This window comes from Mus musculus, chromosome 5 (genome assembly GCF_000001635.26).
Source record: "Mus musculus strain C57BL/6J chromosome 5, GRCm38.p6 C57BL/6J".
NCBI lineage: Eukaryota > Metazoa > Chordata > Mammalia > Rodentia > Muridae > Mus > Mus musculus.
In genome coordinates this window covers 121444520-121558474 of record NC_000071.6, presented here as the reverse complement: position 1 = coordinate 121558474, position 113955 = coordinate 121444520, and the positions used below count along the sequence as shown (strand labels likewise).

Below are 113955 nucleotides of genomic sequence, written 5' to 3'. Positions count from 1 at the left end.
CTGAAGGGGTCATGCTGAGATGTTGAAGCTTGTCACCATGAAGAGAGCCTATGAGAGACTATTGGTGAAAATGCGGCCCAGTTGCAGCAGGAGAGCCTGGATGACTGCCAAGAACAGCTGCAGTAGAATGGAGCTGGCCTGAGCCTGTGAGACAAGCTGTGTGTGCTATAGAGGGCAAAGTGGGAGATGCGACCTCTTTAGGGGACATCAGAAGATGGTGATCCCAGGCCTTGGGCACTGAGTTATTACACTGTTGTATCTCTAATCTATCCAGGACTTTTATCATGAAGGGGTGTTGGATTTTGCCAAATGCCCTTTCTGCATCTAATGAGACAATAATCTTCTTGTGGTATTTCTCTTAGGGGGAGCTGGCTACCTTCAGAGAGAGAAGACACCCAAGGCAGAGGTCCTGACCCTGGGACCGTCTGAGCTCTGGGAGCAGCCATTAGAAGGTGGGGTGCATGGAGAAAAACTACGCTGCCCACCACAGCCACGTCCTTGGCAAACAATGGTAGAAACATCACAGGAAGAAAGCTTTTGCACTTCAGGGATCTGTCTCTACCATCTTGCCCTTTCATAAATGTTGGCAAACACCTGCTGATGGCTGGGAGTTGAAGACAAGTCTGACCAGACACATGGAGATTACTTATAATTCAATAGGGAAGGCCAGGGAAGGCCAGACAGATACCAAATCAATATGTAAGTTAGAACTGGGGAAGAACGCCATGAGATGAGAATAGCTGGCTTAATCAAAAGTCTGGCTCATCTTCCTGAAAAGAGAAATGGGATTCAGGGTGAGTTTTAAGAAGGAGAAGAAAGGGGCTGGAGAGATGGCTCAGTGGTTAAGAGTACTGACTGCTCTTCAGGAAAAGGTCCTGAGTTCAAATCCCACCAACCACATGGTGGCTCACAACCATCTGTAATGAGGTCGAATGCCCTCCTCTGGTGTGTCTGAAGACAGCTACAGCACACTTACATATAATAAATAAGTAAATCTTAAAAAAAAAATAGGAAGGAGAAGAAAGGGTGCATTGGCAGGGCCTAAATGTGTTCCGAGGACAGGGAGGCAGCCATAGTTGGCAGGGTAAGGGGCTACATTCATTCAGCACTGCTCAGGGCAATGGTTCTCAGCCCCAGCACTGCTCAGGGCAATGGTTCTCAGCCCCAGCACTGCTCAGGGCAGTGGTTCTCAGCCCCAGCACTGCTCAGGGCAGTGGTTCTCAGCCCCAGCACTGCTCAGGGCAGTGGTTCTCAGCCCCAGCACTGCTCAGGGCAGTGGTTCTCAGCCCCAGCACTGCTCAGGGCAGTGGTTCTCAGCCCCAGCACTGCTCAGGGCAGTGGTTCTCAACCCCAGCACTGCTCAGGGCAATGGTTCTCAACCCTCCTAATGCTGGGACCATTTACTACAGCTCCTCATGGTGTGGTGACCCCAACCATAACATTATTTCACTGTTACAGCATAACTCTAATTTTGTTACTTTCTATGAATCATAATATGAATTTTTTTTTCAAGACAAGGTTTCTCTGTGTAGCCCTGGCTGTCCTGGAACTCACTCTGTAGACCAGGCTGGCCTCGAACTCAGAAATCTGCCTGCCTCTGCCTCCCAAGTGCTGGGATTAAAGGCGTGGGCCACCACTGCCTGGCTCCAAGATTTTTAACCTATATAATATTTATCTTAGAGAAGTCTTCTATGCTAATGGGTACAGCGTGCCCTTCTGCCGCTGGAGGAAGTGTCTGTCCTGTCTCCCAGGACATTTGTCCTAAGTCCTAAAGTGTGGTGAAACAGGTGCTTCCTTCTCGATTGTCACCGTGGATGACGTATAAATTCAAGCGAGTTGGGTGTGGGATTCTTTACTTTAAGCTCTCTCTCTCACTTAAGTGTGATGGTTTGTATGTGCTTGGCCCAGGGAGTGACACTATTTGGAGGTGTGGCCTGGTAGAAGTGGATGTGTCACTGTGGGCATGGGCTTAAGACCCTTCCCCTAGCTGCCTGGAAGTTATTCTAACACTAGCAGCCTTCAGATGAAGATGTAGAACTCTCAGCTCTGCCTGCAGCATGTCTACCTAGATGATGCCATGCTCCCGCCTTGATGATACTGAATTGAACCTCTGAACCTCTAAGCCAGCCTCAATTAAATGTTGTTCTTTGTAAGACTTGCCTTGGTCATGATGTGCATTCACAGCAGTAAAACCCTAACTAAGACACATAGTATATGCCATTTGTATTTGAGTGGTTCCGTCATAGGGGCATATGTATTTACAATGTATACATTTTCTTGATTATTTTTGTAAACAAAGTTTCATGTATCCCAGGTTGGTCTCAAACCATGTAGCCAAGGATGGCCTTGGTTTTCTGATCCTCCTTTTAAAGCCAAATTGCTGGGGTTGCAGATGTGCATCACATCTCGTTTTCCTGAATCTGAGGATTGACTCCTAGGCAGGCACTGTGCCAACCGTGGCATACTGGGACTTGTAGTGAGTTTCTCACTTTTGTGTGTTTTCCTGAGAGTGGTTGATGATCTGTCTCTTGCTAGTGTGGAGCTCCTTGGCTGTCCCTTGAAGGGTGTTTATAGGAGTGACCTAGCAGAATTCCCTTAGCTTCTGCTCACCTATGAAATCCGTTATTTCTCTTTTGGTTCTGAAGGATAATTTTTGCAAGGTATAGTAGGTTTTTTAAGGACTCTTAATATGTATGAGTGTATATATGATGTAAGTGCTGGGTACCTGACCTGGGTCCTCTGCAGGAGCAGCCAATGCTCCATCCTGGGGCATGGTAATTTTGTTGACAAGTCGTCTTTGCCAGTCCTCTGGTTTGTGTTTTTTGCTGAGAAACTGGCTGCAAGGCAGGCAGCTCTTTGCTGTGGGGACCACCCCAATGCTTTAGGGCCCTCACTATGCTGTAATTTTGTTACTTTCTATGAATCATAATATGAATTACTCTTGGGGGGGCTTGAGACAGGGTTTCTCTGTGTAGCCCTGGCTGTCCTGCCTCTGCCTCCCAGGTGCTGGGATTAAAGGCGTGCACCGGACACATTTTTTTTGATCTTTTAAATTTTTTATGTGATTTGGTGTATTGCCTGCATGTATGTCTGTGTGAGGGTGTTAGATCCCCTGGAATTGGAGTTATACACTTCCTAAAATGGCCCAGGCTCTTTTGTTTCTGAATACTTGAGTAATCCTGGTGCCCAGGCTTTGAGTTTTTTGGGGGATGTCTCAGAGGGTCCCTGGTTGGTTGACACAGAAGCAGCACTCTTCTTGGAGAAAGCTATGTTCTCCCTTTTTCTGTCACTTGGAGATCCAGGGGAAGGCTATTTTGGAGCGACCCCTTTGAGGGGAATCTATTTGGCTTTGAAAAGTATTGATGGAGGCTGTTATCTTAGCTTGCGAGTTGGAAGAGGCCTTTGGGGTTTGTTGAAAGTAGTCAGTAGAGGTGGATACCCCTGACATGCCTGTTCCAGGGCAGGAGAGACAGGAGTTGGATAACTGGGTCATGAGAGGCAAGGTACTGATTGGGCAGAGGTCACTGGAGGGGAAACTGGTTACTCATGAGAATCTGATTGTCAGGGTATTATTGGAAGGCTATCAGGATTGAGCCTTTGTATTTCAAGGGGTTATCAGATTGATAGGTCCAGTCAGGCTGGACAGCAAGGACCACTTTGTCTGCTACTGGACTGATGGCTGAATTTTGTTCATTGTCACCACAATCCGCATGGGCTTGAGCCTATGGCCAGATACTTTCCTTTTAAAATGGGATCGGGGTCGAGGTGAGGATATTGTAACTATTTCCCCAGTTAAGTGATAAACCTTGGTGAGGAATTCTTTTCTATATTTTGTAGGGTTTTTGGAAAGAGATCTCCATGTTGTTTGGATCTGGCCCCTGTCCACAAGGCAGAACAGGATGTGTGCTTTTATAGGATTCTTCCGCTTACAACCTCTCTGGGTAAACGTGTGGGCTGGGGAGGATGTTGTCTGTGAGGGGTGGAGGGAGGAAGAAACCTGTGGGAGTCTGAGACAGAGAAGTCAGGGAGAGGCAGTCAGGCAGTCGGTGACAGGGAGGTGGGTTAGGGGTATACTGGGTGAGGTAGGTGGAGTTGGGGTGTGTTTGGGTGTCAGTAAATTGGACAAGATGAGGGTTCATAAGTGGGGTCAGAGAAAGTGGAAGAGGACTGGGCAGTTCAGGGGGTTGGAAGAGGGAATCCGAGGAGAAGAGGTTGATACTGTTGTAGCTTGTCAAAAGACCCTCACCCACAAAGACCATAGAGACCGCCATCGTTGCAAAAATGCATGAAGATTTTGCTTATCCAACATGTTGGGGAACCCCCTCTCAGTATGCATGCTGGAGGAGAGACCCAGAACAAAGAAAGAACACACTTTGTATACCTTTGTAAGGGCTGGATATAGGCACCAGGGTAGTTTGGCTTATTTTAATTGGTGTAGCCAATAACCTTTTTAGACATTGGTTGATTTGTATAGGGTGACTCTCATTTTGTCTGTCCTTGAGGTTTTTAGTGTGAGGCATGGTAGGGGAATTGTTAATCTTGTTTTGGAAGCTCAGTAATTTTGACCATTAAAACTATGTTTCTGCCGGGCAGTGGTGACGCACGCCTTTAATCCCAGCACTTGGGAGGCAGAGGCAGGCAAATTTCTGAGTTCGAGGCCAGTCTGGTCTAGAGTGAGTTCCAGGACAGCCAGGGCTACACAGAGAAACCCTGTCTTGACCAAAACAAAACAAAACAAAACAACAAACTATGTTTCTATATTTGTTTAGTCAGCCAGCTTTTTATCTGACTCTGTACTTGTCCTGCTAGTACAATTTCGAAAGTCCTTTTGAAGGGGGAAGGTACTGGGTAATCTTGAATTTATTTTGGATATTACAATACAAGGAACATTTTGGGCAGAAAGGATGTCCTCAGAGGTAAAGCAAGCTGGTACACAGGAACTTCAGGCCATTTATCATGCTGTCTCCTAAAGCTGTCCAAGTCTATGAGAACTTGAAAATCAAGAGTATCACGTTCAGGCCATGTGTTTTCATTGTCCAGTTTGTACTGGGCCCAGACGTCAGTTGGCAGGTGTACCAAAGGTCTGCTAGACCTAATGCCTTGAGGTTTGTTTTAAGGCAAACCAAAGGTGTGTCTTTATATATAAGCATGCATGGAATGGATATAGTGGACTCCGTTTGGGGGCAAGATAATTGTGGGAGTCGATCTGGTTACAAGTCATCACTGAAAATATAAAAAAAATATACCCCTGAAAGAAAATATTCCCAGAGAAACTAACTAGGCACTGGCAGGCTTTTATTAAATCCACAGAAGGCACAGAGAGTGACCCCAGAGAGAGTCACAGAAGGCAGCATTATTAGGGGTGAGATAGGGGTAAGCTTAAGGTTAGCTGGTCAGACCCTGATTGATAACTTAGTTAGGGTTTCCATTGCTATGAAGAGACACCATGACCAAGACAACTCTTACACAAGCAAACATTTCATTGGGGCTGCCTTACAGGTTCAGAGGTTTAGTCCATTATCATCATGGCAGGAAGCATGGTGGCAGACATGGTGGTGGAGAAGGAGTTGAAATTTCTACATCTTGATCCAAAGGCATCCAGGAGAAGACTGACTTCCAGGCAGCTAGGAAGAGGGTTTCAAAGCCTACCCCCACAGTGACACACTTCCTCCAACAAGGCCACACCTCCTGATAGTGCCACACCCTGAGCCAAGCCTAATCAAACCATCACAACTACAAGGAGGGACATTTCCAAATAATGTCGAGAGATATAATCCCACAAAGTTGTGTGGAAGACAGTAGGTTTTGTGTTTCCTAGAGGGTTGTCTATCTGAGGAATTGAGGCCTGTTACCATGTTGTAGGCACCCCAGTCAGCAGACTGAGAGAAGATGGTGTCACTGATGTTAAGCTATGTCATTCCTGTCTTTTCAGTCAGAAGAAATAGGGGCAGTTTTCTCTGGCTATTTCCCATGGACCTTGAATGTAGCAGAGGGCAGGGGAGGCTTAGGAATAACAAGCTCCTTTGGTTATGAAGAACACCCCACCCGCGTCACCTTGTGGTTGGTGAAGGCCTGCATGTGCTCCTGTAGTTAGAGAGACAGAGAAAAGCCTGACCCGGAGGCCAGGAACAAACTTATGACAGCAGCAGAGCCTATTTGTGGCAGGAGCCAGGGAAGTTTCAGGAAGATGGCTAGCTATAGAGCTATACAAGAGTCTTTCTTGCCTCTCCTTTAGCTTTAACTCTAGTTTGACTGATCATGATAGAAGCAGCATTCTTCCTGTAGAATGAGGCAGAGGCCACCCTTTTCTGTCATGATGAGATCCAGGCCTCTAAGGGAGTCCTGGATTCAGACAAGATTTGTGGGGAGTCAGGAAGTCACTTTGCTTTAGAGAGTCAGGAAGATCTTCTGACAACACTCTGAAATAGAATAGTGAGGTAGACAAGCTACCCATACTCTAGTCTACTCCTATAGTCATCCTCAGAACATTGAGAAGAGTGATCATCTGGATAACCCAATGATATTGGATAAACTGTGTAGAGGGGAGACAGGTATCAGTCCGTTGGAACCGTCTGGGTGGATGTGACCAAGGGTACAGGTACCTGTCCAGTTGGTGGGCAAGTGTTATGTCCAGTTTGCGAGACCCCCTAAGAGACCACCAGGGACCACAACTCCGATGTAAGCACATGAGAGTCTTTGAGTTTAGACTCCGGTCACAACCCTCCCTGTGAACAGGGAAAATGACACTCAGTTCTAGGAGCTTAGGGTTTATATAGGGAAAATTTGCAAGCTGGGGCTTTCAAGCCTTTGCCTTACATGATTGGGTAAATGGGTAAAAGAATGTTAACCTTCAAACTGATAGTGTTTATTGAAACAACAAGGAGAGACCACACATCTGAAGAGGGGGCATCTTGATCTGGGAATGATTAGTTCATTGTGTTATCGGGATCAGTTTTTCCTCTTGTTGTAAGCTGTTACGTCTATTTTTGACTGCTGGGAAAACTTGGTGGTCTCTTTCCCAGAGCCCAAGGGTGGGGGCCACATCATTCCAAGGACAGAAGACAGCAGCTTTCCCCAAGGTTTCCCCAAGGACGGCAGCTTAAAATAGACTTTAGAGAAAAAAAGATGGAATCTTTCTTGCTACCTTTTGCCTCTTCATAAGCAGGAGATAAGTTGACAGTCCACAAAGAAAAAGGAATGGAGGAGAGTGGGGAGAGGAAAGCATTTACTTTCTGTTTGCTTTTTCTCCAGCTGAGGGCTGGGAAGGCAATTCCCATACTGAGGGAGAGGGACTGAGACTGGATACATCCTGTGCTAGTACAGTGGGAAGGGGAAGAGGATAGCTGGGGGTCAGGGCAGGGGGCCGTTGGGAGAAATGTAGTTGTTCAAGAGCAGTTAAAAAGATGAGGTTTCCGCTGGGCACTGGTGCTCCACACCTTTAATCCCAGCACTCATTAGGCAGAGGCAGGCAGATCTCTGAGTGTGATGCCAGCTTGGTCTACAGCCGAAACTGCACCATGTCAGAAGCCATCTAGGAAAGGCTATGACACACAAGTGAGTTTTCTGGAGGTGGCCCACCATTGTGCATGGCGACAGAGGGTGTGCTCCGAGAGGCAAGGTCCCCAGAGACTTCATCCCAGGATTGCTTCTCGCTGCTGATCTGCTTTTCCCGCCACTATTACATAACTTAATGATTTCCTGGGTATTTATCTACTCTGTTGGGCAGATTTCCTACTGAATCAATATGCTGTTTAAAGGAGTTGATGATTTCATAATTCCTGATAATGATTTTGTAGAACTCCTAAATGGACATAAATAGTCTCAAGCCCCCCTATAGAATAAAAGCCATAAATAGAGGTCTGTATACCTTCTTGTGTCATGAGCTAACAGAACTAGGAAAAGAAAACAGGCTTGGAACAAATTTATGATCAAGGAAAACATTCTTTCTAGGTTAGGAATGAGGTCACTATCTGGTAATGAAAGCTCCCAGACAGGGATTGGGCAAAGTACTGTAGGTGCAAGGACAGTAAAAAAAAGAATGGACTGGTCGGTCTATCTATACGAGACTTCAAAATAATAAGACACAAGACAGATGATTTGTCTCTTGACAAAACTGTGCTAACTTGTGACATAAAAACTATTGTCTTAAACTTGTAATGAACTTGTGGAGCTAAAAAAATAAATAAGGAACGTTCAGTTAGGCACTAGTCTAAATGGAAAGACGTGTAAACAATTCTACCGTAACTCCCTAAACCTTATCGACCCATGACATGAACTATTGCCTTAAACTTACTATGAACTTATGGAATGTAAAAATGCTTAGAAAACCATGTGACCAATTATAAAAACTAAGAACCACAAAGTGGTGGTGTAAACCTTTTGTGCTTCCTCCACTGTGTTTGTGTGCCTGAGTTTTTCTTTTTTTCCTCTCTGGTTCACAAAGCATTAAGGAACTCAGAGCCTCTCACCTGGCCAGCTGAGAGGTCCCTGAGTCAAAGACTAAAGAGCCTGAAATAACTAAGTTTCTTTTCTTAATCCCCTGCTACTATCAGCAGGAATTAGCTGCCAGAAGCCAGTTTTTGGCCCAGAATAGCAAGAGAGTTAAATTGCCAGAAGCCATTAGCCTCTAGCCCCAAAGCAGTAAGAGAGAGTTAATGGCCTGAGGTCACCATTCTCTGGATCACCTATCTGTGCCTTACCTTAGTACTTGACTGTTGGGTCTGGTCCCCTCAACACAGAGAAACCCTGTTTTGGAAAAACAACAACAGAAGAGGCTTCTGGGGTGTTCTCAGAGCAGGGCCTGTGAGTAGAACGCCTTTATGTGAAGAAAAGAAAAGCCAAGGCTTTGATAGTAGAGGGCCCTGTGACATGAACTGGGGAGTAGACGGGGAGTGTCTACTATTACCGGGAGGACAGTCCTGTTGACAAGGTTAATTCAGTGGTGATGAGGGTATGTAATTTTAACCATGGCTGGAACGAGAGGGCAGGGGCAGGGAGTCTACGGAGGCTGCCTTGGCAGAGATGGCTGAAGAGCAGTTGCCTGACTGTAGCTGGCATGGAAGAAGTCAGACCAGGCTATCATCCTATAGGAGTGGACAGGTGCCGGTTGCCCTCCAAGGGCAGTCCACTCCCCAGTGTCCTGGCTGTTTGCAACGCAGGCAAAGTCCTGCCAGGATCTTGAAGAGTGGATGTTATATGAGCTGGTGTGGCAGAAGGACTCTGTTCTAGGGGTTAGCGGCAATCCTGAGAGACAGGGACTGTAGCAAGGAACAGTCTTCAAACATTTCCACATGCCCATAGACCCCATGTAAAGGGTCAAAGTCATCTCTTTCCTCTTCCTCTTCCACCAGAAGAGTCTGCCTCTTGCTAATAAATACAATCCCATCTTTTGAAGGTCAGGCTTCTCTCTCTTTCCCACTTCCTGTCCCTTTGAACTACCTCAGAATTTCTAAAAAAAAAAAAAAGATTTATTTAATTTTGTTTTTGAGTACACTGTCACTGTCTTCAGACACACCAGAACCTCATCAGATCTCATGACAGATGGTTGTGAGCCATTATGTGGTTGCTGGGAATTGAACTCAGGACCTCTGGAAGCGCAGATGGTGCTCTTGACCGCTGAGTCATCTCTCATCTATCTTTCACAGCACAGAAACTCAGAAAGGGAATCCAGGCTCCATTAGTGACCTGAACCCTCCCACAAACATACCTCCCTTGCTAATATGTGGTGCAGTGGGGAGACAGTTAGCCTATAGCTGCTGGCAAAGGGTAACTGTGAGAGCTGTAGTCATGGGAGCATCAGAGCTCTGTAGTACAGCCCAAACCAGCCCAAACAGCAGTACCTGCAAGGACCCTCATGAACTTCCCTTGATCTCCTCAGCTTGCTGGTCCTATGCCCTAGGGTGGCCTGTAAGGGCCACATCTCTTTGAGGCGTCTCTCTAATTTTTCAGTCTTGCTCTGACACAGTCTGAACCTAACAGGAGGCCAACTCTCCATTCAACCGGATCATGTATCTAACACAGCCAAAGCATTCGGACAAGGTAACCTGAGGGACCTAACTCCAAGGCAACCTGGTTACATCTTTGAGACTAGCTCAAAGGCTCCAGTGGCTTTCCACTGGCAGTGGGATCATTTGCTGGTGTTCTGGGAACTCTTCATTGGCCAGTGTAGTGGCTATTCGTGGTTGTCAGCGTGAATGAACTGCAATTCAGAACTGGAGGGCTCACCTGTGATCCTGATCTTGAGGCTGGGAGATACAAGTTTCTGACCTGGACCTTGCCATGGAGATCTTGAGGCATAGTGGCTATGAAACCCAGGAGACTAAGGCAAGGTCTCTGAGTTCACGGTCATCTGGGACAAAGCAAGCCCCAGATCCAGGTGTGGTGGTACACAACTTTAGTCTGGGCCACCCCTTCTACTGGAGACCTGCATAAGATATTGGAAGAAGGAGGATTCTCTCTCGCTCTCTTTCTTCTTCATCTGCTTGCCTTGTGGGACTAAGCACCTGCTAGATCCTTGGACTTCCATTCACAGCTGCTGCTGACCATTGTTGGGGGTTGGACTGCAGACTGTAAGTCATCAACAAATTCCCTTACTATATAGAGACTGCCCCTAAGTTCTGTGACTCTAGAGAACCCTGACTGATACAGCCTGCTTGACTTGGTTGACAGAAAGCTCTAGGAACTTTTCCTGTACTTTTTCCCGTACCTTGACCCCTGGGAATGTGCGAGACTGGGGTTGCTCACTCTCCTTTTTTTTTTTTTTTAACTTATTTATTTATTTTATGTATACGAGTACACTGTAGCTATCTTCAGACACACCAGAAGAGGGCATCAGATCCCATTACAGATGGTTGTGAGCCATGATGTGGTTGCTGGGAATTGAACTCAGGACCTCTGCAAGAGCAGTCAGTGCTCTTAACCTCTGAGCTATCTCTCCAGCCCCTCACTCTCCTTTTGAAGCATGTTTATTGTGAGCAAGAATGTAGACACAGGTAGTTGGTATAGCAAGGTATGTTGTATTAGGCTGCTCACCTGTATGACATATTAGCAAAAGGTCAGGTGCAGTCTCTAATAGTGGCCTCTGATTCAAGGGTCAGGATCCTGGGGAAGACTGTCCAGCTGCAGGGCCGATGAAGGTCTCTCCAGATGTGCAGAGCATTGCTCTTGTCTCTGTTTAGGTACTGTCCAGTGGAGGCCATGGGGTTCTAGGGCTGTGTCTGGTTATCTTGGGTCACTGGGTTCTGGTTATCAGGTGCAGCACTGGGTGTAGTGGAGTTCCTAACTAAGCTATTTTTTTCAGGTTTACCGGCTTTTTTTTTTTTTAAATATGCTCATTACATTTGGTTAATCGAAAATCTGAGGGATACCCCTGGGTGACTCAATTTAACCCATGTTTTTACCTTGGTTGCACGCCTGCCATGGGTTCCAAACTGTCCATTCCAAAGGACATACCATTAGCCTGGCTGAAGGCTAATCTAAAAGAGCTCTCTATGGGGAGACCTCAAGACACTAACTTGCTCAGCTCTTGGTCCCAATCTAGCCTCCATGCACATTGGACAAAGGCTACTGCTGGCCAAAACTTGGAAGTTTTGATTTTAATATCTAAATTGATTTAGATAACTTCATAAAACGAAATGGGAAGTGGCCTGAGGCCTCTCCCCCCATATTTCTGCATTCTTAACACCCTTACTATATAGGCTCCTCGAAGCCAGCTTTTTCCTCTGGTAGAGGAGTCCAACTTCCAGGAGGAGGACTGTGCCCCCTGCTGTGCGCACCAGTAATCACAGTCCTGACTGTTAAGAGGTCAGGCTCCCATCTCTCTTTTGCTCCCTGTCTGTTCCTTTGAACTGCCTCAGAAATCTAACAGAAAGGACGTGTACTAAACTCCTTTGTGTATACTTTGTGTACTCGTCTCTTATGACTCTCTCAGGGATACGCTTCCATTTAAGTAATCGTTAATAAAACCTTCAGAGCCGGGCGGTGGTGACACACGCCTTTAATCCCAGCATTTGGGAGGCAGAGGCAGGCAGATTTCCGAGTTCGAGGCCAGCCTGGTCTACAGAGTGAGCTCCGGGACAGCCAGGGTTACACAGAGAAACCCTGTCTCGAAAAATCAATTAATCAATCAATCAATCAATCAATCAACCAAACCTTCAATTCTGCTTCATAAACTGGCTAGTCCTAAAACCGTCCGCATGGAAGCCAAGAACTCGTTTGTCCCTCCTTCCCGCTTCTAGCATCCTCGGGATGCTGAGATGGCTGCAGCAGGCAGCAACATCTCCGACCCCGCTAAGCTGACAGGACGAGCACGATCCGGTTGGTTCCCACACAGCCAGATTTCTGTATGTCCCACGTTACCATCCCACTTCCCAGCCAACTCCTTGGCTGCATCCACAGGTTTCGCTCAAAACACAAGACACTCAGCAGCGGGCTCCCGCGCATGCGCCCTCCCTGCATTCCGCTTCTCTTTCGGCAGGCCAGGCCTCGCGCCGTCTTACGTCATTCACCCAGCGCCACGTCAGTGGAAGGCCCGGGGGCCTGTGCTGCGTGCGGCGCGCCCCGGGGACGACCCGGCTGGCGCCTGCACATCCACCGCGCGGCTCGGGAAAGCCTCAGAAAGGCCGGCGGATGCCGGCGAGAGGCGCGCGGGGCTGGGTGGTCGCAGAGCCCCGCGGCAGCATGGCTGGCGTGAAGCTGCAGAGGGTGAGGCGCGGGCGGGCGGCCGGCGGGCTGCCCGGCGCAGGCGTCCCGGCGATGTGTGGCGCTGGAGCGGCAGTGGGAGCGGCGGCGGCGGCGGCGGCGGCGGCGGCGGCAGCGGCGGCGGGCTCGGCTTCGGCTTCGCTACGGTGCTGGTGCCGGCGGCGGCGGGGAAGGCGGAGGCGGCGGCGCAGGCTTCTCCTCAGGAGCTGGCGAACCCAGGCCTAAGCGGCGGCCCCGCCAAAGCCCCGCACGGCGCTCCAGGCCGGGCCCCTCCCCGCCTCGCCCTGCCCCGGGAGCCTGCCTCCCCGGCCGGGGATGAGGCCGGGAAGCGGCTGCGCGGGGCCCAGCACAAAGGCTTGTCCCCAGGGGCCGCCGCCGCTGCCGCCGCCACCGCCGCCACCAGCTTAGAGCCGCCTGCGGAAGCCGAGCCGGCACCCGGACCTTCATCCCCTCCGCTCCCTAGGGGCGGGCGCTGCCCGTCTCCCCGAGCTCCGAGCCCTTTGCTTCCTCGGCTGCCAGGGGACGGGACAGCCGCGCAGCCTCCGCCGCTTCGGGCTGTGGGAGCCCAGCGGAGCATGTCGGAGGACAGCGACATGGAGAAAGCCATCAAGGTAAGCGGGAGATGCAACCCGTACCCTGCTTTGTCGACAACCGCGATTCCGCTCATCGTGGGCCTTGGGAAATAGAGAGAATTTGAATGGGAGGTAGAGGTTCTAGTTCCTAGCATCTAGTAAGTTCGGTTTTCGGCCTCCCGGGGAAGGGGACCGCATTTGAAGGCCCAGAGTGTTGGCTTGTGTAGGGTGGTGTCTCCGATTCCCTCTAGCCTCCTTGGTTGATGCAATTTGTGCTCAGCTAGAACGAAGTTGAGTAGTGTGGAGATACTTCATATGAGTGGGATATAAGAGGGCTTCTTAGGACTCTCATGTTTCCATCACCTCCAACTGTGTCCATTTGCATCTTGGTGACCCACTGCGACACTTGGCAGTGGCTCTGACCCCTCCTGATGGCTCTGAACCAAGCCTGTTTGAGACCTTCAACTTCAGGAGTTGCTTTACCTTTGCCCAAAACCTGCCCTTTGGCTTTTCCCTTCTCTGTGCGTTCATTTCCTTCTGTTCTCTTGTCTACTCTCAAGAATCAAGAGTTTATTTCTGAAGAGTTTAAAGCGCCCCGTATTCTAAAACGACCCCAAATGGGACTGGGAATATAGCCAGCTGGTAGAGTACTCACCATGCATGAACCCTTGGGTTTGATCCCTTGCACTGCATGAAACTGGCACGGGGAGGGGTCACCCCCCCCCCCACACACACACACGCGGGAGGATCAGTAGTTGAGGATCCCAGCCAATGCTGTGATTTAATATCTGGCTCAGAAGAGGAGCCTCAGTCCAAGCCTGGTGACCAGAGTAAGATCCTTAGACCCACATGGCTGGAGAGCACCAACTCTGGCAAGTTGCCCTCTCATCTTTGGAGACACACATTAAAAAAAAAATGAAATAAAAAGTTCAAGGTTGTCTTTGGCCACAAAGAGTAAAGAGGCCATCATGAAACTACAAACTCTTTTCTGTTTTTTGTTTTGTTTTGTTTTGTTTTTTTCGAGGCAGGGTTTCTCTGTGTAGCCCTGGCTGTCCTGGAACTCATTTTCTGTTTGAGGCTGGCCTCAAATTCAAAGATCCACCTGCCTCTGCCTCCCTGAGTGCTGGGATTAAAGGTGTTTGCCGCCGCCACCACCACCTACTAAAGTAGAGTTTGTTTAGAGTATTTTAAAATTTAAAGTGACAGCTTTGTTTTGTGTCAACATTCTTCATGTTTTTCTGTGTATTTGACAATTTCATACATTTAGTCTTCATTGATTTTGTTTCACCATTGAGAATATGTATATTTGCTGGGTTATGGTGGCATGTGCTTGAGGCCAGGAGTTCAAGGTTAGCCTAAGCAACACAGTGAGTTGCCATAACAAAAACAGATCAACAAAACAAAAAAGAAATGGAATGTCCTTAGTTTTGACTCAGTATCAATATTGTTCTTTTAGTCTTTAAATGTATTATACATTTTAAGTGTCTGTGTGTTTGTGTGTATATGAGTGCATGTACACACATGGAAATTGGTTCTCCTTCCATTATGTGAGTTCCAAGGATCCAACTCAGCTTGGCTACTGAATCCTTTTTGGGCATACTGAATCCTTTAAAAAAAAAAAGAAAAAAAAAAAAAAAAAAGAAACAAAAAACCGGAACTTTTTCTGGGGAGGGCTGGAGAGATGGCTCAGTGATTAAGAGGATGTATTGCTTTTGTAGAGGGCTCCAGTTTGGTTCTTAGAGGTCACACTAGGTGGCTCACAGTCACAGTAGTCTATAACTCTAGCTCTAAGGGATCTGACACCTTCTTCTGCCTCCATAGCGCACACGTAATTAAAATCAAATAGGTAAGACAAGGGGAAACACACCATTAAGCTAAGCTCTTAGGAAGCAGAGGCCTGGAACTCTGTGAATTCAAGGCCAGCTTGGTCTACAAGGAGAGTTACAAGCCAGCCTGGACTACATAGTGATACTTGTCTCAAAAAAACAAAACAGAATCCATCATATCTTTGCAAAGCCTATCAATTTGTATCCAGTGCTCAGAGATAATTGCTACTTATTCAAACCACCATCACCACATAAGATGGTAAGTTGGGTTTTATATATTTAATAATTTTTGTTAAAAAATTGGACACTTGGTAACATAGTAACTCTGGACTTTCACTCTTCCCGGTATTTGTAGCTGCCTAGAATTAAAGGGAAGTTTATTTTCCTTGTGCATGCTAATGTCAGATCAGGGCTGTTGTTCTTGGCCTCTGAGTAAGTTAGCTTCTGATGTGGGCTGAGACTATCCAGTGATTTGAACTCCTGAGGCTTTTACCCCCTGCCATTCAACCCCTGTGGTTCTGGAGTCCTTTCTGAATGGAGTTGACTTGCAAAGTCACTTCTGGCCTTAGATTTTCCCTGGCTTCTCATTCTCTCCAGTCCATTTATCAGTTTTGTGGAGAGCTCACTTTGGCCTTATTCTATGGCTCTGTGTAGCAGTTTGCCCTCTAAACCCATATAGTCTGCATTCCTGGCCAGGACTCTTCTCTGAGCTCAGCACAGCTGCCCCTTCTCTCACACATTTACCTGGTCTCACCTGCCCTGCCCCCCTTTTCTTCCCTGCCCCCTAGAGCACCAGCATTGTTACCTTTCACACAAGCTCTGGGAGTTTAAAGCTCCCTGTATTCTAAAACGACCCCAAACAACCCCACTAACTGTTTTGGGGGGGTTGGATGGAGGATGGAAGCTGGAGGAGCCAGGCTGTGTGCTGGCTTTTGACCTCACTTCTAGTGGGTATAAAAAACAGACAGTTCTCAGTTTGTTTATACTGTTTGACAATTGACACTGTCTCACTGTGTAGCTCTGCCTGGTCTGGGACCCATGTAGATTCGGTTGCCTTGAATTCAGAGAAGTCTGCCTGCCTCTGCCTCTTGTGTGCTGGAAGGAGAGCAGAGAACCCTCATGGCTGACAGTCTTGTTGTTTTTTGACATTTTTGTCTAGCTTTAAATATATTTATGGAAAGCAGTTGCCTGCCTTTCACACTATGACTATGAGAATTCCCTGTTTTGTTATTGAGCCCCAGAGAATGTTGATGGCTTACCCAGGTAAAGATGAGTGGAGAATGAATACTTGATCCACTTCATCCTGGACGTTGGGTTTGTTTGTTTGTTTTTAAATTTATTTATTTATTATATTTAAGTACACTGTAGCTGTCTTCAGACACCCTAGAAGAGAACATCAGATCTCATTACATCTCACTACAGATGGTTGTGAGCCACCATGTGGTTGCTGGGATTTGAACTCAGGACCTTTGGAAGAGCAGTCAGTGCTCTTAACCTTTGAGCCATCACTCCAGCCCCCATTGGGTTGTTTTTAATTTAAACATTCTCAGGTGGTTGTAGTGGGTTGTTACCGAGGACACGTGGTCTAGAATGGGTCTAAAAATGCCATTCTTCCTTCTGTGAAAGCAAGTGTCTGAACCCCAATCTCTAATGTGGATGGAATACTCTCTGCTGTCAAGTAGACTATCATTTTTTTAAAGATTTATTTATTTATTTTATATGTGTGAGTACATTGTAGCTGTACAGATAGTTGTGAGCCTTCATGTGCTTGTTGGGAATTGAAGTTTTAGGGCCTTTGCTCGCTCCGGTCAGTCCACTCGCTCAGTCCCTGCTCGATCCGGCCCAAAGATTTATTATTTATTATACATAAGTACACAGTAGCTGTCTTCAGATGCACCAGAAGAGGGAGTCAAATCTCATTACCGGTGATTGTGAGCCACCATGTGGTTGCTCTGATTTGAAATCAGGACCATGGAAAGAGCAGTCAGTGCTCTTACCTGCTGAGCAATCTTGCCAGCCCAAACTATCATTCTTAGCTTGGTAAAAGATTAGGCCTGAGAGTTCACTCTCCTCCTGTCTTAGGGTTTCATTGCTGTGAAGGGATACCATGACTACGGCAACTCTTAAAAGGACAACATTTAGTTGGGGCTGGCTTACAGGTTCTGAGGTTCAGTCCATTATCATCATGGCCGGAAGTAAGGTAGCGTCCAGGCAGGCATAGTGCTGGAGGATGTGAGAGTTCTACATCTTAATCCAAAGGAAACCAGGAGCAGACTGTTACCAAGCAGCTAGGAGGAGGGTTTCAAAGCCAACCCCTACAGTGACAGTTCCCCTAAAAAGGCCATATCTCCTAATAGTGCCACTCCCCGGGCCAAGCACCACACTCTCCCATCCATACACATTGAACAGTTTGAAGGATGTAAGCTTCTACAGATAACTGACACAGTTTCTGGACTCTCAGAAATTACACTCGATTGTCGTTTGTAGTGAAGACATGTTCTGCCACTTGTTTAAAGTCCTAATGTCTGTCCCATACACTGTCTATAAAGCATCATTTGTCTACTTAAATAGACCACTCAGGCGGGTAACTTATCCAGTTTCCCTTTATTCTCGAACCTATGTTATTGGGAGGTAGTGGTTGGGAGGCAATGGCAGTCGTGTAGACAAGTGTACGATTATAAAGCCTGCAGACTGCCTTAGGAGGGAAGGTACTGACCCATGGCTGTCCTGCCTCTGCCTAATAATCTAGCTTAACAGTACAGTTATCTCTGCCCCTCCTATTCATTTTCTTCTTTTTAATAGGAGACCTCCATTTTAGAAGAATATAGTATCAATTGGACTCAGAAACTGGGAGCCGGAATTAGTGGTCCAGTTAGGTAAGCCAATGTTGAGAAGTAGGTATGCTGTTCTGGAAACAGACATGGGAAAAAGCCTTGCGCTACAGGCATGGGATGCGCCCTAAGAATTGGCCTGAGTTTAAACTGTAGAGTTTTTATTTCGTTTTTGATTTGTTTTAGTGTCAGCTTTTGTGTGTATTGAACACACATACCACTGAGCTCCGGGCAGTGGGTGTTTACTTTATTCACCTGTTTGTTGCATTGTTATGAGTGGGTGTGTGGAGGTCAAAGGGATGACTCTCAGCAGGTGGTTCTCTCCCTCTGTGTGGGTCCTGGGGATCTCACTGGCCCCTTTGTAAAGGCTTTTGGTTAGTGTTTTTGGGGGTTTTGGGGTTTTTTTGTTTTGTTTTTGTTTTTCGAGACAGGGTTTCTCTGTGTAGCCCTGGCTGTCCTGGAACTCACTTTGTAGATCAGGCTGGTCTCAAACTCAGAAATCCTCCTGCCTCTGCCACCCGAGTGCTGGTATTAAAGGCGTGCGCCACCACTGCCCCGCTTTTTGTTACTGTTTTATAGCTAGAAACAGCTAAGTAGCAAAGTCACATCATCTGTAGTTATGGGTTATGGGTTAATTTTAAGATGTTAAGATATTGGACCAATGAGATGGGTTGTTGGGTAGAGGTTCTTGTTTACCATTTTGATGGCCTGATTTTGATCTCTGAGTCCAGTAGTAATACTGGAAGGGGAGAGCTGATCCCTGCAGGTTCCTCTGTGACCTCCATATGCATATCCATACACAGAAAATGAATTTAAATGTAATTTTAAAAAGGTAAAAGGTAGGGCTGGAGAGATGGGTTAGAGGTTAAGAGCATTAGCTGCTCTTGCAGAGGACCTGGGTTCGATTCCTAGTACCTATAAGGTGGCTCACAGCCACTGGTAACTCCTCTTCCAGGGGTCTGGCCTTTACTGGTCTCCACTGGGGACAGGTGGTGAACAAACATACAGCAGCACAACAGTCATACAATAAAAAGAAGTAAGAAATAAGACTGGGCCATTTTGAGAGGCTGTCATTTCTTCAGTACTTTGGTAGTGAGCTGACATTACCTGCTGAGGGTGAGGCGCTGGTAAGGATCTGTGGTTGAGCAGAGGAAGAGGCGTCTCCTTTGCCACCTGCTGCTGTAGGGAAAGTTGTTTGTACTCATTTGCCTGTGTGTCTGAGATGGGCCCTGTTAGGCCGTGCTGTCCTGGACTTGCTGTGGGATCCAGGCTGGCATTGTGATTTCTTTTTAAACCTAGAGTCTGTGTGAAGAAATCCACTCAAGAACGGTTTGCACTGAAAATTCTTCTTGATCGTCCAAAAGCTAGAAATGAGGTATGTTCCTTTATTGGCTTACACACACACACACACACACACACACACACACACACACACACACGGGGGGGGGGGCATTCTTTGCCTGTGCAGGCCTGAGACAGCATTAGGTGCCTTAGCGCTCCAGGCAGTGTGTGCTCGCCAGCTCGGCTCTGGGAGCTGAGGTGTGTCTTCTGGAGGAGCAGGGACACTCTTAAGCTCCTCGCTGTCTGTCCATCCAGCCCTTGTTTAAATGTCTTAGAGCCTAAGAATATAGATGTATTTACAGTTACGGGAGGCAGATCCCTGGAAAATAGAGAGATGCATAAAGGATCTGTTTACACTTACTCTCCTCATAGCACCATTATCAAGCACTCTATTGATATGGAGAGCTAGTAGTCTTTAGTCACCTCGTGATTTTTTTAAAATTAGTAGCAGTAACTTGTGAAATACAGTGAGTTATGTCTGTTTTCATTTGTTACTAGAGGATGTAGTAAGTGTGTTGTATGGTTTTATTTGTATGGAGAAGGCTGAGGAGATGGTCTGGACACTTTGGTTGTATTCTAGGTGATGAGGATTTCTACAGAAAGTAGCCTTACCTTTTGGACTTAGCATGGTCAGGTTTTGATGGGATGTTTGGGGGGGGGGGGGGGGATGATGGCATTTCTTTTGCACATGCACGTTTCCTGTGTTCTCTTTAAGGTGCGCCTGCACATGATGTGTGCCACACACCCCAACATAGTTCAGATTATTGAAGTGTTTGCTAACAGTGTACAGTTCCCTCATGAGTCCAGCCCCAGGTAAGACTGGACAGGGCCATCACCATATGCCCATGGAAGTCACAGTTGCAGACGTGTGCTCTTTTCTTGCCCTGCCCTTCCCTACCTGTCTCTCTCGTGTTGTAAAAGCTGAATTCTGTACCCAGTGCCCGGGCTCTCGTCACCGAGCTCTCGTCAGCCCCTGGGGAATCTTATTTCATTTGCTCCCTTCCTCCACCATTATTTTGATTACTTTCTCTTTTCAAAAAATGTTTAAGGGCTTGGGGATTATAGATTAGTGATGGAGTGCTTGCCAACCGTACCTAAGGCCCTGGATTTACTCTCTAATGCCCAGTGTGTGTGTGCGTGTGTGTAGTTAAAAGGAAAATAAAACATTAAAGAGCCAGGTATAGTTGGTGCATGCCTATAATCCTAGCCCTTGAGAAGCTGAGGCAGGAGGATCATGCATTCCAGTCTAGCCTGGTCTACATAGTAAGACTATGTTCTAAACAAATAAAAAGGAATTAAAATAGATTCTATTTCAAATCAGCAAGAAGGGCCTGTCATTCCAACATTCCAGGTCAAGTCTTAGAAGTAATGCAGCAGAGATGCCCCAGTACTTGTCTTGACTTGCCTTCTGAAAGAAGGAACCATCATCATTCTTTTAGTTTGGGAAGTCCCTTAGGTGGAGACTGAGCTGGGAACCCTGTCATTGCAGTGTGGCAGGCAGCAAGCAAGGCACCTCCTCCCTTGCACTCAGAACCTTAAAGAGCAGAGCTAGTGTAAGTGCAGTCTGCAGTCTGTGAGGCCAGTGTCTCAGGCTTCGGGAAGTGCGCATGGGAAAGGGGGTACAGAAGCTGTGCTGGTAAAGCCAGTGGGAAGTCGATTGGGGTTCCCAAGTGTGCTCTGATGCTGAAAGCATTTGGATGCAAGCAGAAGCATTCATAGTCCTAGTGGGACTAGGAGGCAGAAGTTCATGTTTGGTTTTTTCTTTTTCTTCCTTTTTACATTTTGGTGGAGAATATGAGAGTCCTTGCACTTAGTTAGTGGCTAGCTTACCCCGGACACAGTGGCTGCATACTTTGTAGATGACATCACTTTAGGTCAGTGTTTGATGCTTCAGGGTTTTCCTTTTCCTTTTTTCCTTTGTTTTTTTCCTTTTCCTTTTTTTTCTTTTTTTTTTAAACTTAACAAAATCAAATGCTTTCAAACAGGGCTCGACTCTTAATTGTAATGGAGATGATGGAAGGGGGAGAGCTATTTCACAGAATCAGCCAGCACCGGCACTTTACAGAGAAGCAAGCCAGCCAAGTAACAAAGCAGGCAAGTTGACCCCGGGTACCCGGCCAAACTGCGACTACCTTGTTAAGCAGTACAATTGCATTGTGGGAAGGGAAGCTTAAAGAAAAGCTCCATTTGACCTCTCATTGCCTGCTTTGTTATAATCAGAAAGGAAGGACATCTTCCTAAAAGTGCCACTGACCCTTTATACTTTGGGAGGGAGGATTGGATTTTTAATTGCTTGTCACCTTTCCCAAGGATGCTCTGAGAGTTTCCCCCACGGTCTTAACTGTGGACAGCTGTGGGCAGGTAGCATTTGATGCTGTTGCTATCACCTGAAAGACCTTCAGGCATTTGTACCTAAGATGTTTCTTGCATAAATCACCCATCATTTCTGTGGGTTTTTGTAATAGTGAGTGATTCTTGGTTATATTCTATTTTATGTCCCATACAATTCCCTCATAGAGGTGACAGGCCTGTCTTCATACCACGCAAGTAGACCATAGGAAAGCATGAGGCCACAACAGTTAGCATTGTGAGAAAGCTCGTCAGATTGTCCACCCTCTATTCTCTAGTGTCTCTGGATGCCTCCTTTCTGATTGACTAGGGTTAACCACTATGTGAGGTGCTGAGAAGAATCACAAGAGTTGAGGAACTATTTAACTTTTAAATTACACCATTCATTTTTCAACATTAAGACTAAAGGATGAGATGTGACCATCTGTAAAATAAAAGCTGTCTCAGTCTACACAGACAGATGCATTTTCGTGAGATAGGAAGTCAAGCTGGCTGGATGGAAGGTATTGCCTGCCATTCAGCTCCTTAGGGTGCAGGTATCTGGAGGAGCAGCCCTGGGGTCACAGCAGGGGTCCACTGGGAAGCCCTTCTTATTGTGGACTGCTGCCTCTGGGTCCCCACAGTACCTGTCACAGCACAGGTAAAGGAGTGGCCAGGCATCTTACAGGATGTGTCCACCGCTTTATTCTGACAGAGGATCATTTGTAGTCGTGCTTGTTCAGTAAATATAGGTTATAGTTAAACTAAGGCCAATGTATTTGTGTTTCTTGGTGTCCCAAGTCTTTCTTAGTTTCTCTCGTGTACGTAACACTAGCCACAGTTGTAACTGACTTAAACCCCTGAGCTCTCACACTAGGGGTGTTAGAGATGGTGCTTTTCTAAGAGGTGGCTGGTCCACTGTGCCCTTTTCCAGATAGCCCTGGCTCTACAGCACTGTCACTTGCTAAACATTGCGCACAGAGACCTCAAGCCTGAAAATCTGCTTTTCAAGGATAACTCTCTGGTGAGAACAACTGCTTTTCCTCATTTGATGCTGTCACTTTGTTTTGTTTTGTTCAGTTTCTGTTTTTTAAAGATAGAGTCTGTCTATCCCAGGCCAGCCTTGAACTTATTCTGTAGCTGCAGATGTCCTCGATCTTCTGACCTCCTGCCTCCACCTCCTTTTGCGTGTTGGGATTCCAGGTATGCATCAGCAGACTCAGTTTATGTGACTGTGGGGTTGAATCCAGGGCTTCGCACCCAGTAGGCCAGCACTGTGCCAACTGATGTACATCCTCAGGCTGGTTTAATTTTTGCCATACTGTCTTGCTTTGTGGACCAGGCTGGCCCGGAACCCATGTAAACGAGGTTGGCCTAAAACTCAGGAAGCCTTTGCTTCCTGAGTGCTGGGATTGCAGGTGTGTGCTTCCTGCTGCTGTACTGAGCCCGTGCACAGGAGGTTTAGGCATGTGCTTCTAATACTTCAGCGCCCCACTCTTTCCTTGTTAGGGCCTCAGAACTGTTGCCACACCCATGGCATGGGTGATTTGGATTGTACAGATACATCTGTGGGGCTTATGAACTTGCATATTATCTGGACAGCCTTTGGGGAGAGGCAGGAATTGACATGCTGTTACATAGTTCAGTTAGAGTTGCTGTTAGCCCTGATATAGGCTGTGTTCTTTTCCTGGTTTCCTGTCCATATTCAGTATACTAGTCAGTTGCTCCAGTTGCCAGTCTTCAGAGTGAGGCTGGGTGGATGAGAGGAGGGCCAGCCTGTTAGTTAAGACTCTGAACTCAGAGCTGTGCTTACAAGTATATGTCGGGGGCTGGTGAGATGGCTCAGTGGGTAAGAGCACCCGACTGCTCTTCCGAAGGTCCGAAGTTCAAATCCCAGCAACCACATGGTGGCTCACAACCATCTGTAATGAGATCTGATGCCCTCTTCTGGTGCATCTGAAGACAGCTACAGTGTACTTACATATAATAAATAAATAAATAAATAAATAAATAAATAAATAAATAAATAAAACAAGTATATGTCGGGCCTGACCTCGTAGATCTGCTTCTCTCTTACTTTAGATTACTGATGCGTTTTATGTGTATGAGCCGTTCACCTGAAGGTGCATGCAGTACCTGGGAAGACCAGAAGAGGGACTACCCTGGAACTAGAGTTACAGGTGGTTGTGAGCTGACACATGGGTGCTGGGACCCAAAGCCAGGCATTATGCAAGAGCAGGAAGTGCTCCTAGGTGCTGAGCACGTTACAGCCCCTGCACTAAGGACAGCTTTCACATGCTTTTCCCAGGCCAGGTCTGAAACTCATGGTAATCCTCCTGCCCCAGAGTCCACAGTGCTAGGATTACAGGCATGAGCCACCACACCTAGCTTCCATAAAGTGTTTACTGACAGCTATGTGGTATTAACCCCAGTTTGTTTTCTTTCAGGACGCCCCTGTGAAATTATGTGACTTTGGGTTTGCTAAAGTTGACCAAGGTGATTTGATGACACCCCAGTTTACCCCTTACTATGTAGCACCTCAGGTAAGCCTGTTTTCTTCTTTGTGGTGTATTGCCAACTCCCCCTGCACCCCCTAAGTTTCTCTGTGTAGCCTTGGTTGAACTGGAACGAACTCTGTAGACCAGGTTGGCCTTGAATTTTGAGATGTGCCTGCCTCTGCCTCCCACGTGCTGGGATTTAAAGGCGTGCACACCACGGCCAGGTGACTTATTGGTTCTTGTTTCTACTGTGGGTGTGGCCTATGCTGCTTGTTATTTCTTTACTTTTCTTTCTTTCTTTTTTTTTTCTCTTTTTTTCTTTTTTGGTTTTTTCAAGACAGGGTTTCTCTGTGTGGTTGTCCTGGAACTCACTCTGTAGACCAGGCTGGCCTTAAACTCAGAAATCCGCCTGCCTCTGCCTCCCAAGTGCTGGGATCAAAAGGCGTGCACCACCACTGCCGGGCTTGTATTTCTAATGTTAATTTGGATACAAAGACTGTTAGCTGGAGACAGTCCTCCCATAAGATACTGAGGGACCCTGCTCCCAGCCAATTCTGATTGGTAACAATAGCTGGGGAGAAAAGACATAGGTGGTGTTTAGGGTTCCTGGGTTTGGGAACAAGAGTAAGGTTTCTCTGGGTAGCCCTGGCTGTCCTGGCTCATACTGTGTAGACCAGGCTGTATATATAGCCTTGAACTCAGATCTGCTTGCCTCTGCTGGGTTAAAGGCCTGAGCAACACTACCCCGAGGAGGGGTTTTGTTTTTGAAACAGGGTCTCAACCATGTCCTGAAGCTGTGTCCTCCCTGTGTATGCCAGGCTTGAGCTTAAAGGTGTGAGCCAGCATAGCTGGCTGGAAGTATTATATTGATGTTGAGTTATTTTTTATTGTTGATTGCCAGTTCATCTTTAGCCTTCCTGTAGTCTGTCTCAAGCTGTGGGACATTGGTGATGTGATTTCCAACAAGCATTTGGTCCAACTCCTTTCTAGGTACTGGAAGCGCAGAGACGGCACCAGAAGGAGAAGTCTGGCATCATACCTACCTCGCCAACACCCTACACTTACAACAAGGTAAAGGGAGAGGGGCTTAGCTCCTTCCCACTGGGAGATGTTCATGCTGCTGCTGCAGCTGGAATACAGCAAGTGACCTGGGATCCCAGTCTCTAATCTGATGAGACAGGAAGTTATCCTCTGATGACACTGAAGTGACATGGTTGGCAGTCATTTTAGACAATAAAGGCCATTTTTGAGACACTGAAACTCAAGAGCACATTGCTGTTGTATATTACCATCCTTTGGTACTTCGTAAAATGCCAATTTGAAAAAGATAAAAAGGCACATTTTGAAGCAGTTGCTGTCTAATTTGAACAATGTCTTCTGAGCATAGCAAATGCTTTATGTGGTGTCCCCTGAATCTGCAGCCATGGACAAACATGCTGTATGGAGGGAGGCCAGCATCTCTGGAAATGGATCTTGGAGTTGCTGACTAGATTTTAATGTGTGCTTGCTCTTTGGGCACTTCAAACTAGGTATGGGTGACACAGTGGCCTGGGACAGCTGCTGCTGTGGGTCCACACACTCCAGCTATGTGGCTTTGTTTAGGCCACCAAGCTGCACTTTTAGTGTGTGCGTGTGGGGAGAACGGGATTCACTATGTAGCCCTGGCTGTCCTGGAACTTGCTCTGGAGACCAGAGGTTTGAGGTTGGCCTCAAACTTACAGAGATCACCTGCTTCTACCTCCCAAGTGCTGGGATTAAAGGTGTGCACTACTTCTGCCCAGCTTAAGCTGCACTCTGGGCAGGAGCATTCAGAGCCCCTGTGGAATGGCAGGTCAAGGGAACAAAGCCAACAGTGATAGAGGAGGACACCAGACATCCTTTGGTTTCACATGCATAGTGCATAGGCATGCACATACCCCACCCCCATATGCACAGATATACATCACATAAGACTCACCAAAGCACTGTGATGCAGAGGGCTCACTGGGAGAATCCTTGCCTGCTGTATATTTGACCTGGTGGAGCTTGTATGGTATGCAGCCTTTAGGACATGGGACCGCAGACCCAGACCCATCTGAGTGAGCCAGGCGCAGTTGCTGGCAGTGGCTCCAGACAACTGCCTGCCTGTGTGGCCTCTCACCACGAGGCTCACCAGAATTGTTTTAGAGACAGGTGGTGTGAAATGTGACTCGTACCTCCGTGTCTTACATCCGGTGTTCTGGAGAGTGTTGAGAGAGGAATCTCCTGTTTGAGGCTTGTAGCTGGAGAAGTTCTGCTCTTCTTACAGCGTTTTCTTTTTTTCTTCAGATAGTATATATATGTATGTATGTATGTATGTATTTATTTATTTTAACAATTCAAAAAGAATCTTTGAATTGGAATAGAGTAGGACAAACATGGTTGTCATGTGTCACCAACAGAGTGTCTTTAGACTTCCAAATTTTGTCACATTACACCAACTTACATGTACCCAGCAGTGGTTCTCTGTCCTCCCTGGTCCACATTGACACAGTGCTTTGTTGGTGGCTAACTGGTGTACCCAGCTGTCACTGTCCTTGTGAAGTTTGGTGATTTTAGCCTTTAGGTGTTGGGACGACCCCTGAACCTTAATTTGAGACTCTTCTGTAATGGGAGTGATTATTTTCTATTTTGCTTTCAGAGCTGTGACTTGTGGTCCCTAGGGGTGATAATTTATGTGATGCTGTGCGGATATCCTCCTTTTTACTCCAAACACCATAGTCGGACTATCCCAAAGGATATGCGGAAAAAGATCATGACAGGAAGTTTCGAGTTCCCAGAAGAAGAGTGGAGCCAGATCTCAGAGATGGCTAAAGATGTTGTGAGGAAGTAAGTCTCGGGCTGTAGACAGTCTCCATGGCTCTTAGACCCGGGTCTCTAAGTGACCAGCCTCCTGCCGTGTCCTTCTCCCCTTCCCTCCTCAACATCTCTCTTTTGTCATCTTGTTTTGTTTGGGTTTTGTTTTTGGTTTTGCTTTGAAATAGGATCTTGTTCTAGCTCTGGCTGGCCTAGAACTCACCGTGTAGTCGAGGCTAGACTGAGTGTTAATATGCACATTCCATGCTAGCCTGTGTCTTCTCATCTATAAGCCAGCCGTGCGGTGGGGCTGATGCTAGGGTTTCAGGACAGCATCTTTGGCCTTTACTCCTTTTCTACTGTTGCAGTATGTGCTGCTGGTCTCAGGACCACACCCAGTCTTCTGTGCCACGTGGTGGCTCTGACAAACACTAAGCTGGAGATTCATTCAGAATTAGGGAATAAGGGCCACACAGCTGCCTTTAACTTCAGTTCTATAGGGCTTAATGCTCTCTTCTGGTCTCCTTGGGCACTGCACCCATGCACAGGGATACATCCAGCCAGACATTCATACATAAAATAAAAATAAATGTTGAAAAGGGTTAGGGATAGTGATTGCATAAGCGCTTTCCTTTTCCTCTTCCAGGGACGGTGCTTAGAGGCACTCAGGGTGGTCCAGCGTTTGACATACACAGCCTCTAACAAAACTAGGCTGTCTGGAACCCCTGGCAACAGGATTGTTTACCTTTACACCAAGAAGGTTGGGAAAGCACCTAAATCCTTAGGCATGTGGTGTGTGCCCAGGTAGACTGCGAGGGGTTCGTGCTGGGAGACCCAAAGTCCTTAGGAGATTGTCTAAGACAAGCATGTCAGTGGGGCCTATGGTGGTTCCACGTGTGCTGCCAAGTGTGTCTGTGACAGGATCAAGCGGGCTTTCCTTATGGAGGAGCAGAATCGTTGTGAAAGTGTTGAAGGCACCGCACAGAGTCAGAAAGCAAAATAGAGAGGCTACTTTTTTTTTTGTTTTTTCCAAGACAGGGTTTCTCTGTGTAGCCCTGGCTGTCCTGGAACTCACTCTGTAGACCAGGTTGGCCTCGAACTCAGAAATCCGCCTGCCTCTGCCTCCCAAGTGCTGGGATTAAAGGCGTGCGCCACCACGCCCAGCTCGAGATGCTACTTTTTTTTTTTTTTCCATTTTTTATTAGGTATTTAGCTCATTTACATTTCCAATGCTATACCAAAAGTCCCCCATAGCCACCCACCCCTCTACTTTTTTAAGTAATAAAAATCAAGACTTGGCCTATGGGGGAAAAAAGAGTTGCTACAGCACTTTGTTAGCAAGAAGATAAAGGATGCAGAGTGTAAAACAGCACACATTTCCTTCTGCTGCCTGCGGGGAAAGCAGGGCTGTGCCTGACTCATCAGGTTCCTTCTGGGTTTTGAGAGGAAGGGAAGCAGGGAAGGGACTGTCCTGGTCACTGCAGGCCCTCCAAGAGTGAGCTTGCGCCGTGCTCATGCCTTCCTGTATTGCCGACCTATGGAAGGCTGAGGCAGGAGAATTAGAAATTCAATGCCAGCCTGGGTCACAGAGACCCTGTATCAAAACAAAAAGTTTAAAAAAGTGGAGTGGTGGACTGGCAAGGTGGTTCAGTGGTTAAGAACAAAGTGAGCTGGTGTTCGTTCAGGATTCTTTATAAAGAAGGAATGCTCATGATGTAAGAGCAGGGTTTGAATTCCCACCGATCTTCATACTGCTTTCATACCACATGTCCAGCTCTCTAGTCAACCCTGGTGTCCTCTTAGGGGCTCTCTGCCTCTTGTGAGTGTAGGTATGCATGCGTGTAGAGGTCAGAGGTCATTCTTAAGGCCTTCTCCACATTTCCCCCCTCTTCTTCCTCCTCTGCTTTTTCCTTGACACAAAGATCTCTCACTGGCCTGGGCCTCTCAAGGGCTGTAGGCTTTCCTGACTCAGACATTTGGAATGAGGTGCTGTTGCAGAGAGCCCAGGAGTATGCAGGTGTGAGCTAGGCAAATGACCAGAATGTGGCTGGTCCAGAGACTCTGCTGGGCTTTGAAGAAAGTGCCATGTGATGGTTGGTCCTGGTGGTTGACTGACTGAAACATAGAGAAGCTGAGGCCCTACCATATGATGGGTCTAGTTTTATCTGAGATAACAACCTCCTGTTTGAAACGGCATGACTCCCAGCTAAGTTACAGGTACTATCAACCAAAAGTTGTTGAAGTATTGTCCCAGAAACCCAGTGTGGAGATTGAATACAGGTAGGCCTGTTGGCCTCTCTACTGCATCCTATGATGTGCTTTGAAGTGGTTTTGAACAAAACTTCTGGTACCACTTTCAATCTGCTGCCCAGGAAATCTCAAGCCATAATCTACCCATACACATTACATGTGACTAGCATCCCATCCTGCCTTGATCTTAGAAGCTCTAGGCCTGTAGAAGTTGGTAGAAAGTCAAAAGAAGCCAGGGCTATTTGGAGCCCAGCCCAAGACCTTCCTTTGTTTCTTTTGGGAACAATCTGTGCATGTTGTCTCTGTTGGTCTGTTTTCTTTGAAGGCTTCTGAAGGTCAAACCAGAGGAAAGACTCACAATCGAGGGAGTGTTGGACCATCCCTGGCTCAACTCGACAGAGGCCCTGGATAATGTGCTACCCTCTGCCCAGCTGATGATGGATAAGGTGAGTGATGCTTACATTGAGAAAGGGAAGTTATGCTGACTGAATATGGATGTAAAGAGAAACAGTGGCAAGCACACGTTACTGCTCTTCGTCTTGAAAAGTCAATCCAAGAAGGCTCAAAGGAATAGCATTTCCACTTGGGGTGTGGGTTTAGTGGCACAGAGCATAAAGATCCACTGCAAGGTGTTGAAATAAGGCCAACAAAACAAAGTGAGGATTGTAGAAACCAGATCTTCTATGCTGTGGGAATTTAGAATCAGGGACATCTCTGAGGAGGTAGATCACCCTGGAAGAAGGCAGAGACCTTTACACTTCCTGGCTGCCTTCTGTTCTGAGGAATATGAAGGCGTATTTTCTTATCTATCTGTATGCCTTGTGCACAAAGGTGCCTTGAGGCCAGAAGGAGGGATTCAGATCCCTTGAGCCGGAGTCACAGGCGGTTGTGAGCTGCCTCCCTCGTACAAGGCGAGAGAACTGAAGTTGGGTCCTTTGTAGGAACAGTGTGTGCTCATGACTGCAGGGCCATCTGTCCCACACTATTAGAAATTCTTTGTTGTTGTTGTTGATGTTTGTTTTGTTTTGTTTTCTGAGACAGGGTTTCTCTGTATAGCCCTGGCTGTCCTGGAACTCACTTTGTAGACCAGGCTGGCCTCAAACTCAGAAATCCGCCTGCCTCTGCCTCCCAAGTGCTGGGATTAAAGGCGTGCGCCACCACCGCCCAGGTTTTTTTTTTTTTTTTTTTTGAGACTGTGTTTTTTGTTTGTTTTTTTTTTTTTTTTTTTAAGATTTATTTATTTATTTATTGTAAGTACACTGTAGCTGTCCTCAGACACTCCAGAAGAGGGAGTCAGATCTTGTTACGGATAGTTGTGAGCCACCATGTGGTTGCTGGGATTTGAACTCCTGACCTTCGGAAGAGCAGTCGGGTGCTCTTACCCACTGAGCCATCTCACCAGCCCTGTGGTTTTGTTTTGTTTTTTTTTTTTTTTTTATTAGGTATTTTCCTCATTTACATTTTCAATGCTATCCCAAAGGTCCCCCATACCCACCCCCCCAATGAGACTGTGTTTTACTATATAGTCTAACTTGGCCTTGTGCTTCTTTGTTCTTTTTTTATTGTTGTTAATTATTTATTTATTATATGTAAATACACTGTAGCTGTCTTCAGACACTCCAGAAGAGGGGATCAGATCTCATTACAGATGGTTGTGAGCCACCATGTGGTTGCTGAGATTTGAACTCAGGACCTTCAGAAGAGCAGTCAGTGCTCTTAACCTCCGAGCCATCTCTCCAGCCCCAGAAATTCTTACTGAAATTTCTGTCCCCATTCATTGCCAAGGAAGAAGACTAATTGGGCTGTGGCCCACTGTTCCCTGAGCCTCACCGATCGTGGGGAGACTCTTCTGCCTGACCAAAAGTCACAGCATGCTTTATATTTCCCTTCGTCTGAGATCACCTTTTTATTGCCAAGTAACAAATGTGGACACTAGCTGCCAAAGTCAGGCTCAGTGACACACCACACCCAGCACTTACTTGGGAAGCTTAGGTTGGCAAGTCATGTGAGTTCAAGATGAACATGGGTAACAGCAAAAATAGCAAAGTGCAGCAGGCAAGGCAGCCTTGGACTGATAGCAGTCTCTGCATGCAGGCGGTGGTTGCGGGGATCCAGCAGGCGCACGCCGAGCAGCTGGCAAACATGAGGATCCAGGACCTCAAGGTCAGCCTCAAACCCCTGCACTCTGTCAACAACCCCATTCTCAGGAAGAGGAAGCTGCTGGGGTGAGTGAGCGCATTTCTTTGATCGTCTTCATGGCAGGCGTGGCTGATGGTGAGTGCTGAGAGCTCAGTGGGGAGTCTGCCTTCATCTGCTTTCTGCAGAAAGTGTGGACATTTAAATTACCCAGGAGTTGGACACATTCTGTAGTTATTTTTCTGAATACCCTGGTGTCGTGATTTGGAGCTGGGTTCTGAGGTCTTACCTTGCTCTTGTCTTTCCCACATTTGTAAAGCACCAAGCCAAAGGACGGTATTTATATACACGACCATGAGAATGGAACTGAGGACTCAAATGTTGCCTTGGAAAAGCTTCGAGATGTCATTGCCCAGTGTATCCTCCCCCAGGCTGGTAAAGGTCATGCCACTTACTAATGTTCTGCGTGTGTGTGTGTGTGTGTGTGTGTGTGTGTGTGTGTGTGCGCGACAAGAGGATTAGATTAGCTTGTGATTTGTTTTTTAAGTACATTATATAAATGAGTCCACATTACTAGGAAATACAGACACTGTGAGCAGATACATGGTAAGTTCTGTATCTTTGGTCTCCTTTGATGCTCTAGGTTAGGCTTAACTGCCAGTGCCAGATTGTGGCCCGTGATTTTCTGTCGTCTTAGTCTCACAATGAAGTCACAAAGTAGAGAGTGAAGAATGGAGATGTGGACAGGGTCCAAGGATAGCGTAGAGGCCATCAGCACCATTTCCAGAACCTTTACAGTGACACACTGTGTCTCTTGTTCTGTGAGTGTAAAAAGAACACTGCACAAGCTCATGACTAGCCCTGCTGTGGCTTCTGTCCCGGCCTTATGCTTGCCTTTGCCGGAGGGACCTCTCATCCCAAGGCCTCCCTAGGGATTCGCCGGCTGGGAAGTGAGGGGCTGTTCTCAGCTGATGACGGAGATGCTCATGGTAGATGAGGTCACAAAAGGTTGGATTAACCCGTCTGCCTAAATCCTTTGCGACTTAAGAGCACTCGGAGAACTTGCCTGAGCATTCAGAAGCAAGGGGTGTGCTTAGGAAAATGGTAGCCCACACAGCACTTCACCGTCTCCTTCACTTGGCCAGATGTTTTTGCTCAGAAACATCTCACATTTTCTCACTGCCAGCCCTCAGCCTGGGATGTCGTCACATTTGTGTGAAAATGCAGACTTGGAAGGGCTCAGTGATAGGAAGGTCAGCCTGGCGCCCTGGGGAGCCCGCTGCTCACAGCTTGTATGTGCTGTTTCACAGTTTCTCAGCTGGTGGGACAGCATAGCCTGACCTTCCGTCTTTAACACAAAAATCCCATGATGCTACAGAGAAGTCAAACTTCCTCTCCATTCTTGCCCACAGGAGAGAATGAAGATGAGAAGCTGAATGAGGTAATGCAGGAGGCCTGGAAGTACAACCGCGAATGCAAGCTCCTGAGGGATGCTCTGCAGAGTTTTAGCTGGAATGGTGAGGTCCTGCCCCTGCCCCTGCCCCTGCCCCTGCCCCTGCCCCTGCCCCTGCCCCATGCTTACTTAGACATAGATGGTCTCTGAGGCCAGAGCTCAGTGAGGCTGGTGTGTGTAGAGACAGGGTAGGGGGCACGCCCGACTGAGATTTCCCAGGCATGCCTGCTATCTGCTTCTTTGTGACATACCTGTTGGAATCTTTGGACTGTCATCTACCCACTTGTAGCTTTCTTACACACGTGTGGGAGTTTTATATGCTTGGGTATGAGTCTGTTGTCAGACATACAGTGATCTCTGGCTTAGAGAAACTGCTCAGAGCTCAGTTGCTGCCTGAAAGTGGGGCCTCTGAACTGCTTCTGGACAGTGTGGGCTGAATTTCGGCTCGTGAGGAGCTGTGCTCACCTTGTTCTTTCTTGCCTTTCAGGCCGTGGATTCACAGATAAAGTTGACCGATTGAAGCTGGCAGAGGTGGTAAAGCAGGTGATCGAAGAGCAGACCCTTCCCCACGAGCCCCAGTAGTAACAGCTTAAAACTGTTTTTAACAATTGGAAAAATTATTCCTTAATGTAAAAAGTAATTTTTATGTAAATTAATAAATCATAATTTCATTTCCTTATTGCTTAAAGTTGCTATATAGATTTAAGTTCAAAGTTTCCTAACAGTTAACTTTTTGTTTTTTAAAAACCTCAATTCCAGTAATACATATACTAATGTAGGATGGCTGAGGCTTACGGAGGATTGATTTGTTTTAGTAAAGTATTACGGCTGCTTGCCAGAGGTAGGTAAAGGAGCCACGCCATGGTTCCGCCCAGTAAATTGCTGCATCGAGCACTGTGGAGCCTCAGTCCCTTTTGCTCTGGGTGTTTGCTCCCTGCACCTTGGCTAGATGAGTCCCAGTCCTGACCTGTGTCTGTGAACCAAGTGCTGTCAGCTGCCTGCCACAGCCCCCAGGGTGCGCACACTCATGACCTGGAGGAGAAGCAGAAAGAGCATGGCCTCGGCTCCCTCATCCCTCATCTCCTACTTGATGTCTGTCCTGTCGGGTGGGTGTGTTCCCGAGGCCCACTGGGATTCGCTTTGGTTTGTTCTTTGCCATCCTTGCACCCATCTGGCCTCTGCTCCAGAACAAGCTTCCCTGGAGAGGCAGGCGCTCACCCCCGCCCTGCTCCCTTGACTGCTTTCCAGTAGGATTTTCTGAGAGACAACACCAGAGGACCCACTCACTGTTCTTTGGTTGTCTCTCTCTCATGACTGTCCAGAGCAGTGGTTCTGCCTAGGCTGTGACATCCTCCAGGCTGTGTTTATTTTTGTCAGTATCTTTTTGTTGTTTTGTTTTTGTTTTTCAAGACAGGGTTTTTCTGTGTAGCCCGGCTTTCCTGGAACTCACTCTGTAGACCAGGCTGGCCTCGAACTCAGAAATCTGCCTGCCTCTGCCTCCCGAGTGCTGGAATTAAAAGCATGCGCCACCACGCCCGGCTCATCAGTATTTTTTATTCTCAGGAAATAGAATTATTGCCCAGATAGTAGCTGTTTCCTTTTGTTAACTGTTGTGTATACAGGCACAGCCAGTCCCTCTACTCATGGTGGGCTTTTAGAGCTGTAGTTGCCTTTGTTGGCACCCAGAGGAGCTAATGGACACAGGTAAGACAAGCCCTTTGTCAGATATTCACTTTTGTTTAATCCTTGTCAATCAAAAGGATTCCTTGGGGCTTTGTGACTTCCTAACTCCTGAAGTGTAGGTAGGTGTCAGAAGGATGCCACCATGCAGTAAGGATGCTTGTGATATAAAATAAGAACAGCAGTGTTGTTGGGGATTACAGGGGGCGGGCAGGTTGTTACTCTTAGGTGAGTAGTGCTGTTATGAGAAGTGGGGCTACTGTCCAGGATAGCAGGAACTCACTTAGCAGAGGAAAACCAATCTTAAGCAAAATTTCCAGCCAGAAAACTGTAGCTGAGAATTGGATTAGGGCATGTTTTCAGTGAAATCCTGTCCCCTAGGTCATCAGGGAGGCCACACTTGCTCTCCTGTGCCTGCTGACCTCCAGTGCGCCTTTCCTGGGGTTGGAATCCAGTGTTTCCTTGGGGACAAGTTAGCTGTTAGTCTTCTCTTTAGAGAAACCACTGACACACCAACTCTAGCGTTCATCTTAGAATCGTGTCACTTTGGATGTCTTGTAAAAGCTTAGGGTGTTTCCCTCTTCACTGCGGTGAAGTGTAGAACGGCTGAAACGGACACACATTTTCTGGCTACTTTTCCTTTTCCTGTGCATGGCATGTCTCAGCAGCTTTCAGCTACATTCTTCTTGCCCCATGATGAAGTCTGTATCTCTGTTTGTCCAGATGAGAACTATGTTGGATATCTGTAAAAACCCCCCTGGAGATGTCCTGACTCTCGTCACTCACCTGGTTAGGCACACTAAATCAGAGCATAATTTGGTTTGTGTATTTCTAGGTCAGTAGTAAGTTATGTTTTAACATGAATCAGTTTTTTTTGCTAATAATTCAAAAATCTACCCCTAGCTGGAAGTTAAACCTTTCTATTCCTGGATAATTTCTTGCCTGCCTACCACAGAAAATGAGTTTCAATCTGAGAACTGGAAAATTAAGTATTTCATTTTAATTACATATTTTTAAGTTTAAAAAGTAGACTGTTTTTTCCATTATTGATTCTTGGTTTGTCTTATGCCTTAACCTGTGTTATGTTTGTTAGTTCTGACACAGGGAAGCAGAGGAATAAATAGCGTTGGTCATTTCCAGAACAGGTACTTGGAAGAGGTTTTGAATTACTCAGTGGCTGATGGCTGAGGACCCTCACTTTCCCTCCCACTGTCAAGTGAGTTTGTGAAGTGAGAATATGCATTTTCTGCTAAATGCTAATGCTGTCTGATAGGAAGCAAGCATCACTGGCTGAGGGGAGATGCCACAAGTTTTCATATATATATATATATATATATATATATATATATATATACATGTATATATATATATATATATATATATATACATACACACACACACACACACACATACATACACACACAAATACACACACACAATACATATAGCTATATATATCTAGATATATATGTACATATCTATATATCTATATTAGAATGTTTTTCCGTTATTAGAGAATATATATATTTTTTCTTGGTGCCATCCAATATCTGATTCCATTTTTTTTCTTCCTTCCTTCCTTTTTTTTTTTTTTTTTGGTGGTGATGGCCTTGCTTTTTGAGAGAAGGTCTTGCTTTGGATGGATCGCTGGCTCAGAACTCACACAAACACCATGCGGGCCTTGAACTTGTGATCTTCTTGTCTCTGTCTCCTGGGTGTTGGGATTACAGAAATGTACCACCTTTCTGAATCTCCAATCCCAAGTGTTATACCTCGTATGATTTAGGTTGTAAATATTTCACTTATAACATAAAATTATTTTTATACCACCTAAAAGACAGTTTCATTTAGTTAAAGTATATATGCATGAAAATGAAGAAATGGGGGAAGGAATGTGTTCACACAACTTCTGTTTTCCTTCTAATGGATAATGCTAAATGCAGGAAGAACACTAAGGTGAAACTAAAGCTTCGGACTTGGGTGGGCAGTGCAAGCCAACTGCAGTCAGCAAGTGTGCGGGCTTAAGAGTTCTTCCAGAGCCCACTTCCATTTTCTTTGTTGCTTTAACTAGAGTCACCAGTCTGTCTTCATTTTTATGGTGAGACCATTGGGAGAACTAACTTAGATTTTAGGCTCTAATATAGTTCTGTGGTAAAAATAAGATCATGTAACACTTATGCTTTAGAAATTTCCATAGAGAAGGATCATGTCTTAAAGCCAAAATTTATTTGGTAGACACAAGGATACGGGAAAGTAGAACATCTAAATACTGTGTGTGTGTGCGTGTGCGTGTGCGTGTGTGTGTACACCAGTGAAAGGAATCAGGCAGTCTAAGAGAACTAGCTATCCATCCAGCATGACCACTGTAAGAATGAGGAATGAGGCAGGACAACAGAGAACTCTTAATTGTTCAGAGAACCCAGAGAACTTTGTCCCCTCCCCCGAAACCCTGCAGAATGTTGAGTCTGAAAGTATGAGCTGGTTAACATGTCAGGGGCCCATGACCTGTGGAGGAGGAAAGATGATGTGACAAGCACAGAACCGGCTGAGCCACTGTAGATGCAGGGCTCATCTCCATGAATGTCAAAGGAACTTAAGCAACACTGAAGCTCCTCCACTTGAAAGAAGCCCCTGTGCTGCACATATCCACCAAGGCCAGGAGAAAGAAAGGAGAGAGACACAGCCTGAGACCGCACAGTTTCTTGGGAAGCTCCCCAGTAAGGCACGGGCACAGGTCTGGGTGCCTGGGTCTGGGAAAAGCAGAGAGCACTGCCGCTGATGGACAGAGATCCTCCATCATCAGCAGTTTGTTGGAGCCATGTCAGTGGCAGCAGCGGGGAGAGGGTTTGCCTCCAGTCTGTCTTCCCCACAGATCAGGCGAATAGCCTTAAAAGAAGCTAAGCTAACACCTCACATCTGGGCGGCACTGCACTGGAACTTGGGACTGAGACTAGTGCCATCTGTCAGAGTAGGGATTTTGGTGCTACTGATTTTTCTCCCGAGCACGTTCTGTGACATTGGATCTGTATATAATTCTTCCTATGAAACTGTCATCCCTGAGAGACTGCCAGGCAAGGGGGGGAAAGACCCTGGAGGGAAGGTGTCCTACATGCTATTGATGCAAGGCCAAAAGCAGCTGCTTCACCTCGAGGTAAAGGGACACTACCCTGAGAATAACTTCCCAGTCTACAGTTACCACAATGGCATCCTGAGGCAAGAAATGCCTCTCCTCTCCCAGGACTGCCACTATGAAGGCTACATGGAAGGGGTGCCAGGCTCCTTTGTTTCTGTCAACATCTGTTCAGGCCTCAGGGGGGTCTTGATTAAAGAGGAAACATCCTATGGCATTGAGCCCATGCTCTCTTCCAAAAACTTTGAACATGTCCTCTACACCATGGAGCATCAGCCTGTGGTCTCCTGCAGTGTCACTCCCAAAGACAGCCCTGGGGACACCAGCCATCCACCAAGGAGCAGGAAGCCCGATGACCTACTGGTTCTGACTGACTGGTGGTCACACACCAAGTATGTGGAGATGTTTGTGGTGGTCAACCACCAGCGGTTCCAGATGTGGGGCAGTAACATCAACGAGACGGTCCAGGCAGTAATGGACATCATTGCTCTGGCCAACAGCTTCACTAGGGGGATAAACACAGAGGTGGTGCTGGTGGGCCTGGAAATCTGGACAGAGGGGGACCCGATAGAGGTCCCAGTGGACCTGCAGACCACACTCAGGAATTTCAACTTCTGGAGACAGGAGAAACTCGTGGGCCGGGTCAGGCACGATGTGGCACACTTGATCGTCGGGCATCGCCCAGGAGAGAACGAGGGCCAGGCGTTTCTCCGTGGTGCCTGTTCGGGTGAGTTTGCGGCGGCCGTGGAGGCCTTCCATCATGAAGATGTCCTCCTGTTCGCGGCTCTCATGGCCCACGAGCTCGGGCACAACCTGGGTATCCAGCACGACCACCCGACCTGCACCTGTGGTCCCAAGCACTTCTGCCTCATGGGTGAGAAGATCGGTAAGGACAGTGGCTTCAGCAACTGCAGCTCTGACCACTTCCTCCGTTTCCTCCATGACCACAGAGGGGCGTGCCTGCTTGATGAGCCTGGGCGCCAGAGCCGCATGCGCAGAGCTGCCAATTGTGGGAATGGTGTGGTGGAGGACTTGGAGGAGTGTGACTGCGGCAGTGACTGTGACAGTCACCCGTGCTGTTCGCCAACATGTACGCTTAAGGAGGGTGCGCAGTGCAGTGAGGGACTCTGCTGCTACAACTGTACATTCAAGAAGAAAGGGAGCTTATGCCGTCCTGCTGAGGATGTGTGTGACCTTCCCGAGTATTGTGACGGCAGTACTCAGGAATGCCCTGCAAACAGCTACATGCAGGATGGCACACAGTGTGATAGGATTTATTACTGCTTGGGGGGTTGGTGTAAGAACCCTGATAAACAATGTTCAAGGATCTATGGGTATCCTGCAAGATCTGCCCCTGAGGAATGTTACATTTCAGTTAATACTAAGGCGAACCGGTTTGGAAACTGTGGCCATCCCACCTCCGCTAACTTCAGATATGAAACATGTTCCGATGAGGATGTATTTTGTGGGAAACTGGTGTGTACAGATGTTAGATACCTGCCCAAAGTCAAACCCCTACACTCACTCCTCCAGGTTCCTTATGGAGAGGACTGGTGTTGGAGTATGGATGCCTATAACATCACAGATGTCCCGGATGACGGAGATGTACAGAGCGGCACCTTCTGTGCCCCAAACAAAGTCTGCATGGAGTATATCTGCACTGGTCGTGGGGTGCTCCAGTACAACTGTGAGCCACAGGAAATGTGTCACGGGAATGGAGTGTGCAACAATTTCAAGCACTGTCACTGCGATGCTGGCTTCGCCCCTCCTGACTGTAGCAGTCCAGGAAATGGGGGGAGTGTGGACAGTGGTCCTGTTGGTAAGCCCGCTGATCGACACTTGAGTCTCTCTTTTCTGGCTGAAGAGAGTCCAGATGATAAAATGGAGGATGAAGAGGTAAACCTGAAAGTGATGGTGCTTGTGGTCCCTATATTTCTTGTCGTTTTACTGTGCTGTCTAATGCTGATCGCCTACCTCTGGTCTGAAGTACAAGAAGTAGTATCTCCACCGAGTTCATCAGAGTCTTCGTCTTCATCATCCTGGTCAGACTCTGACTCTCAGTGAAGTTTTATTTAAGATCCTCTCATGGATCATTGCTATCGATGTCTTGTATTTGCAGGGCAATTTTGCCTAAGTGGATTTTAGGGCATGCTGTTCAGTGTAATGTGTGGTCTATATACTTGTGTTGCTCATCTCAGAAACAACTGGAATTATATCCTGAATGATGTTAAGGGATCTAAATGTTCTAACTTGCCCTGTCAGCTCCTGTTCATAAAATAGAAGGCATTTTAAATAAATATAAATAATAAGGCCTTTTTTTTTCTACTTCAGATGAAACATTTCAGACGAGCCATCCTCATACTGTGTGATCTTTAGGGTTTTTTTCCTTTGGTTTTGTTTTTTTTTAAGACAGGGTTTCTCTGTTTCCAATCCCAGACAGGCTGTCCTGGTCCTGACTCTGTAAAGCAGGCTGGCCTCCAACTCACAGGGATCTCCCTGCATCTGCCTCCCAAGTGCTGGGATTAAAGAGTCCTGTGTGCTCTGCCTGCACCATCCCCCCACCCCCACCCCAGCAGGATCTATTGTTTTAAGGCACCCTCATGGGACAAGACCAGATCTCAGGCACTTGGGCACAGGAAAGCAGCCTCAGGGACAGCTCCAACCAGTGCGGAGCTCATATTTGTAGCACTTAGTTTTCCCAGGTTTTCTATTGAATTTGATTTTTAAATTTTATTTTTATTTTGTATGTATGAATATTTGCCTGCACATATGTATGTGTACAAGTTGTATGCCTTGTGCCCAAGGAGGCCAGAAGAGAACATTGCTTCCTGTGGAAATGGAGCGATAGGCAGCTGTGAACGGTCCTGTGAGTGTTAGCTGGGTCCTCTGCATGGGCGGCTGGTTTGCATCTGTCTCTCCACCTCCAGCCTGGCAGCTGTGGCCCTGTGGGTTGCCAGGGTCTGCATGTGCAAGGTCTGCACTGTGAACAATTCCTACTGTGTGACAGAAGGTTTGACACCACGGTCACTGTTCTAATCTCCCCAGAAACAGGCAAGCAGAGCAAGTGGTGGGTACTCCAGCCAGCAGCCTACATTCTGTGTCACTCGAGCCTTTCCCTGCAGTGAAAAGGAGGAATGTATTAAGAGCCTCCTGCAGCATCTGATTATTTGGAAAGTATCTTGAAACTGACCATTAGCTGGGAATGGAGGTCAGTGCTGTCTTGACAAGCAGTGCCCTAGATCCAGTTCCCAGGTAAGTCTGGCCTCGTGCCTGTAAGGAGGCACTAGGGAGACGGAGGCAGGAGAACTGACACCAATGCACGGCTGGCTTGTACTACAGAGTAATAAATACCCTTACAATAAAAATGTGCAATTCAGCTGGGTCCCAGCACTTGGGAGGCTGAGGCAGGTGGATATCTGAGTTTGAGGCCATCCTGGTCTACATAGAGAACTACATTTTTGTGAGTTCCAGGACACCCAAAACTACACAAACCCTGTCTTGTCTTGGAAAAACAAAATAAGTGAAAATAAAATGTGCAATTTATTGTGTAGTTAGAGAACTTTATCAACTCTTGCTTTGTTTTGCCAAGTAGAAGATTCTGGTCTTCAGCATGACAGACCTTAGATAGTAGAATCTAGGTCCTTGCAGTGGTTTTCAACCTAGGAGTGCAACTACCTTTTCACTGGGGTCTGTCCTAAGATGTCTCCTAAGACCATCTGCTATCATATATTTACATTATAATTCATAACAGTAGCAAAATTATAGGTATGAAATAGGAATGGAAACAACGTGAAGAACCGCCTTTCATGGTCACAGCACTGGGAAGGTTGAGAACCACTGCTCTGGGAATATTGTAATCCCTTGAGATATGACAGCACCTTACAAAGCTAAAAGGATTTGCCCACAGAGCAGACTCATTGAGAGCAACACAGCTCAGAACGTGGACTCACTGGCCTGCCTTCAGCTGGGATGGGGAGAAATGCGACTAGCAAACACGGCTGTGTTCAGTATGAGATGCCAGCTAAAGACACAGTGGGTATGTCCACTAGACAGCAAGGTGTCTGGGTCTGAAATCAGCAGACAAGCTGGCCATCCACGTGTTTAGAGAGCTGTGGGGCTGACTGATGCTATCTTGCTAGAAGAGGGACATCTCCTGTGGACATGTTGCTGAAATGAGGAAGATGCAGCAAGTGTCCTCCCTCACCCACTGAGCCAGGTCACTGGCCCGATTATATGGTGCAAACTCAAAGAAGAGAAGTGTGAGGTGGTGGCAGGATCAAGTGTGGTTATTAGCTTTCTTTCATTGTAAAAGAGAAAGACTGTTTCTTGGGGGGTTTTTTGTTTGTTTTTTGGTTTTTTTCAGTGCATATCTCCTGAAATTTGGTGTAGTTTAAAACTTTTTAGTTTTAGATTTTTAAATTCTATTTTATATGTATTAATGTTTTGCTCATATGTACATACCTAAAGCATACATGTGGCTGGTGCTGAGGGGGGCATCAGATCCCTAGAACTGGGGTTACAAATGGTTGTGAGCTACCATATTGGTGGAACCTGTGCCCTCTGCAAGAATAGCAAGGGTTCCTAACTAAGGAGCTATCTATCCGGCCCCATTTTTAATATTTTCCAGTTTTGTTTTGAGACAGGGTCTCACTGTGAAACCTTTCCTGGCCTAGAACTCAAGTGCATAGTCAAAGCTGGCCTTTAACTCACAGAGATTCACCTGCCTCTGCTGCTGGGATTTGAGGTGTACATCTTCATACCATGCCTAAATTTTGTACTGCTCCCCAAATGAAAGAACTTTTTATCATTTGAAATAAGTCCCGAGTGGATTTCAGGTGCTCATTGGTACGAACACTTGCTCCACGAGCAACAGGACCTGGGTTTGAATCCTTAGCACTGAAGAAAAGGCCAGGCATGGCTGTGCATGGTTGCAGAGCAGCCCTAGAGAGTAAGAAGGGCAAAACCTGAAAGCTTATGGGCTATGCAGAAACACCATGAAGGTAGAAAGCAACAGAAATATAGGAAAAAACTTTGATGCCTTGCTTTGGGCTGTACAAAGCTTGCACACAAGTACAACTACCAGCATACGCATATGCATGCACCATACATATATACACCAAACACATATACACACATCAAACACATCCACCGCATACAACATACCCCCTACACCACACACACTCATACACAGAAACACACAGACACACACACAAAGACACTATGAAGAAAACTTGGAAGAAATGATTATGTGAACTCATGTAGCCTACCAAAATTAAATTAAGACTAAAAAGCTGGGAGGCAGAAGCAGGCGGATTTCTGAGTTTGAGGCCAGCCTGGTCTACAAAGTGAGTTCCAGGACAACCAGGGCTACACAGAGAAACCCTGTCTCGGAAAAACCAAAAACAAAAACAAAAACAAAACCCAAAAAAACTAAAAAGTCTTGCTAGACATGGTAGTGGTGTGTGGAGGCTCTGTGAGTTCAAGGCTGTCCTGGTCTATAAAGCAAGTTTTAAGTTCTAGGCCAGCCATGGCTATACAGTTAGACCTTGTTCTTAAAAAATAGAAAACTGAAACAATGAAAATCAGTAATGAGAATGAAGCAGAAATTGTCTGTCTTTAAAAAGTCTGTGTGGGGGCTGGTGGGATGGCTCAGTGGGTAAGAGCACACGACTGCTCTTCTGAAAGTCCAGAGTTCAAATCCCAGCAACCACATGGTGGCTCACAACCATCCGCAACAAGATCTGACTTCTTCTGGAGTGTCTGAAGACAGCTACAGTGTACTTACATATATTAATAAAATAAATCTTAAAAAAAAAAGTCTGTGTGGAGCCTGGTCTACAGAGTGAGTTCCAGGACAGCCAGGGCTACACAGAGAAACCCTGTTTTGAACCCCTCCCCCCCAAAAAAAGTCTGTGTGGGACTTAGCAATAAGAATATTTACTGTTGCGCATGCCTTTAATCCCAGCACTCGGGAGGCAGAGGCAGGCGAGTTTCTGAGTTTGAGGCCAGCCTGGTGTACAGAGTGAGTTCCAGGACAGTCAGGACTACACAGAGAAACCCGAAACCCTGTCTCGAAAAAAAAAAAAAAAAAAAAAAAAAAGCTTACTGTCGAGCTGGAGAGATGGCTCAGCGGTTAAGAGCACTGACTGTTCTTCCAAAGGTCCTGAGTTCAAATCCCAGCAACCACATGGTGGCTCACCACCATCTGTAATGGGATCTGACGCCCTCTTCTGGGGTGTCTGAAGCTCACAAACTGCTCTACTGCAGGGGAGATCCAGTGCCCTCTTTTATTTTTCTTGAGACAGGGTTTCTCTGTGTAGCCCTGGCTGTCCTGGAACTCACTCTGTAGACCAGGCTGGCCTCGAACTCAGAGATCTGCCTGCCTCACCTCCTAAGTGCTGAGATTAGAGGCATGCGCCACCACTTCCTGAAGAATGTATTTTCAATACAATCAAAGTAGAGAGTTTTCAAAATCTAGGGAAAGAGAGGCTCATCCAAGTACAAAAGACAAAACAGCAGGTGTACAGATCAGGGAAGAAATTCCCCATGCCGTACAGCACACAGGAAGTGTCCTGACAACTGCATGGGGTGAGAACCATGTCACTATAAAGTCGGCCTTAACAGAACTAAGGGCTGAGTTCTTAACAGAAACTTTAAAGCCAGAAGGGCATAAGATGATGATGTAAAGGGCAACGCACACTGCTACTGCTCGCAGAGTCATCTGTTATAACTGATGGGTACATAGAAATGCACCATGATAAAAACAGACCAACAAAGTTTATGGTCACTAAGCTCTACAGAGCATTCTAGAAGAAATTCTGTAGACAAAAGAGAATGATAAATCAGAGTCCGTTACCGAGAAACAATAAGAGCTAGAGCAACAGCAAACAAATGAGGATTAGGAGAACACTAACCACTGCACAGCCAACAGAATGACAGGAATTAAAATATACTTTCACTAGTCACTGTAAGTGGTGTCAATTCCTCAATAAAAAGACACAAACTAGCAGACTCGATTACAAAACAGTAATTATTTCTCCCTATAAGAAACCTAGCTCACCTTTAAAGATTAACCCTATTTGAGGGAGAAAACAGGGGGAAATATTCCAAGCAAATGGAACTAGGAAACAAGAGGCATTGCTATTTTAATAGTAATGGGTGTACAACAAAAACTCGTGAGGAGGGGTTAAGAGGGTAATTTCCTACTTATTAGTAGAGTAATCCATCAAGATAACACTACTAGTTGGCAGTGGTGGCAAATGCCTTTAATCACAGCACTTGGAAGGCAAAGAGGATCTCTATAAGTTTGAGGCCAGTCTGGTCTACAAAGTGAGTTCCAGACAGCTAGAGGTACTCAGAAAAACCCTATCTCAAAAAAGAAGAGAAAGAGAAAGATGAGGAGTAGGGAGAAAAGAAGACAAAAGACAGAAGAAGAAGGAGGAGGAGGAGAAGAAGAGGAGGAGGAGGAAGAAAAAAATATATATAAAGAAAGAGACTATTGACAAATGAATTGTTGATTAAATGAAAAAGAAAACTCAAAGCATTCCTAGAACTGAAAGGCAGGAGAGATGGTTCAGTGTAAGAGCACTGGCTGTTCCAGCAGAGGACCCAGGTTTGGTTTCTATCACCCATAGGTGGTTCACCACTGTCCCTAACTCCAGTTTAAGGTGATAGAGCCCCCTCTTCTGGCCTCTGCAGACACCAGCTATGTATGCAGTGCACATACCCAATGCAGGGAAAACACTCATAGGCATAAGGTAAAAATAACAGAGTTGCAGAACTGAACAAAAGTGAAGACACAATAGACCAAAACCCATGGTGTACAATGAACACAGTCCTACAAGGGAAGTTCACACCTGCAAGTACCTTCATTTAAAAAAAAAAAAAAATCCCAGAGACAAGGACTGCAAAGCTCACTTGACAATAAGAGCACTGGCTGCTCTCTCAGAGGACCCAGGCTTAGTTCCCAGAACCCATGTGGGGTCTCATGACTGGCTACAACTCCAGTTCCAAGAGATCTGACACTCTCTCCTGATTTCATAAAGATTTCATATAAATAATGATGTTTTTCAGGTCTTGGGCAAACAAGAAAAAGCCAAGACTAAAAATCGTGAAGGAATAAGATAAGGGAAGAATTAATGAGGTAGAAATTTAAAAGTGCAAAATACAGAATCAGTGAAATAAAGAACTGGATCTTTGCCAAGACAAACAGTGAGCAGGCCTTAACTAAACTGACGAAAGCAAAAACCTACATTAATAAACTTATCAGTAAAAATGGAGCCAGCCTAACAGAAACCAATAAAATTTAGAGTCATAGGACATCTCTTAAAAACTTACATCCCACCAAAGTTAAAGTTACGAAAGGGTGATTTTCTAGACACATATGACTTAACCAAAATTAAACCAAAAGGAGATGATCATTTAAACAGATCTATAAAAGGCAATGAAATTAATACATTAATTATAAAAAAAATCCCCACCAAAGGATGTCCCTGCAGATCTGCCACAGGCCTTGAGAGAAGCTTACACTACAAAGCTAGTGTTATCCTGATCCTAAAACCAGGTTAAGACACAACAGCAGCAACCAAAAGGAAAAGCTACTGACAGATCTATGGTGGCGCACCCCTTTAACCCCAACACTCAGGAGGTAGAGGCAGGACCAGAGGCCAGCCTGGTCTACAGAGTGAGTTTCACGACAGCCAGAGCCACACAGAGAAACCTTGTCTCACAAAACTAAAAATAATGCTTACATAATGAACTCAAGAACACAGTTCGCCATGATCAGGTTGTCTTCAGTCCAGAAGTGCAAAGACATGTCGGCATCCACAAACCAAGAAGTGTAGCTTTAAGCCACATGAAGAGACGCAAGGACACAATACGCCATCACCTCAGAAGTCTTTTGTTCAAATCTAGCATCGCTCCATGATTAAAAACCCCAGAGGAAGCCAGGCAGGAGGATTTCTGAGTTTGAGGCCAGCCTGGTCTACAGAGTGAGTTCCAGGACAGCCAGGGGCTACACAGAGAAACCCTGTCTCAAAAAAACAAAAAACAAAAAACAAACAAACAAACAGAGGGAGGGAACATTATTCAATGGTAGGTAGACTATATAGGTCAGATCTCTAGCTAACATCATGTGAATGGAAGAAGAACTCAAAAGCATCCCCACTAAGATCAGGAGTAAGAGAGTCTGCTCTTGTCGGGGAGAATGCTAGAAGTCTTAGCTAGAGTCAAAGCATCCTTGTGTGTAGACAAGATTCTGTGTATAAGACTCAGTGGGCTTGAGCAGAAAGCTCTGATTCTCAGCAGGGTGAGCATGGTGGCAGGACACAGTCCACACACAGAGATCAGCAGTCTTCCAATGTATCAATGACAAACACACTGGGAAAAATCATTGAAATAATTCCAATCCCAATCGCCTCAAAGATACATTGGAATAAATTCTCTGCAATGAGAAAAAAAATATTTTTTTCCTTTCAAAACAAGATTTCTCTGCTTAGACTGGCTGTCCTGGAACTAGCTCTATAGCCCAGGCTGGCCTTAAACTCAGAGATCTTCCTGCCTCTGCCCTCCAAGGCATGCACCACCAGGCCCAGCATCTCTGCAGTGAAAACTTCAAAATACTGAAGAAGGGAATCGGGGAAGACACTTGTGAGGGCTATTTCTGGTTGTCGACTTGACTATATCTGGAATGAACTACAATCCAGAAATGGAGGGCAGATCTTGAGGCTGGAGATCTTGACGTATAGTGGCCATCAAAAGCTTAGGCCCAGGCAAAGCAATATTAATCCCAGAAGCAAGTAGATCTCTGAGTTCAAGGCCAGCCTTGGACAAAGCAAGTTCCAGATCATGTGATGGACACCTTTAATCTGGGCCACACCTTCTGCTGGAAGCCTATATAAGGACATTGGAAGATGGACAACTCAGTCTTCTTTGCTCTTCCTTGCCAGCACATCTGCTAGAACTCCTATAGAAGACCAGCTGGAATAACCAGCCTCTTGGAGCTGAGCAACCAGAGTCTTGGACTTCCCATTCACAGCTGCCCGTTGTTGGTTAGTTGGACTACAGACTGACCATAAGGCATTATGATAAATTCCCTTAATATATAGACACATTCCATATGTTCTGTGACTCTCTCTAGACTCACACTCAGACTTAGTCATCCCAACTAATATGATAATAGAAGATGGAAAGACCTCCCACGCTCGTGGATTTTGGAAGAATTAATATTATAAAATGGCTTTCTACCAAAAGCTATCTAAAGATTCAAGAATCTGGATTAAAATCTAAACACCATTCTTCATAGTTTAGTTTTTTAAAATCTTAGCATTCATATAGAAGCACAAAAGACCCCAGATACCCAAAGCAATCCTGAGCATAAATAGTGGAGATATTGTCATACATGGCTTCAAAGTAAGCCACAGAGTCATAGTAATCAAAGCAGCGTCAGCAGGACACAAAAAAAGGCACGCGGAACAATGAATGGGCTGGGATACAGGACGCACGCGGAAGCCCACTCAGCTACAACCGATTTTTTGACAAAAATGCTAAGCAAGCACCTTGAAGAAAAGGTGGCTTCTTTAACGAAGAGTGTTTGCTATGGCTGTCAGGTGCCAACCAGAACTCTACAGTAGGACCATATTGCCATGGATGACACAGAGTCCAAAGTCTCCAGAGGATACGTGCACAGTTAATAGTTGCAGGATATTTGATCACACTCTGAACCCCGAGATTGTGTTGTCTACTGGAAAAACCTGTTTTTAGTTGTGGTGTGGCTCGGCCTTAGCACTCACCTTTAATCCTTCTGGCTGGAATACAGACATGCCCTTAGCACACACCTTTAATCCCTAACAATAAATGTAAAGTTCGTTTGCAGAAGGAAGCAGCCATGTGTGAAAGCGATGTCTAATTGAATGGCAGACAAAGTAACAAATCAAAGAAAGATTTGACACAAGAGGATGTGCCCAACTCTTAGGAGGAGAGAGAGGAAAGGGAAGCCACTTAAGAGTGTGTAGAGAGAGGAGGCAGTTTTACCAGGAGAGTTTTACAGAGACAGGTTGAAGAGGTTGAAGAGAGAACAGTTAGGCACAGGTGAAGATGGAACAAGCCAGAGAGTGAGAAGGAGCCAGAAGATGAGAGAACAGATTGCCAGAGTTAGTTTGAGGCCAAGTAGAACAATTGAGTGAGAAGCCAGATAGAATCAGTGAACTTAATCAGAGAGATGCTCGGTAGTTAAGAGTACTTTCTTGTAGAAGATACAGGTTCGGTTCCCAGCACCCACATGACAGCTCACAATTGTCTGTGACACCAGTTTCGTGGGATCTGATGCCGTTTTCTGGCCTCTCTGAGTTCCAAGCATCTGGTGTACACATATACACAGGCAAAATGCTCTCACTGATAAAATTTGAAAATCTTTATTTTTGGTTGTGAGCCTAGCCTTTAACGGCTGAGCCCAAAATTTGAAAACCTAAAACAATGAGTTATGAATGTAATGCAATTTCTAAAAAACAAAAACAAAAAACTATTGACTCTCCTGAAATAGTAAAAGGAATTCTAAAATTTTTATAGACTGCACACACAACAGACAAAACAAAACACACAAATATACAAGCAAAAAGCATAGTATATCAAAAACCAGTACTGAACTGCAGCAGCAACAGTAAGTCAGTGCCCCTCACTCAGTGTCATAGTAACCCACGCAGCAGACTGGGAACGCAGCCCAGCTCCAAGAATGGTTGGTTGCCTAACATGCAGGGAGCCCTGGGTTCAACCCTACAACACAATAAAACCTCTTCAGGAGTGCTAGCCAGGAAGTTCCCAGAGGCCCCAAAGCATGTAAGACCCTATAACTGGGGCTGGAGAGATGGCTCAATGGTTAAGAGCACTGACTGCTCTTCCAAAGGTCCTGAGTTCAAATTCCAGCAACCACATGGTGGCTCACAACCATCTGTAAGGGATCTGATGCCCTCTTCTGGTGTATCTGAAGACAGCTACAGTGTACTCATATAAATAAAATAAATCTTAAAAAAAAAAGACCTTATAACTGAAGACACCACATGTCTTGGTTTCATGATACAAGCCCCCCCCCCCAAAACTCCAGTTTAGCTAGAATCTTCCTTATGGAGTGTTGTGAGTTGCGTTGCACACAGCTGCAGGACGGCTGTGTCCTGAATGAAATGTCCCTCTGTAGTTTGGGTGTTTGAAGACTTGGCTTCTAGCTGGTGGCTGGTCTTGCTGGATGAAGTATGTCACTGAAGGCAGGCTTTGATGATTTCAAAGATTCCTGCCATTTCTGGTGTGCTGTCTCTCCTGTTTGTGGACTGAGAATGTGAATTCTAGGTGTTTTTTTTTTTAAACACACACCCACCCACATCCACACCACACCCACACTCACACTCACACGACACCCAACACACACACACACACACACACACACACACACACACACACACACACACACGTTATTCTTGCATACAATCATTGCCTTCCAGCTTCCCTTTATTTTATGTATGTGAGTACACAGTACCTGTCTTCAGACACACCAGAAGAGGGCATCGGATCCCATTACAGATGGTTGTGAGCCATCATGTGGTTGCTGGGAATTGAACTCAGGACCCCTCGAAGAGCAGTCGGTGTTCTTAACTGCTGAGCCATCTCTCCAGCCCCAACTCTAGGTGTTTTATGCCGCCATGCTGGGTGCCTGTCGTCATACTTTCCCACGGGCCTCGTGGCGATGGGCTCATATTCCTCTGGTACTGTAAGCCCCAAATAAACCTTTTTTTTTTTTTTTTTTTTTTTTTTTTTTGGTTTTTGAGACAGGGTTTCTCTGTGTAGCCCTGGGTGTCCTGGAACTCACTCCATAGACCAGGCTGGCCTCGAACTCAGAAATCTGCCTGCCTCTGCCTCCCGAGTGCTGGGATTAAAGGTGGCCGTCACCACGCCCGGCTAAAGCTTTCCTTCTGTAGTCGCCTTGGTCACTGTGCTTTGTCACAGTAATAGAGCAGTAACTAACACAGAGGGAAAGGGCAGCACTGCTCTTCCCCAGCTTCAGACCTTCCATGATGCTACAGAACCAACTCACCCAGCAGGAGATACCACCGTCTGGGGCAGGAGCCGCTGACCTCTGATTAGATCTGAGGCATGCTCTGGAGGAGCGAGTTCATGCCACTTCTATGGACCTAGTTAAAAGCCTATGACAAGGGAGACCACAAAACTTAAGGAAACCTGTTCCTTTTGTTAAGCGAACATGTCGAACTTCCTACAAAGTTATGCTCCTACTCAGACTAGCGCTGCCCTCAGCCTTGGTCAAAGCAGCTTCTCTTTGAAGCAAGTGGTGGTTGATGAGAGACGCACTGTCACTGTGCTGGCATTAAATGGGATACTGACATCCCTCCCTCCGAGGATGAGGGGACGGTGCAGAAGAGAAGGCAGAAAGACTGTAAAAGCCTGGATTGTTGAGAGGAAGGTTATGGCGTGGTAGAAGCACGCATGAAATTCACACTAAGTGCAATTGCCCAAGTCTGAGGTAGTCAACATTCAAATACAGACAGGAGGGGCATAAGCGGCCCGGGGGAGCTAATGGCTATGGGAGGGAGGAGAGCAGGTCACTGGAATGCTGTCCACTGTGAGTTACTTGTGTGCCAGTGGACAGCATTCCAGTCGTGCCCAAGAGAGGTCATGCTTCAACCTAGTGGGTCTGGACCACAATGCAAAAACAAAGACAAAACAAAGTCATGAAAGTAGGCTGAGCATTTGACAGTAGGGGGACAGGGTTGGGTGGACATAAGATAAAGGAGCACAGAGGGTGAGTGTGACCAGACTGTTATGTACATATAAGAAACTGTCAAAGAACTAGTTGAAGAAATCGGAAAACTGGGTGTGGCTGGGTGTGGTGATGTATCTCTGTAATTCCAGCTAGAAGGTTGGGAGAAAGGAGATTCAGGAGGTCAAGGTTATTCTTAGAACATAACAAGTTCTAGGCCAGTTTGGGCTACATGACACCTTGTCTCCAAAAAAAAAAAAAAAAAAAACCAGCATGCAACTAGATACAAAGACAAATGAAATGTAGCAGAAAGACAAAGATTCCTTCTTTGGGGTTTTGTTCTCTTTAGCACACTGCAAGAGGCAGCAAGCTAACCAGTCATAAAAGTTCTGTTCAACCATCAGCATGGCATGTAACAACAGTGCCAAGAACACAGAGTGGAAAAGACAGTCCCGTCAATAGACACTCCTGGCAAAGTCGTATAATACATGTGAGAGAAGAAGGCTAGGATATACCCTTCAAACATACACAAGAGTCAACTCAAAATGTATTAGAAACCGAAGTAAGGGCCCGGGCTGTGGTACAGTGCTTGCCCACCAGGCATGAAGCCCAGGGTTTGCTCCCCAGCACCCCATAAACTGGTTGTGGTGGCGCTAGCGCTTGGAAGGCAGAGAGGTTCAAAGACTACAAGGCTTAGTGAGTTCAAACTGCCAACACTGAGCCACAGACAGCATGGATGAAATTGCAAGGCAAAGGTGTGGGCCAGCGGTTCTCAACCTGTGAATTGTGATCCCTTTGGGGGGGGGGGGCTGAACGACCCTTTCGTAGAGTTCACATGTCAGATATTCTACATATCAAATATTTACCTTATGATTCATAATAATGGCAAAACTACAGTTATGATGTAGCAATGAAAATAATTTTATGGTGGGGGGGGCCACCACAACATGAGGAACTGTGTTGAAAGCCTGGAAGTACTGGGAAAGTTGAGAACTGCTGTAGACAACGATAGACACTGTGTAGACAATGCTTTCCTTTTCTAAGAAACCTCTCCAAGGACTCAGGCAAGTAAAAAAGGAGAATTAAATATGTATTAAATTATCTACAAAGGCAAGACCCAAGCCTGTGGAGCCTAAGACAATACCTGCAAATCATTCATCTGATAAGGGCTCAGTTTCTGAGAGGAGATGATGAGAACACAAAACTCAACATCAAAACCCAAAGTCGTCCAAATTGTTACATGGACTAAGGAATCCAGTAGACACTTCTCAAGAGAAGACACAGCTGCTTGTGTGGTTCTGAGGTAGAGCTTACATAGCACATACAAAATACAGATTTGATCCTCGATATGGGGGCAGGGGGCTGGAGGATTAAGAAGAGACTCTAGTGCCTCAACCCCCACCACTTTGCGCTGAAGTGGGGGGATATCGAATTGGAAGACATCCTGGGCTACCTAATTATTTCCAGACTAACCTGTGCTTCATCCTTTGATGTTGTCTCAAAAGACAAACATTCCATCCAAACAAACAAACAAACAAAAAAAGCCAGGCAGTGGTGGCGCACGCCTGTAATCCCAGCACTTGGGAGGCAAAGGCAGGTGGATTTCTGAGTTCGAGGCCAGCCTGGTCTCCAGAGTGAGTTCCAGGACAGCCAGGGCTACACAGGGCTAACCCTGTCTCGAAAAAAAAAAAACAAAAACAAAAACCCAATTTGCCAAGAAATGTATGAAACACTGCACATCCTCAGTAGTTACTGAGGCATCAGAAATCAAATCAGGAGACATCTTGAAGGACCAAAAGCAAACTTGGGTGTGAAGGGAATTTACAAGAGTTGTTGATGGGAAGTGATCAGCATCATTATTACAGAAACCACCATGGAGAGAATCCTTACCAAATGCAAGAGACTACAGGATCTCTTTGACTTAGCAGCTCCACGGTCGGTTAGACTTCCAGAGATGAATCGCTGTGCCATACACACACCTGCTCTCCTGTGGGGACTGCAGCTGGGAGTCCAACCTCATTTTCTTACAATGGGGAGGGCACTGGAGATCACACCAAGTGATGGAAGTCAGAAAGCAAGAGAAGACCATGGGCACTAATCCTCTGTGGAAACTGAAAGGCTGATCACGAACAGCGTGGACAATGCTCACCAGGGACGGGGTAGGGAAAGGGAGGTGGAAAACAGGTCAGTAAGGGTCACTGACAAGAGATTTGCTTCTAAGTTTAGTTCTAATGTTTGGCAGCACAGTGGGTAAAACTATCTATAAAAACAATCTAACAAGCTTCAAAGTTGGTAGAAAATTATGAGATCCCCAACATATAAAAGTGACTAATATTTGAAGAGCTGGAAATGCCGTTAAGTGTCTCTGCTTGGATGGGAGGGTATCCTGAGACATGGAAGGCTCCTTAGCAGAGGTGCTGCAGGTCAAGGGGAGGGTACCCCTGACTGAGCTGAGGAGTTTGAGAGCCCCAGCCCTGCTCCTTCTTCTCTTCACTTCTTCTTTTCCTAGCTTTTCTTCTCGGTTTCTTCTGATGAGAAAGCCACTCCATGCAGTAAGACTCATAAAGGAGATTTATTAAAGGGGAGAATCCTGGAGGAGAAGGGATGGATGAATCCAGGAAAGGCTGCGGCTTGCTTGCAAGGACTCACATCCTAAGCTTGGGAGCTCAGGGATTGGTGGCCTTTTTCACCCACTTTTCCCTGCATTGCATCCAAGGGTCAGGCTAGGGAGTCCTTCCTGGCTTCAGCTGGCTTTTGCTCCACGTCTGTGGGGCTGCTCAGAGAGGCTGAGAGGAGGTGTGGTAGGCCATGGATAGCTCCTGAGGGGCCTCTCTTGCTGAGGTGGGAAAGGCTCCAGTGCTGGCTGTTGGCTGAGATGTCCTGTTGGGGCCATTTTGACAGGAGCTGCCATTTTTAACAATTCCTGAAGTGGCATTTTACTTTGGCTGTAGGCTGGGGTGGGAAGGAGGAGCCAGCCACTGCTTTGAGAGGTTTTGTGGTGTGCCACTTATAGACTAAAAGCACTCCCCCTTTATCATACATGTTTATATATGTAAGATTAATGTACTGTGTCCCATAAGATACACAAATAAGATATCGTGTGAAGACTTAGTGTGTCTGTGTGCACACCTGAATGAGTTCAGCTCATGTGACCCGTGTACACATGGGTACATAGAGGCTAGAAGAAAGGCTAACACATGTAATCTTATAAGCTGCCAGGACCATGAGGAAGATTAAGAGTTTCAGGCGACCTGGCGCAACACTAGCACATAAACAAAGACACACATATAACCACACATAACCTTAGGGAATCAGTGTGTTGGGGCTAGGCCTTTGAGATGCCAGCTACTGTGGACATGTTAGCAGGAGGCTACCATGCATCTTCCATGGCCTCTGAGAAACTGGGTCTGGAGGCTGTGAAGGGCGATGCTATTCTTCTCCACAGGCCGCGCCCCTAGCTCCTCTGTGCTCCATCATACAGCTCAGGGGCTTGACCTCTCAGTCTGGTCTCCTAAATCTGTGATTATCCATCACACTTCTCAGAGCTCAAAACCTGCCCTGGGTTAGAACGCTCCTGTCTACAGAGCAAGGGTCTTGGAGGTCAGGAAACAGATATAACAGAGTATGCCCACCTAGGGGATCTCCAAGCTCCTTGATTTGGAACATTTGGGGTTAGCTGAGCAACTGACAACAGGAAGAGTTGAGAGCAGTGGGGGAGGGGTGTTCCGTGTGTGGCTCCTGCTGAGTCAGGTACAGTCAAGGTACAGTCCCACACTGTAGTAGAGGCACCTCTCTCCATCTTGTCAAAAGGACTTAGAGATGGCGTACAGGAGCTGACTTTGAAAGAAGCAACCAAGAACAGAAACTGTCTGAAAGGTCACAGAGGTCAGAGTCACCAGGACAAGACCTAGCCAGAAAGCTGAGCTCACGGAGGTGGGGAGGAACCAACACTTAAAACACGCAGCATCGATGTAGGGATAATACCCGGGCCTCCAGATCAGGAGAGCTACTGCTGTCATTGACATTCAACACGCAGGCCCCACTGAATCAGCTGAGTCAGAAGGATCATGGCAGACTCAGCCACAGCGAGACATTCAGCGTCCACGTTCTCTTTCAAGTAGAGCCCCATGCGGCTTTGTAAGAGGTTGGAGGAACACGTCAGACTTGGCCTCCCCAGATGGAGCGACTAAAGCTGGGGAAAATCCCAGAGCACTGGTGTATCAGGCTGGTGGCCATGTTGCTCTTGGCAATAATTTTTCTCCCGAGCACGTTCTGTGACATTGGATCTGTATATAATTCTTCCTATGAAACTGTCATCCCTGAGAGACTGCCAGGCAAGGGGGGGAAAGACCCTGGAGGGAAGGTGTCCTACATGCTATTGATGCAAGGCCAAAAGCAGCTGCTTCACCTCGAGGTAAAGGGACACTACCCTGAGAATAACTTCCCAGTCTACAGTTACCACAATGGCATCCTGAGGCAAGAAATGCCTCTCCTCTCCCAGGACTGCCACTATGAAGGCTACATGGAAGGGGTGCCAGGCTCCTTTGTTTCTGTCAACATCTGTTCAGGCCTCAGGGGGGTCTTGATTAAAGAGGAAACATCCTATGGCATTGAGCCCATGCTCTCTTCCAAAAACTTTGAACATGTCCTCTACACCATGGAGCATCAGCCTGTGGTCTCCTGCAGTGTCACTCCCAAAGACAGCCCTGGGGACACCAGCCATCCACCAAGGAGCAGGAAGCCCGATGACCTACTGGTTCTGACTGACTGGTGGTCACACACCAAGTATGTGGAGATGTTTGTGGTGGTCAACCACCAGCGGTTCCAGATGTGGGGCAGTAACATCAACGAGACGGTCCAGGCAGTAATGGACATCATTGCTCTGGCCAACAGCTTCACTAGGGGGATAAACACAGAGGTGGTGCTGGTGGGCCTGGAAATCTGGACAGAGGGGGACCCGATAGAGGTCCCAGTGGACCTGCAGACCACACTCAGGAATTTCAACTTCTGGAGACAGGAGAAACTCGTGGGCCGGGTCAGGCACGATGTGGCACACTTGATCGTCGGGCATCGCCCAGGAGAGAACGAGGGCCAGGCGTTTCTCCGTGGTGCCTGTTCGGGTGAGTTTGCGGCGGCCGTGGAGGCCTTCCATCATGAAGATGTCCTCCTGTTCGCGGCTCTCATGGCCCACGAGCTCGGGCACAACCTGGGTATCCAGCACGACCACCCGACCTGCACCTGTGGTCCCAAGCACTTCTGCCTCATGGGTGAGAAGATCGGTAAGGACAGTGGCTTCAGCAACTGCAGCTCTGACCACTTCCTCCGTTTCCTCCACGACCACAGAGGGGTGTGCCTGCTTGATGAGCCTGGGCGCCAGAGCCGCATGCGCAGAGCTGCCAATTGTGGGAATGGTGTGGTGGAGGACTTGGAGCAGTGTGACTGTGGCAGTGACTGTGATAAAAGCCAGTGTTGTGATGAAAATTGTAAACTGAAGGGCAACTCAGTGTGCAGCACTGAACTTTGCTGTTTTAAATGTAACTTTAAAAAGGAAGGAGATGTTTGCCGTCCTGCTGACGGACCATGTGACCTGGAAGAATACTGCAATGGGACCTCTGCAGCATGTCCCAGTGACAGGAAAGCCCAGGACGGCTCTAAGTGCCACGAATCCTTCTTGTGCTTTAATGGTCAGTGCATGGACCCTACCTTTCAGTGCTCTCGTATTTTTGGGCATGGTTCAAGGTCTGCCTCCGATTATTGCTACACCTCTCTGAACTCGAGAGGAGACCAGTTTGGAAACTGTGGCTCCTCCTCTCAATTTCCAAAAAAGTATACCAAGTGTTCAGATAAAAATGTAATGTGTGGGAAACTTATATGTACAGAGGTGGCCTTCCTGCCACAAATCCAACCGAACAACTTGCTGCTCCAGGTCCCTGAGACCGAGGACTGGTGCTGGAGTGTAGCTGTGTTTGACATGAGAGATTCCCTCCATGAGGAATACGTGAAGGACAACACTTACTGTGGCAAAGATAAAGTCTGTAAAAATTCCATTTGTGAGGACTTCACTCCATTCTCATTTCCCTGTAGTCCAAGCAAACAATGCAACAAGCACGGGGTGTGCAATGACCTGGGGAACTGCCACTGCTCCTTCGGCTTTGCACCTCCCGACTGCAAAGAGGAAGGCACTGGGGGCAGTGTGGACAGTGGCCCTGCTGTTAATCTGTCAAATGACAGCAGTCCAGGGCCGAACTCCACCCAATCCAGCACAGAGGAGCTGATCCTTAACTTAAAGCTGATCGTCCTGGCTGTCATTCTGGTGCTCATGATACTCTTAATAATCATATGCATCATAAGTGCCTACACCAAGTCAGAGACCGCTTCCGAAGCAGGGCCTTCAGAGCTAGAGGAGCTTCCAGAAGGGGAGAAGGAAGAGCAGGAGGAGGTCCTACCAGAAGAGGCTAAAGGGGAGGAGGAGGAGTTGGAGTATGGGAAGGAAGAAGCAGAAGAGCAAGGAGCAGTAGAAGAGGAAGGAGCAGAAGAGGCAAACGAAGAAGCAGCAGCAGAAAAGAAAGACGAAGATGAAGAAGAGGGAGAGGAATAAGTGGGGGAGATAAAGCCAATAAGTAGCCGAGCCTCTCACAGCCCTGAGAATGAGTCTCCAGGAAGCAGAAGCTGTGGGAAGCTGCCACTCTCAGTGGGCAAGGGAGGAAGGAGCCGTCTGTCACTAGTGTTCAATGGACAGGTGTTTACATACTATTTCAGTACTTTACATATTTCATTTGAACTTCTCCTATAGCTTTGGATATTCTTGTTCTTGTATCTTTGGGCTGATCTTTTAGTCACCAGAAAATGCTTTCTTCCACATAGATTTTTTTTTGTATGCAATATACTATATTCCTGAATTTCTCACTGTTCCCAGGACTTTCATTTCAAGTAACAATTACCTATTATGTAAGGACAATTTCCATGACATTCATTCTTCTAACTTGCCCAAAAATATATATATTCAAGGACAAGTCTTTAAATAAAACTACTACTGTTAGACATGTTTTCAAGACCCATGGATGTATGTGTTGAGTCCATTTTGTTGTGGGAAGGGCTGTACTCATTAAGGAGGAAAGCCCTGACTTTACATCTGGAGTAGAGAGGCCAGCATTACACAGACTTCAGCCATAGCTCAGGGTCAAAGAGTGCTTGCTGTACAATCATGAGGGCTAGAGTTCAGATCTCCACACTCACCTGCAACACAGGTATCTTATACATGCCCATAACACAGCGTGGCAGAAGCAGGGGATCACTGGGGGTTGGTGGCTTCTAGCCTGGAAAATCCAGGCTCTCAGTTCAGGGAAAGACCCTGCTTCCAAGGAACAGGCAGGGGGCACGAGAGGAAGATGCTGCATGTGTGAGCACACGCACCCCCATGTCTATACACATATGAGCACATGCAACAAACAAGCATGCAAGCATGCATGTTATAGAATAAGAGGAGAAGCAACCAGCACTAAGACAGCCTGTGCAGCGGTGTGTGCCATGCTGACAGCGTTCAGAAGGCCAAGGCGAGGAGACTGCAAGTTTAAGGCCAGCCTGGGCTACCCAGCAAGGCTTAGTCTAAAAACAAAATAAAGTAAAACAAAACAAAGTTGTTTTGTGCTATCACTGTTTCTAGAAAGGACAACCTTTCTTATGAATCATCTTGCCCATGTGTTTATGGTATTATGAGGAAAATGTCCAGTAGTCTACATGTTGGTATCCCCATAGCATCCAGCTACATACTCCAAAACAGAGCCTAGTTAGTGATGGCTCCAGCTACATACTCCATAACAGAGCCTAGTTAGTGATGGCTTGCCATCCTCTCCCTGCCTCAAGCCAGCCAAGAGCCTGGAACTTCCCTTAGTTTCCTAAAGTCAATTCCAGATTCTGTATTTGCCTCCAGACCTGAGAGAAACAAAGGGGAATGAGAGTGGAGAATACACGCTGAAGACATCGATGCTCTCAAGTCCAGGGCTCAACGCTCCTCCCTGGGGGACCAGGATCAACTGTGCCTCTCCCTGAGGGAACAGGGTCAAATGTGTCTCTCACTGGGCCTGACCTCATCTTTTCTTATTCCACTGAGTCAAACTGCACTCCCTTGTCTGGAGTGCAACTGAAGAAAAATAAAATAATAAGATCCCCAAATTGATAGAGCTCTGTGACTGATGACGTTAAAGTGTTACTTTTGTTTTTTATATAGTGTCTCATATTTGTAGCCCAGGGACAGGTTTCCAACTATGTAGCCTAGGCTGGCCTGGACCTCACAGTACTCTTTCTGCCTCAGGCCCTGGATTCCTGAGATTATACTTGTAAACTACCACGTACAGCTCAAAGGGTTACATTTATTTGAAAAAAAAAATGGTTGCTTGTTCCTCCAAATTTCTTTTCTTTTTTTTTTTTTTTTCCTCTTTTCAAGACAGGGTTTCTCTGTATAGTCCTGGCTGTCCTGGAACTCACTTTGTAGACCAGGCTGGCCTTGAACTCAGAAATCTGCCTGCCTCTGCCTCCCAGGTGCTGAGATTAAAGGCGTGAACCACCACTGCCCAGCTTCCGTCAGAATATGTCTTCTGAAACAGAATTTTATCATTATGGTTTAATGGGGAACAACTCAATCAAATGGCTTTTTTTTTTTCAAAGGAGAGGAAAAAAACCAGTTTATCTTCCAGCAATAGAAAAAAAATTGGTTTAAACAAAACTGTAAAATAGCATTGAAACTGGGCTTTCAAAACTTTCTGGCCGGGCGTGGTGGCACACGCCTTTAATCCCAGCACTTGGGAGGCAGAGGCAGGTGAATTTCTGAGTTCAAGGCCAGCCTGGTCTACAGAGTGAGTTCCAGGACATCCAGGGCTACACAAAGAAACCCTGTCTCGAAAAACCAAAAAAAAAAAAAAAAAAAAAATCAAAATTTTCTGTCTTACTAATTGTGCCTTCCTGATGTGTATGTATGTGTGTTTGTGTCTGTCTGCCTGCCTTCCACTGCCCTGTTCCATAAGCACACACTGTATCATCTAGTGCGCACCACAGAAAACCTTCCCACTGCACAGGAGAAAGCACTCCCATGCTCTGGCCTTGCCCCTCCCACCCAATGTGGTAGATTCTGGGTCTGTGAAGCTTGTGGACACAATGAACTGTAATTACAGACATTTCAAAGTCTTACTCATTTGTTTAGTCAGAGCCACAGATAAAACTTGTCTTTACATGTGTGAAAATAGTTTTTTTATAACTTCACATCATACAAAGGCAAATCTCAAACACTTCCCTTTCCTCGAATGGTGAGGACAAGATCTACACACTTGACACATAGCTGAACTGTTGCAATGTGGATAAGTGTCCATACTCGAGTTTGCTATGATGTTTACCACTGTCAAATACAAAGAACTTTAGCATCACAAAAGTCGGGATGAGGGTCCAGGCCTAAGAATGGAGTTTAAGGATGCTGGAGGCAACCCCACCTGGAGGAGCACGGCCTATGGAGCATCCAATCAGTGGTGAGCACACCCTACTAACCCTGGGCTCAGTGTACGTTTGTTACAACACTGGCTCCCACCCCAGTGCTCCTCCAATTCTGCATGCTCCTCCCTTTAACAAGAGATGCCTTCTTTTCTCTTGCTCGCTATATCCAGTCTTCCTGTCTGTACTGACTACAGATCTCTAAACCTTTGTTCTGGAGCCTATTTCCATACTTTCCAACCCCCCTTCCATGTTCATATAAATACATATGTGTACCATCTATATTCAGGGCCATCTTTTATAAATAAGCCAATTATTTTTTCTAAAGTAGGCAACTCACTAAGTCTTATATCTCAATGATTCTTTAAAAAAAAGATATATTTCTTATTTATATGAATACACTGCAGCTGTCTTCAGACACACACTAGAGGGCATCAGATTCCATTACAGATGGTTGTGAGCCACCATGTGGTTGCTGGGAATTGAACTCAGGACCTCTGGAAGAGGAGTCAGTGCTCTTAACCACTGAGCCATCTCTCCAGTCCTATCTCAATGATTCTTATATTATTTGTTATTACTAGTGTCCCATGGGATATTAGTATCTCCATAGTTATTTAAACTACATTCTTTTTTTGTTTGGTTGGTTTTTTAATTTTTTTTTTTTTTTTGATTTTTTAGATAGACAGGGTTTCTCTGTGTAGCCCTGGCTGTCCTGGAACTCACTTTGTAGATCAGGCTGGCCTCGAACTCAGAAATCTGCCTGCCTCTGCCTCCCGAGTGGTGGGATTAAAGGCATGCGCCACCACCGCCTGGCCTTAAACTACATTCTCATACATAGATATGACTCTTGCTTTGGCTTTAGCTATTACAGACTGGATGCCAATGAGACCCACAAGCCAAAGCACAGGGGTTTCTGGGTTCAGCTCTATGTATCTGCTGGACCTTCCCCACCCCTCTATCTGGCAGAATTCTTGACCTGTAAGACAATGACTGATGGGTGTGTGCTCAGGAACCTCAGTTTAGGTCCCTTGTGTTCATTACACAAACCTGTTTCTCTGACCCAAATTCTGTAGACCCTCCGATCTCAGCGCTGCCCAGAAATACATTTCTATCAATATGTCTGCAATAGAAACCTTACAAAGCAGGGCTGGAGAGATGGCTCAGCAGTTAAGAGCACTGATTGCTCTCCCAGAGGTCCTGAGTTCAATTTCTAGCAACCACATGGTGGCTCACAACCATCCGTAATGGGATTTGATGTCCTCTTCTGGTGTGTCTGAAGAGAGCCGCAGTGCACTCACATACATGAAATAAATAAATAAATCTTGAAAGAAAAAGAGAGAGAGAGAAACAAACAAACTTTAGGAAGCTATCTACATGCTGGGCTGACAGTTGATGCTAGGGAGTAATGCTGTTGGGAACACTGAGGACCCTGGGGCTGGCTGAGCTGTGGAATTGCTCCTGTCCGTCTGGGAATTTTGGCTGTAACTATGGTATTTCTGTGGTTTCCACAGCAACTGTGACCCTGGATAGGGCACATGATTCTGCCACCATGGCTGTAATAACCACTGAGAAAGCTTTGCCCAGCATAAATACTTCAGATGGAAGCTTACTTCTGTGTTCAATAAAGTTTTACAAAAACAAAAAACAAAAAAACAAAAAAAAAACCGTATATAAAAACTGTTCTAGGGCTGGAGAGATGGCTCAGCAGTTAAGAGCACTGACTGTTCTTCTGAAGGTCCTGAGTTCAAATCCCAGCAACCACATGGTGGCTCACAACCATCCGTAAAGAGATCTGGTGCCCTCTTCTGGTGTGTTCGAAGACAGCTACAGTGTACTTATGTGTGATATTAAATAAATCTTTAAAAAAAAAAAAACTGTTCTAGCCGGGCAGTGGTGGCGCACGCCTTTAATCCCAGCATTTGGGAGGCAGAGGCAGGCAGATCACTGTGAGATTGAGGCCAGCCTGGTCTACAGAGTGAGTTCCAGGACAGCCAGGGCTACACAGAGAAACCTTGTCTCGAAAAACCAAAAAACAAAACAAAACAAAAAACAACAACAACAACAACAACTGTTCTATTAAACTAGATGAAAAGCACTAAACCATTAAGAATGAGGTGTGTGACAAGATCTGGCTGTGTGGGCAGTCTCAGGCCTCCATGCCACCTTACTGCAATAGGTGTAGCCACACAACTACAAGTTGCTGCATGATTTCCTACCTTTCTTGCCATTGTGGAGCAGAGAGCTTGCAAATGACGCACATACATATGAACCTGAGATTTATTTTTTCTTGTCAAAGTAACGAGTCTCTTAGATGGAAAGCGGCTGTATATCTCTGAAGGAGCAGTTAGAGAGCTGCTTCTGAATTCACCCAGAATTGCTACTGACCCTGAGCCCACATTTCCTTTCAGCTCTCCAGTCTCGGGTTTGGCCAGAGGAGAGTCCACTCATGTGAAACATTCACTCCCTGACATTCCCATTCTAGGGTCTCAAAGAACGGTGGAGGAGCTGGAAGCAAGGGCAAGAGGAGACTCCAGTAGGTTTGGGCTTCTACTATAAATTCTCTTCTGTGAGCACAGCAGTGGGGTCTGCGTGTCTGCGTCACGGTGAGGCTCACGCTTTATCTGCTGGAACTTGCACTGTGTCCAGCCATAAATGCCACAGTTGAGCAGCCCCTGGGATGCTGCTGTGAGAGCCTAGAGGAGATGGAGAGTGGGAGCCCAACCTTCAGTCTTGTTAAGTCCAGGAACAGGTAGGTCCCTTAGCCCTTATTTATAAAGCATGGTTACACATCATGTGTGTGTGTGTGTGTGTGTGTGTGTGTGTGTGTGTGTATGGGGGGGGGGGGAGAGGTGGTGGGAGGTTCCAGCCCCAAGTGCAACATTCTCACTTGAGCTACTGAACAATAGATACCCAAGCTCATACAGACTTAGCATTGCGCCTTGCTGTAGACAGCTCACGGCTAGTTAGATTGCTTGCTGCAAACATGATGGCAGTCCAATAGCTTCCACTATGGATCCGTTTCTCAGAGAACACCATTCTAAATCAGCACAGTACGCAAGTTTTCTTCTGATAATGGAGGATAGAGGACCAGCATCCCTTTACTGTCTGGTGCTCACTAAGCATAGTCTGAGCCATTTGCTTTACTCTGGATGTGCCATGGCTTCAACATATCAAAACAAAGTTGCCCAGAGATACACGTGCTGCACACAATACCCAGAAGTACTGGTACTAGCTTGCCTTTGAGAAGGTTTTTATATTCCTTACAAGTAAGCATAAAAATCACATGTTCTCTTTGCAATGCACAAAGCTGTACAGTGAAGGAAAACTGTGTGCTCTAAAATGGTAGGGCAGGAGAATAGGGCCCAGCGGTGCAGACAGAGACAGTGGTGTTGGAAGGCATTACCTGGAGCACAGAGAGGGCCATGTGCAGGAAGGTCTCCTGAGGCTCTGTCAGCTTCATGATCAGCAGGGTGACAGCTGCAAACACAGTGTGTGAGATGCTGTCAGCCCTCGTGCATGTGCCTGCGCATTTCCTGGGTAGGAGCTGTAGGATGCTGAAAGTCAGTGCTAATCAATTATATAATCTATTATAGAAGCCTCTGAGCCCCTGGCCTTTGACTTCTAGTCCTTTCTGATTAACATTTGTAGATTAATGCCAGGTGTAGTGGTGTATGTCTTCAATCCCAGGACTTGAGGCAGAGGCAGAGGCCAACACAGGTGGATCTCTGTGAATTTGAGGCCAGCCCAGTCTGTAAAATGAGACCTTGTTTCAAAAAACAAAAAAACAAAACAAAAAATAAGTAAATAAAATTTACAAGCTAGACAGGAATACGCAGGCAGGATTTTGTCTGATCAGCCCTACAGTCGTCTTCTTCACCTCAAACTCTTTTGACTAAGGTACTGACCTGGACCCCAGCAGCACACAAAGGCCACTGGGAAGAAACGCACTCGCTGGCCCACAGTGTGAATCACTGCCCACTGCTCACTCTCCAGAAGGCCCGTCGACTTCACAAACTTCTTATATAACATCTGGGCATGGACGAGTAAGACCTAAACAGGAGTGTGAACGTGAAGAGTTGGCCCGTGGCTTGGCAAATGTTTTAGAGAGCTACTCTATAAGGAGCCATGTCCGGAAAAACCATCCTCCTACCCTTAGCATGTGAGCAAGCTTTGGAAAATGGCCCAGACCCAGAGTTTCACTTAGAGGAGCAGATTTTGCACCAGACTTCTGGTTTTCATATTCAGTAAGTGAGTATCATCAACCCCGGCTTTCCCAGCCCTCAGACAAATCACAACATGCACAGGAAGGCTGCTGTTTTCTGTGGAGGTGGGACTTGCACGTGCTTGGTTGGCACACAGTCTGCTAATGAGCTACTTTCCTACCGAGGAACTTAAGGGTAAGTTCTAACTAGCCATCTCTTCAAATGGTTTACTAGAGATTCTCCTAGCACGTCTTATGCCTAGTACCCCCCAGGTCCATTAGTGCAGAGGCTGAGCTTAAGTTCTCAACTCGGAGCAAAAAGGGGTTTTAGAAAACCTCTTCTCCTCCTTACAAGAAATGCAATGTGTCTCCCCACTTCCCAGTGATCTGCTAAGGGTGAGCTGGCTGAAGAACTAGGGAACATTTCAGAAGCACAATGTGCTTATTTTCTGGGACACAAACAGCCAATAATCTTGATAAAAAATCTTACCAAATCTGAGTAGCTGTACTGACAACTCAGGTCCCCTGTTTAACACCCCACAGGCTTTAAGGAACATTCAGAACTTCAATTCTAGTTTTTGGATTTTGTTTGTTTTGGTCTTCAGAGGTAGGGTGTCCTGTAGCCCAGGCTGGCCTCACATTTGCTCTATGATCAGGCATAGGGCATAATTTTGACCTCTTGGTCCAAGTGCTGGTAATACAGGTGTTTCCCATAAGATCTGGCTGGCTGTCGTGTTGAGTTGGGCTCACTGTTTAGCTACCCCTCATCACCCCCACCCCCAGATATCCTTCTGCTTCACCTCTCGAGTTTGGATTGCATCATGACCAGCTCCAGGGCAGTTTTAACTTGACACAGTCGATTGTTTTAGATCTAAGCCTAGAACTGTCAGAGTGCCTAGCCTGAGCAGACTCATCTCTCTTCTCAGTCAGCTCCAACTATAACCCAGCATCCACTTAGTCATGAGTTGCAAAGTAAGTGATTGAGTCAAGCTCCTTACATAGGTTTGCACTGTCCCCATGTCGGGAGCCATCAGAGGAGAAGCTAAGAACTAGCAGGTGACCTTCCTGAGACAGGGTCTGCCTTGGATTAAAGTCTATGATGGTTCTGGTAGGCAAGGCCCAGGAAAGATCTATTTTAGGAAAGATTCCTACTATTAATATGCTTTTCCTATTATTATTAAATATATAACTATCACTAGATATTAGCCCACCCTTTTGAGCAGATCTCTGTAGACATATGAAGATGCACTGTCTTGTAGTGATGCTATGTAGACAAATAGATAATAATTCTATAGAATTCCTAATTTGATTCAAATAATTTTACGAAAAAAGGTTTTAGAGATGGTCTTAGTTGCTAGAAAGATGGAATAAAGTTAGAGTCAGGAAGAGAATGTGCCCACTCCTCAGAACAGTTAGTAAAGTCTGCATAATAAGAACTACAATGAGCTTTCATAATCACACTAATAAGAGAAGTGTTCAAAGAAAAACATTTAGGTCCAAGGATAAAGTCACAAGCATGCATAATGATAAGGCAGGGCCATGTGAAACTGCTGCTCTGAACTTTTAATGAGTATGTTATGACGAAACGCTGCTTTGAACTTAATATCAACAGCCTTCTTTTTTGGGGGTGGGGTGGGGTTGAGACAGGGTTTCTCTGTATAGCCCTGGCTGTCCTGGAACTCACTCTGTAGACCAGGCTGGCCTCGAACTCAGAAATCGGCCTGCCTCTGCCTCCCAAGTGCTGGGATTAACGGCATGCGCCACCACGCACAGCATCAGCATCCTTCTGTGACTCCCATTTTATGTAAAGGATCTCACACACATCCCAGCTGGCTATGTGTAACCGAAGAGGACCTTGGATTTCTTTCTATTTTTTTTTTTTACCTTGAATTTCTTTCTTTCTTTCTTTTTCTTTTTCTTTTTTGTTTGTTTGTTTGTTTGTTTGTTTGGGTTTGGTTTGGTTTGGTTTTTTTTCAAGACAGGGTTTCTCTGTATAGCCTTGGCTGTCCTGGAACTCATGCAGTAGACCAGGTTGGCTTCGATCTCAGAAATCGGCCTGCCTCTGCCTCCCAAGTGCTGGGGACCTTGAATTTCTGATCCCCTGCCTCAACCTCCTATGCTCTCAGGCACTCAGTTCTACCAACTGAGCTACAATCTCACAGCCCCTTCCTTAGTGCTGGGACCATAGGCAATGTCTCTTGCATCATTCCAGCCTGTCTCTCCCAGTCTTTGCTTTCCCTGACCACAGACAGGATGGTACATTACCATGATGGTGAGGAAGCTGAAGAAAAAGCTGGCCAGGAAAATGGTGACACCATAAAAATAGAGTGTGCTGCAGACAGATGTATTGGTGGAAGGCAGGGGCTCAGGCGTGGCTGATGGCGGTGAGTGCATTAGGATACACCTGGGAAGAGAACCAGCAGACAGGACGGTACTAGAAAGCACAAGAGTCACCTCGGGATGAACCACCACAGCCATAGCCATCTGACTCTTCCACACCTTGCTCCACCACTGAATGAGGCCGCAAACATCAACCACTAGTGAAGAAAATGTCCTAAGGGCTCACCTGCAGCCCTAACTTACGGAAGCAGTTCCTCAGCTGAGGCTCCCTCGGCCAGCACAGTGACTGACTATGCTTCTCACGTTCCGGGCTCTTGCTGTGGTTGAGGCCTGCCCTTTTAACATCACTGCAGTCATTTTGTATTCAGTCTCCATTTTGCTCATAAAGAGTAATTAGGTTCAGGTTCTCAGACTCCACTTCCCAGAAGCAATTATCCATAGCTGACATTAAAGAATGCTATTAATAAGCCAAAAAGTTATGGCTGGATCACTTGTACTCTGTTATCTCAATGTTCTAAAATTCCCTGCTCACCACCTGTCCCTCACCCATTTGTTTGTTTGTTTGTTTATTATGTATACAGCATATATGCCTGCATGTATGCCTGTAGGCCAGAAGAAGGCATCAGATCTCATTACAGATGGTTGTGAGCCACCACGTGGTCGCTGAGATTGAACTCAGGACCTCTGGAGGAGCAGCCAATGCTCTTAACCACTGAGCCATCTCTCCAGCCCCCACCACCCTTCTTACTTCACTCAGGACCAATTACCTTAGAGATAATACTTTGTCTCATTGGCCAGAACTGTTACACCACTTCATTGCTTGCCTTCAAAGGTTTGAACCTTGTTTTTCCTATAAAGAGCCTTCCCTGAGGACAGACTGGTGCTACAGTTAGGTTTTTCCTTACTGTAGTCCTGGATGTCCAGTATAATGATGTGTTCAATAAATTATTCTTGCTTAACTGAGATTGGAGTTCATGTGGTTTGTATGGCGATTCCCAGATCCCAGTACTTGCAACTATAGCATCTTGTTCCTTCCCACAGATGACTATCTTGAAGTCATGTTATATTGTATGTTTCCTTGTGTCTCTTCAGCCTGACTGCATCTTGTTATGACTATAATTCATTTTCTTTCTTTTTTTTAAATATTTTTTTAAAATTTATTTATTTTATGTAAGTACACTGTAGCTGTCCTCAGACACTCCAGAAGAGGGCATCAGATTTCGTTATGGATGGTTGTGAGCCACCATGTGGTTGCTGGGATTTGAACTCAGGACCTTTGGAAGAGCAGTCGGTGCTCTTAACCACTGAGCCATCTTGCCAGCCCCTATAATTCACTTTCAAAACAAGCAGTTTTAGATAGGTGATTATGGAGGTGCAAGTCTTTAGCCCCAGCACTTGGGAGGCAGGGCAGGTGGATCTCTAATTTGAGGCCAGACTGGTCTACAGAACGAGTTCTAGTTAGACCTGCACAAAGAAAACCTGTCAAGAAAACAAACAAACAAAAGCCTAGCTTTTTTTGGAGAGAGGGTCTGATATAGCCCAGATTTGCTTCAAACTAAGTAGTTCAGGATGACCTTGAACTTCTGACCTTCTGTCTCTATATCCTATATGCTGAGGTTAAAGGTGTGTACTTCCACACACATTTTTTTGCAGTGCTGGGATCCAACCCAAGGCTTTGTGTAAGCTGAGCAAGCATTCTACCAGTGGACCTACCTCCACAAGTAAACAAACTCCTTGGCTAGAACCTACCGCTTTTATACTGCTATAGAAAAGAACAAATAAAAATCAGAGAGGTGGTCCTTCCTTACCTGTGGCTCTCACTGAAGTTGTGGAAACATTCATTGACATTGCCCAAAAGGAACACAGGCGTCATCAGCAGCGGAGGTATCAGGCTGGAAGGAGATCATTTATTGTGCAATAATCCAGAATTTTCATGCCCTTCCCCCAACCACATTCCTTCACCAGCCCCCAACATATGTGAAGAAAAACACTGAATACCACAGCCATCCTCGTTTTCTATTCCCTGGAGAACTGAGGTGGGAAATTGATTTTATGTAGAAGTTTTGAGACTCTTTGGAATTATAATCAGATAAAAATCTAAAGGACCTCAAGGTGGGCAGTGGAGTTGGCACTCTCGGTAAGGGTTGCTAGCTATGCAGGCATAAACACCGAGTCAGACCCCCATGAAAAGGCAGAGCACAGTTGTACATCTGTGCCCCTGGGGCCAGGCCGATGGGTCCTCAGAACTCACTGGCTAGGTGGTTTCGCCAACTGGTACACTCCAGCTTCAGTGAGAGATACTGTCTCAAAATAACAAGGTGCAGGGGGACAGAGGAAGACACTCAACGCCTGTGGCTTCCACACACTCTTCACATGCACTAATGGACACATGCAAACACACACATAGTCTAAGTAGGAAGAAAGAAAACCTGTAATCTTAGCATGAAGGAAGCTGAGACAGGAGGATCTTGTATTTGAGGCCAGCCTGAACTGCATACATAGCAAGCCTTTGTCTCAAAAAAGCAAAACAAAACAAAATTTACTTGAGAAAAACTAAGTGAAAGAAAACTCTGGAACAAGTGTGTCCGGCCTCCTTCCCTGCAGTGCCAGGTCCCTCCTTTGCCTCTCTGTGTGCCCACTCGTTAAGCAGACAGCTGTGGATCCACTTACATACAGCCATTGCCCTAGAAGGGATTTGGGGCAAAAGTTATAAAGTCTAGAACTGATGTGACCACTACTTTTCGTGAAATCTAGATTCTTTCTGGAGGAGGATTCCCACACAAGGTCATAGCTTGAGATTTGGGTTCACAGAGTAAAGTATTTGCCACATAAGCTTGGGGACTGTGGTGGGGGACAGTGGGGTACAGCGGGTTACCCAGAACTCACTTAAAAAGCTGGTAGATAGTGAGGCCTGCCTGTTATCCTGGCACTGGAGACAGATGTGACTCCCCAGCATACTGCACCTGGTCCAGTTAGCAGGTATGCTGAGATCTGGGTTCAGTGAGAGACTGCCTCAATGCATAAGCTAGAGATTGGGGAAGGAAAGAGCTGACACCAAGTTTTGCCATCATATGCTTGCAGGCGTGCACACAAGTGTACACCCACATGCACAAACACCTGTACACACACAGAAATGCAAAGGAGAGGTTGGTTCAAAGCCGCACAGGACTGGTGTTACAGCGTTGGAGCTAATATCCAACCAGGGAAGGAAGAAAGGATTCCTTGCTCATGTGTTTGTTGCTTCCTATCATGCAGTGCTCTGTAAAGACACGGGAGTGACAGTGGCAATGACAGGCCATTTGTTCCTTTGACACCTTACTAGGAAGAACAACAACCTTACCTTGACAAAAGGAACAATATGTGACCACCTTGGCAAACATAATCTGTCACCTGTGAAAAGAGTAGATTGAAAAATGTTAGGACCGTGCCAAAGTCCTTAGAGCGATGGCAGATGATCACTCACCAGCACACAGACACACATCTCCAGCAGCCTTGCTGCTTCTGTAACATGGTCTTTATAGAATCTGTTCACCCTGGAGATGACAGTGCTTTATCTATACTGCTATGCTAAAAACAACCAACCACCCACCACCAACAGAAAGTAATTTAACCAAGGGTCTGAGTGCTGAATCAGATTCTCTAAAAAATAAATGCATGCACGAAATCAGAGGGTTGCTTTTTTCTTTTACACCCAGAAAGGTATAGAAGAATGAAGCTATGCATAAATCAGCCAGTACTAAGTATTACCAGGCCAATGTTGGCATGATGAAGTCGAAGGGGCCCTTGGATAGAAATCAGTGCATTTTAGAGATCAGAACATTTAAAATCTGCAGACCTAGGAGATAGCTCCATAGATAAAGCACTCACTGAGCAAGCACAGGAACTTGGGTTCAGAGCCCTAGCACCAGGCAAGACACCAGGCACAAGAGCACATGCCAGAAGCCCCAGCACTGTGGAGAGGGCAGGGGAAGGCAGACAGATCCTGGAGGGCTAACCAACCAGCACAGATGGCAAGAATCAGGTTCAATGAGAAACAATGTCTCAAAAAACAAAGAGCAAAAAGGTGGCAAGCAACTGAGGAAAGTGGCAGGTGCTGACCTCTGAGTGCTACACTGAAGCACAGGCACACACACACTACACATACAACACACACACAATTTGTTGGGTTACATAGTGTGGTGGAATATGTACTTGTTGTAGAAAAGTCTTGGGTTCAAATCCATAGCACTCCCAAATAGGCAGACAAAGGAATACTTCCCATTTGCATCAGATACTTAACAACTTACAGCAGCATGACTGCTATGAACTCACTATTACAATGGAAACGTTCATAGCCTTCACCCTCGACCAGCTGAGCCCCATTGCTCTGAGGGAAGGAATGAAGGAAGCCCTGGGAGCTGCTGGGCTTTTAGGCAGACGGAAGGAAGCAGACGCCCAGCCCTTCCAGCGCTTTCACTCCAGTGTTACACAGACAAGCATGTGAAGGTGTAGGTAGCCACAGGTCCTTCCTAACTGCAGAGACCATGCAAGCTTAAGTTACAGAATGCCTGTGCCTGTGGAACACTAGAGCAAGCAAAAGAAAATGGCAGTGGAGTGGAGTTGTAGGTTGTATAGGCAACCACCAACTACACGTAGCGATTTACATGAAAACTAACACTGAGTAAAACGAAAAAGTCAAGTCATGCTAGGCATGATGGCATATGCCTCCAAGTCCAGAACGGGAAAGGCAGAGGCGAGTTAAAGGTCACTCTAAACTTCAGAGCAAGTTCAAGTCCTGCCCCAGCCAGGGCTCTGGAAAGAGATTCTGCCTCAAAGCCTGAGGTCCCCATTCAGTTCCTTCACTGGGCAGCCACATTAGAAGTGCTCAGTGGTCACTCGCGGTAGCTGCTGATGGAAAAACTGCTTGCCACCAGTTGTGGTGCCACACTCTTGTAGGGCAGAGGCAGCAGATCTCTTTGACTTCAAGGCCAGCCTAGTGTACACAGAGAGTTCCAGGCCAACAATTGGAAGGTTAAAAACCTGCCTCAAAAATTGTTTTTGTTGCCGGGCAGTGGTGCCGCACGCCTTTAATCCCAGCACTTGGGAGGCAGAGACAGGCAGATTTCTGAGTTAGAGGCCAGCCTGGTCTACAAAGTGAGTTCCAGGACAGCCAAGACTATACAGAGAAACCCTGTCTCGAAAAACCAAAAACCAAAAAACAAAAAAATTGTTTTTGTTATTCTAAGAAATGTCATTGACTGGCTCTATAGGCTATAATACTTTGTTTAGGATGTCACTTATGAGCATTTTTCAAGTTAAAATTTCAGTGATTTTTTTTTCACTTGCTCTTTGAGAGAGAAGAGGGGACTAGAGAGAGAGAGCATTCTTTCTTCCTACCCTTCCTTGACAGTACACACGTTTATATGACTTTCTTCAGCCGGTTAGATGACATTTCCACAGAGCACAGCACCTTGGTGCTGGAAGGCGGCACCACACTAAGGATTTTACAGATTAATACTTAGCTTTAAGATAAAAATGTGAGGCCTGATTGCCTTGCCTACATAGTGAGTTGTGAGCCAGCATGGGGTATGTAGCAAAAGCCTTTCAAACAAACACACTATGAGAGATGATGTCCCCAAGGCTATAGAACAGATGAGTGACCCAGAACAATGCACGTGCAGTAGTTGCTGAAAGCAGAATAAGTAGAAGTTGAAAGCGACCTTTTAGAAGTAGCATTCACCATATGTGTGAACTCACCATTTGGGAGTTAGTTAACACACAATGATGTTTGCTATCTGGTCACTTGAAGACAGTGACTTCATCCCTTGTAAAGCTCTGTCAAAGATTCTGTAAAGTACCTGTTTCTCTCCCCATGATGCTTTCTGTGCTGTTCAACAAAAACAGAGCAAAGCCCTATGTGCGGGACAGACAGAAACAGGGACAGATTCAGACTCATAACAACAGACAGAGGACAGAAGACATAGGGAGAATGCAGTAGAGATTTTGGATCTGGAGCTCCCCCCCCCCATTTAAATGACTGCAAAGAGAACTGTGTTCCCTTCTACCCTTAATGCAACACGGATGCATTACTGATGGCTCTGAGCTCATCACTAACACCAATGCTCTTCAACCACACATCCTCCCACTTAATCACACAGCAAATATTTACTGAGCTGTTTCACGTGTTCGCTGGGATACTTTCCTATGTTGGAGAAGTGATATGCAGGTTCTAGGGAAAGGGTAAAGCGGCTTTCTAGATTGTTTAATCATGCTCTTAACAAAAGTTTACTGGGTTTTTTTGTTTGTTTGTTTTTGGTTTTTTGGTTTTTTTCGAGACTGGGTTTCTCTGTGTAGCCCTGGCTGTCCTGGAACTCACTTTGTAGACCAGGCTGGCCTCGAACTCAGAAATTTGCCTGCCTCTGCCTCCCAAGTGCTGGGATTAAACGCATGTGCCACCACTGCTCGGCTAAAAGTTTATTCTTAAAAACCCCATAAAATAATGCATTTTTCAGATATGAGATTAGAATATTTAGTAAGGTGTCTATGGTTAAATGGGGCCTGTGTTTTGTTGGGAAATCGGTTGCCTAGCATTCTAGAAGCCCTGGGGCCAATTCCAGCCTCACATGAATGGGGTTTAGTAGTACACACCTACAATCCTAGTACTCAGGAAGCAGAGGCAAGAAGATTAGAAGTTCCTTGACTATCTAGTGAATTTGGGATCAGCCTGGGCTACATGGAACCCTGTATCAAAAACAAAACAACAACAATAAGATTAAATTAAATGTGGTGGTATACCCCTTTAACCCTGACACTCAGGAGGCAGAGGCAACCAGGTCTCTGTGAGGTTGAGGTTGAGGCCCAACTCACTGTACACAGTGAGTGCCAGGGAAGTCAGAGTTACACAGAGAGTCTCCAAAAACAAAACAAACAAAAGATTTAAAAATATAAAGATAAGCTGGGCAGTGGTGGCACATGCCTTTAATCCCAGAACTTGGGAGGCAGACTTCTGAGTTCGAGGCAAGCCTGGTCTACAAAGTGAGTTCCAGGACAGCCAGAGCCATACAGAGAAACCCTGTCTCAAAAAACCAAAAACCAAAAGCCAAAAACAACAAAAAAAGTTAAGATAAAATGTAAAAATGAAAACTGAGAAATGACAAATATGTCACCTGTCATCAGCGACAGTCTCAAAGCATCAGAGATAAGCTGCTGCCTAGTTTGGGAACCACTTATGAATCCCAGAACCTGGGAGGTACAACCAGAAGGGTCAGCAGCTGAAAACCAGCTGCAGCCCATTTGAAGCCAGCCACACCTACATGAGATGCTGTCTCAAAAAAAAAAAAAAAAAAAAAAAAAAAAACTAGAGTAAAAAAAAATAAGAAACTCATGTAATGAGTAATGTACTATATAGTGAATATAAAGAATGAAGTAAAAAGAATGAAGAGTGTGTGTGTGTATATTTACATATATGATATATGATATACGAAGCGCTGTGCTGCTCTTTGTTCTTTGCCCCCCTCCTCCCTCTCCCTCTCCTGCACAGCACCACCCCCATGCCCTGTCCATTCTTCTGGCCATGTTTAATCCACTGCTTTCTCCCCCTTTTCTGGACTCTTCCAGATCCCTCTGGTTGTACTCTCTCTCATACCTACAGAAAAACGTTCCTCTCTATCATAAAAAAAAAAAATAAAAGCACCATGCTAAAAGATAACAAACAGACATTTGCATGCACACGGCACATACAGACAATATTACTGTTACATGAAGGGTCCTGAAGCAGGTCTGTAGAAAGGGACATTCATTTGACTGCCTAGAGCAGAGGATATAAAGGACTTAATGGTAAATATCACGAAAGATTTCATTGGGGAAGGACATATCCTGAAGTGGGTATGACGACTACAACTCAACAAGTTTACCAAGAAGTGGATCGTCACACTCAGAACAGCTGGACTGCATGCTGTGTGAAGCACACACACACACTCAGAACAGCTGGACTGCATGCTGTGTGAAGCACACACACACACTCAGAACAGCTGGACTGCATGCTGTGTGAAGCACACACACACTCAGAACAGCTGGACTGCATGCTGTGTGAAGCACACACACACTCAGAACAGCTGGACTGCGTGCTGTGTGAAGCACACACACACTCAGAACAGCTGGACTGCGTGCTGTGTGAAGCACACACACACTCAGAACAGCTGGACTGCGTGCTGTGTGAAGCACACACACACTCAGAACAGCTGGACTGCATGCTGTGTGAAGCACACACACTAAAGAGCACACTGTGGGCTTGGTCTTCTCTCTTCCTGTAATACTGGACAGTGACACGTGCTCTCTGGCTTCTGACTACCATAGAAGCATCCCTCTGCCTTTCTGTAAACCAACAGCTGTCACTCATACACGTACTGAAAACGCACAGCAGAGCAGAACATGCTCCTTTGACATCTGTCACCCTGACACCCGAGTCAGCAGATACAGCACCCGCCGAGTCTTCTTCCTGACCTGTATGAGTAACACCGATGGCTGACATAGAGCCAAAGATTCCCCTTACTGACTCTAGCTCAGCAGGAATGGCAGTAGCATCAGCAGCGTGCCTACACGGAAACCTTCGGTGGGAGTCAGGTGCGGTAGCACATGTCGTCAGCTTCCACACTCACCCCGTGCTCACTCACTGAGCACCTGGGAGCAGCTCCCCTTAGCTCCAGGCACCACAGATGCTTTACCTGGGCAACCGTGCTCCTCTCACTCTGGCCGCTCTTCCTCCTCAGCTCCGAGTACAGACACCAGATGTAGCTGACGGTGTAGAGGAGTGAGGCAAGGTAGAAAATCTAGGTGAAAGTCACATGACCGTCGTCAGTGTCCCATTCCAGCTTCCTTCATCTGTTAATCTCAGGTGAGCTCCGCATCCCCACACCACTCAGCCTCACCTCACCTCTCGGACTGTTCAGAACCACACCCACCCACCCACCATTCCATGTTCAGGAATCCTTTTCTACTGTGATTTTCCATTTGTTTACTGTTGCTGTTTTCCTGTGTTGCACCTCACTGCTAAGGCTGTAATCTACCATGTCTAGACAGCTTTCCTGAGTTTGGTGCAAAACGGAGGACTCCCTTCCCTTAGCAGGGCTTCCCCTGCTCCATCTGATCTGGGGAGCCTAACCCCAATCTTCTACCTGAGGAATGTCACATAGTCCTTGGCAACATCACAGGGTCAACTCCCTGGAATGCCTCTCCATGCAAATGAGGCATCCCCAGAACCTTAGGCCTCAGCTAATGAAATGTGTCCCTAAGAAGAACCCCTTCCCACTAAGGTCCTCTCTCTCTCTCTCTCTCTCTCTCTCTCTCTCACACACACACACACACACACACACACACACACACACACACACACACACACGGCCCTTGATTCACCCCAAATAAAGCGCATGCGTACTAGGTGTTTCATGGCCTATCATCTTAGAGAGCTGCTTTCTAGAAGAGCCGTAACCCTGAAATTTTCCAAGGCTGTTCTAGAGCTCACTCTGTAGACCAGGCTAGCCTCTTGAGTTCACACAGATCCTCCTGCCTCACCTCCCAAGCTTGTACCACTCCAAGTTTCTGGAGTGCCAGGACTGAACTCAGGGCTTCGTCTATGCAAAGCAAGTAATCTGTCGAGTGATCCCTAGCAGTGATTTTTAAAGATATCTTTTAAAATATCAGGCACTAGAGCAACGACTCAGCAGGGAAAGGCATTCACTGCAACCCTTGTATCAGAGCTGAAATTTGGTTTTATAAAGTGGAAGAATGATTCTTGCAAGTTGTCTTCTTACCTCCACACATACACACACACCATGGCATGTAAGCTTAGATAGGTAAAGTACTCGAATAAATGTCTAATGTCGAAGCAGTCTATTATCAAATGGAAGTGGTATATACGTGATCGGGCCAGAGCAGGTCCTGAAGGCACAAGCAAGTTACATGAAGAAGTTGCTCAAATGCCTATGGTTTCTACTCCTGTTACAATGCCATCTGCTGCCAAGCATGCGCCTATAGCCTCATGGGGTGTTCCCTATGATCAACTGACCGAAGAGGAGAAGACTAGAGCCTGGTTTACTGATGGCTCTGCACGTTATGCAGGCACCACCCAGAAGTGGACAGCTGCAGCATTACAACCCCTTTCTGGGACAACCTTGAAAGACACAGGTGAAGTGTCTTTCACAGTGGGCAGAACTTCGGGCAGTACACATGGTATTACAGTTTGTTTGCAAGAAGAAATGGCCAGATGTACGATTATTCACTGACTCATGGGCTGTAGCCAATGGATTGGCTGGATGGTCAGGGACTTGGAAAGATCACAATTGGAAAATTGGTGAGAAAGACATCTGGGGAAGAAGTATGTGGATAGATCTCTCCAAATGGGCAAAGGATGTGAAGATATTTGTGTCCCATGTAAATGCTCACCAAAAGGTGACTTCAGCCGAGGAGGAGTTCAATAATCAAGTGGATAAGATGACCCGTTCTGTGGACAGTCAGCCTCTCTCCCCAGCCATCCCTGTCATTGCTCAATGGGCACATGAACATTTAGGAAAAAAAAAAAAGAACTCATGGGAACTGGAGAGATGGCTTAGTTAAAAAGCCACTTTTGCAGGGGACTTCAGTTACCATCACCCATATCAGGCAGCACACTATTGTCTGTAACTCCAGCTCTAGGTGATCTGATACCCTCTTCCTGACTGTAATGGCAGCCTCGTGTGTGTGTGTGTGTGTGTGTGTGTGTGTGTGTGTGTGTGTGTGTGCGCGCGCGCGCACGCGCGCATGCACGTGCATGCACACACATACATGCCTAAAATAAATGTATCTTTAAATACAAATAAAATGTATCTTTAAAAAGAACAAAAGAAAGCCAGGCATGGTGGCGCACACCTTTAATCCCAGCACTCAGGAGGCAGAGGCAGGCCGATTTCTGAGTTCGAGGCCAGCCTGGTCTACAAAGTGAGTTCCAGGACAGTCGAGGCTATACAGAGAAACCCTGACTCAAAAAAAAACAAAAAAGCAAAAACAAAAACAAAAAAGAACAAAAGAGCTAATTCATAGGATAGCAGAGAATCCGAATGACACCATGTAGGGGATGAGTTCGTGTTACAGGTAAGGTAACAGGATTTACACTTCACTCTCATATAAGCAAAACCTGGAGTGGGGAGACATCTGACTGGATAAAATGTTTACCACACCAACATGAGGGAAGTTTAGATCCCCAGTACCTACAGAGGCCAGAGAGATAGAGACATAGGTAGACCCAATTGCTACCAAGCTTGGCAATCCTTGGGACTTACACACCACACACACACACACACACACACACACACACACACACACACAAAGAGAGAGAGAGAGAAAAAGACACAATTAGTGTAATTAGCATAAGTATCTCTGGGAAACAGAATTTTACCCATCTAGGAAAAAGAACTGAAATAACCCAGAAGGTCCATTACTACAGATAGGTCTCACAGGGCCAGAGTGTGGACTGAAATAGCGGTTGCCAGGGAGACAGTCAGGGAAGCATCTGCCTGCCAGTGCACTCTGGAGAGTGATGGGATGACCCTCACAGGGTCTAAGGAGAATCACAGTGTCTAAATTGATTGGGGAGATGTACATTTTGGGGTCTACACTGCAGAAGGAAAGGGGAGTTGATGACAACTAAAGGAAGGATGAACATGGGGCTATACTGCAGGAGGGCGAGGTTATTTTGGGGTTTCAAACCCACAGAAATAAAGGTAAAAATGTACCCCCAAAGTAAATTAATAAGCTCAGTATAAAGGTTCTCCTAAGCTAACTTACTGTGACAGTGCACGCATCGCACTTTCAACATGTGGTGGCCAGTGATCCCAGTGCTTTGGAAGCAGAGAGAGCATGGTCGTGAGTTCAAGGCTATCCTTGGCTATTACGGAATTAATACACTTTCCCAGAAAGAAATCCCTAAACAAACTTAGAGGTTGATGAAGAGAAACCCCTTTAGTAATAGCACATGACTAGTTCTGACAAATGCAGACAAGAGGAGCAACTTTAGAGAGGAAACTGCCATCCTATACAGGCCTGAGGCCTATAATTCCACCTAAACTGCCATCTTTAAGCCTCTCCCAGGTCCTGGCCACAGGTTACACTCTAAACAACTTAAACAAAGATGGCAGACTGTAAGACTGGCCTCTTAGGCAGACTGAGGATAAACAACAAGGATAGTGCCAGCATCACTTAAGGACACCAGCACTGTTTTTTTTTTGTTTTGTTTTGGTTTTTGGTTTTTTCGAGACAGGATTTCTCTGTGTAGCTCTGGTTGTCCTGGAACTCACTCTGTAGACCTGGCTGGCCTTGAACTCAGAAATCTGCCTGCCTCTGCCTCCTGAGTGCTGGGACTAAAGGCGAGCACCGCATTACGCAGGGTTCCCCAGAGACTTACTGACAGCAGAGACCTCGAGCTGACCCCTTGAGCTTCCTATTGGAGATAAGTTCTTTGATATGGGGAGGGGCCGAATGGCTGGTTGTAAATTAAGGTTATCTCCTCTTGTTTTGGAACTGGTACCTAATCAGAGGTCAATCTTGGTAACCAAACATTAACAGGCTTCCTCAGCAACCATGAATTTCAGTGTGGTTCAGTTTTCTCTAACAAGCCGGGGTTTATACTCATCTCCAGACACAGCACAGGCAGGGCCGCCTGAGCCAGATTCTACTTACTGTGGCCTAATATTCCTCAGCAATTGTTTAGTGAATCCTTTATAGCACCAAATCAATTTTATTACATCAGGTTCCTCCTGCATGGCTACATAGTACAAATTCCAGGCCAGCTGGGCTACATGAATGAAACCCAATCTAAGAATTCCAAGAGAGTTAGAAGATGACTCGGTGGGTAAGGGCGGGTGCCCTGCAAGCAGACGACCTGATTTCAAATCTCAGGTACAAACACACTCACATCACACACATGCACACTCACACATCACACACATGCACACTCACACATCACACACATGAACACTCCCTCATGGACATACATCCAAAGGAGGGAAGATGAAGAGAAGGGAAGGAAAAAGCAGCAAGCCAGGAAGGTGGTTTATGTCTGTAATCACAGCACTTGAGAGGTTGAGGCTGGAGGATCGCTGAGTGAAAAAACAAACAAACAAACAAACAACAAAAAAAAAAAAAAACCTGCTTGGGATACATACTGAGTTCTGTTGCAACCTGTATTAGGGTGAGCTCCTATATTAAAAAACAAACAAAACCCAATAGGTAATTCCACTCAGGGCCAGTAGAGGGAGTCAGGATATCATGAAACAGATTCCTGAACCAGACAGACACACTAAACCTTCCTTTAAGGTTTCCTACTTAAAAATCGGTAATCAGCCTGAAAGATGGTGTCAGAAGTGTGGATTATTATAGTTAATGTTCACACTCTTCATTATCAAAGAGAATGAGCACATCTATTGCCCTGCTTTGTCTTTTACATGAGTCGACTCATCAAACCCATCACCCTTAGTCTTCAGAATTCCATCAGGCAAACAGCGATTTAATTTCCATCACGCGAGGAAGGCAGGCAGGAGAGCCTTTCACAGTAACTGCATTTGGACTTCAGGCCTTTCAGGAGAGTGCACACTAACATCTCGTCCCGATTTCATAAGAGAAGCAAAGGTTTCTCTTTTTTTAAAGATTTATGTATTTATTTAATGTGCATCCGTGTATTGCTGCATGTGTGTCCATGTGAGGGCGTCAGATCCCCTGGAACTGGAGTTACAGACAGTTGTGAGCTGCCATGTGGCTGCTGGGAACTGAATCCAGGTCCTCTGGAAGAGCAGCCAGTGCTCTAAACCACTGAGCCACTTCGCCAGCTCAAAAGTAAAGATTGTCAAAGAGCTTCTGAGAGGTCCATCAAGCATCGGAAGCTACTTCTACCGTTACATTAATAACCTAAACCAAGGCGAGGAGAAATGAGCTACCTACCCACATTTCCCTACACTCGTTAAAGTATATCCAAATGGCAAATTTCAGAGTCTTGATTTTCTTTATGTTTTGTTGGTTCTGGTTTTGAGGCAGGATCTCCTGTCTCCTAGGCAGGCCTTGAGCTCACTATGCAGGTAAGCATGACCTGTAACTGCTCATTCCTCTACCTCCAAAATGCTGGTTACAGACATGACACCAAGCCTGGCTCACAATCTTGGTATTCAACCAGAATTTAAAAAGAAAAACCCTGAGGTGTCATGTGGTGGCACATACCTGCAATCCTAGTGTTTGGAAGCTGAGGTAGCAAGACTGCCACTTGTTTGAGGCTAGCTTGGGTTTCAAAGCAAGCTCCACATTAGAGAGGCTATGGGATCCTGTCAAATAAACAAATCTTGATATTCTTCATAGCTTATTTATAAGATGAATGCACCTAAAATTAATTCTTAGTAAAACATATCAAGGTTCCCACAAAGAAGTCTCCAATTAAGTATATACTTACTCTCAACTTTTGTCAATTATGTCAATAATCTCATTATTTATCATATGCTTTCAATGTTGAAAAGGGTTTTGTACCACCTTTATATTTAAATAATTGGAGGATCCCCCTCACGTGCGCTTGCACCCACACACGTGTGCGCGCACACACACACACACACACACACACACACTCTCTCTCTCAAAGACCAAAACAAAACAATGATAAAATGATAATACTAATAGCCCCTCACCACAGAGGGCACAAAGTTCCTATGCTCACACATAAGCACTGGAGAAACCGGGAATGTTAACCACTCAACAGAGAAGTTTATCCCAGACTCTCTTCCTCCTTACACCTTTATCCTGAGTGTTGTTTCTTAGTCAATAAAACCCATCTTTATGTTACTGGTATGGCCTGGGTAACTTCTATGTTATCTGTATGGCCAAGGCCACTCCTGACTCTAGCCATTCTCTCTAGACCCTTATCTATCTTGAGCATTCTGAGTCAAAGAACTTATCTTTTAAACATGCTTTAAGCCTTGTTGCACACTCAGGGTTGAGTTAATTATTAGGAAACTTTTTTCCAGAATTGTGCCATGCTTAAATATGGCTAAAATAACCTGCCAAGGTCAGACTGTAGAAGTCTGGACCAACACTGGCTACTGAGTCTTGTTGAATCTGACTTCCTTCTTGACTCTCAAGGACCACACTCTATGGCCCCTCAGATTGCAGAGATCTGCACAGTACCATGTAAAATGTTAGGCTTACAGTTAGGAGAGGTAAGCCTGAGAGGTCAGACAGGCACTGAGAACATAGTAACCAGGTAAGATCCTGAAATCTAATGGGAGACTTCAAACACAGCATGCTCTCTATTGACAGACATGAAGAATGTAACAGACCATTAAGCATGTGAAGCAAACATCAAACTTGCAAGTGAACATTATTTCAGGTCCAAAAATCTAATAGTACACATTAACTGTGGGTATGCACTCTTCAATTGTGCCTGGCTTGGTCCTCACTGTCACCCTAAGAATGAATCATCATTCCTGCTAAGTGAGAGCATTATGACTTGGGTATTTTAGCTTGTTTAAAAAGTACATGTCTACCTGTCACTACCAAGGTTTCTTTTCTTTTCTTTTTTGAGACAGGGTTTCTCTGTGTAGCCCTGGCTGTCCTGGAACTCACTCTGTAGACCAGGCTGGCCTTAAACTCAGAGCTCCACCTGCCTCTGCTTCCTGAGTGCTGAGATTGAAGGTGTTTGCCACCACCTACCACCCAGCATTGCTGTCCTGTTTATTGCTGGATGGAATTTCAGTTCAGGACTATGCGGCTGAACATACTAAACTTTAACTGTAACTCACAAACATCACGCCATTTGTAGCCCAAACTGACATCTCTACACTAGCTTGCTAGCTCTTTCAGGAACTAGAAACCCATCACTTCAGAACACCCATCTGTGACGCTGTCATTGCCCCCTGCTCTTGTTTCAGCTGCTCCTGCCAAAGAGAAGCTGAGCAGAGCCCATCAGTGCTTGGGGTCTTGGGGAGGAGACACAGAATTTGTTCCTACCCCAGGCTTGACCAAGGGGACAATTTAAAACAAGCACATAGTCTAATGAGGACACCTCAGCAGCTCAGACCATGGAGTAGAGGAGATGCTACAGGAGGAGAAGAGGCCTCACTCAGACTTGACTGTGGCACCAGAAGACCTGTTCACTGACTGGCTGAGTTGACAAAAGAAATAACCCTTAGAAAACCCCAAATATCCTATCAATCAAAACCAGAATTATTCCTGACAGCTGGGTTCTCTGAGCACTCGGCTTCCTAGTAAGATCCCGTACGGAGGACTGGGTCTGAGTCAGTGTTGACTTCCTGTGTTCCAGCTCGGTGAAGTGGACCCAGGCACTCAAGCTGGACCAAGCCTGTCTTCACAGCCCCGGGCTCCCTGAACAACTCCCATTATCTCAGTCAGGTTTGGGCACAGCGGTCACATGATCGAGCTACACAAACAAATGGTGAACCAACCTAATTTCTACCCTATGTCCATCTATTCATCTGGCACAGAAGGAAAACAATCAAGGCAGAGCCTGATGATTCCTGAAGCTTAAGCTGCTTAGCCCAAGAGCGCCATTCACAGACTGGTAATGGAGCTGCTCTAGGAGAAGACAGAAAGCATCCACAGCTGGGCAGTGGCGGCACAGGCCTTTAATCCCAGCACTTGGGAGGCAAAGGCAGAGAGGCAAGCGGATTTCTGAGTTTGAGGCCAGTCTGGTCTAGAGTGAGTTCCAAGACAGCCAGGACTACACAGAGAAACCCTGTCTCAGAAAAACCAAAAAACAAACAAACAAAGAAACAAACAAAAACGATCATTTAAAAAGCAAGTATTCACAATAATGACAGGATGATGATGATGATAATGCTAAATTTACTATTTACTTATATCCGAATACTTGAATTTCTACTCTGGCAACCTCAAACCTGAACATTAAACTATGACCCAACCACTATTTTAAAAGGGTGGCCGGGAATGGTGGCGCACGCCTTTAATCCCAGCACTTGGGAGGCAGAGGCAGGCGATTTTGAGTTCGAGGCCAGTCTGGTCTACAGAGTGAGTTCCAGGACAGCCAGGGCTACATAGAAAAACCCTGTCTCAGAAAAACCAAAGGAAAAAAAAAGGGTGAAAGTATGAGCTAATAAAAGGAAATTCACTGTGTGTGTGGTGGGGGGGGTGGGGGAGCACCTTTAATCCCAACACTTGAGAGGCAGAGGCAAGTAGATCTCTGTGAGGCCAGCCTAGGCTACAAACTGAGTTCCAGGACAGCCAGGGCTACACAGAGAAAACCTGTCTCAAAGAAACAAAACAAACAAACAACAAGAAAAATGATACTTGACATGATAATGAGCAAGAGGCAGAGTGACAGGCGTAGCTATCTACTCAGAGTGAATTCAAGGCAGCGACCAGGCCCAGGCCGTGCAGAGGACGACATGGGAAGAAGCAGGTCTCCTCCCAGAGGGAGCTGAGGGGGTGGTACCGACAGCCAAACCTGGAAGCCTAGGACTTAGTACCCTGACTTCCAAAGCTGTAACGTGGCCAAAGCCAGGATGAAGACTAAGCTGAACTAGACAAGAACCAGTCCATTGGTGACCATAACCCCACTCCAAGGACCTGCTCCCCACAAAGTCGGCAGCAAGCTTGTGGGGTAACCTGGGCCCCTCTGCTCCCCGTCCTCCTGCACTGGACTTTTATGTGTTGTAGTAGCGGGAGGGGGCCCAAGTCAGAGCTCGACTTGCCAGCCAGGGAAGACATTGTGCTGGCCGCTTAGGCTGCGAGAGGCTCTGAGCTCATTTGTTTGGTTAAATTGGAACTTCCACACCCTCAGTGTGGTCCACTAGAGACACAGAAGCAGGGGACACTGTGGCTGCACAGCGCTGCCAATTTTCCTGTGGTGAGAAAATGGATGATGTGAGTGGCAGGCCCGTGGACAGGCTGAGTCTTAGAACTGTGGCAGTGTGGCAGTTCAGCCCATGTGTAAAACATTCATTCCCCTCTGCTGTGTCCCTCCAACAATGGCTCTGCCTCTCAAGAAATTTCACTCATGAAAAACTGGTACCTTTCTATTCCAGAATGTTGCTTTTGAAAATATTTTAGGGTAGCAGAAAGAGTTTAGGAGTCAAGGTATCAGACTCCCAGCACTGATGTATCATCTTGGCTGGGTCAATTAGCCTCTCTGGATTGTGTCCCCTCATCTACAAAGCAGAAGGAGACATGTGTAGGCTAACTCTGACTCTAAAATCCAGACCTGTCATAGCTGTGTTCATCATAAAACCCAGAGTGAGGCAGGCCCATGGCTAATCCTCAGCTCTATAAAGCCAGACAAGTATTGGGGACAGGCAGGGTGGTACATGGTAAGAGACTGGAGGGTGATTGATACCTTCAGACAACCCAAGCTCATAGGTATCATAGCCTTCATGAGAGGTGGGGTGGGGACAAACCTGAAGAAGCCGGTGCAGTGGGTTCAGAACCCATGAACCCACACAGAGCAGCACTATTAGGAGGCGTGGCCTTGTTGGAGGAAGTGTGTCACTTGGGGTGGGCCTTAAGGTTTCAACCTGCCAATCCAGATGTAGAACTCTCAGCTACCTCTCCAGCACCATATTTTCCTGTGTGCCACCATGCTCCCAGCCATTCTGATAATGCACTAAACCCCTGAACTGTAAGCCAGCCCCAGCTAAATGCTTTCCTTTATAAGAGTTGCTGTGGTCACTGTGTCTCTTCACAGCAATAGAAACCCTCACTAAGATATTAGCCACAGGAGGCTGGAGGAGTGGAGATGGCGGCAGAGGCGGCTGTGGAGGCGGCAGGGCAGGGAGCCCACGGGAACTGCTGGGGTTGTTCTGGTGGTCCCGGGGGAGATGGAGGGGGTAAAGGGGCAGCCACTTGACATGGCCCACACTACACGCAGCTGCAGTACATTGGCGAGGGAGGGCGTGTACGGCATGGTCAGCTCAACTTATGGCCATGTGAGCAAGACCAGAGTCGCTATCAAAAAAAAAGATCAGCCCCTTTGAGCATCAAACCTACTGTCAGCGCACGCTGAGGGAAACCCAGATCTTGCTGTGATTCTGCCATGAGAATGTCATAGGCACCTGAGACATCCTCAGAGCACCCACCCTGGAAACCATGAGAGACATTTACATTGTTCAGGACCTCATGGAGACAGACCTGTGCAAGCTGTTTAAGAGCCAGCCCCTGAGCAGTGACCACATCTGCTACTTCCTCTACCAGATCCTCTGGGGCCTCAAGTGCATACACTCAGCCAATGTGCTGCACCGGGACCTGAAGCCTGCCAATCTGCTTTTCAACACCACCTGCGACCTTAAGGTCTGTGAGTTTGGCCTGGCCCGGATTGTTGACCCTGAACATGACCACACTGGCTTTCTGACAGAGTATGTGGCCACATGCTGGTTCTGAGCCCCAGAGATCATGCTTAACTCCAAGGGCTACCCCAAATCCATTGACATCGGACTGTGGGCTGCATTCTAGCTGAGATGCTCTCAAGCCGGCCCATCTTCCCGGGCAAGCACTACCTGGACCAGCTCAATCACATTCTAGGTATCCTGGATTCCCCATCCCAGAAGGACCTTAATTGTATCATTAAACTTTGCTCAACTCTGACCCCGGAAGCCCAGGCTGGACCAAGGGTGTGCCTGACCACCTTCTCTCACTGCGCTGGGGTCTCCTGCTTTAAGCAGGCTTCTCCCACTCCAACCCCCTGCCCCATCTCCCCATAGCCTGAGTGATGAAGTGGCCCCAGAGCTGATCTCTGCTGCTGTGTCTTTATCTACCCTTGCTAGCCCCTGCTCTGGTAGACCGTTCTTGAATGGAGGGGCTGTGACTGCCCTAGGACCTGTGCTACGGAGGGGTGGAGGGCCCTGAGTAGGGACACGGGCTTAGCTCTGCCCTGCTCATCTTGTTGAAACCCCACCCCATTTTTCCTGACAGAACATTCCTAAATCTCAAGGGCTAGTTTCCCTGAGGAGCCCAGGCCTCACCCTCTCCCTCTCAAGCTGCCACATGTAACGCCCTTGCTGCTTCTGTGTGTGGGTGATTGGATGTGGAGGTGGGGATCGTGGCAAACCGGGGCCCCTCCCACCTCTCCGGGCCTGTATCTAATATATAAATATAGAGATATGTATATGGGAAAAATATATTAGCCACATTGACTCTACCCACTTTTCTGGGTCTACAATTGCTATGAAGTAGCTCTAGTTCAGTCACCTGGGGTGGCTGCTTCAGATGGAATCAGATGCTAGGAGTAATCAGGCATCCAGGAAGAAAGAGATGAATGGGGTGGCCCTCGGGGTATAGTGCTACTGCACAGCTGGAGCAGTGGTCCTTGTCACTGTGGCAGAGGCTGGGGAGGGTGTGGGAAGGAAGACAGCAGCCTGACCTCTGTGTCATCACTAGCTTGGCCTGGTTCTTACTGAATGCCACCTGCTCATGAGTGGCAGAGGGGGCAGAGTGAGAACTGTTTATATGACCAAGAGAGGCAGTTTCCCTCTCCTTTTCAGAAGCTGGTGTGCGCTTGGGATGTCTGATGAATGTGCTGATGTGTGGGTGTCAGGGTGAAAGGTATGTAGATATGACTGGCCCCGTGGGTCTCTGACTATCATGCATACAGTGTAGAGAGCAGGATCCCTGGTCTTCCTGGCCCCCAGCACCTTGACATCCATTTGTAATTGTATATAGTGTTGTGGGCTGTGCTCCGTCTCCTCATGCTGTCATCCCTAATCTAAAGTCCATGTGAGAAGGGGACAATGCTGAACATCATTGGATAGCTTCTCCAATGTCTCAGCCATGCAGAACATGGGTGCCACACTGAGTATGACACACGAGTGTGCTCACAGGAGAAATGGCCCCCACACACTCGTAGTTTTGAATGGTTGATTATTGGGAGTGGCAGTACTTGGCAGGGATTAGGAGGTGTGGTCTTGTTGGAGTAGGTGGGGTGTTCTTGGAGGAAGTGTGTCACTGGGGGCCAGCTTTGAGGTGTTAGAAGCTCCATCCAGGTCTAGTGGCTCATATTCTTTCCTACTGCCTGCTGATCCAGATGTACAAGTCTCAGGTCCTTCTCCAGCACTGCCATGTCTGCCTGCCACCTTATCCTGCCATGCTTATAATGAACTCAACCTCTGAACTGTAAGCCAGTCCCAGTTAACTGCTTTCTTCTGTGAGAGCTGCTGTGGTCACTGTGTCTCTTCACAGTGACAGAACAGTGACTGAGACAACGGGCAGGGATGGGAGGAGCAGGGAGAGGGAGAAAGGCTGGTGCCTGCTGGCCCCACACCTCCCAGCCATAATGTAAACAAGCCGTCCTCTAGCTCCCATTCCCGTGGCCACCATGCTCTGCAGAACTATACATATAAAACTGTGTTTACAAAAAGACATGCCTTATCCAACCCTGATGAGAAGGAAACTGAACCAGCACTGTAAGTATGAGAACTAGCCAGCCAATCCTCACACTCATGTGAAGAGCTGTTGTGCACTCTGGCAGAGAACAGACTGTAATGTTCTGACTCATGACCTGTTTCAAGACACACAGCAGCAGCTAGACTAGAACATGTACATAGGGACTCCTGGTTTCAATGCCAGTGTTGACTGAGCTTGAAGGCCATCAGTCATCTTAAATCAAAGGATCCAGGGGTTGTTAACCCTACTTAAATGACTCTGAGTTCGAGGCCAGACTGGTCTACATCAAGAGAGAGGAGGGGTAGAGTGTCCCAGGACAGCCAGGACTACATAGGGAAGCCTTGTCTCAAACAAACAAACAAACAAACAAACAAACAATATTTAAATGAAGGGCTGGAGAGACAGAGGACCAGCATTCAGGTCCTAAACCCTCAGTGTGGCTTACAACCATCTAACTCCAGCTCCAGGGATCAAACCCTTCTGGTTGTCTTGAGTACCAGGCATACAATGCACATGGTGCACATACATACAAATAGGCAAAAGAAAAGCCATATACATGAGATAAAAAAAAATTTTTTTAAAGAAAAAAGAGGCCACATAACCCAAAAGAGAGAGAGAAAAAGAGAGGGGAGAAGGGGGAGGGGAGAAGGTAGAGGAGAGAGGGGAAGAAAAACACCAAGGTATCCTCCTGAGCCAGCTTTGGTGGCGCATGCCTTTAGTTCCATCACTCGGGAGGCAGAGGCCGGCAGATCTCTAAGAGTTCAAGGCCAGCCTGGTCTACAGAGTGAGGTTTAACAGCCAGGGCTACACAGAGAAAGCCTGTCTTAAAACAACAAAACAAAACAACCCCAAAACATTAATCTGTTATTTTATAAAACATATATGAAGAAAAATTCTGAAAAGTATTGTAATATACAAATTTATATGACTATGTGTGGGCAGTTTTGTGTTGTATATCTTTCTGAATTTTCAAAAATTATATTAGAAATAATGTTTTGTTTTGCCCTTTTTGAACTTATTTTTTGAGAAAGGGTCCTCCTTCCTTCCTTTTTTTTTTTCCGAGACAGGGTTTCTCTGTGGAGCCCTGGCTGTCCTGGAACTCACTCTGTAGACCAGTCTGGCCTGGAACTCAGAGATCAGCCTACCACCTACCTCTGCTTCCTGGGTGCTAGGATTAAAGGCACGTGCCATCACCTCAGCAAGAAAGGGTTTTTCTGCGTAGCTCAAATGGGTCTGGAGCTTTAGATCCTCTCACATCTGTCTCCTGACTGCTCACAGCAGTAGCCATTTTTGAATTCTATTTATTTGTTCATTGTACCCATGAGCATACACATGCACACAGGTCCTGTGTGTGTGTGTGTGTGTGTGTGTGTGTGTGTGTGAGTAGACAACAGAAGTCCTGTCTTGGTGGCAGGTGCCTTTACCCACTGAGTCATCTCTCAGGCTTGGCAGTAGTTTTTCTTTCTTTCTTCCTTTTCTTTTCTTTTGATTATTTTATTTTTGATGTCAGGTTTGTTTTTTTGTTTTTTTTTTTTATGTAGCCCTGGCTGCCCTGGAACTCACAACATAGACTAGGCTGACCTTTAACTCACAGAGATCCTCCTGCCTCTGTCTCCTGAGTGCTGGGACATTGTGAGGCACAATGTCCACCTTCGCAGTTGTATCAAAGTGTGACAACAAACAATGAGTATGTGTGTCCATTGTCCGATCTGAACTGTGCTTCGATCTGAATGGTGAAGTGTTGGCCGAGCCCAGGGTGCTTACCTCCCCCACGGTCTGTAGGTTATAGCAGATGCTGTCCTTGTGGGCTGCTGCAGTTCCATAGAGAAGTGCCTTTACGAGCCAGCAAATTCCCAGGAGCAGGTCAGAGAAGCTCAGATACAAGAGTGGCTTTATCTGTCAAAAGCCACAAAATCTTAATTTAGTTCAGAGATGTACCTAGGAGAACAAATTATCTTTACATTTTATGCTTTGATTGTAAACTGGGTGTCACTCTGCTAGGGCTTCTGCCATTGCTTGACTCTGGAGAATGTAAAAAAGAAGACTCCAGATAGGAAGGCACCTGTGTCCTGGACTAAGAGGGCTCTCACCCGCAGGACACTCCTTCCTCAGTCACAGGGCTGAACATAGAGCAGATGAAAGCTTTATGGTCGAGCTGTAACCTAAGTGCTACAGGTCAGTGATGTCATGAGCTGTATGCTTACAGATGGAGTTGAGGGGGAGTGCCAGTATGATGTGTGTGTATCATATTGGCATCGGCACATACATATATACCATATTGGCATATATATACCATATTGGCATGTGTGTGTGTGTGTGTGTGTGTTGCCTTTGCCTTCTGACTACACTGATAAAGTATTTTTTCTTGTTTTTTATGTATCTGTGTGAGTATGGCATGTTTGCATGTGTGCTCATATTGGAGGAAGTGTGTTCCTGGGCATGGTGTGTGGATGCCTGAGAAGGACTCCTGCTCTTCCAGTCTCCACCTCACTTGTCAAGACAGGGTCCCTCACTGTCCACATTAGGCTGGTGGCCAGCAACGCTCACAATGCTCTTGTTTCCAGAAACCACAGTACTGTGGCACAGGCATGCACATGGCTAAGCCCCACCTTCTACCTAAGCACCAGGATCTGAACTCAGGGCCTCTGGCCTACACAGCATGCTACCTTGCTCACCGAACCATTCCTGAGCCCTCATCTGCTTTAGTGTCTCTGTGTCTTCCTGGTTCCAACAGTCTTTAATCACTCTATTTTATTACATGTTAGTTAGCTATTTTATTACTTGTTAGTTAGCTCTTTTTTGAGATAGGGTCTCACTCTATAGCCCTGGTTGGCCTGAAACTTGCTATGTAGACCACGCTGGCCTCCACCTGCCTTTGCCTCCTGAGTTCTGGGATTAAATATGTGTACCAGCTGGCATCTTTGCTGATTATTCTATATAACAAATATAAGATGTTTATGGAGACACACCAGAGATAATCTAAGAAATGGGTAGTGGTCATGAATGTAAGATATTGTACAATGGCAGTTCTCTCTAAGTGGACTATAACTTAGATGCACTTTCTTCTCTACAGATCTCCCTGGTGGAATGTATTAAGCAGGTATGTAGGTCGGTGTGGCAGGACAGGCTGGCGTCCCAGGACTCAGCAGACAGAGGCAGGAGAATCAAGAATTAGAAGCTAGCCAGATACAGCAAGACTACCTGGGATTCATAAAAAGACTGACAAAGAAATATTAGAGTTTAAAGCACTGACAACAATATGCCTACACTATAATAAATACTACATTTGTTTAACTCAGAGAGAATTGGTGTTCTGAAAAGCCTTGCTCTGCTGCCTGCTACATAACTTGGGCCTCAGTTTCCTCATATGTGTAATGGGCTAAATCAGAAACTCTCCACTTACAGATTGAACTACATTGTGGCTAATTCTGTGCCATTTTGCCTGACTACAGCAATAATTGTTCCCAGTCTTTTAAGGTCTTTATTGAGCTAGCAAGTTGTTGCCAGCACTTTGTGTATGTGTGTGTGTGTGTGTGTGTGTGTGTGTGTGTGTGTGTGTGTGTGTGTTACTTTGAGGTAGAGTCTCAACAGGAAGATTTTAACTTTAACATTTTGGTGTGATTATTTTTATCAAGGATTTATTTTCCGGAACTGTAATTGCTTAGGAGGACAGGACAACAAACAAGTGTATCTCAAGGAGCCAAGTCTTCAAAGGACTCTTGAATCACTCCAGTGATTCTCCCAAGGTCAAGACCAGAAAGCTCACCTAAGCCAGGCATGGTGGTGCACATCTTTAGTCCCAGCATTCTGGAGACAGAGGCAGGAGGATCTTAGTGAGTTTGAAGCCAGCCTGGTCTACAGACTGAATTCCAGGATAGCCAGGGCAATATAAGACCAGTGGCTCTGAACCACCCTTTAATACAGTTCCTCATGTTGTGGTGACCCCAACCATAAAATGATTTCATTGCTACTTCATAACTGTGATTTTGCTCGTGTTGTAAATAGTAATGTAAATGTCTGGTTTACAGATGTCTCTGATGACCCTGTGACAGGGTCCTGGATCCCCAGGGGGATCACACCCACAGTTTGAGAATTGATAATGTACAGATACCTTGTCTTTTTTTGTTTGTTTGTTTTTCAAGACAGGGTTTCTCTGTGTAGCCCTGGCTGTCCTGGAACTCACTCTGTAGACCAGGCTGGCCTCGAACTCAGAAATCCTCCTGCCTCTGCCTCCCGAGTGCCGGGATTAAAGGCGTGCGCCACCACGCCTGGCTGAGATACCTTGTCTTAAACCAAACCAACCAAACAAGAGAGAGACACAGTCAGAGAGAGAGAGAGAGAGAGAGAGAGACAGACAGACAGACAGACAGACAGACTGTGGGAGCACAAACTGCTCACCTGGCGGAGGGCCTCAGCACACTTAGCCCCAGTTCTGGCCTCAGACTTCAGACAACAGCTTCCTTACTCTTAACAATAAACAGTACTCAAGACCCACATTTATAGCTAATCTCAAGTAACTGGGCGGTAGCTGCAGTCCTGCCTGTGAACAGGGGAAAACAATCCCATCTATAATAATAAGGGCTTGATAAGTATGGCATAAAACTATTTCACTGTGCATTTACTTTGAAGGTTAAGTCACTAACAGGTCAAGCTCAACAGAAAGTGACGGCTCTGGGGGCTGGTGAGATGGCTCAGTGGGTAAGAGCACCCGACTGCTCTTCCAAAGGTCCGCGGAGTTCAAATCCCAGCAACCACATGGTGGCTCACAACCATCTGTAATGAGATCTGACTCTCTCTTCTGGAGTGTCTGAAGACAGCTACGGTGTACTTACATATAATAAATAAAAATAAATTAAAAAAAAAAAAAGAAAGAAAGTGACGGCTCACCTCTGCAGACTTCTGTGGGCTCTGGAACGCGATGTAGGTGAGGAGTGAACTGGAGCCTATAACACTGAGACACAGACCATGACCATTACATCACAATGATCAGACTCTGACTTTTACCATTTATTGACATAGCTGATATAAAATATGCCACACATGTGTTCTAGAGTGCTTTGCACATTTGCATGCCATCTTGTTTTGGGCAGTGCCCATATTCTCACTACCATTCCAATTTCTCTCAGGATGTAGCCTCTGGATAGCCTGGAACCCGCTGTGCAGACCAGGCTGGCCTCAAACTCAGTAATCCTCCTGCCTCAGTCCCCAAGTGCTGGGATTAGATGTGAGCCACCATGTTGTCTTTCAGCGTTTACCACACACAGTACTGAGGCAAATGCCTGATGCAGGCTGCCTGAGCCAGTCCTCACTTCAGATGACTGCTTTCCTCCTCTCCCCTCCCCTCCCTCCCTCTCTCCCCTCCCTCCCTCCCTCCCTCCGGTTCTTTTTCCTGGGTACAGATATGGTGAGCAGTCAGAAGAGGGAGGCTAAAAAAATAAATAAATAAAAATAAAAATAAATTTAAAAAAGGAGCGAAACAGAGAAGCCCTGTCTCGAAAAAAAAAAAAAAAAAAAAAGAGGGAGGCTGCTGCTGTCAGCCTCCATCACGCTCCACCTGAGTTTCTGAGCCATGCTCCCTCAGTGAACCTGAAGCTCTCAGATTCACAGACTGGCTAGCTCCCACCCTGTCTCTGCGTCCCAAAGCTGAGCTAAACAGGTTGGAAACAACACAACCAGCTTGCCATGTGGGTGCTGGGGATCTCAACCTGGGCTCTCATGGGCCAAAAACAAGCACTTTATCCACCAATACATCTCCCCAGGCCCCGAGGTGACTAGTCAGGAATGATCAACATGGGAAAGAACTTCTAACTAAAAAGTAGACTGCAATCGTCAGGAGCAGGACTATGGGGAAAGTTGAACAGCTCTCCAGGCTGGTCACGAGATCTGAACAGTCATATGAGACTTAAAAAAACATACCTCAGAGTAGCCACAGCAAACTGTATCCACTGTATTGCAGGAAAAAGCTAAAGGAGGGAGGAAGGGAGAGGGAGAGAGAGAGGGAGAGAGAAAGAGTGAGTGAGTGAGTGTCAGTCTCTTACATTTAATGTTCAACCTAATTTCCCTTTTGGTGTTTATTAACCATTTCTTCAGCACAGACCTTCAAGTAGTGGAGCCTAAACAGGCCTGTGGAGGAAGGCAGGGCCTGTGCTGCCCTCAACCCAAGTCCTTAAAAAACACTCAAACGGTAAGAGAAACAGGGTAGTGAGCAGAGCAGACTGAATGAGAAAGCCAAGTTGAGGAAACTCCAGGAACAAGCATAAACAGAGAGGAAAGGCTAGCTAGCGTCTGAGGACAGACAGGTGAGAACACCAAGTAGGGCTGACTGACTGACAGAAAGTTTACAAGACAGAAAAGAAGGGAAATGATGACGAGGGGGAGAGGTATTAGTAAGGAGAGAGCCACTGTGAGTAAAACACGCAGCAGAAAGGACGAAGGGAGCGGAAATGGGGTGGGGGTGGGGGGTCAGCTTTTGACCTTACAGGCTCCCATCTGCCTTCCAGGCGGCTGGTCTCCAGTGGGAAGGCCATAAAGACTTCAGTTCCTGCTACCCTCCAAGCCCAGGCCCTTCTCAGTCAGGCTCTGAACAGGTAGCTCCACCCCTACCTCAGCTGGGCTCCACCCCATCTAATCCTGCCCTGTACCTTAAGGGCAGGAGGCTGAAGGGCCAAGGACAAAGCCAAAAATAGAAGAAGCAGGTGACAGAAGAAACCAAATTGTACCAAAGAGCATACACTGGCTGGACCGAGGCCCCCAACATATATGGAGCAGAGGGCTGCCTTGTCCTGCACCAGTGGGAGAAGATACCTAATCCTGAAGACTTGAAGTTCCAGGCTGGGGGCATACCCAGGGGGGCCCCACCCTCTCAGAGGCATAGGGGAAACACTTTGTAGGGGGGGCCTGAAGGGGGGCAATTGTGATACAAATAAATAAATAAATAAATAAAGCAAGAGGCAGGAACAATAAAAGGCAGAGAGCATTTTCACAATTAAGAAAATAAAACTTTCAAAAGAGAAATGGAACAGGGAAAAAAGGAAGAGAAAGAAATGGGGTAAAACAGAGGTCTGCTAAAACTTGTCCCTGTTTGGGGACACAGTGATTAAGGACGATGGCACATTCAATTAAAAGTTCTAGTAGTAGTGAAAATTACTAAGAGGTCATTAAATGTTTGTTATATTCAACATTAACATTATTATATCACACAATATGTATATATATATGTATTATATATACATATTGTATAAATCAATGTGTTATGGGAGACACAAAGACAAAGTCTAGACAGAGCCTTCCAGGAGCTTATATCACAGTGGGCAGTGGTCTGAGTACCAAGAACACAGTCTGGATAGGGTGACAGTGTATAGACGAGCCTGTGCACAGCTGTGGAGGGAGCTGGCAGAGCCTGGGGAAGAGGAAGTCAAAAGCTCTCATTGCTTTAACCATCCTTTCACATGTTCTGCAACATCTCTCTTGTGTCTAAGTGCTGGGGACTGAGCCCAGAGCCTGGCAAATGTCACACATGCATGCTGAGCACTAAGCTATGTCCCAACTCTTGACTATTTAGCAATCACTTGCATGGTAGGAGTTCATATCAGAGAGAGAGAGCAGTCTAGAGTGGAAGGGCAGATGCTGGTTAGTGGGAGATTTTAGTAACGGTCTTAAAGGTAATCTAAGTACTGGGAGGCATCCTCATCACAGATCAGTAGCAAAGAGTCTTGGGAACATTTGGAGGTCCCTAATGATGTCTACCTCCTAAGGGTGTGGAGACTAATGACTGTCACCAAGTGATAAGAAAATGATAAGAAAATGCTCTTGGACAAAAGGCTTCTTTGTTCCTCAAGACAAATGTTAGATTGTTCAGAGAACAGTCTACCGACTGTCAGCCTCAGAGAACCTTTCCCTTTGGCACATTCCTAAAGTGTCTATGCTACTGCCCTGCACGTGAGTGTGAGTGTGTGTGTGTGTGTATGTGCATACATGTGTCTGTGTACATATATTTGTGTCTGTGTGCACCTGTCTGTGTATATGTGCAAGTGTGCATGTGGTATCCATGTGTGTGTGCCTGTACATGTATATACATGTGTCTGTGTGCATGTGCCTGTCTGTGTGCCTCTGCCTGTGTGTGCATGTGCCTGTCTGTGTGTATATGCCTGTGTATGGGCCTATATGTGCATGTACATGTCTGTGTGTATGTGCATATGTATGCATGTGCTTGTGTGTGCATGTGTGTGTGCATGGTCATAATATCTGTGTGTGCATGTGACATGTGCCTGTATGTACATGTGGCATGTGCCTGAATGCACATATACATGTCTGTGTGTGCATGTGCCTGTGTGTACACATGTGTCTGTGTACATATGCCTGTGTACATGTGCATGTATTTGCAAGCTGCCATGCCGGCACTGGTAACAAAACCAGGATCCTCTGGAAGAGCAGCAGTAAGTGCTCACAGCCTCTGAAACATCTCTCCAGCTCCTACTTTGGCAGCTTCCCAATGGGCTAACATAGTCCCATGTATAATCTCAGGTTAACTAGGTACATGACCAAAAAAAAAAAAACCCAAAACACAGGTCCTTCTAAAACCCTGAACATAATAGACAAAAAGTATAAATGACTTGGTTTTGTAAAAGGGCTGCCACCTGAGCTCAATCCCTGGACCTTGCAGGATGGAAGAGGAAAACCAGTGTCTTCCGACTTTCACACACACGCTGTGGCACATGCACACCACCACACACAAGCAAATATAAAGAAATGTAATCATCTTCAAATTAGAAATAACTCAATGTCTGCCAACTGGTAAACTGATAAATACAATGTAGGGAATCATACAACCGGCAAAAAAGTGCTGTTATATTCTATGAGATAAATTTGACACACGTGAAGAAAGAACCAGGTGCATACTCAGGAGTCACTCAGGAGAAATGTCTAAAACTGGCAAATCTCTAGAGACAGGAAGTGCATACCCATGCCTGCCTGGAACGAGATGGCTACTTTAGGAAGGAGGTGGAGTGTGTAGCCCTGGCTGTCCTGGAACTCACTTGGTAGACCAGGCTGGCTTTGAACTCAAGAGATCTGTCTGCATCTGTCTCCCCAGTGCTGGGATTAAAGTCCAGCACCAACACTGCCCCACTAGAGTGACTACTCATGGACACAAATGTTCTCTTTGGGTGTGGCAAAGGTTCTAGAACCAGGTAGTAATGGTGGCTGCTAAACTCGAGTATACTAGAAAACACTGACTGTGTACGGTGTGACATGGAAATATCTGGTTTCTTTGGAGACCAAGTTGTGTCATGAGATGTTTCTCTGGAAGCTGCTGGAGCCGATGCCTGAGAGGACATGTGATGTCTGCACACAGCCTAACAGACAGTGAACAGCACTGGTGTTCGTTGGGCTTCGCTGAGGTCGCTCTGGCATTGGTTCGCCTTGCTTTCTTCACTGATCTTCACTTGTCTGACTTCAAGGGGAGAGGTGCACACAGCCGAACTTCTCGTGATGTTGCTGAGGCTTCTTTCCACTTCCTCAGACTCACGCTGGTCAGTGGAGACGGACCCAGCTGCTGCTGCTGACTGGTTTGCTGTTTTGCTAGTGGACTGGACTGCTGACAATGAAGATTGGAATCACTCCAAAGAACTACTTCTAAACGGGCCGGCATCCCCTTGTCCTGTTAACCATCTTCCTCCCTACCTTTGTAGGTGAGCTAGAAGGCAGGTGGAAGCACTTAAGAATCTTTATTAAAGTAGGTCTTGAAAAATCTAAGCCTACATTTGTGCAAAGATAAATTGTATGGTGTATGGGTTATATAAAAAAAAGTGTGGAACAAAAGAAAAGAAATGTCATATTGCTGGAATTCATGGTATAATGAGTCCGACAGATGTTTGCCTTTCCCCTGGTTGGGGGCAGGGAACCTCAAACAAACATTAAAAGCACAAAACAAACACTGGAAGAGGGAATTAAAGATGAAGCTTACATGAAAACATCTAACTTCTCAAAAGAAATCCATTATTCCTGGGCTGAAAAATTACATTGTAAGAATGTTTATGGTGTCTTCAGGTTAACCCCACAAAACAATGGAAATTTTAAAATTTCATGAAAAAATGGAAATTTGACAGAAAACTGGTTAATAATGAAAACATTTTCTTAAATTGAAAAATATTTTTTATTGTTGGGGATTTTTTTTCTGAGATGTATATATGTATGTTTGTAGCCCAAACTGGTCTCAAACCCACTATCTTCCTGCCTCAGCCCCAAGTACTGGGACTACTGGTGTGTACTTCTAGGCCATGTTTTTTGAGGAGTGGGTAGAACTTGCAACTAGAAATCAAGGGACTTAACTCATCTGAAGCAGGATTTTAGAATGAACTGCCCAGAGAGTGTGTATCTGGACAGCCACTAAGCTGAAATGGGTGTATAAAAAAAAAATCATACCAGACTAATGTATTCTCTTGGAGTGAATAACTACATTAATTGTATCTAAAATTTGAACAGAGTAATTGGTAAGAAATTTCATGATATAAAAATAACAAATTTAAGCCAGGTGTGGTGACGCATGCCTTTAATCCCAGCACTTGGGAGGCAGAGGCAGGTTGATTTCTGAGTTCGAGGCCAGCCTGGTCTACAGAGTGAGTTCCAGGACAGCCAGGGCTACACAGAGAAACCCTGTCTCGAAAAACCAAACCAAACCAAACTAAACCAAACCAAAAAACCCAAAACAAACAAACAAACAAACAAACAAAAAAACAAAACCAAATTTGTGGCTGGAAAGATGGCTCAGCAGTTAAAACCACTAACTGTTCTTCTAGAGGTCCTGAGTTTCATTACCAGCAACCTTATGGTGGCTCACAACCATTCTGGTATAACTGAAGAGAGCAACAGTGTACTCATATAAATAACATAAATAAATTTTAAAAACAACAAATTTAGCTGTGCATGGTTGTACATGACTTTAATCCCACCCGGCACTCAGGAGGCAGATGCAGGCAGATCTCTGTAAGTTCCAGGCCAGTTTCCTGTAGGAACCTGCACATATTGCTGCCAGTAGTGAAAACTTGGCATAGTCTGTGCCCTTGATGTGTGCATGGTCAGGTCAGGTTCCTAGTCTGGCTACAGCTCAGTGTTCTCGAGATGTCAGCCTGGCTCCCAGCAAAACCCATATGGGCAGGATCTGCTTTGTGGTTCCTGTAGACTTTATTGGGTTATAGGAATCTTTTTTTTTCCAGTTTTTTTCAAGACAGGGTTTCTCTGTATAGTCCTGGTTGTCCTGGAACTCACTCTGTATGTAGGCCAGGCTGACCTCGAACTCAGAAATCTGCCTGCTTCTGTCTCCCAAGTGCTGGGATTAAAGGTGTGAGCCACCACTGCCCGGCGTAGGAATCTTTACAGCATGGGGATTCTAGGCATACCTGACCTATGGGCCAAACTATAAGGTGCCTATCTGCGTACATTTCTTGTGTGCTGGTTCTGAATTAGCATGAATGAGGCCTTAAGTGATTCTGTACCAGGACCCTTTCCATAGCCGTCATCCACACTTCAACAAATAGAATCCTTCAAAACACAAAAACAAACAAAACACACACACACACACACACACACACACACACACACACATATACAACTAAAGGAACCACAGCCACCAACCAAAAACCCAAACGCTATCAATAACTGCAAGTATTCCCATTTCAAACTCATTCATTTCGTGGACCCTCAAGGCAGTCCTGAGCACAAGTGTTAGCCTTGGCAATAGCTACTAGGGAAGTCAGTGGAGCAAACTCTGCGGATCTTAAATGCTGTGGCACTTGTCCCCTCTTGTAGGCTTTGTGCTGCTGCATCTGTTAGCATGCCCCTCCATTTACCTCCATCCAACAGCCAGTGTGTGTAAACACTTTCCACGTCAGATCACTCAAAGGAATCGCTAAAGCAATTGTTTTTGCAATGCAATTCATAGCAGAGGTGTCAATACCCTGCCTCCAACAAATCCACTTTCTACGTTTCTTCCAAAACCTAATTTTAACCAGGTGGTGCATGACTTTAATCCCAGAACTTGAGAGGCAGAGGCTGGTGGATCTGTGAGTTCAAACCCAGCTTGGGGGCTGGAGAAATGGCCAAGGCTACACAGAGAGGCTACAAAAAGCCTTGGCTGACCTGAAACTCACTCTGTAGACCAGGTTGGCCTTGAACTCAGATCCCCTGACTCTTCCTTGCAAGTGCTGGGATTAAAGTCTTAAAAAACTGAGCTACATCCCTAGACCCCCTCTTTTACCTTATTAATTTGTGTAGCTCATTTTCTCTCTCTCTTTTTTTTCTGAGACAGGGTTTCTTTGTATAGCCCAGGCTGTCCTGGAACTCACTTTGTAGACCAGGCTGTCCTGGAACTCACTTTGTAGACCAGGCTGGCCTTGAACTCAGGAATCCACCTGCCTCTGCCTTCCGAATGCTGGGCTTAAAGGTGTGTGCCTCCACTGCCCGGCATGTTTGTTTCTAGAAACTGAGTTTCTCTGTGTAGCCCTGGCTGTCCTGAAACGTACTCTGTAGACCAGACTAGCTAAATTCTTTTTTTTTTTTTTTTTAAAGATTTATTTATTTATTTATTTATTTATTTATTTATTATTATATGGAAGTACATTGTAGCTGTCTTCAGACACTCCAGAAGAGGGAGTCAGATCTCGTTACGGATGGTTGTGAGCCACCATGTGGTTTGCTGGGATTTGAACTCTGGACCTTCGGAAGAGCAGTCGGGTGCTCTTACCCACTGAGCCATCTCACCAGCCCCGCTAAATTCTTTATAATGTGTATTAGTTGGCTTTCTGTCCCTGTGATAAACATCATGACTAAAGACAATTTGAGATGGATGGGTTTAGTTCATCTCATACTTTACAGTGCATTATCTAGGGAAGATAAGGCAGAAACTCAAGGCAAGAACTTGAACAGAAACCATTAAGGAACAACTTTTTACCAGGTTACTGCCAGGCTCCTTGTCAGCTAGCCACCGCCCACAGTGGACTGGGACCTCCTACCTAGGAATGGAACTGCCCACAGCGGACTGGGACCTCCTACCTAGGAATGGAACCGTCCACAGCGGACTGGGACCTCCTACATCAATTAGCAATCAAGAAAATACAGGTCAATGTAATGGAGATAATCTAATGGAAGTAATTCTTCTTCCCGTGGAGCCAGGAGCAAGAATGGGGTCAAAGCATGTCCAAACCCCAGAAACCTCTTCCTGAGATCAGCAGGAGTGGGATCACTCTCCCTTCCCCCCACCCCCGCTCCCCGACCTGCATGTCCCAGCACACGTAGTCCTGTACTCCCCATCTGCCCCACTGAAGAAGGTGGTGTAGCCCAGTAACCAGGTTAAACATCCTCTCCTCTTCTAAGGTCATATCCAGCAGCACCTGGATTTCCTCTTATGCAAATACATTCTCAGAGCTACATCAGTTCCATTGGCTGCAACTTTACAAGCAGTTCTGAGTTCAGGATCCTAGCAATCACGGGTCCTTTAATGCCAGGATTAGTGAACAGTATTAACTCTTAGATCACACATCACCCTGTCATACAATGATATATTTATACCAATTACAGAATGGCCACAGGGGTTACAGGTGCTGCAGGGTTCAGGGAAGCTCTCCTGAAGTTGAACTGACACAATCTCAATCCTGTAGGGGCTGACTAGACACAGACACAGCTGTTCCGGCTCGGCGTTCAGTACAGGCCCAGGTGTCTGGCCATTTCAACTGCTGATCTGAAGCGGACAGAGCACCACAGGATAGAGAGGTTACACTTGGAGTCTCAGAACAGTCTTTCACTTCAGCCAGTTTCTTAGATAAGGCTCATGACAAGTGATTGGCCAAAATGGGGGAACTCTGTACAGTGCTACGTGAGGGGTTATACCCGATGCAACAGATAAGTTCATGAGTACAGTCTCTGATTTGATTTGATAGTGACAGGCAGGGAGCATTGTTTATTCACACAAAAGGAATGATTTATCACTTCATATATCCTGGTGTGGCGGCAGACAGCAGTTGTTAACTTGTGTGAACATGTCGTAGAGTCATTTTTCCTTGGAACTTAGCCTCAGTGTGTGGTCAGAGTGTTGCACAGCCTGAGAGCAGCAGTTCTACCCAGCAGAGTGAGCTCATAAGGTTCTTACTTCTATCTCAATCTATTTGTCTACCAAAGACTTACAAAGTCTCTTCTATGGACAGGGTCTCACTGTGTGGCACTCCACTCGCCTGAAACTTGCTTTATTGACCAGGCTGTTCTTAAACTCACACTGCCTGCCTCTGCCTTCAAGAGTTCTGGGATTAAAGGGGTACGCCACCAAGTCCAGACCTCCTGCCAAAGCTTCTTGATTGCACTTTTCTTCAGTGACACACTTGAGGATGGAACGTTATACACACGGCCTACAACTCAGCTTCCACCCAGGCCCAACCGAGGCACTTTTTTTTGGGGGGGGTTCGAGACAGGGTTTCTCTGTGTAGCCCTGGCTGTCCTGGAACTCACTCTGTAGACCAGGCTGGCCTCGAACTCAGAAATCTGCCTGCCTCTGCCTCCCGAGTGCTGGGATTAAAGGCGTGCGCCACCATGCCCGGCTTGAGGCACTTCTTAAAACAAGTACTGTTTGTTCTTTGAGAGCCCTGTACATTTTGAGCACATTTACCTTCCTCCTCCAGCTCTTCCCAGATCCCCGCCACTCCCCTTCCCACCCTACTCCCTAGGCCATTCCTAATTTCCAGGAACTTCTCTCACCTCCTTTAAATACTGCGAGAGCTACCCACTGCCCTCAGCCTCAGTCTTCTCCCTTCTGATGCATTCTCTTCATTCATTCATTTTTATAGCGATACAACCCAGGTTGACCAGGCTGGCTTCCCACTTACAGGGCCCCACCTGCCTTCGCCTGAGTGCTGGGATCAAAGGCGCTGGCCATCATGTCCAGTTGTAATCTCTTTTTCATAAAGGGACACGAGGCCCACTGGATTGGGCCCCCGCTGTTGGATTTCATTTAGGTTTAACTATTTCTGTAATTACTGTAATTCTCTCTCCAAATGCAATTACAGTGCACTGGAGGCACACGACTTAGTCCACTTCGAGGATATTGCTTATTCCAAAGTCCTCAGGTTTCCTCAGGTCTCAGGCACTCTCCTTCCCAGGAAGGCTTGGGACTAAAGCCACACCCAGCCATTTCTTCATCTCTATGGAATGTTTTCATACACAAATCTGGCAACACTCCAATGGAGGCCTCTGGTGGCTGTAAACCCCTCAGGTCAGTGAGAGACTTTATTTTGCCCCCGCTCCTGAGTTTGCCTTTACATAGGTTCACAGTGCTCAGCGTGCGGTACCACATCCTGATTCCTACTGCTTCATGAGTGCTCCCTACTTTTCAAAGTCATGCTCACCAAGTATCTCCCAGATACTGTGCTGACACACGTGAGCAGGACGGACTCGTAATACAGGTTCTTCAAAGGCGGGATATACCTCTGCAGGGATTTGGAAAGGGCACGAGATGGGGAGGAAAGATTTTAATACTTACTGGGTGGATAGCAGTCTGGATACCACACACACAAGTCAAAAAGAAGGACCTACATAGCCGTGTCACACTGCGGCAGAATGACCAGTGGTGCATCATACTTGCACAGTCTGTGCTAGATGTCAAGGTCAGTACGGCCAGTCAAATGCAGGGCACCTAGCTGTCTATTAGAGGGGTGGTCATAAGGCAGCAGCTGTAATAAGCTGTGCTTTTTATAGAAGGGCTGCTCCTAGGGATGATGGAGGAGGAAGTTTATTGTAGCTAAAAAAGGAAGACCACAGTCCGGAGTGAACATGACCATGAGCCATGTGGAGAGAGGGGGAAGGGAGGAGAGAGGGGAGGAGAGTCCCAGTTAAGAGGGGCAGCCTGGGCCAAGACACTGACCAAGAGACTGCCATAGCTTAAATGGCTGGATTATTATAGGGAAAGGCGGCTGGAGGAAGGGCAGCCCAGCCCTTGGACTGGAGAAGTTTAGGGTAGGGAGCAGGGCATGCCTGTCATACCCTGAGGGATTCTGGGAGAACCTCATGGCCAGGTCCACTTTGATGTTAGTCACCACAGCCGTTTGTCTCACCTAGGGTTTGAGATTTAACAGTAATAAAAAAAAGAGGGAAAAAAAAAGCACAACATGGTCTAGCTTTTTCATGATTCTACAGGTGTGTGTGTGTGTGTGTGTGCACGCGAATGTAGATTTGTATACATGGATAGGCCACTGACCAACCTATCTTCATTCATCATTCGCTCTTTTTCCTTCCCCCCGCCCCCCCAATTTGGGCATCCTCCTTGCCTCCCCAGTACTGGCAAGTAGTCCACACCCAGCCTGTTTTGTGTCTGTCTTTCGAAGACCCTTGTTGACTTTGAATAGCCTAGAACTCACTCTGTAGACCAGGCTGGCCTTGAACTCAGGTTCGCCACCCTTGGCCTTTGGAGTGGTGTGATTAAAGTTGTGCTTTCCCCCTTGGGTGCTAAGGACGGAACTTAGATGTGGAAGGTACTAGTTCCAGGAACACAGTATATGGATGAGGTTTGGCTTCCAACTCAGAGACCAGCCTGCCAGTTTTCCCAGCTAGCACTGGGATTGAATGTCCTGTGCTGGCTCACACAGCCTGCTGGCCACGATCCCTCTGTCGTCTCCAATAAGGAATTCCTTCGAGCCTTTATCCCTGTGCTGAAGACAATCAGAACGTACCATAAGCTAGTCCTTGAAAACGGGACAGCCCAGCCTGGTCTTGTCACCCCCCTGCCTCGTGCTGAAATTAGGCCTGTGCCACCCACCAACACTTGACCAAAAAGCACGAAGGCGAATAGGCCTTTTCCCCAACCTCCTGCGACATGGGAGGCCACATTGCCTAAGTGTCCCCGCGGGCCTGACCAGAGCTGCAACCGGGGGTCTACAAGGGCAGGACAGCGACTACCAGTGACAAACAGCTGACTAACCGAGGGAGGCGGCGGGTCTCTTGAGACCGCAGGACCGCCCAGCGCAGGGAAGGAAGGGACGCCGCCACGTCTTCTTCCGAGGCGAGAGAGAGGGCAACGAGGGGAAGGGTCGAAGCGGCGCCTCCCGCGAGAACGCAGCGGAACACGGCCTAGCCGAGTGTCGCCAAGTGCGCGTGCGCGTGCGCGTGCGCGTGCGCGGCAGGCCCGTCCCGTCCCGCGACCCCGCCCGCTCGCCGCTCCGCCTACGACGCATGCGCAGCCGCTCCCTCTCTCTGCCCCGCCCCTCCGCGGCCCCTCCCTTCCACCCCGGAGGCGGCCGGAGCATCTCGCTCTGGCGGTGGCCGCTTGCGTTCATGCGCGCCGCCGGCAGGACGGCCCTCCCCGTGACGTGACCGCCCACTCGGAGCGCTCCGCCTGTAGCTTGCCTGTCTCTCCCGCTCCCACCATCCGGCGTGATGGCCGCCGCCGCCGGGGTGTCTGGCGCTGCTTCTCTCTCCCCACTGCTGTCCGTGCTCCTGGGCCTGCTGCTCCTCTTTGCTCCGCACGGCGGCAGCGGCCTACACACGAAGGGTGCCCTTCCCTTGGACACAGTCACTTTCTACAAGGTAATGAGGGCGGCGGGCGACGGGGATCGTGCGCAGGTGCAGATAGACGCCCGTGGCAGCGCGAGCCCACGGGGACGTTGGGCCCGGAGGGGTGGCAGCAGCAGGCAGTCCTTGGGGACCATCCCTACACGCCCCACCATCCTATAGGCCCAGTGTCGACAGAGCAGGGGCGCACCCTGACCACCCGGCATCCTTGCAACCCCGGTACTCGCTACATCTGTTTTTTTACAAAAAGCTACCAAAGCGCAGTCAAAGGGAACCAAGTGTCCCTTTTCCTTTATCAACTGGGGAAAAAGACAATGATAGGAAAGATCCAATCCACGAGTCACAAGTGGAAGACCGGAGGGCGGGGCGAGGTCTACGCTCCTAGGCTCTCGGATGGGGTGGAGATGGCCGAGAGAACTGGGTTAGCATGCCAGTCTGCTCCTCGGAGGATGGATTGTAGCGTTCTTGGCCATGTGCAAACCGGGTTCAGACCGCACACGGCCCCCCTACAAAGTGCAAGGGTTAAAAAGATTGCAGGGCTCCCACCTGTAGAGAGCATCTTGGGGGAGTGGAGTACGAAATGAACAAAACCCGGTCAAGGCATGTAAGAAACTACACTACCCTCAGCAATTTTATTTATTTTAAAACAAAAATTGGTTTCGAAGACTGAGCAAATGGACGGTGGAAATGTTGCAGGCTGAGTGCAGTGGCCTCTGGACTCAGTTCTTCGTGCATGTCTCTAGTTACCAGAATCTTCTTAGTTCCTCTATTGGGCTTAGCGCGGAGAGACTTGGTCATTTTCTTATTGTGTCAGAATGAGGAACTGAGAACGCAGAAGGGGACTCTAAAGGCGCCTGTGTTGAGGGGTTGGACAGGGCTGTTTTGGAAAGGGTTGCTGTTAGGAACCCCCCCCCCCACACACGTGTAACCCATTCAAGTTTGTATTTTTTTTTAATTAAAAAAAATTAAGCATCTTATTAGTCATCCATCCAACCTATATAGCAACCTAGTAATACCACAGTCCAAGTGTGAATAAAAAGGACATTTTGCACCATGGGTTTAGTCAGTTGCTGCTTCTCCATCTTTTTTTTTTAAAGATTTATTTATTATATGTAAGTACACTGTAGCTGTCTTCAGACACTTCAGAAGAGGGCATCAGATTTTGTTACGGATGGTTGTGAGCCACTGTTTGGTTGCTGGGATTTGAACTCAGGACCTTCAGAAGAGCAGTTGGCACTCTTAACCACTGAGCCTTCTCACCAGCTCCCTGCTTCTCCATCTTTAAGGATCTGCCCTGAGGGTGTCATCTCCCTCCCCCCCTTAACCCCACAGGCCACCAGGCAGCACCATGAGATTCTACTTAATATAGTAGCAAGCAAGGAACGACCCTTATTCCATCTCATTTCCTAGTCATTTGCCCCCTTTTCCAATCGTCTCCAGGCAACACAAGCCTTCTCTCTGACTGCCCCTAGCTCACAGCTGTTAGTCCATCCGCAGTGGCCGTTCCTTGTGACTGGAACATTCTTTGCCATCTTTGGAATAGGTTACTTCTCGTGGCTCTGTCTTAGGTTAAATGTTAACTTCTCTTGTCCCCTCGCTTTCTCAGTTGCCCAGATTGACCTGTTGGTACCCGTGAGGGCACTCCTTGCCGTTTTCAGCTTCTCATTCATATTTCATAGACGATGACATGTTTATGAAGTACCTGATATGATTTTTATTTTTTTGTTTTTGTTTTTGTTTTTTTTTTTAAACAGGGCTTTTCTTTGTAACTTTGGCTGTCCTGGAACTAGCTCTGTAGAGCAGACGGGCCTCGAACTCAGAGAGATCTGCCTGCCTCTGCCACTCTCCCTAGTGCTGGGTTTGAAGGCGTGTGCCACCAATGCCCTGAAGTACCTGATGTATTTTTCTGACTCTCTACACAGCATACCAGATGAGTTGCGTTCCCATGAGTGAACAGGTGTCTTAACAGGTATAGGGGGGGTCCTAACAGCAACCCTTTCCAAAACAGCCCTGTCCAACCCCTCAACACAGGCGCCTTTAGAGTCCCCTTCTGTGTTCTCAGTTCCTCATTCTGACTGTTCTCTTAAAAGACAAAGGGCGCCTCCTGGTGTTTTGTCCAGGAATCTTGTTACATGCCTCGCCTTTCAGTGATCTCCAACTTAAAAAAGAAAACTATTTCCTCATGGCTCTTTCCGACCATCACTAGAAGGCTCCATCAGAGAGGCCCAGTGTTGGTCACTGCTGTGTCCATTTAGAATGGTGTCTGGGGCATGATGCGCTCTTAGCAGATTCTTTTTTCAGTGAATACAGAATTTCAGCCAGTCATAGTGTCACACTGGGGAGGGAGAGACAGAAAGGTCAAAAGTTCAAGGCCAATCTAGGAAACTTAATGACCTTGTCTTAAAGCCATTGAAGGGCCCGTGAGATGGCTCAGCAAGCTTCCACCAAGCCTGGTGGCCAGAGTTCAATCCTCTGGACCTACGTGGTCAGGGGAAAGAACAGACTCCCACAAATTATCCTCTGACCTCAATCATCCCATGGCACCCACACACGTAAACACATGTACAGAACACCACTACTACCTTCCATTAGCCATAATCTCCTTTCTACTTCAGTGTTCAACCATCCTGTGGTTACAGATGTATGCCCCTGGGTAGGGATTCTGTGCTGGGCTTTTGATGCACCACCCTGCTTCAACCCGCCCTGACTCGAAACCCATCAGTGTCAGCTCTCTAAGAAGCCTAGAGTTGTGTTCATTCCAGACATGGGGGCTTGAGAAATGCACTAGAACACAGTCCTTATTCTTAGAAATACACATCTTAGTGGAAAGCACAGGAAATGACAGTACGGTTTCCGATCGAGATGGGAGGAGAGCGTTAAGAGAACGAAGCGATAGGTGACTAGCATAGTCCTGTCCACTAGAAGGGAACTGAACTGAATCTTGAGTGATAGAGGAAGCCGAGAAGAGAACCCAGGAAGGAGCCTCCAGGCAGAAGCGAGGCCAACTGGGCCTCAGGGATGTGCTCTGCTTTACATTTTCAGTCTCGCCTGCTGCTGGGCCCTTAGAGCTCTGGACTTTTTGGTGTCAGAGACCTGTTCCCATGGCTTCTGTCTTTCATGTCCCCAGGCAGTGTTGTTATCCTTAAAAATGAAAAACCAAGGTAATGTCAAAAATAAGGGTTTTTTTTGTTTGTTTGTTTTTTGGTTATTCTAGACAGGGTTTCTCTGTGTAGCCCAGGCTGTCCTGGAACTCATTCTGTAGACCAGGCTGGCCTCGAACTCAGAAATCCACCTGCCTCTGCCTCCTGAGTCCTGGGATTAAAGGCGTGCGCCACCATGCCTGGTGTAAGTTCTTTTTATCTTCAGTGTTTGTGACAAAAATGACAAGTTGGGACCACTGCATTACAGGCATGAAGGGTTGGAGGTGGCCGCTGGAGAGAGGGTTCAGTGGTTAACAGCAAACACTGTTCTTGCAGAGGATGTGAGTTCAGCTCCTGGTACCCATGTCAGGCGGTTCATAGCTGCCTGTAACTCTAGCTCCAGGGGGATCAAGCACCCCCTGCTGGCCTCCTCTGGTACCTGTACTCATGCACACAGCCACACATGCACATAGAATTAAAAGGAATTGTTTTAAAGTTGAAGATGAGAAGGCAAAACTGCTGTCCAAAACCAGCTGGAATCGAATCTGTGTGCTCAAGCAAAACACATGTGTGAACATTCAGGGCAGTGCTATCTACAATAGTAAGGGGAAGAAACAACTCAAGCGGCTATTACTTGATAGTGTGGTTTACTTGGAGGGAAAAATATCCAGCATGCTAAGCAAGGTGTGCTGACACACACATGAGCACTTGGGAAGCGAGACAGAAGGACCAGTGTAAGCTAGCCTCAACTACATAGACCCTGACTCCAAAAGAAGGGGGGGGGGAGGCTTGAAGTACTGTCACGTGTTATAACGTGAACAAGTTTTTAAAACATGGTAGCAAAGAAATGAGACACAGAAGGCTGTGGTTCTGAGTAGACAAAGGAGAGATGGGGTAGAAGGACGGTAAGGAAGGAACGTTCAGTGGGTATAGGTATCCATCAGGGTTAGTTCTTGGGAGCTGACCTATGTCCTGCCCCACGTGCTGGCTGGGACTATAGACAAGCACCATTATACTTGGCTAAACTGAAGTCATTCAGATTGTGAAATATGTCATAAAAAATTCTGGCCTCGGGCTCAATGGATCAGCGGTTAAAAGCACCAGCTACTCTTCCAGAGGTCCTGAGTTCGAGTCTCTCATAGTGGATTACAGCCATCTGTAATGACTTTAGATGTCCTCTTCTGGTGTGCAGGTTTACATGTAGATAGAGCACTCATAAACATAAATCTTTTTTAAAAGAATTCTGGCCTGGACAATTTAAGACAGAAGTAGCAAAAAGGTATTGTGGTCTTAGGAACATTGACAGAAGTCTGACCTCCACAGCCTGAGTGGTCTGGACGCCTTAATGTGGCTGTTTGCTTTTAGCAGATTTCTAATTTGGTGTTTACCGAGAAGGACCTCCTGAGATGGCAGACCTATCGGGACAACAGCTGGCATAGGTCTCCTAGCATCGGAGGGAAAGGTTTACGCACAACTGTCTTGCCTTGTTTCTCTGTGTAGACCAGGCTGTCCTGGAACTCAGAGATCCACCTACCTCTGCTTCCTGGGTGCTGGATTAAAGGCGTGCGCCACCACTTCTGCAACAGTCTTTTGCTAGTGGGAACTTCTGCCCAGTGTGACACACAGTAAAGAAAGCATGTCCTAAGCTTTAAGGTAATTAGCTTAGGACAGCTTCTCCTGTGTAGGCTTGCTTTCCCTGAGTCTCTTAAACAGGGGCCCCTTGGGAAAGGGGGTTAGCCTTCAACGTCCCTAAACACCCGACTCGCTCAGCTCTGTGCGCCCTCAGGTCATTCCCAAAAGCAAGTTCGTCTTGGTGAAGTTCGACACCCAGTACCCCTATGGAGAGAAGCAAGATGAGTTCAAGCGTCTGGCTGAGAACTCAGCCTCCAGCGAGGAGCTCTTGGTGGCAGAGGTGGGGATCTCAGGTATGGACAAGTCCAGGATGACTGGGGACGGGGACTAAATAACCCTCTGAACCATTCCCCTGAGGAAGCTGGTTTTGTGGTCTGTTGGGACCAGGTGCCTGCAGCAAGCTGTGCTCTAGCAGGTGCTGACCCAGACAGAGCAGCCTACAGATGACGCCTGGAGAGAGCGAGTGCCCCTCTTCCAAACCCTCGCCTGTCCCACAGAAACCTGTTCCCTCAGAACCACGTCCCTCCATGTAAGGCAAGGACAGGAGTGTCTTCCTCCTGTCCTTGTCTTCCTTTCAGTCTCTGTGCCAGTGTTGTATTGTGGTGGTTAGCTGGAATGAGCCCGAGCCACCACTAATTGAAGGGCAGTTTCTACAATTGTGGTGGTCACCAGCATCTAGTGGTGACAGCTCAGAGATCCGAAGACACCAGATTTCAGTCCTGTCTGGACTGTTACCTGAGGATTAAGATCACCTCAGCTGGGAGGCCTGCAGCTCCAGGACTTTCCCTGTGTCCTCCCAACTGTGGACTGGTGGCAGTAGAGCTAGCTGGCTAGCACACTTCTCCAGGGCAGCTAGACAGTTGTTTCAAGTTCCAGTCAGTTCCCTCAGAGCTTGGTGAAGAGTAACTTCATTGATCCTGTGTCTACTCTGGGCCAGACCACTGCTGCTTTCCACAAGTTTTGTTGATACCTCTGTGAAGGAAGTACTATGGGACTGTCACCTGCATCACAGACCAATGCCCTGATCCTTAAGAGTTGATGGGGGGCAGTCAAATGCCAGACCTAGGGGCCTGGAGAGATAGCTTAGCAGTTAAGGGCACTGCTGCTCTTCCAGAGGACCTGGGTTCAGTTCTCAGAACCCACATGGTGGCTCACAAATGTCTGCAATCTGTTTTCAAGTTGAAACCCTCACACAAACATACATGCAGAGAAAACACTGATGTATAACATTAAAAGAAAGAGGGGCTGATGAGATGGCTCAGTGGGTACGAGCACTGACTGCTCTTCTGAAGGTCCTGAGTTCAAATCCCACTAACCACATGGTAACCACCCTTAATGAGATCTGAAGCCCTCTTCTGGTGTGTCTGAAGATAGCTACAGTGTACGTATGTATAATAATAAACCTTAAAAAAAAAAGACAGATTTAGTACTTTCACTTTGCCTGGAGACTACTACTCTGTCTTTTCTTGTTTCTCTGTGTAGAACAGGCTGTCCTGGAACTCAGAGGTGGGTTCCAGCTACCACCACGTATTTAACATGTCACCCTTCCACATGCTTCCTCAGTGGTCTCCCTGCAGTGTCACAGAGCTTGACTGGGCCCTCACACCCACAAGTTCTGGCAAGTAATGGACACGGTATTCAGAAGATATCCCCCACCCCCCCCAAAAAACCCCACCAACCAAAACACCCAAAGGAAGAGAAACATCACTGAACGGCAGAGTAAAGCCATACAGCTAAGGAAAGAACTCAGACCCAGGTCTCCAGCAAAGCTTCACATTCAATTAGCTTTGAGTTCCCCTCTTCCTCAGCGGGCCCTGGAGCAGTGTTCTGCTCCTTCCTCATGTCTGCTTTCTGTCCACAGACTATGGCGACAAGCTGAACATGGAGCTGAGTGAGAAGTACAAGCTGGACAAGGAGAGCTACCCAGTCTTCTACCTATTCCGGGATGGGGACTTGGAGAACCCTGTGCTGTACAATGGGGCAGTTAAGGTTGGAGCCATCCAGCGCTGGCTAAAGGGGCAGGGGGTCTACCTGGGCATGCCTGGGTGCCTGCCTGCATACGATGCCCTGGCAGGCGAGTTCATCAAGGCCTCCAGCATAGAGGCCCGACAGGCCATCTTGAAACAGGGACAGGATGGCCTCCTAAGTGTGAAGGAAACAGAGAAGAAGTGGGCTAGCCAATACCTGAAGATCATGGGGAAGATCCTGGACCAAGGTGAGGACTTTCCAGCCTCTGAGATGGCCCGGATCGGTAAGCTGATAGAGAACAAGATGAGTGACAGCAAGAAAGAAGAGCTACAGAAGAGCTTAAACATCCTGACGGCCTTCCGGAAGAAGGAGGCTGAGAAGGAGGAGCTGTGACCAAGCACAAGGGTTCCCCAGGGTTTGCCAGGGGCAGGAAAGGAGAGATCTACCTGCCAGCTGTGGGACCCCTGTGGGTGGAAGGGGCAGTGGAGCAATGCAGGCCTGAGCCAGAAGTCTGTGCCCCGAGTGTGCCTGGACATTGATGCTGCTGAGATCATACTTAGGACACCCCCTGAGCCAGTCTGTGGAGAGCCTGTGTGCTCAGTCAAGATGGCTGGTGAGATGCCCCCCGCAGGAGTTGGTGCTATAGAGGTAGGGACTACTGCCAGGTCCTTGATGAGTGTAATTCTGATCAAATAAAAAGTCTGTTTTGGTTAGATGGTTTTCTTTTTAGATAATACTTTTAGCCTGTGATCAGAGTTCAGTTTTGAGTGTAAGCTGCTGTTGTGCACTCTATTCTGCAAGACCCTTCCTTGTACGAGGCACAGCCTTACGTTTCCATGGCCGCCCATGTATGGTGAGATACAGGGTGCAGTCTATACTCTGACCTTATGTGAACAAGCAACAGGGCATCATGTTTCCTATCTCTATAGAGCAAGCAAATTCTTTT

The 113955-nt window shown here is 46.6% G+C and overlaps 5 protein-coding genes and 1 pseudogene across 13 annotated transcripts; 5 read left to right on the top strand and 1 right to left on the bottom strand.

Annotated features, from left to right (window-relative positions):
* Window positions 1-12582: 12582 nt before the first annotated feature.
* Window positions 12583-33424, top strand: Mapkapk5 (MAP kinase-activated protein kinase 5). The gene is made up of 14 exons (NM_010765.2): window positions 12583-13310; window positions 17900-17973; window positions 19228-19303; window positions 19985-20082; window positions 21255-21363; window positions 22532-22621; window positions 24045-24140; window positions 25086-25166; window positions 26755-26942; window positions 29485-29605; window positions 31254-31384; window positions 31615-31736; window positions 32708-32812; window positions 33236-33424. Exons 1-14 carry the CDS (start codon window positions 13275-13277, stop codon window positions 33328-33330), a joined length of 1422 nt encoding a protein of 473 aa, NP_034895.1. The 5' UTR covers window positions 12583-13274; the 3' UTR covers window positions 33331-33424.
* A 3355-nt stretch (window positions 33425-36779) lies between these two features.
* Window positions 36780-39871, top strand: Adam1a (a disintegrin and metallopeptidase domain 1a). Its single transcript, NM_172126.2, has one exon. It carries the CDS (start codon window positions 37247-37249, stop codon window positions 39620-39622), a length of 2376 nt encoding a protein of 791 aa, NP_742124.2. The 5' UTR covers window positions 36780-37246; the 3' UTR covers window positions 39623-39871.
* A 415-nt stretch (window positions 39872-40286) lies between these two features.
* On the bottom strand, window positions 40287-105895 carry Tmem116 (transmembrane protein 116). 9 transcript variants are annotated; one of them, XM_030254899.1, is made up of 11 exons: window positions 105680-105895; window positions 94642-94688; window positions 93613-93676; window positions 90490-90621; window positions 76038-76142; window positions 70676-70725; window positions 69144-69227; window positions 67261-67399; window positions 64700-64844; window positions 64198-64271; window positions 40287-40674 (listed from the first exon to the last, which is right to left on the bottom strand). In XM_030254899.1, exons 7-11 carry the CDS (start codon window positions 69206-69208, stop codon window positions 40591-40593), a joined length of 507 nt encoding a protein of 168 aa, XP_030110759.1. In that variant the 5' UTR covers window positions 69209-69227; window positions 70676-70725; window positions 76038-76142; window positions 90490-90621; window positions 93613-93676; window positions 94642-94688; window positions 105680-105895; the 3' UTR covers window positions 40287-40590. The 9 variants fall into 9 exon arrangements, 7 of the variants coding, with proteins under 7 accessions (XP_030110759.1, XP_017176661.1, NP_001155099.1 ...); XM_017321172.2 differs by lacking the exon at window positions 105680-105895 and adding an exon at window positions 95205-95336 and having other exon boundaries at window positions 40317-40674; XR_001784756.1 differs by lacking the exon at window positions 105680-105895 and adding an exon at window positions 95205-95337 and having other exon boundaries at window positions 40595-40674; window positions 64198-64348.
* Adam1b (a disintegrin and metallopeptidase domain 1b) lies at window positions 55040-58379 on the top strand. Its single transcript, NM_172125.3, has one exon. It carries the CDS (start codon window positions 55495-55497, stop codon window positions 57913-57915), a length of 2421 nt encoding a protein of 806 aa, NP_742123.2. The 5' UTR covers window positions 55040-55494; the 3' UTR covers window positions 57916-58379.
* Window positions 85659-87047, top strand: Gm15546 (annotated as a pseudogene).
* A 105-nt stretch (window positions 105896-106000) lies between the features above and the next one.
* Window positions 106001-113722, top strand: Erp29 (endoplasmic reticulum protein 29). Its single transcript, NM_026129.2, has 3 exons — window positions 106001-106284; window positions 111196-111334; window positions 112903-113722. Exons 1-3 carry the CDS (start codon window positions 106135-106137, stop codon window positions 113400-113402), a joined length of 789 nt encoding a protein of 262 aa, NP_080405.1. The 5' UTR covers window positions 106001-106134; the 3' UTR covers window positions 113403-113722.
* The last annotated feature ends 233 nt before the right edge of the window (window positions 113723-113955 follow it).

Coding starts and splice junctions, on each gene's coding strand:
- Mapkapk5 (NM_010765.2), top strand. CDS start 13,275: ATGTCGGAGGACAGCGACATGGAGAAAGCCATCAAG. Junction 19,304..19,984: donor GTCCAAAAGCTAGAAATGAG/GTATGTTCCTTT, acceptor GTTCTCTTTAAG/GTGCGCCTGCACATGATGTG. Junction 31,737..32,707: donor CCTCCCCCAGGCTGGTAAAG/GTCATGCCACTT, acceptor TCTTGCCCACAG/GAGAGAATGAAGATGAGAAG.
- Adam1a (NM_172126.2), top strand. CDS start 37,247: ATGTCAGTGGCAGCAGCGGGGAGAGGGTTTGCCTCCAGTCTGTCTTCC.
- Adam1b (NM_172125.3), top strand. CDS start 55,495: ATGGAGCGACTAAAGCTGGGGAAAATCCCAGAGCACTGGTGTATCAGG.
- Tmem116 (NM_001161627.1), bottom strand. CDS start 95,252: ATGGCCTTCCCACTGGAGACCAGCCGCCTGGAAGGCAGATGGGAGCCT. Junction 70,726..76,037: donor AGAGGAGCACGGTTGCCCAG/GTAAAGCATCTG, acceptor CTCTTTTCACAG/GTGACAGATTATGTTTGCCA. Junction 67,400..69,143: donor AACTTCAGTGAGAGCCACAG/GTAAGGAAGGAC, acceptor TTCTCTTCCCAG/GTGTATCCTAATGCACTCAC.
- Erp29 (NM_026129.2), top strand. CDS start 106,135: ATGGCCGCCGCCGCCGGGGTGTCTGGCGCTGCTTCTCTCTCCCCACTG. Junction 106,285..111,195: donor ACACAGTCACTTTCTACAAG/GTAATGAGGGCG, acceptor GTGCGCCCTCAG/GTCATTCCCAAAAGCAAGTT. Junction 111,335..112,902: donor GGCAGAGGTGGGGATCTCAG/GTATGGACAAGT, acceptor TTCTGTCCACAG/ACTATGGCGACAAGCTGAAC.